At 48.0% G+C, this 121896-nt stretch overlaps 2 protein-coding genes and 2 pseudogenes across 9 annotated transcripts; 2 read left to right on the forward strand and 2 right to left on the reverse strand.

Moving 5' to 3' along the window:
- Positions 1-1343: 1343 nt before the first annotated feature.
- On the reverse strand, positions 1344-24877 carry LOC147367340 (liprin-alpha-1-like). 2 transcript variants are annotated; one of them, XR_015170027.1, is made up of 11 exons: positions 24678-24877; positions 22623-22769; positions 21096-21230; positions 19817-19900; positions 17879-18102; positions 15832-16063; positions 11512-11663; positions 10489-10664; positions 8425-9202; positions 1775-1855; positions 1344-1663 (listed from the first exon to the last, which is right to left on the reverse strand). XR_015170027.1 is itself a non-coding variant. In XM_086416289.1 (9 exons), the coding sequence occupies exons 1-9, from the start codon at positions 24801-24803 to the stop codon at positions 9141-9143; spliced, it is 1338 nt and encodes a 445-aa protein (XP_086272415.1). In that variant the 5' UTR covers positions 24804-24877; the 3' UTR covers positions 8033-9140. The 2 variants fall into 2 exon arrangements, 1 of the variants encoding a protein (XP_086272415.1); XM_086416289.1 differs by lacking the exons at positions 1344-1663; positions 1775-1855 and having other exon boundaries at positions 8033-9202.
- Positions 19962-20937, forward strand: LOC147367341 (uncharacterized; annotated as a pseudogene).
- A 27321-nt stretch (positions 24878-52198) lies between the features above and the next one.
- Positions 52199-100125, reverse strand: LOC147367342 (tumor necrosis factor receptor superfamily member 10D-like). Of its 6 annotated transcripts, none has more exons than XM_086416420.1 (10): positions 73701-73992; positions 69391-69490; positions 68654-68767; positions 67550-67661; positions 66652-66725; positions 66478-66564; positions 65922-66035; positions 65391-65450; positions 64186-64252; positions 52199-52327 (listed from the first exon to the last, which is right to left on the reverse strand). In XM_086416420.1, exons 1-8 carry the CDS (start codon positions 73881-73883, stop codon positions 65416-65418), a joined length of 819 nt encoding a protein of 272 aa, XP_086272546.1. In that variant the 5' UTR covers positions 73884-73992; the 3' UTR covers positions 52199-52327; positions 64186-64252; positions 65391-65415. The 6 variants fall into 6 exon arrangements, with proteins under 6 accessions (XP_086272546.1, XP_086272547.1, XP_086272549.1 ...); XM_086416421.1 differs by lacking the exons at positions 52199-52327; positions 73701-73992 and adding exons at positions 59172-62316; positions 96950-100125; XM_086416423.1 differs by lacking the exons at positions 52199-52327; positions 73701-73992 and adding exons at positions 59172-62316; positions 90432-90567.
- An 8374-nt stretch (positions 100126-108499) lies between these two features.
- Positions 108500-121365, forward strand: LOC147367343 (rho-related BTB domain-containing protein 2-like; annotated as a pseudogene). The gene is made up of 9 exons (XR_015170031.1): positions 108500-108706; positions 109338-109441; positions 109977-110163; positions 110815-111834; positions 112136-112252; positions 113772-113924; positions 118280-118368; positions 119368-119473; positions 120817-121365. The product of XR_015170031.1 is annotated as a rho-related BTB domain-containing protein 2-like (transcript).
- The last annotated feature ends 531 nt before the right edge of the window (positions 121366-121896 follow it).

Genomic DNA, 121896 nt, shown 5'->3' on the forward strand with positions numbered 1-121896 from the left:
GACTGACTGGATGGACAGGTGGATGCATGGATGGATGAATTACTGAGTGGATGGATGGATGGATGAATTACTGAGTGGATGCATGGATGGATTAGTGAGTGGATGGATGGATGAACAGATGGCTGGGTGGCTGGCTGGCTGGAAGTGTGGATGAACGGAGGATGGAATGAATAAAGCAGATGTTTACACTTCAATTCTAGAAACATATTCTACACAATTGAGTAGGAGCTGGGCAATGATTGTTTTCTCCAAAACAGTGACAAGTGTTTGGAAAACGGCCTAAGTGCTCATCAGTGAGGGGGGAGGTACAATCTGTGGACACCCCACAAGGAACAGCCCTCACCCTCCTTCCTGCCTCTTTCCCCATCCCCAGGAGCTCATCAGGGGTTCTGCCCATGCCCCACCCTGAACCCCATCCTCACGGGGGTTGCTGCTTGAGTTTACCACCTGTTAAACTCAACTCATAAGAAGCTCCCTTTACTGAGATACTTTAATAAAACCTCCGGGGAACCCTCAGCACCTTCATTTCTAAAAAGGTGGCTCTGGTGAACCCTCTGGGGCACAGAGAGCAGAGCAGATACGCTGGGAACAAGCGCATCAGTGCGGGGTGAGTTGACCACCCTCACGCTCACACTTAGAAACAAGGAAGACAAACGGACAAGAAAGCCTTCACTCTTTTTGTGTAAAATAACTGTGAGCCTGAGTCAGGCTCCACCTGCTCCTCAGGGCAGGTACATCTGGGAGATCATGTCTCCTCACCAGGGTTCCTCTCCAGAGTGGACACACCGAGTGTGGGGACTGAGCTGTGTCCTGAGTCTGCACTCGAGAAATGAGGAGCTGGCCGGCCCTGAGCTCCTGGCAGCAATCCACGTTTCCACCAGATTCGTTTTAATTTTTCCAACTAGGAGGACCCTCTTACAGGACTTTCAAGGTCTTCCCACGTGGAGGAAACTTGGATGAGCACGATACGACTTGGTGTGACCTGGCGGATGTACAGACTCTTAAAACCCTGAGAGCCCAGGGTCTACAGCTCCCATAAAGGAATCTGCCGAATAGGACAGGCCTGACAAGTCAAATGCGGGAAAAACAATGCAGCCTGGGGGCTAAGCCTTTTCTTTCACTTTCTTGACATTTATATTTACATTTCTTTTAATACATTTTCAAAAACTTCCTTTCTTTTTACACTTTTCACATTTTCAAAAGTCCCTTTTTCATGTTTTCAAAAACTTCCATTTCTGTATTACACTGCCACTGCAGCCCAGCTGTTACAAAAATAATCTGTATGAAGTATTCATCATCTATCTTTTAACAACACAACTGCCGCAAATGAAAAGCTGTCATGGTTTTGAATGCTAGAACTTTATTTAAGCAGGAACAGAGGAGATCTGTATACAAAACCCCGCAAGGGACACAAACGGGGGCGGGGGGGGGGGCGAACTCTCCCTAGGGAAGGAGGGAGGTGCACTGTTCTGGACGTGGGAGGGGCTAGGGGCCTGTCAGGGACATGATCTCCTGGATCTCCAGGCGCAGCTTCAGCCGATGCGGCGGGTTGCTGATGCTGATCTCACGCTGGATCTCCGTGTGACAGGGCAGACATGATGACGCCGCTCTTCACGTTGGCTCGGCAAGCAGCCACCTACCAGGCCGGCATCCCGACCCAGAGCTGGGTACGGGAGACAGGAGGCAGGAGGTTATGCGTGGCTGTGGAGGGACTGATGCACCGGCCACAGGTGCGGGCGCGGGTGTGGGTGGAGGTGAGGGGGCGCATACACACCTCCAGCCAGACCACAACTGTTGGCCCGTCCCACTGTGCAAAGGCACGCCTTGTCTCCCGGCTTCCTCCAGCAACTCATGCCTACAAGTAAGGAAACATTCAAAATTCAAGAATCACTACTACACACGGGTATAAAACAAGTTAACCTAAGTATTTATTCTCTTTATAAATTTGAAAAGTGAAATAGTGTGCATCTCATCATTTTCCTTTAATCTTCTAAACCATCTACTTAATGAGAGTTCAGACATATTACAAAGAACACCTGAGTCATGAAATGCTGAATGAGTTCCCGCAATTCCTTATAGAATCACCTCCTTCCCGATGAAAGAGTTATCGCCAACCTTAAAGGATTCAGAAGTCTGCACATCCAAGGGAGGAGGGTAGTCAAGGAAAAACATCCACTCTTCCCTTTCTAAACAGTGAGGACAGATACGTAGAAGAGGAAACCACACTGGGGTCTGAGCAGAGGAACCTGTCCCTGAGAGAGCTTCAGGGATACACAGCATTTCACAACAGACACACAAAGAGCAGCGCAGACTTTCAACACAGAACACTCTAACACAGCAAGCAAGGAGAGGGCTGGATGGGGGCTGTTTCTATCCTGCACTGCTGTTCAGCTAATTAGCCATGTGCTAAATTAAGATACTGGTCATTCTTTTTTGACTAGGCCGCTGTGTGGCTTGCGGGACCCTAGTTCTCCAACCAGGGATCAAACCCCAGGCCCCATGTAGTGGAAGTGCAGAGTCCTAGCTATTGCACTGCTAGGGAATTCCCTAAAGATACACAGTGGCTTTTCAATACACTCAAATGGCATTAGACTTTACTTAAGATTGTGAAGTCTATGTATGGTTAAAGCTCGAACTGTTTCACATCAAATTTCAAGTAACTGTTCCTTTAAGTCAACCTTAGGTTTCCTAGAATAGTAAATATTCTATTTTCTAGGAATAATTATACCAGAAAACACAACAGGTATCTTAATAGCTCAAGAAGTGAAAGTGAAAGTGAATTCACTCAGTCGTGCCCAAGTTTTTGCAACCCCATGGACTGTAGCCTAGCAGGCTCCTCCACCCATGGAATTTTCCAGGCAAGAGTACTAGAGTGGGTTAGTTACCATTTCCTTCTCCAGGGGATCTTGGATCTCCCAGGGATCAAACCCAGGTTTGCCACATTGGTAAAGGCAGATGCTTTACCGTCTGAGCTACCAGGGAAGCCCCTTAATAGCTCAGGGAGAGGTTTTAAAAAAGGCAAACTTTTTAAATTCCCATATCCCAGGGGAACAAGGCATGTATCACGTGCCTGGAGTTCGCGTCCCAACCACAAGCACCATCCAGAAGCAAATGGAAGACTCGCTTGGCTTCTGCTGGGGTTTATTTCCTTCCTCGGCTATAAGATATTGCATCACTCTGCTGTCACTGGCTCACTCTCATCTGAAACCTAGCTTTACAGAGACAGCTTCAGAGATGAGCCTGGGGGGCTGCCTGCTCTGTGGAACGCTGTGATGACCCTGCTCGGGCCACCCTGCGGGGCTACTTAGCTCAGACCTCCTCTGCCCCCTCGAGGGTCAAATTTGCGACCCCAAGTACAATTCGTTAAAACACTTGCTTAGCAGTAAACTGACGTGGCATGCTTCCTTGCCTTAAAATTAGAGTCACAGGAGAAAGACATTCGGAAATACGGTGAATTCTATGGGGAACAGACATGCCCGAGAGAGGGCCACACCATCTGTGGATGACAACAGGCACTTTAAAGCAGGACATGAGCACCACGGTCAAGCTGTCTTTCCTAACAAGATGGCTGTGTGAGCTTCTTCCCATCAAATGCTACACACGTGGCACCACCCAGACAACAGGTGTGGCCTTGTTTTCCGAGACTGACCGTCCGCACAGCCCAGCACCTCCTACGAGGGTTCGCTGGGCTCCCCTTCACCAACACCATGCCCCACTCCTGTAGCGCTGCTCAGCTCAGAGCCTGGAGTTGGGGACGAGCCCCACGGGGAGGCTTCAGGACACACACAGCTCAGCACACCTGCTGACTCGGCTTCCCCTGCGAGCTGGCGCGTGACAGTGTCCACCAAGGGGAAGAGGAAAGACAGCATTTAGAGCAGGAGGTACGTGATGCCTGAGGGGAGTCCCTGCACACCCAGGACACTGCAATGACCAACAGGGATGCGGACGGTCCCGCGGCCTCGGCCTCCCCTCCTCACAGAGTGCATCCAGCACCTGGTGACCCCGCAGTTCTCTCCCTGGGAGTTTCCATGCAACGTGAAAATCTGAGATTCACCAACCCTCAAAAATGCTCTGAAAGTGGATGCATTGGCTGTGTACATTTAGCAATTAAAAATACTTTTGAGACAAATTGGGGCTTAATAGAAAGAAAATAGTTTTGAGAAACAAACTGATTTTCACATCTATAATGCCACAAATGTTAAACTATATTTAAGTGATATTTTTTCTGGAATACTAAAACATTTTTTCACGTTTTATAGATAAGGCATTTTCCCTGAGTCAATGTTGTCTCTGATTGACAGACAGAACTGAGATTACCCACTGTGGTCAGAAAATCCTCGTACTTTGAATTGTTCTCTATGAAGCCACCAGAACATCCTAGAATTTGCCACGCATAGCAACAGACCAAAGAACAACCCACTTGTGCATGCGCGCACACACACACACACAGAGTTAGACATCCACCTTAACACCAGATCCAGAGAAACCTGCCTACCAGAAAACACACACATGCACACACACACCCCTAGACACAGGCACCAAATCCACTGGGATTCCTTTAAAATTATCCTTCCATCACTTTCAAGAGGCACAGGGCTCCTGAAACTGACAACGAGGAGCGCAGGCTCCTTACTTGCGGGCGTCCCTCATGTCCTCGTGGCTGGCCATGCACAGCACCCCGTCTGCAGCCAGTCCAGCCGAAGGCACCGCAGAGAGGTGGGGGTCAAGGTTTCACATTTGATGGTGGTCTTGTCATCTCATACCTCTTCCTGTAAAGCTGGCAGCTGAGGGAATGAGGTAAGTGTAAAACTGGGTAACAATAGACTGTGTCGAATATGTGAATCTGGAGCTCTGTGAATCTGGAGGTCTCAGGAGAGACTGGCAGCTAGCTGGTCACGTGGAGTAGCTGCCCCCATGACAGCATTTCTGTCATCGAATGTGCCGGTGCTGCTCTACTGTGACCACCCCGCCCCCCCATCCAGGTGGCAGGGACCCCCACGTGACAGCCCCCAGGCTCGCTCTCTCCAGCTCATCCACCCTCTAAAACTTTCCCCAGACCCTCAGTAGGAGTGGGCGCTGCTGCGGGTGTGAGCGTGTGTGTCCTCGTGCCCCATGTGACGTTGCACGACTAACCGCAGTCTGTGTTTGCACACTTCCTCCCGCGCTCATGGGACCATGCAGCGTGGCGGGAACGCAGAGGCTGGATTCTGCTACAGTCAGAACCTACTCCTGCTGAGCTTCGGGGTGAGTACAGGCCGGCCTGGTCCCGCAGGGGCATGGAGGCCACACCCTAGGAGTGGAGGGTCAGCGGGTCTCCGGAGGTCGGCCCGGGAGAGCCCTCAGCAGCAGAGAACATGACCTTGGCACCTGGCTGCCGCCGGAGTAGTCAGAGCACGGCCCGAGTCTCCCTCGCATCCGTGCACACAGGTGTGTCTCCCATAGCTGCAGTGCTGCTGGCCACGCCCTGCGTGCACATTCTCAGAGGGAACAGGGCCCAGAGCATCAGGGTTCACAAGGCTGCCCTGCCCTGGGCCTCTCCGTCTGGAGGCCAGTGTTTAACACTGAAGTGCACCGGCATCTGGGTGTTGGCTGCCGCTGAGGGGCCACGGTCCCTTGCAGGTGCTGCTCTGGGTGGTCCTCTGGTGGGTCCGGCCCGGGAGGCCAGCCCTGCTCGAGCCGCTCTGAGAGCAGGAGGCTGTCTGCTCTGTCCTGTTCACGGCTCAGCTGGAAAGCTAGATTGGGTTTTAAGTTTTTTTACCAGCAGCTTTTAGCTATATGTCAGAATAAAGTCAGCCACAGAGTTCTCTCCTTGATCTGCTTGGTCCTTCGTGTTTCTCTGGATTCTCAAAGCAGCTGAAGCCCAGAATGGGGTGGGGGGGGTGTCTGAAGGGGCAGGGACTCGGGCACCAGTTGCCATCCCAGGACTGACTTGTCTGTTTCCAGTTTACCTGCACTAATTCTGCAGGTGACTATACAGTGTCCAGAATATGACAAAGACTACATTTTGAACTCAATGCAATCGTTAATCTGTTAATACTTGTATATGGACCCTAAGATATTTTATTACAGAGTTTTTAATTAGTGAAAAATTCATGAATACCATAGAGGAAATATTTTAAAATTTAATGTTTCTTATATTTATGTAAACTTATGACTTCATTTATATATTTACTTTTTCTTGTATATCTGGGCTATGAATCTCCTTTCAGATCAGTTCATGTTCTGATACCTGATTTTAGTCTTTCAAATGTATGTACTGTAATGCTTGTCTGTATAAATCCTATGAAGAAATATAGGGCTTTTGTAAATGATGCATTTATTGTAATTATTCTTGTTTAATTTTTAAATGCTAAACCATGAGAGAAGGGGTTTTACTGCGATTGTAAAATCATCATGACACGGTGTGCATTATCCTTCCAGAATGTAACCAAGCTGTCCAACAATCACTCTGAAATGAGCGAACTTAATTTCAACCAATTGTTGTATTTTAACGACTGACCTAAACTGTACTTTTTTTCTAGGAAGAAATGCTTTTTGTCTGCAGTGTGAAGCGATTTAAAAGTACTGGGTGTTAAATGTGAGCTTCTAATGAAATTTGGGCTGAAAGGATGACTAGAAGACGACTATGAAAATCTCTCCGGTAACCTAGTCTCTGTGGCCCTGGATCCCTCGCCTCCGGTGAGACTCTTCGAGGATCAACCGCGGTGCCCTGCACCCGCTGTGGAGCCATCGAGCTGAACAGTGAGGGCGCCACATCCCGGACAGACAGACAGCAAGTGCGGCTCTGACAAAGGCCTTATTTTTCTTATGTAAATCATCTTTTTACATGTTTGTAAACATGTTTAAAGAATGGACCTAGGCGTACATTTTTAGATTTTGATGACATAGCCATTTTGGATAGTATAAGTAGCAAATGTAACTTTTACTTTCTCAGCAGCACATTAAAAAAGCTAGTAAGAGGTGCGTTCAGATCATGGTGCCTTATGCAGCTGATATCTCGGTAGACAGAGACAGCATGTCTCTCTACATGTGGGTTCTGCCTTTAATTTCCTTGTACAATTCATTGTTACCATTCTGTTTTTCTATTAATCTTTTGTGATCTTCCTGAATATGTGACAAAGTATGTACAGTCTACTTTTGAACTATTTTTATCACAGTATTATTTATTGCTTTCTTTCAATAAAGTCAGAGCTTCCCTGGTGGCTCAGAGGATAAAGCGTCTGCCTGCAATGCCGGAGACCCGTGTTCGATCCCTGGGTTGGGAAGATCCCCTGGAGAAGGAAATGGCAACCCACTCCAGCATTCTTGCCTGGAGAATCCCATGGACAGAGGAGCCTGGTGGGCTACAGTCCACAGGGTCGCAAAGAGTCAGACACGACTGAGCGACTTCACTGCACTCACTGCTTCAATAAAGTACTGGAGCAAAATTTCCTGCTGCCAATAAAGAGTGCCGAGGGTAAGCTGTACTCTCAATGAGAACAGACCAGAGCTGGTAATGGGAGCCCGTGTCATCACACGGACATTCTGTTAAGAGAAACGGATGGATACAATGGAAAGGCTAGAAGGCAGAAGTATAGGTGTCCCCAAAGGACGACCTACTAGGTGTTCGTACCCTTGGCTCCAGAGACAAGAGGCTTCATCACTTCAGCATCTTCGGGGACAAGGCCCCTCTGCTGCTGAGGCGTGGGCAGCGGGCCGAGGGTGGGAACAAAGAGCAGGTGTCAAGGCTCACCGTGGATCCCAGGGCGGGGTGGCCGAGGGCAACCCTGACGCGGACCCGAATGATGCACTAGCGAGTGTGCGTGTGCATGCTTGTGTGTGGGAGCTTTTTATGTTATTTTAGTCAAGTCTTTATTATTCATATATGCATAGAGACAAGAATGTAACAAAGGGAGGTGGGAGGGAGATTCAAGAGGGAGGGGACATATGTACACCTATGGCTAATTCATGTTGATGTATGGCAAGAAATCAAATCTATATTGCACAGAATTATGCTTCAGAAAAAAAGAACATAGCAAGGTGGTCAGGAAAGTATGAAAAAAAGATTTCTCATATTTATAATCACAACTCTGCGTACATCTGGGAGCAGGCTGCCCACCATCATCACACCTTCCCGCCAGCATCAGACGTTTACCCCCAGCATCAGGCCATAGTCCAGCATCAGACCCTCCCCAAGCATCAGGCCCTCCCCAGCATCAGGCCGTCCTCCAGCATCAGGCCCTAGTCCAGGATCAGGACCTCCCCCAGCATCAGGCCCTAGTCCAAGATCAGGACCTCCCCCAGCATCAGGCCCTAGTCCAGCATCAGGCCCTCCCCCAGCATCAGGCGTGGCAGCCCCACTTGTCTGACACTCCTGAGCACACTTAGGCAGCCCCAGAACAGCAGGACAATAGCTCTTGCAGGAGGTGCATCTTTAGCAATCACCTGCGGAGCAGCAGTAGCAGCTGGGGTCTGTTTCAGGCCGAGGAGAGGCAAAGAAAAGGCACTTTGTGCCGAGGCAGCAGTGGGTGTGGGCACGTATCAAAGCTCTGCTTCCTCCCCGAGGGGGCTTTGCTCTCCAGCTCTCTCACGTGGTCACTTGAGGGCCCCAGGGCTGTGTCCTTCCAGATTCACGGTCTCCTTAATATCTCAAGCCCAAGTCCTGAGTTGCATCCCAGTCCGGTGTGGCAGAGGGCTGGGAACACATAAGCTCAAGGGCTGAAAGGATCCCAGGGGAACAGTCGGGCCCCAGTGGGTGGCAGAGCAGGGGATGAGGGTGGCCGCCCACAGAGGGCCCCGCAGCAGCACTGGAAGGAGAGCAGGGGTGCCTTAGCTCACTCGGGGACGTTGCCCGGCCTCAGCGCCCAGATGTTACTGCCAGCAGCTCTGGGGATGCAGAAAGCCCGGCGAGTGACACCACTCCACTCGGGCCGTGCACTCACACGGTGGGCACTGCCTACCATGGCCTCAGTTTTCATTCCGGTTCCAACTGTCCCTCCAAGGGCTCCTCTTCCGAATGGCACATTTTCTTGATGTGGGTGAACGCGTCCCTGCTTGTTTCTGTCAGCACTGTTGTCGGTCATCGTGTGTTTTCCTCTTTACAATCTGTGCTTGCTGCTCTTCCAGTTTAACTTAGGAGCAGCCCTTATTTTCTGCATTTCCTAGTTGTCAGCGTTCACTGGGGCTTTCCAGGTGGTTCTAGCGGTAAAGATCCTGCCTGCCACTGCAAGAGATAACGAGAGATGTGGGTTCGATCCCCCTGGAGGAGGGCATGGCAACCCACTCCAGTCTTCTTGCCTGGAGAATCCCATGGACAGAGGAGCTAGTGGGCTACAGTCCCTGGGGTCACAGAGAGTCAGACACGACTGAAGCAGTTCAGCACACACTCAGGTTTTAGTTCAGTCGCTCAGTTGTGTCCGACTCTTTGCCACTCCGCGGACTGCAGCACTCCAGGCTTTCCTGTAATTCACTATCTCCTGGAGTTTGCTCAAACTCATGTCCATCGAATCAGCGATGCCATAGAACCATCTCATTCCTGTTGCATCCACCAGAGAGGTGGCTGGGGCTCGGCAAAGTGCATGGTCCCACTGCATGGGTGTGAACCTGCCCTCACCACTCCCTAACCGCATGACCATCACTGTCTCCTCCTCTGTAAATCGGGAGGTGGCAGCACCTGTTTGGTAAGGGGCACACACAGCATCTGGTATATAATCAATGCACCATCCATCTCAGCGTTATATTTAGTAATAATAAGGATAGCATTTAATAATCTGCCCCTGTTTCTCTCTTCTCACTTAACTGTAGTCCAGACCACATCTGTTTTACTTACCCCTATAAATCCCACACCCAGCACAAACAAGACACTCAACAAATCTCTGGCTGAAGAGGCAGGAACATATCCTGTTCTTAAGGAGATGAAGCCGAGTGAGATGGGGGCCTGATGATAACACTGTGTGATGAGGAGACGCCAGGAGGACCTGCGTGGCTGTGGGATGGAGTAGGGGGCATGGGCAGAACCCGTGATGAGCTCCTGGGGATGGGGAAAGTGGCAGGAAGGAGAGGTGCTGTTCCTTGTGGGGTGTCCACAGATTTTACCTCACCCCTCACTGATGAGCACTTAGGCCATTTCCAAACACTTGTCACTGTTCTGGAGGAAACAATCATTGCCCAGCTCCTACTCATTCGTAGAGTATGTTTCTAGCACTGCAGTATAAACATCTGCAATATTCATTCCATGCTCTGTTCATCCACCCATCTGGCCAGCCATCTGTTCATCCATCCATCCACTCACTAATCCATCCATCCTTTAACTCTTAATTCTTCCATCCATCCACACATCAGTTCATCAACTGATCCGATCATCTCGGACCCTAAAGAAGACAGATGCCTCGTCTGCTCCTCCCAGGAGGACACCCAGCGTGAGTGACAGGGGCCTCATGGGGACAGCGGGAGAGACACAGAAGGGACATGCATGCAGACCCTCCTCCCTCTGAACGGTGAAGCACCCACCTGGTCCTAGCACCTCCTTGCCGGGGTGTCCAGGCCGGCCCTTCTCCTTCTTGCCAAACAAACGGCCGATGGAGGACTTGATGCCCTTCTTCTTTGGGGCTTTCTGCAGCAAGTCCTGGCTGCTGCTGCTGCTGCTGCTGGGGTTGCCCCCGGGGCCGTCCTGAGAGCCTGTCGAGCTTTGGGGAGAGAAAATAACCTTTAACCGGCACCCTTGTGCAAACACACACCCCTCCACAAGACCTACTGATAGAACTGGCCACCCAGCAACACCCGCGCCTCAACCTCGCAGCAGACAGTGGAGTCTCCTTCACCAACCACACTCCACACGAGCAATGCAGGCTTCCGGCCACAAACAATGGCCCCGGGAAGCTGAGATTCTCTGCCTGGAGCTCTCCCCTGAGGAGGGCTTCACTCCAGACGAGCTGGTGCAGAGGGCTCTCCAACCCTCCCTCAGGGTCGCTGCTCGGCAGGTGATGACCCTCCCAGAGAAGGCGAGCTCCCCTGCTCTGGGCAGTTCCCCCCGCTTCCCGCAGGGTGACCATCCCCGGCCGTGGCAGGAGAGTGACGGTCACTGTGCAGGGCTGCTGGTCAGGTGACCACACGTGCCCTCCATCGAGTGCTGCCTGGCTCACAACGGGAGCTCAGCAGGTGGGGGTCTGAATGAGGACAGGGTCAGTCACAGGAGGTGACAGACAGTCTCCTGAGAGGAGACCCCTGAGAAAAAGGGAGGGACCCTCAAGAGCAAATCCAAGAGGCACGGAGCCGTAACCATCAGGAATGCACCCAGGCCGGGCAGAGCTCTAGCAAGAGCAGGAAGAAATCTCCCACAGGAGTCAATACGTAGAGACGGATGTTTTCTAAAATCACTGAGGTCACTGAGCTCTTCTACCCCAGCACCTGAAGTTCACCACTAAACACAGGCACTGAATCCAGTGGGATTCCTTTACAATCATCCCTGCAACTCTTTGAAGACAAGAGGCGCAGGGCTCCTGAGACTGACGACGAGGCGCGCAGGCCCCTTACTTGTGGGCGTCCCTGATGTCCTTGTAGCTGGCTCTGTGCGGTGACCCCCTGTCCAGCCGGTCTAGCCGAAGGAACCGCAGCAAGGCGGGGGTCGAGGCTTCACATTTGATGGCGGTCTTGTCATCTTCTACCTCTTCCGGTAAAGGTGGCAGCTGAGGGAGTGAGGTAAGTGTGAAATTGGCTAACGATAGACTGTGTCGAAAAAGGCAATCACACAGGCTTTACATTATAACCAGAAACTTATTTGAAAACATAGTAGCGATGCTATCCACCAAGTACAAAAAAATGTGTTGTTCTAGCTTAATGCCATCTTAAAGGACTGTCTTGTTCAAGAGAAGCGGGGCCGTGGGGCAGCAAGAACACCCTACTGAGTGCACAGATCCTGGCCTGGAGCCTCCCTGCAGCCTGGCTCCACTCTCCCTTGAATCCAGCGACCAGATGGCCCTGCCAGGCAGGACAGCGGAGCCACGCCAGCACCGTGAACCCTGCATGGCATGAACTACCCTGATGAAAGGACTGTGTTCATCGCCAGATGCCACTCAGGAGAACCACTAGCAACAGTAAGAAACCTCTCAGCAAAGCCGTCCAGACCTTTCTGTTTGAAGGAGAAAAGGAAACAGCTTGTACCACCACCCAAGATCATGTTTAGTGATGATGCAGGTTACTGAACCTATGAAAACAAGTGAAGTATAGAAAAGGTACCTAACCCCTGCATGCGAACACCACGTGTCTGGCTTGTCTTTCTCAGAAACATACAGACTGGGGGCTACACACTGAAGTGCTTACACGCAGTTGGAGTGTAATTTGCTCACTGTGGTTTACATAAAGTAAACTGCTGCTGCTAAGTCACTTCAGTCGTGTCCGACTCTGTGTGACCCCATAGACGGCAGCCCACCAGGCTCCCCCGTCCCTGGGATTCTCCAGGCAAGAACATTGGAGTGGGTTGCCATTTCCTTCTCCAATGCATGAAAGTGAAAAGTGAAAGTGAAGTCGCTCAGTCGTGTCCGGCTCGTAGCGACCCCATGGACTGCAGCCTACCAGGCTCCTCCGTCCTAGGTCTTCACTAAGAACTGATTTGTTTCAACCTAGAGGGGTGGGATGGGGAGGGAGACGGGAGGGAGGTTCAAAAGGGAAGGGATGTATGTGTACCTATGGATGGTTCATGTTGAGGTTTGACAGAAAAGAACAAAGTTTTCCACTGTGTTCCCCAGTTTTCCGCTGGTCCTGGGTCTGAAGACAGGAAAGACAGTGGTGGCAACAGTGTGGGGAACAGATTAACCCCTCTGGGGTCCAGACAGGTCTCCTTTATACATTTGCTACTGGGTGTGCGAGCCTGGGCACGGTGCCCGGCCTCTCTAAGCCTTAGTGTCCATGTCTGCTGAATGGGGATAACAGCAGCCTGGACCTCACCTGGGTGTCTGTGGGATTAGATGACAGACTCGGAAAGCATTTGACACGGTGCCTGGCGCACAGAGTCTCCTGCACACTGCTACCCACCATCATTAAATTGGCTTCTTCCAAATCTAACATCTATGGCTCTGAGTCAGTCATTTGTTTTAAAAAAACTCTAAGCGGAGATTCCATGGTAGTCTAGACATTAGGACTTGGCACTTTCACTGCCGGGACACCGGTCTGATCCCTGGTTGGGGAACTAAGATCCCATAAGCTGTGCAGCATGGCCAAAAAAATAAGTAAAGAAAATTTTAAAAATAATAAATAATACTATGTCTACTATAAATAAGCATGAGATGATTAGAAGGCAAACAAGTGGGATATAGGCAAACTGTTACAATCGTCCCAACGAATGACCTATTTCCAACAGAACCATCAACATATTTTAAGTGGTGGGTGAGTTTCATTACTTCCATTAAAATGTCAGTTCTTCACCAGTACATAACCACACAGTGTTCATTCACATAAAATGATAAGGACTCTCTAATACTTCACAGAGAAACAAAGGCATGCTAAATTACTAAATAGTTTACCTTTCAACAGTGCTTCCTTAAATCACTAGGCTGATAGATGCATGCAAAGAAAGGAAGAGAAACCAGATGTATTGTGACTTGGAAGCTAAAACTTCAAGAATCGGCATAGGCAAACACAGTATAGCCAAAACGATGGCAAACATAGAAGTGAGATGAAGATTTAGACAACGTGTAACTAGAAACAGAACATTTTTTTTGACCACAGAAGTGAAATAAGCTATTCAAGATTTACTAGAGAAACACTATAAATTATTACTCAGGAAGATACAGTTCTATTACAACATCATGATTTATTAAAGCACAGCATTCTCTACAATAAAGGGCCTTAACAGTTGTCTATTCTCAGCCAAACTTCTCTATAAGTTAGTTTCTCTTAATAAAAAAGATGTTATACTTTAAAATAGTGATTTAACTGATGAGGAAGTTACCATAATACCTATTTTAACACTGAACAAATCTAACCACCTATTGGATATTAATGTAAAATGCTTACCTAGAATTTGATGTAAAATTTCTCAAAATAAATTTATTAAAGTAGGTTCCCTGTGAAAATATGTAAGAATGGAAGCTAGCATAATAGCAGGTGCAGTCTTTACATTTTATTCACCATAGAAGATAGTTTTTTAAAGAGTCTAGTAGAAACATTAACTGTGCAAAAGCTGATGAGATTTATAGCCTTAAATACAAGCACCAAAATAGAAAGGATATTGTGTCAAAAGTCCATTAATTCTACACTTAAGAAGATCATTTCTATAGGTAAGGATAATCTCATTTATGAATTACACATGATATGTAGTTGAGGATCCATCTACATTATGCTTGTAAATGCATAGTGATAGGCTAATTCAAACTTACTGCTCTGGGGGGAAAACACCATTTAATGAGACATGAAGACAAAGCACAAACCCGACTAAGTGCACCCACAACACTGCTATGACCAGAGCAGGTGGGAGGACGGGGAAGGGGAGATGGATGGGTAAACTACAGCCTGGGGGGCGAGGGGGGCAGTGGTGGGAAGCTGGGGTCTGGATTGACAACCACTAAGCAGACAACAGGATGAGCCAGGAAATCAAAACCAATGATGAAAGCAGACACACCGTCAGAGAACTCCAACAACAGGACAAAATATACAGAACTGTTCTTTTACAAATACTCGGAAGGAAATCAAGCATGAAACCACAGAGAAATCGTCAAAGAATTTTAAATATCAACTACTTAGCCAAAGATGCAAATTAGAAAAACAGTGTCTCCAAAGACCACAAAATGGACTAGTTACCACTTCACATGCCGCTAAAATGATTCACAGTTAATTTAATTATATGCTGACTAACAATGCAGCTAACATGAAATGGGTGGTAACAACAAAAAAAGGGATAATACAAGTGCAGTGACAAAGCAGAGTGCTGTAAACATGATTTCACGGGGTAAACAGCAATGCACTCACAAAACCTAAGCTAAACATGGAAGAAAGCTGGAACACGTGCTTTAGAGCTGCACACTCTGTCACCAAAAGCCCTAGGTCGTCATCCTGTTTTCAGACTCGGAAGAGTGAAGAAGCCCGACCTCTTCCCTGGGGCCCTGGGGCACCGGGCTTTTAACCTGGTTTCACACGCAGAGCTGGCCTGAGCGTGCGGCCAGGCCCATCAGCAAGACCAGTGTAGATTCTTGGTTTGGTTCCCGCCGCATGCCCTGCACCCTGCAGCCAGGCATCCCCAGTGGGAAATGTGCCGCCCGGTTTCCACGTGCCGTGAGAGCTGCCTACGGTTACTCTCACGAAGCGGTCTGCTCCCTGAGAACAGCAACTTCCTGCAGCTGCTGTGTCCAGCACAGGCCAGGCCCAGCGATACAGAGGCAGGCTCTGGCTGAGTTCATGATGACGTGCTAAGCCTGTGGTCCAAATATCAAGACTAATTTGTCGCTGTGCGATTATGGAATGGTGGTCCAAATATCAAGACTAATTTGTCGCTGTGCGATTATGGAATGATTTTGCTCAGTTGTGTCCGACTCTTTGCGACCCCATGGACAGTGGCCTACCAGGCTCCGCGGTCCATGGGATTTTCCAGGCAAGAATACTGGAGTGGGCTGCCATTTCCTTCTCCAGGGCATCTTCCCAACCCAGGGATCGAACCCGGGTCTCCTGCATTGCAGACAGATGTTTTACCGTCTGAGCCACTAGGGAAGCCCGATGAAAGACTAGGCAGTTTTAAAAATCTTAGACCTCTGAGCGTAGCAAATGTACCTGACTTTCTTCTGGGTAAAAAGAGAAAAAACAAACAAACAAAAGAAAAGTAGTGTGCTCGGGGAGGGACGCGGCAGGGAGGAGGCCGACACATACCAGAGTCATGATGCCCAGCTTGTCTACCTTCCGCGCCAGGCTGTGCCGTCTCCTTCGGGGCTTGGAGCGCCCTCTGCTGGGCGGGCAGGAGCCGGCATGCAAGGAGGTGGCATTCAGGTTGAGGGAGTTCAAGGATTTAAAACGACGAAGGTTGCTTGAGCTCCCCGTGCCCACCCTGCTCTCAATCCCCTCGGCCCGCTGCTCCGTGTTCTCCTTCTTTTCTTGGATCAACCTAAAATAGAAGAAAATCATCACCTGCCTTTGTCAGCAGAGGAATGTGTCTGGACAACAAATTTGGGCTTGCATTCTGTGTCACGATTAGCAAATTCCACGAACAGTTGCTCAATTAACATCTCAGCAAAAAGGTTCAACTTTCCCTCTTTGGAATAGTCTCAAACTTAGAATAATTTATCATTGAGTCTTACAAAGTGGCCCCTGATCATTCACGTTTGATTTGACCTATTTACTCTACCATTCTGATGGGGTCTGGGTGGCGACTCTCTCCGTGTAAGGAGATACCTGAAGTTGACAACCTTTACCTTCCCTGCTCTCAGGGCAGAGATGCACGTCAGTGCCTCAAGTCTTTTCCATTGGGAATCAGGAACTCTGTATAACCAAAACAGCGATTCACGAGCAAGCTAGAGTTTCTAAACACGAGTCTCCAGACCAGATGAAGTGCTGAGGTGATCTTTTAATTTTTTTTCTAAGGTTGTATATGTACAAACGCATCACTTGAAGTTCTCCACCAGCTTTGTGTGAGTTTCTGGATTCATGTCAATGTGCTGCATTAACCTAGAATTCAGTTACTGCTCTTCTCCCCTAATGTGTCGTGGATGATTTTATATACAGGTTAAATACATGATTATGCAAATAAAATGCTTTTCAAATTAAAATACAAGATCCTTACAGGTAGTAAACTCTCCAGTTTCACTTCTACTTATACATCTTGAAAGTTTTTCAGTGTTGACAAGTTGATGGACAGAATTTACCATTTACATCAAGTCAACTTGTTGCATAAGGAAAAATCACTTTTACCTGACAACTTGCTGTAAAAATAAAAATATTAATATATAACCATTCCAAATTTCCTATGGGGATGCAAAAGATAGTCTTTCTGAGCTTGTCTGTGCTCAAACACGGCCCATAAAGCAGTCTGTCTCGGCGTCAAAAGTGCAGGTAGCACATCTGTGTTTGCTGGTTGTGGCGTTCACCCCTGCCTTTTGCCCGAGCCCCCCGCACTCGACCGGCAGGAACGGGCACCTCGGCCAGGGCTGACGGGACGAGAACAATCTGAGCAGCAGCTCTGCCAGGCCCTGTGCAGGGCCACCGCCTGCGGCCACTCTGAACGTGGACTCGGGACAGGAGGCACAGGTGCGCGGGTGTGGCACCAGGCAGGCCTCGGGGCCCCCAGCCACCCGGCTGCACCCAGACCCAAGGCCCCCTGCTCACCACGAGGTGGGCCTTTGGGTTCTATCCTGTTTTGTAAACTGTTAGAACTGCCAAGAGTCTGTCTAAAGAAAACATTTTATATATACTGATGAGATGAGAAAAACTCAAACACATGTCCTGAGAGTGACATACAGTAACATATCACTATCTTACAACAAGCCAATCTTCACACTGTATTAAGTTAAAAAGGAAATGCAGATCTGAGTGGGAATTTGCCAACCCCAGAACCCCAGCTTTTCTGTTCCAGGTGGCTTTTCACCAGAACGTGGGAGGCTCCGAGGGACACATGAGGACGAACCCTCAGTGCCAGAGGGTGCACGGGCCGCAGGGGACACCACCTCGGCACCTCACCCACCTTGGGGCCCCGAGCTGAGGGGGGGACACCCCACAACGACCCCCCACACAGTGCTGACACCACCCGTTGGACAGAATGCCCTGGCTGACTGAGCTCTATAATCAAGGGCAATCTCAGAACGGAAACTTCTTGAAGCAGACCTGAAGTCAGTTTTCTTACTATGGAACACTCAGACTTCTCTAAGCAGAAGACAGCTCTTCAGAGAAATTGAGTTTCCGGGGAGTTGGGCTCAGGCGCACCCACCGGATCTCTTCGTTGATCTTGTCCAGCTGCTCCTGAATCATCACGGCCAGAGTCTCGGCATCAGCCTGCCCGCTGGGCGACAGCAGAGCGGCCGAGCTGAAGAGGGTGACCCCGTCGCCCTCGCCGTCAGACGTGCCCTCGTCACTCTCGAATGCCTGGGCCATGTTGGCTAGCACGCTGGCCTGCTGCCCGTGCTCCCGGTCCTGATCCTTCAGGGGCTGCACCTGGGCACGAGAGGACCACGTCTCGTCAGCGACATTCTGGGCAGCTCAAGTCTGTCAGGAACTGAACACAATTTTACATGGAAGCCCTGACTTTGGACAAATGGGCCATGCTTATGAGACACTGCCATCTCTTAAGCGAGCAGAACTGAAGAAACGGGCAGGAGGAGAATCCAGTTCCTAGATGGCCCGGTGACACTCAGGTCTTAGTGTGGACGGAAGGCAATCCTATGAGGTTATTCACAAGGGTGGGCTGATGGAGTCAGAGACAAAAACCGAAAATTAAAAAAATACATCCATGCTTCCGTCAGCCAGGCTGAAGGAAAATTAGAAAAAAATCCTTCAGCTCCGCAGCCGCTGGGTCCCCCTCAGCGGTCATCACTGGTACTAGTTCACCGGGAAGTGCCGTCCTCGCGGGTTCCCAGCCCTCCGTTTCCCAGGCTGGTCTGAACACGCACAGACAGGAGTGAGCAGGGGCAGCCAGGGGACGGGAGGGCCAGCCCCTCTGCGGCTCTCCTCTCGGGGCACAGGCCCTCGGGCTGTTCTGGGGATGGCCCCTCACACCGCGAGGGCGGCTCTGTCATCTGAGACGCACGGGAGAGTGCCTGCTGGGCCCCGTGCAGCCCTCCCGCTCTCACACCTCACACCCTTCTCTCCACAAGTCTCCCCCCACTGCCCCACTCTCACCCAGGTCCTGCCTTGATTTCCCAGACATGACCTCAAAGCAACCGAGGGGCAGCCACGAGGTGCTGGCCTGCCGGCTCCCTATCCCCCATGGCCAGTACCCTCGCCCTCTGTCTTTGTCACGACCCCTCCCCAGGGCTCGGCCACCCCTTTTTGAGCCCATGGAAATAAAACCTGTCACAGCTTCCCCAATAAGGCATCGGTATTCCAATATTTTTAAAGCAAAACAAAACTTGACTTTGAATTGGCTTAGTCATAAACAGCATCCCAATCTCAACAGCCTCTGAGTAGCGGTTCTGAAAGTAAGGAAGTGCATCCCTGATTGGGAGAACTTGACCTCTCTGCCTCAGCAGGGAGGGAGCCTCACTGCAGGTCTCATGATGGGAGTCAGAACCACAGCCCCCTGGGAGCCCGCGTGTGAGGCTCTGCAGTCAGCCCCAAGAACACAGGTATGGTGGGGACAGTACTGACACTTGAGGCTGGACCTGGGATCCCCACTCCATTTCCTGAATGGTCTGTATCACCGTGTGGCCAACCCTTCTGGGAAACCTCTCTCAGGACTCTCTGATGCGAGCCCCCACCATCGCCCATTCCTGACAGGCCTTCTGTCACAACGGAACTACGGTTCTCCTCCTGCATAGGAGCAGCCATCCCACACACACACACCATGTCTGGACCAGCAGTCGGGCATGTGGGACTCCAGCGACACGTCCGAGGCAAACACCTCCACACCTGGGCACCAATGAGCCTCGGGCTGGCATCCTGGGGTTTGTCTGAGGGGCACTCGTAAGGTCCAACTGTATCCCGAGCAGCTCCCCGGCCTGGCTGTTCAGAGCAACAAGCAGCCTCTTTGAACGTGGGGGCCCCCTGGCCCCAGCCTACGGGCGACCACATCTGGCCCTGCTCCCGAGGTTGGGTGCCTGGATCAGCAGACAGGGCTACACACACACACTCGATGGCAGAGACGGGAGTGGCGGCCCCTGCCCAAGCCGCGTCTCTGGCCCAGACGCGGCCTCCCCATCAGCACACGCACCCACAGCAGCTCCTTGTTCTTCTCCTCCAGTTGGGCCTCCATCTGGCGCAGCCTCTCCTTGATGTTACGGTGTCTCTCTTCCACCTGTTGGCCAAGAACAGCGTCAGCTCCTCTCGCAACGACCCTGTCCTGATGCAAGCGGGCTATGCTCTGTGCAGACCACTGGCCCCGGGTTCGTGGGGGGCATGCCCGCATGCCTGCTCAAACAGCCAGCGCGGCTTCGCGTGTGACACGTGGGTGACGGAGGGTGCTGGTGACCGGCTCGTGAGAGGAGACGTGCTCGTCCCCGCCCCGGGCCCCACACCCGCGGCCGCTGCACCCCCTCCTCAGACTGCCTGTGCTGAGCCAGAGCGGGCAGGGCAGTGGCAAGCACGGGACTCACAAGAACACACGTTCTACCTTCCTAAGCTGGGAGATAAGTTCCAACAGTTTAGCCTCCTTAGTGCCAGAGCTTCCGGAAGACCAAAGTTCAGACTACAAGGCCGACCCAGGACAGACAGCAGAGATGTCAGGGGAGAGAAGAAACCAACCCTTGAGAGGAAGATCACAGGCAGAAGGGTGCCCCCTGGCGGCTGTTAGTGACCCTGCTCTGGTTGGGTTTGCGAGCACCGGACACCACCGGCCTCCCGCGACTGGCCGGCCCCTCAGCCGCTCACTGAGCTCCGGGCAACGCTCCGGACAGCCGCGCCCGCACAGGCCCACCTCTCCATGCCCAGCCAGTACCGACCTACAGTGCGGGGCCACACCTTTCCCATCAGAGGGACGGGGTGGCTGGCTGGCTATGGGGACCATGCCCCCAGCAGCGCCACGTCTCCGGGACGCGGCCTCTCACTCGCGGGCTCCCGGGGACTGCAAGCTGGGAGTGGGGCCCCGGGTCTGCACCGTGCCCCGTTGTGACTTACTCAACAATGTATGAATAAAGACTTAAAACTGTGTTCATTACAGAGCTATTTTGGCCATCTCTTAAACGAGAATGGGATTTTTCTAGCTCTCTATCCTGCTAGGCTTTGAGTTGCTGACTGAACTCTGAGCAGCAGTGACTCGGAGCTGAAGTATCCTGGGGACACACAGAACACGGGGCAAAACTGGAGGGAAGTTAAGGGAACGATGACACGGGAGCGGGGACTGTCTGACACTCAGGGCGCGCTCCCATCGCAGCCGGGCAGCACGCCCCCCGCGTCTGCGCTCCTTTGTGGACTGAGCAGCACGGGGAGGGGCACGGCGGGACAGCATGGAACAGACCCTCCCCCGCCCGCCCCCCAGGGACCCAGAGCAGCACCTTGGAGAGCGCGGCCACCAGCTGAGCCAGCTCAGCCTCCACTTCAGGCAGCGTCTCCGCCCTCAGCAGCGTCTGCTGCAGCTTCTGCTCCTCCAGCTCCAGGTGCTCCTGCAATGGTCGGTTTTCATCCTCCTCCTACAAAGGGAGAGCAGAGCATCCAAACAGGCCAAGTGGTGTAGCCTCTGCTGTTTTTAGTAAGCTGAGACAAAACCTAAATGCACGTCTCTACTGGATTAGTTCTGTTTTGCGAGCTGCGTCACGGTAATTTTTCTCTCAGTGTTCCTGGGCTTGGTCTCAGTGGGCAGAACACCTCCTGCCAGAGTATTTGCTTTTCCTAAATGTCCCCAAAGAAGTCTTAAAAAAAAAAAAGTTCTTATATATTAAAGAAGATCAGTTATCTGTAGAAGCGTATTCATTCTTATTGACAAGTTAAGGGAATAAGGGTTCAGTACTGACCCTTCTTAAAACATCACCAGAATCATCATTTGAAGGGAACCCTACCGACCGCAGATGGCCACGGGCTTGTAAGCCAAAACATGGCTTTCATCTCCTCTGAACCAAAGATCTGATCAGAGTGTGCCTGGTGAAATGCCAGTCAACTAATATTTGTAAATGCACGATTATTCTTTTAACAGATCTTCTTACTCTGAAAAACTTTCAATGTAGAACATTTAGACAGATTCTTTTTTGAAAAGGAAAAAAAATTAAATTATCTATACGCTCGGGTTCCTGAGAGGTTAGCATTTGTTTCTAAGCAGCTTTCTTATGTTTTCTCTGTGTGTATTACTCTATGTATATACATAAACAATATGATATGCTTTAAAACCCTCAGAAAACAAAAGCATATGGTACGTAGTATTTTCTGATCTGCCTTTTACAGCCATTATTTTGTATATCGTAATGTTCTTAATTAGCATTCCACATCATAAATTTCAATGGCTTTCTAGTATTCTATTTTTGTGGTGGGGCCAATGATACACTTTGTCACACACCAGATTGACTCACTTTGTTTTGGAGAAGCCAGATTTGGTTTTCCTGGGTAAGTCCTGATTATCTGAGATGACATGGGAACAGGAGCGAGTAAAGCTCACCCAACCATAGGAAGTACCAACCCTAATCAGACTGGAGCTCTAACCCTGCCTTTTGACCCCAGTTCCCAGCAGGCAGCCAGCTGCCATGAAGTTCCCTGCTGCTCTCTGCTCTTTCAGGAAAAATGCTAACAAGCCAACAGATTCAAGTAAAACAAAAGCGTCAGGAGTGGAATTCCACAACATGGTTAAACCAAATCCCAAATCATTCAAACCTGTAAGTTGCAGTCACCCTCAATTTTTAAACATTGGATTTCCTTTCAGTACAGTTGATTTATCATGATGTACATCCACACTTTTGAACACAGTATTTTCGGGTCATAAGAACTTTACACTGGGACTTGATTTCCAACATGGGAGTCACATGAAAAGGTCTTTACCTTCCTTCTTCAGTATTCACTACTATAAAAGTCAGACACAGGTCAGTAAAGGCCATTACCTGTCGATGCAGAGAATCCTTATTTGCGATTTCCTTTTCAGGTTTATCATCAAGGTCATGCACAGAGGAGGCTTCGCGCTGTGCGGCGAGGTAGCGTTTCTCAAGTGTCGTGATTCTCTTCTCCACATCCTCCTTCTGGGCCATGGCCTACACCGGGCATTACAGAGGAGAAAAGTAAGTCATTATCGTGGAATACTCCAGCACACTTAAGAGTAAAAATGCTGGAGTAAATCCTAACTTTCAAATCAAACATAAAATTAGCATCCTCAAAATTAAACTCCTAGACATGGCAGTTTTCTTAGACGTGAGCAAAAATGCGCCTACCTCAAATGTCACATTTGCCACGATGGCACCCATCTGTCTTAATGTCTGTCTGGCCACTCGATTTACCAGGCTTCTTTTCTACATAATAAACCCAAACAGCAAACAAAAAGTACACTAAACTACCCTGTCATTGCAAGAATTCCAGGAGGGAAGGGATCTGGCATGAAATGAGGACCTCTGTCTCCTACACCATACAGGCGGGCTTGACCCAGAACACGGAGGGACCTTCAACAGATCCAACAGGGAGCTCTGAGGCTCATTTCCTCGGGTAAAAGTTGGAAAAAATCTCATGCAATTTCCTCAAAATTAAAGTAAGAGTATCAGTGAGTGGAAACAGAAGTCAAAGTGTAATACAACTGGAAGCAGCCTGCTCAAGCCTAGTTCTTCTAAAGCAGAGTTACACCACATGCCTGAAATGCTCACACCAGGACCAGAACTTGCTGCTGGTGCAACTCCCGCCTGCCAGCTCAAAATCCATTTCAGGTCCCTCCGTAGTCACTAAGTAACCAGTGTTGTCCTAACATTAAAAGTGAAAGGTCTTAAAAACGCTTTTTCCAGAATTCTCTACATATTAAACTCTGCCACCTAATCTCCTCCTATTGCCAGAGTAATGTGAACAGGTTATACAAATATGTGCAAATACTTCTGTTTTGAGTTCTCACACAGAATTACTCACACCAAGCTACTAAACAAGTACACCTGCTGGAACACATGTTGGAGGGGTTCTCTCTGAGACGGTCTCACAGTGGAGGGGTTGGGCAGGGTGGGCACTGTCTGCCTGTGTACAAAGGAAAGCTGAGGCTCACAGGAGGAGGCCTGAGCTCCCAGCACTCTTGTGTTTTCACAATGACTGTTAGGTAGTTTCTCATAAATCATGACACTCGCAGACATGACCACCAGAAACATCATGATTCTACATGGTTACACAGCACGGGCCTGAGGATCTGAGGGTGAGCAAAGGCCACTCGTCTTGTCTGACCGCCGGTGTCACTGTCACACATCCCTTCAAGGAGCAGAACCTCAGAAAACTAGAGAAGATGGCCAGGCAAGCTGCCTCAGCAGAGCCCACACAGCATGCTCCCATCTCTCCGAGAGAACGGGCTCCACAGACGTCACCAGACTCGCCTGAGTGAATCAGAAGGAAATTTCAGCATCATCGGGAATACATTCAACAGGCAGGTAGGGGGATGAACTGGGAGACTGGGGTTGACACATACACTACTGATACTGTGCATAAAGTCAACAGTGAGTAAGGGCCTACTGTACAGCACAGGGAGCTCTACTCAGTGCTCTGTGGTGAAGTTAATGGGTAGGAAATCTAAAAAAGAAGGAGATTTGTGTGTACATATATATATATATGATTGATTCACTTTGCTGTACAGCAGAAATTGACACAGCAGTGTAAAGCAACTATACAAATCAATGAATGAACGGATGAATGAATTTTTAAAAAGGAACACACTAGGCCCCCTAGAACTTGTAGGAATGAGCAGTCCACACCCAGGGTGCAGCACAGCGCTAGGGCTGCCCTTATGTTGGTCCACTGCAATGGACCGTCTGGACCAGGCCTCTTCTACCCCGAGACCTTGACGCAGAGGCAGGGAGGCCACCAGTCGTGGTCTCGCCAGAGCTCTGCTCTTGCTCACGCAGCCATCCCAAGGCTGAGACCACCGGGAGAACAAGGGACCCACATTCCACCTCAGGACGACAGACACGTCCACCGTCACTCACTTCTCGGACGTCCCGCTGTAGTTTCACGTTTACTTCCTCGGACTTGAGGAGATCCTTCCTGGCCATGTCCAAGTCCTCCTCCAGGTCTGTCACCTGCGCAGAGAGGGCTGCCAGGAGCTCCTTCATCTGGCTCTGATCTCGCAACTGGTTGTTTATGATTTCCTGGAGCTGGATCACCCGAGCCAGAGAGCCGTCACGGGTTCTCTAAGGGGGAAAGGAAGCCTTAGACAGCCTTGTTTTGGGAGGGAAGGAACACAGCACTTCCGGGCAACCGGTGAGGTCAAAACTGCCTTCTGTGCTCTGGAGCTCACACGACCCTCACAGTCGCACAGAACTACATGGTGCTTTGGTGACAGGTCCCAACAGCCCCGCACAGACTGGATGGTAAGACGAGAACCAGACAGAGAGTGAGACCGAGGACTTGCCTTTCCATTGGCACTTGGCATGTTTTCTTGCTTGGGATTTACATCAAGCACCCCATCCATCAGTATCTTTTCCGGGTTTTTCTTCTCTTTAAGAATCATCAGCTAAAACCAAAAGTTTGAATCAGAATAAAGAAATTAGTAAAGACAGCAAAACTCCATTTGGAAAAACTCAACTCAAAACTGAAAATACAGCATAAAAAGAAAATACATGGTGATGCTATCCATCCCAAAGAGAACCAGGTGATCAGAGTCAGAATTTGTCTTCTACTGGACAAAGGGGTACTTAAGAGATCCTGCAGCTCTGAGCCACAAGTCTAGTTTACTAGTCATTAAAATAACCCAAGTGGGAGGGTCCTCAATCAGAAAGATAAATAACATCTGACGTCCACTACAGCCTTCATACTTTTTTTAAATGAAAGGATACAAATGACAAACCCTTCACTGAAATTACACGATGACTGATCAAACTCCTCTCTTTGTGTGTGGCACCTAATTCTTCTTCTGACAAACTACACCTTTCAAGTGCGCCTCGTAATCGCTCTCAACTGAAATAAAAGGGGCCGAGTCACTGTGTGTTGAAGTGTGTATATACTTTAGTGCACTTCTTAGTGTACACTCACCCCAACACACGGCTGCTGTAACGGAAGACATTTAATGCATCTCATTGACCTTAATGTCAAGAAGTTCTGCTTATTAACAGCTTTAAATTCTAAGTTAGAGAGGAAAAAAAGTGTTCCTAAACTAATTCTATTACCTAGTTTTTAATTGCAAATTGATATACAGAATATAATAAATCTTGAGACATTTATGCCAACTAATACTTTTTACCTGGGGCTTCCCAGGTGGATCAGTGGTAAAGAGTCCGCCTGCCAATGTAAGAGGGCAGGTTCGATCCTTGGGTCGGGAAGATCCCCTGGAGTAGAAGATGGCCACCCACTCCAGTATTCTTGCCTGGGAAGTCCCAGGGAGAGAGGAGCGTGGTGGGCTATAGTCCACAGGGTCGCAAAGACTTGGACATGACTGAGCATGTACACAGGCAACACTTTTTAACCATATAAAATTCTGACTTCTTACAGAAAAAATGTATTTACAAGAATTCAAGAAGCTCAAAAGTCAACTAGTTACATAAATACATGCATCATCCACCTAACAAGGCAGCAAGTGTACAAATCCAGGACAGCCGGGTGGCTGGTACCTTCTCGTCCAGGGCCTTGTGGTGCTCAAACAGTGATTTCAGTGCCTTGAGCACCTCCACCTCGCTCTTCATGCCGGCTGGGGACCGCGCCTGCTGCTTGCCCATCGTCATCCGGAGTGATGGCACATATTGGGAAACCAGGCATTCCAGGTGTTCCAGCAGCAGCTGCAGGGCAGGGCCAAAGGAGCACCTTCAACCTCATACTTGAATTCAGGGCCGATAACTCCTCTCAGCCTCACGCTAACACCAAAACCATGCTAAGGCAAGTTGGAATCCCGCCAGTTCAGTCTAAAGTTAGAGTGGACTTCCCCAGTGGCCTAGTAGTTAAGACTCCACACTTCTGCAGGGGTCCTGAGTTTTAATCCCTGTTCGGGGAACTACGACCTCACACACACTGTAGCATGGACAAAAATGTAAGTTAAGAGAACTCCCCCCTCAAATGTACTAAAATTATATTAGCTCTCATCATAAATTTGAAGCAAAGTATGAGAACCCCGATCGGATCCACCCCGGTCTGCTCAGTGGGAAGATGTGAAAAATGACTTGGAAACCAGACAGAGTTTAAAGACAGCAACACGGAACCCAGTGGTGACCCCCGCGGGGCAAGTGTCAACACGTAAGAATCCCCCTACTGACCCTGGTGTTGTTCCTTTCGGCTCTCATTTCGGCTATCTCTTTTTCTCTTGCTAGAAGCTGCTCTCGGCATGCATTGAGTTCTTCCGTAGGGGATGCCAACTCCTAGAAAACAGTTAAATGAGTAAGTAACTAAATGCAAACACAAATTAAAAAGAGAGCGAGACTGAAGACTGACCCTGTCAAGTCTCTCCAGGCTCCACACAGAGGGTCTCCCTGCCCCTCCGGAGAAGAGGGGTCCGCTGACCCCAAGACCACACAGACCACCACAACTCAGACCGGCCTTTAGCCTCCACCTTGACCTGGCAGGCACGCGGCAGGGGAGAACCCGGAATCCAAGCCTGCCTTCTCAAGACCCAGGGAAGTCTGAGAAACTTTCCTAAACATAAACCTAACAACAAAGTGGACAAAGAGGTTCTTAAACGACACACAGACCAGTGACCTAGAACCACTGGGGAGAGGGCAGAAGAAAGGGAAGATCTACAAGGCCACCAGGCTTTGGAGTGTTCCTCTGGGAAAAAGGCTGATGGCACCCCACAGCCATCTGTTAGCCTGACTCCACTGAAGTCACCCAGTCATTCAACAAACTGGTTAAAAGGTTAAATTCATGTTTTATGTATTTTATCACAATTTCCGTGCACGCGGTGCCATCCACGTGGTGAACTTGCTCAAACTGAACCACACGGCATCTTTCATTCTTCTATTTTTCCTCGCACACGTAAAAAAATCCTGGGCTGCATATCCCCTACTACACACTGAGTATTAAGCACCTAGAACACTGCCCAACACTTGTAAGAGGCATGTAGTAGACATGTGTAGCTATGAGGGTGTATGTTATACATGTAAGCAGTAGGTAGCCATCATACTGGACACACTGTTCCGTGCTTTGTAAGATGGGAGATGATAAGGGGCTTAGCCTTTCTGCTTCAAGGACTGACTCTTTAGCTCAATCCACATGCCCCAGTGACTCCTCCAGCCAGCGTTTCCCTTCTGGTGGGGCCCCCGGCCATCCTCCGCGCAGCACCTGCACAACCACCTACAAGGTCAACCTGCTGGGGTCGATCCTGCCCAGAAGGCCAAAACGCCCTGGCTGGCAGGGACCCCCGGCAGGGCCCACAACCATGCTAACAAAATGAAACACAGCCCCAGTGCTTCACCGGGTAAGGGCCAATCCGACGGGCCCAGCCCCCGGCTGCTCTCACGTCAGTCCACTCCGCTTCCAGAACTTGGGCCGAGGCCGAGGTCTTCCTTGTCTTGGCCTTTGCCTTGGGGTTGCAGCACTGGAAAAGTGCCCATAGGCGGGCCCTTCTGCGACCCATCCTCGCGGATGGGGGCAGTCCCCCACTCGGGGGCAACTGCTGTTTCACGGTTAGATAGCTCAGCACCGGAGCTATCACCACTGATCTCACACTACGACCACCACTATTCACACTACGACCACTGCTCTCACACACACCGCTCTCAGACACCGCTCTCACACACCACTCTCGCACACAACGCTCTCACACACCACTCTCACACACACCGCTTTCACACTATGACCATCAGCACTGCTGTCTCTAGAAGAAATGGCATGAAGGCTCTGCCTCCAGCATGTCTCCCAGGAGCCCGGAACCTGGAACCCACTCAGTCACAAGGGCTCCATGGTAACAAGGGGGCTGGGCTCAAGCCCACCATCAGGGGTGCAGAGACGGGGGAGGGGCTGCCAAAAAAATGTCAGATGAGTGTGGTGTGTGGGAGCAGGAAAGCCGTGCCCACAGCTCAGGCCCACCGTCAAACATAACCCTGCAAGGATACTGGTTCACAGTCGAACCAAATAGTATAAACTGCTTCAGAAAGCACCACCACTAGGAATGAGCACGTCTTCTAAGTGGGCTTCTGCCTCCTTCACCCCCCAAACAAGCCTCCAGTGAGGCTACTGAAAGGGCACCCCTGAACTCAAGGGTGTCCCCAGAACCCACTCAGGTGAGGAGGACTCAGTGCGCTAGCTGCCCCTCACTCTCACCCTGAGCTCGGTCCTCCCTGACTGACTCCCTCACTCGAGCTCAGCAAGGGCTTGACCAACCTCGCTCCAGGCAGTTAAAATGAACCCACAGTGGGTACAGGAGTTCCGTCCATCTGCTACAAACTCGCCCTCTTAACTTCGACCCTGGGATGCCAGACAACTCTGCCCCATGGGGGCTGCACGGTGGAGGTTCAGGGGTGTCCCTGCCTTGAGCCGCGATAGCCAGCGCCTCCCAGACCCCGCCAGGTGCTGCCCCTCCCTCTGCGCCCGAGTCTCCCACCCCCTCTCCTGGCCCTACTCCCAGCCTCGAGGCTCTCCACTCGCCAGGGCACAGGCCACACTGCTCCTGGCTCAGCCGGGACCTCAGCTGTTACTTGAGGACCTCGGTCCCCAGGGTGCTTGGGGCCCTATATCCACCCCTCTCAGCAATTACGGACTCTGGGAGGGACAGAGTACAGTTTGGGGTCCCGCCCGCAGTTCACCCTGAACACATTCTCTTTTTGTTTCTCTTTATCTGCTGGAGTTCTCTGAGATGTCTTTTTAAAACCTCAACTGTTGCTTTCAAAAAGACTGTAAAATCACTGTGCTCAACTTTAAGAATAAAATCTTCATTTTCAACCTTAAAGTCAAACTGGAGGGAAGACTAAAAGCAGTCATTTTTTCAAACTGAAAAACCACGTCACAGAATACAGTTCACACAACCCCTGGCTCTTCAGCCTTCTCCTCGACCACCAGCAGCCCGTCATCGCAAGGCCTGCCCTGGGCCGTCAGGGGCAGGGGAGGAGGGCAGACCGGCTCCTCTGTCCCCAGGCCGCATGGGCCGCTTGCTCCACCTTCTTCCCAAGTTCAAGTGGCGCTGACACAGCCCGGGGAAGCTGGGGATTCTGATCAGAAACACAACCGTGGGTACTAAGCGAGGACCTCTGGTTCTTGTTTTCCCCGATATCAAAGATGATCAATATAATTACTGTGAATTTTACATGTGGCTTCAGATGAGAGAAGACACCGAGGGCTTCCCCACTTGCAGTTACAGACGCAGGCAGCTTGTGGGTCAGCCTACCAAGAGCTACAGAAGCTAAATACATTTTAAAAAGAGGTCCTTAGGCAGCCACAATCCAAGATTTCAAAAAAGCCCAGTGAGGGAGCTGGACACTGAGAGGGCCACTCCTTCCCTCGGGGCATCTGAACAAAGCTGACTCTGGGAAGAAAAGGCAGGGAAAAAGTCAAGCAGAGGGTACTGGCTAACACAGCTCTGGATGGTTCCTTGGGCTGGGAAGACAAAAATTCGAGCTCAGGCCTGATAAGTCAGTCCAGATGTTAGAGACTAAGCTCCCCAAGAAAAGGGAGGCACAGAAAACATACCCAACACTCTGCCCAAACCGGCTGAGTGCTGAGTATCAATCACCTCTTGGTGCTCGGGAGACAGATGGTGGGCTTCAGGACTGGGCGAGAAGGGGGCGGGGGAGGCCATGGGAGGCACCCCAGGCTTCCAGACGGACACGCTGGAGGGCTCCTCCCTGCGGTCAGGGGGAAGGTGGGTGAAGGCTGCTGAGACTCAGCTTACAAGGACAACCCAGCCTCAAGTCACTCAGGCCCTGAGTGAACAGACAGCTCTGTCCCCACTAGAGGTCTGCCTCAGAGGAACCTCTGGAGAAGACAGCATCACCAGAAACTCTAGGGTTTTCCATAGATAATGTCCAACATGCAACCAAAAAAAGCAAAAAGGGTGTAACAACAAACAGGAAAGAGAAAAAGAACTGAAACAGATCCAGAGGTATCAGATGTATATCAGCACATCAGAGGTATGCTAGAGGTATCAGATGCAAACTTCACCAGTTCAAAAATATACTTGACAAAAGGAAAAACGTCTGAGAATCAAAACCGATTCTAGAACTTTCAAATAACAGTGACTGAATTTAAGAACTCAGTCTCTGGGCTTAACATCAAATTGGACGTAGCTGCAGAGAGGATTGGTGAACTGAAGGATAGATAGGTTAAATATATATATATATATATATAAGAAGGAAAAAAGTATAGAATATATCGAAGGAGCCTGTTGTTAAACTACATTGTTAAAAACTATAAATGGGGCCCCTCATGGTGGAGAAAAGACAGAAAGGGGAATAAGAAATGCCTCCAGGGGCTGAAACTAAAGAGCCTCTTAATGAAAGTGAAAGAGGAGAGTGAAAAAGCTGGCATAAAACTCAACATTCAAAAAATGAAGATCATGGCATCCAGCTCCATCTGCTGCTGCTGCTGCTGCTGCAAGTTTCTTCAGTTGTGTCGACAGCAGCCCAGCAGGCTCCCCTGTCCCTGGGATTCTCCAGGCAAGAACACTGGAGTGGGTTGCCATTTCCTTCTCCAATGCATGAAAGTGAAAAGTGAAAGTGAAGTCACTCAGTCGTGTCCGACTCTTAGAGACCCCAGGGACTGTAGCCCACCAGGCTCCTCCGTCCATGGGATTCTCCAGGCAAGAGTACTGGAGTGGGGTGCCATTGCCTTCTCCACGGATTATAAGAACATTAAAGATACACACACACACAGAGTTAACTGTGTGAGGCGATGCATATGTTGGGCAATCATTCCATGATTCTATGGGCATCAAGTCATCACAATGTAGACCTGAAATACACAAAAACTGTATCTGTCAGTGACTCCTTAGTGAAGCTAGGGTTCTAAAATCAGGGCCTGGCACCTTATAGCCGGCAGGTGTGGGAACTCGGGTTCATGTGCAGGCTGTACACACTCTCAATCACAGGTGAGACCTGAAGCAACCAAACAACTCTCCATTTTTCTTTTTCTGTTTTTCTCTGTTCCGCTTGCCATTTGTGTTTAACAGATTCCCAGTATGGAGTGAGCAGCGTCAATGCAGCAATAATGTTCCCCATCTAAGGCAGGAGCATGTAACACCAGCAGACTTCCCAATTGCCCCGAGAGTAACTGGGGTGCTGCATCATAAAAAAAAGCAAAGAAACACAACATTCCCCGAGACAGAGCTGCCCGACGGCAGTGGGGACTACGGTCCACCAGATGTCCCAAGGGAACTCCCAGGGGCTAGGAGCCCACGCTGGGCACCCCCAGCTTGAGGCCACACTTGCCTTTCCACGATTCTGAAGGTCCTGGCAGAATAAAGCCAGGCCATGGAAGGGGGATGGTGTGGCTGGCCCGTGGGACTCAGGGCAGGACTGACTTGGGTCTGTGCTGGACTCCACATCCAGCCACCACTCTTGGAGTGTACAAAGTTCTTGGGATCATTGTAGGTTTCTGGCAAAAAGCAATGGAGCCAAAGTCACTTAGGATGGTTTTTAAGGAAAAAACCTCACTGAAGATTCACTCAGTGCCAGCCTCGGCCCCTACTGAGGTGCAGACTCCTGGTCATCCAAGGCTGTGCCCACAGCCCACCAGGGCAAGGGGAGCCTCCCGGACACTGGGTGACACATGGCGTTCTTCCCCCACTTTGAGTGAAGGGCTGCACCCCCGTGGATGAACCTGGCTCACCCCTCCACCTCTGATGCTGAGGCCTCCGTGACTCCCACGACCAGAGGATTCAGCCTCTCCCAGGGCCTCCGTGTCACTGCACAGGCCTTGTCCATGTGGCCCCAGCAGGCAGGCTGAGTCCTGTGCGGAGCCTCCCAGCTTGCTGGCCTCGCTGCACACACTGGGGCCGTGCACGAGCACCTCGTGTCCACTGAATGAGTGGATGAGGGCCTCTAACAATGACAGTGATGATGACGAGGTGGAAGAGGTGAAGGGAGCTAAGATCCAAGTGTCAGTCCCTGATTCAGGCATCTGTGCGTATTAACGCATTTAACCTCATGACAAGGTTGTGTGTCTCTGTGTGTGGGGCGGGGGGCCGGTCCTGCCACTGTTCTCACCTTGGAGCTGGCAAGTTCACTCTCAGTATCCAGGGGTGGCTGCAGCCACTGGCCACAGACTGGACAGCTTTAACACAAACTCATTCGCCCCCAGGTCTGGAGTCAGAAACCTGTGATCAAGGTGTGGGCAGGGCTCAGCTCCCTCCAGAGGCTCCAGGGGAGGGTCCCTCCGGCCTGGTCCAGCTCTTGGGGGACCCCAGGCCTCCCTGGGCTTGTGGCCACATCACCCCGACCTCTGCATCCATCTGCACAAACTTTCTCCCCTGGGTGGCTCTGTGCTTCAAATCATTCCCTCTTCTCTTCCAAGCATATCCGTCACTGGATTTAGGGTCCTCATGCGTCCCGGGTGATCTGGTGCAGTGGTCAATAACTTACTTCCTGCCGAGACTTTTCATCGGAATAAGGTCACCTTTGTGGGCTGCAGAAGGTTGAATAGCTTTCGGGGCCACCACTCAGCCCACCATACTGGTCATGAAGCCCCCGGGCAGAGCCTCACTGGGCTTGGTGCAGGGAGCTTCATAGAAGCAGGGCTCCAGGACTTCAGTCCTAAGGCTGCCTTAAGAAGACAGTTAGGATCAGGACACTCGGGCACAGGGACCAAATGAGCAGGGCTCCAAGGTGTGCTGGTGGGTGTGGGGCTCACCTGCAGGGAGCCTGGAGCCTGACATGACGGCCCGGGGCCGGGGGACACAGTGCATGGTTTGGGAATGGACACATCCCAGCACGGACGAAGGGAGGCAGGCATGGCCGCTCAGGCCAGGGGAGCCCAGATCTTCCTGCTGCCCTCAAGGGGCAGGTCAGATGGGCACAGGAGGGAGCCGTGGTTTAAATGACCTGGGTCGGAGTCCCGGTCTGCTGCTGTGTTGTCTCTGGCGAGTGACTCAGCCTCTTGGAGACCACCTATGGCTCCTCTGCAAATCTTTGCCATTCGTGACCTGCTTCACAGTTGGGGGGAGATCTTGGTGCTCTCAGCAACCCCGCCCACCCCGTGGCTGGGGCTGTGCCACCTCTCCATGACCTTGAGGCCGCTAAGACTACCCCTGCACAGACTCTCTTTGCAAAGAAGCTGGAAGCCGCTTCCCCTACATTAGGAAGCCCTGTGGCACCAAGACAAGAAGCAGCAATGCCTCTAGCCTGGGGGCTCCCGGCGTGGGGTTGACCACATGGGGCCCTGGGAATGACCGTGGATGGCCCCACACGGCCAACCCGGTCTTTCCTGTTACAGTTCCCGTTTCTTTCTGTGTGCTCTGTTCAGCCACATGCAAAGACCCAAAATATATTCCTCCGAGTCCATGGAGATTTCTCTCGACACTAGTCATGAAGCAGTGCCCAGGCCACATCCCTGGGAAAACACGCTCAGCTGTTTACGTGAGCGACAGGGTCCCTCCCAGAAAAACATCTGACAGGATCAGGACAGGGTCGTGGGACTCAGTGGACATACGGGATGTCCTCGTTCTTACACATATAGGATGTTTTAAACCCTGGTGCCTAGCCTGACAGCAGTCTGCTCCCGGCAGGAAGAAACAATAAGATGCTGGTCCCCTCCCCCAGCTGGAAGCCCCAGACCGGTGGCTTCTGTCCGGACTGGGCCCTCGGGTGGGGAGTCTGGAGGCCACAGAACCGCAGGGGCCTCGAGCCTTGGCGTGGGCATGGGGAGGGCCAAGGGGCTTGGGGAGGGGACAGGGTCAGGGCCCTTGCAATGGACCGCCACCAAATGCTGGACCAAGACAAGAAATAACAAACGCCACACCTTAAAGTTCCTAAAGAGCCAAGAAGGCCCAGAAGAGTGACCAGGACTGTGCTGTCCGAGGTGGGGGAGGGGAGGGGGGAGGCTCGCCCAGCGCAGTCTGGACGGGGTTAAACCTCTGCTCCTGGCTCAACTCACTGGAACAGCGACCTCACCACAGTCGTTCCCGGCACTTTCCTTTTAGAAGGAAGAAGGCAATCACAGGGCAAGCAAAAACGTCCCCGTGGGGGATTCCTGGTGGTCTAGGATGCCAAGGTTCCCTCTTCTTCCCCATGATTGCCTGAGCCGGCATGTTGTGTGTCACGGTCACCCGTCTCTGCTTAAGGGCAGCCACCTAGGTTGTTGGAAGGTTGGCCTCAGTGAGGCCGAGCCTGGGGTCCCTAGCTGCCCCCAGAGGGCTCCTGGGCAGCACACCTCCCCAGCCCACCTTGATCCCACAGCTGCCACCCACCCCAGAGGGCCCCGTCACTGCCATCAGGGAATTAGGGGTGCCAAGTCTCAGGCCCGAGGATGGTGGGGGCGCCCCCACGGCATCCTGTGTGTGCACCCCTCCCCGGCTCATGGTCCAGCAGGAGCTGTGGGGAGCATGTGTGCACGGCAGGGACACAGAGGACGGCTCACGAGCACCGCCGGGCCAGGAAGCCGCGGATCCCCAATGGGAGGCCTGGGCTGGACTTCTGACCACCACAGGGGCCTGGTCAACTTCCCCCCTGTGCCCTCGGCTTCCTCAGCTCCAAGGATGATACCACCACTTGAAGGGCCTCTGATGCCAGGGCTGCTCTGTGGGAGAGGTCGTGTTCTCCGCAAATGTATTCAAGGCACATGATGCCTGGTCAGTGCCTAATGACCGGGTGCATTCTTGAAAGCCCTGGGTCCTGCCTGCTCTTCCTGTTGGCACTGGGGTCCCGCATGGGTGTGAGCTGGAATGCTGGTTCCAGGCTGGGTCTGTCTGCTTAGGTGACCGACGGGTCCCCCAAGAGGGAGAGCATCTGGCACCGGGTGGGCCTCAGCCCCTCCTTCTCCTGATCGGCGCCAGGACCACCCTCTTTCTAGTTCCCGGAGGTGGAAGACAGGGCCCCTTTCTGGGTCACTTGAACATCTCACGGGAGCCTTGGTTGATGATATTTGCTGAGTGATCCAGGGGGCTGGGAGGACAGTCCTGCTGAGCTCCTACTGTGTGCTGGCCGAGGATGCTCCTGCAGTCCTTCCCCAACCTCTGGCAGCATCCTCGGGTTCATTTTAATACTCGTGGACGAGGCGGCAGGCTGGGACTGCCACTGGGGGCTGACCCTGACTTGCTCACACCTGCCCTTCACCTGGACAGCTCCGAAGGGGACAGAAAAGTGCTCAGTCCCTGGGCAAGGGTCTGCAGGGAGGCATTTCTGCAACGTGGTTCCTGCTGACCACGTGTGCACCGCCCAGGAGGAGCAGTCACATGGGGCGCTGGCATAAGCACACCTTCTACACATCCTGGACATGGTACCCTCGACTGTCTCCAGTGAGCCAGGACCCAGAACGCGGTCTCTGAGGGAGCTGGGGCTGCAGGACTGGCTGGGGCGGATTTACCCCTCAGCTTTGGCATAGGGTCTGGCTCCCAAGGCCTGGCTTGTTGAAGGAATAAAAGACATGTATTCATTCACAGTACTGCTTTGATGATTGGTGGGTACGTTACTCAGATCCACACTCTCATGGAAAACAACAACAACAAAAAAGTGTCACACTTTAAAGGTCCTGAAGACCTGAGAAGACCCAGAGGAGCAACTGCCCAAGAGGAGAACTCTAACAGAAGACCCCTCCCTCCCCATGGAGCTGGACTCCCAGGAGACGACACTTTCAGGTGACCCAGAAATCATCTCCCTCCTTCAGCCGTGAAAATTACAGGGAAGGTGGTTCTGGTGCTGAGCAGGAGAAGGAGCGGGTGAGGACCCCAGTGGGTCCAGGCATGTCACCCTGGTTCAAGGTGATCCTATCCATAACACCCTCAGATGAGTGGACAATGCAAATGCCAAGTCTTTCTGGATAAGGACACCTTCTTCCCAGGCTTGGGAACTGCCCCATGGGTTGTGGAAGGGTGGCGGCCATTGTGGAAGAGCGCCAGGCACACCAAGATGAAAGACAGCTGGAGGAGAACCAGCAGAAGTGACCCCTCAGCTTTGGGATTCTGAGAGGCTTTGATGGATAATAAATCTAATCAATCAGCTAAGCTCACTTCATTTAGAGAAATAAACCTCAAGATAGAAAGGTCCTGCACAGGACAGGAAACCATTAAAGAAAATGACACAGCCAACTTGGAAGAGAACCAAACAGAATGGGCAGAAATAAAAAAGTGTCATAATGAGAAGCGAAAATACAATAGACACGTTTGAAGACACTTGATCTCTTCAGGAAAAGGAGACACATGGCCACACAGCAGGGGCATGCTGATAACGTATGCAGCCCCCTGCCCAACCCCCTGCTCTCCAGGAAGGAAAACCAACTCTGATCTGTAGCTACATCATTTGCCAATTTCCGTGGTGTAAATACTCCCGCCGTGGCCTGTTTCATGTACCAAAGGGTTAACACCCAGCTGGCAGAATTCCCGATGAGGCAGAAAGAGCTGACTCTGGCACACAACCGGCCTAGAGACATGGGAGGATGTCAGAACCGCAACCAGAGGGGCACAGATGTCAGCCTGACTACCTGGGACTGGGAAGAGCCGTCCTTGGGAACTTTAAAGACAAGACTCTTATAACATGTCCAGAATTCACTTTATAACTTTGCCATTTCCTTCTCCAGTTTATAACAAGTACACTTCCACAAAACCAAGAAAGGCCCAAAGGAAGCCAGGTGGGGTGTATAAAAGCCTCAGCACTTAAGACTCAAGAGATATAAAAATGTTATGGCCAAAGAAATGAATGTGTAATGGTGGAATTATGAATAGAGATATGAATAGCTTCGGGACTAGACAATGGCCCCTGAAACCTCACTGTAGGAGAGGCTCATGGCATAGGCATTAAGCCTGGGGGTAGGAGTGAGATGGGGGCTGAAGACCACATTTTACTGTTGTTCAGTCACTAAGTCACATCCAACTCTTGGAGACCCCATGGACTGCAACACACCAGGCTTCCCTGTACTTCACCACCTCCCAGAGCTCACTCAAACTCATGTCCATGGACTCAGTGATGCCATCCAAACATCTCATCCTCTGACACCCCCTTTTCCTCCTGCCCTCGATCTTTCCCAGCATCAGGGTCTTCCAATGAGTCAGCTCTTCACACCAGTTGGCCAAAGTATTGGAGCTTCAGGTTCAGCATCAGTCCTTCCAATGAATATTCAGGGTTGATTTCCTTTAGGATTGACTGGTTTGATGTCCTTGCAGTCCAAGGGACTCTCAAGAGTCTTTTTCAACTCCAAAGTTCAAAAGCATCAATTATTTGGTACTCAGCACTCTCTATAGTCCAGTTCTCATGGTTCAGGGCAAAGAGTCTTGACATGAGGACCCAGCACCCAGGTTCAAGTGCTGGCTCTACCCGTCGGGCCTAGTGGCCTTGATCTCCTTGCCCCACCTCTCAGAGCCTCAGTTCCTTCCCTCAGTAAAGGGATCTGACCCCTGTACCACAAGCCAGGTCAGGATGCCCACAGAAGGTGGGGTGGGGATGGGGCTTTGCATCCAGGCTGACAAGTCCCGGAGAACATCTGTTGCTGCATTATCCTTACATACGGAGTTGTTGAAATTAGACTTGAGGTGCCTCCAAGTCGAGAACCCCCACCCCAATCTCCAGGCTATGAGGAGGGACCCCTGCCCCCAACTCCATGCTCATCACCACACAGCCATGTCTAGGAACTGGCTCAGACACCAGCTCATGCCCACAAGGCCTCAGCTGGAAACTGCAAGAAACATCCCCCTCTCCCCTGTCCCATGTCCATGGCAACCCTCCCCACGCCCCAGGAGATGAACGCCCCTCCATTCTAAGATGGAAAAACCAAGGTCTCAAGTGGGGAAGCCACTTGCCTGAGGCTGCTCAGCCCCCAGGAAGTGGCCAGGCTGGGTCTGGACCCACACACGTGGCCTCAGAGGGGCTGTGGGTGGTCTGAGTCTCCCTGGGAGCTCAGGTACCCTCACCGCCTGACCAGCCATCCTGGAGTCTGGTGTGGAGGCAGCTCCCATCCTCCAGCAGGCAGTTGCTCGCTTGCTTTTAAAAAACAATATCCACGAAGATGGGAAACAGATACCGCCATGGCCCACACCAGCTCCGGGGAGGAATGAGGAGAAACTACAGCTTGCCAGCCCTGGGGTGCGGTGGCGAGCCCTGAACGGCAGCTTGAAAGCAAACTGACCTTGTAGGGTTCACGTGTCTGCGGCCTTAACAATTCTGCCAAATCCGGAGTCAAGTTCAACATCCGGGAGGTGTGGGCCTCGGTCACCCCCAGTATACAGCCGGGAGTTTCCTGTGTGGCCTTTTCGGCAATTACCAGTGAACATAAATAATGCCCTGGCTTTGAGTTCACGCTTGAAAAATGCTGATGGGTTTCAGTTACAAGGAAACATGTTGGCCACAAGCTGCTCTTGTCCGTTTCCTGGGAACCCTGGCTGCTAACCCCACCGCCATCGGAGGGACAGAGCAGTGGGGGCTGGGCGGAAGAGGCGCTTCTGCAGAAGGCAGGCCTGGGCCGCCTGCCTCCAGGACCTTTCCCCACCATTTCCATCCTGTCTGCTGTCCCAGGGGTCTCTGACATGACACCCCTCCTGGACCTTCATGTGTGAAACTGACTTCGGGGGCCGTCTTCTGGATCAAGGTGTCAGATCCTAATTTGACAACGAGGGCCCCTCTTGTGGGTGGCTGGGGAAGCAATTTTTAAGCTGAGTTCCTCTGGGCCCACAGTGCCTGGCAGAGGGTGGGGGGGCAAGTGGATCACCTGTGGTCACAGCCAGTCGGCCAGGCTCAGCCTCCATCTGTCCTATAGGCAAAGTTATGAGCACGTTTCTTCCAGACCCACCACTTCCCCCTCCACTGGGTTCCTGGCCCGGGCACCCAGTGCTGTGTACAGGTCTCTGTCTGGGGTACCTCTGGGCCATGGACAGGGGATCGGGGACTTGCATGGACACTGTAGAGGGGGGCCTCCTTGGGAAGTTTCTGACAGCTCCTGGGAAACAGGCCTGCACGCTCCTCGCACCTCTAAGCATGGACCAGGGTCATTAGTTTATACACCCTGGGAGCAGGTGAGAAGCGCACTGTGGGGCACTCCTAGACCTGCTAAAAGTCAGAACCTGCATCTTGATGACCTCTGGGGCTTCCGTGCATACCCCGGGACCCTACACCGAGGCAGCCAGCCCAAGGCTTGGTCCCCGACAGACCACCTGCCCTTCTCAGCCCTCCAACCACACACCGTGCCTCCCCCACTCATGGCTGTACTCGAGGGGTCCTGTGTGAGCTCCCCCCATTTCTGGGATAACCACTTGTGTGTAAAGGCTCAGCTTTGTGGCGGGGTGAATGATGCCCTCCAAAAGAGACACCCACATCCCAACTCCCCATATTTGCCAGGGGGCCTTTTTTTGGAAACGGGGTCTTTGCAGATGAAATCAAGTTAGATAAGGTTACAGTGGATTAGGTGGGCCTTATGCAGGATGATGGGTGTCTTTATAAGAAGAGGAGAGAAACACAGAGAGAAGGAGGCCGTGTGAGGAGGAAGCGGAGGGTGGGGGGATGTGGCCACAAACCCAGGAACACCTGGAGCCCCAGAAACTGGAAGAGCTGGGAGTGATGCTCCTCTAGAGCCCAGGTCAGGGGGCCCAGTCCTGCTGACCCTTGACTTTAGACTTCTGGCCCCCAGAACTGGGAGAGAATCAATTAGTATTGTTTTAAGCCTTCCTGCCACCCCACTTTGTGGTCGTGGGTATCAGAAGCCCCACCTGGGACACTCAATGTTCTGTGTCCCTAAGATCCACCAATTGACCACTACCTCATCCAGGCCAGTCTTCCCCCGGTCATCATGGGATGTCTTCTCAGCAATAAACCTCCTGACTCGGGAGAAAGGCTCACGCTGCACACAGAGGCCCCATCTGTGTGGGGCTCGAAGTCCATGTTGCCTCGGAGCGGCTCAGCCTCACACACCTGCTGGCTCAGGGGGAGCAAAGGGGGTCACACACCTGTGAGCCTCTGTGACCTCCACACCCTGCCCAGTCAGAACTGCAGACGACCGGGCCAGCAGACATTTCAGGAGGGCAGACTTGCTTATCTGCCCCCATTCTTCCTGCTTCACTGTCCTTTTGCATCCCCCTACCCCTGCTCCTGGGCTTCCCTTGGGCCTCCCTTGGGGCTAGCGGGTAAAGAATCTACCTGCAGTGCAGGAGACCTGGGTACGATCCCTGCGTTGGGAAGATCCCCTGGTGAAGGGAAAGACTACCCACTCCAGTATTCTGGCCTGGAGAATTCCATTGACTGTGTGTAGCCCATGGAGTGCCAAGAGTTAGACACGCCTGAACAACTTTCATTTCATTCATCCCTGCTCCTGGTCCAGCCTGTCCAGCTGGCCCTCATGTTTGGGCCCAGGGGACACTGGTGACATCTGGGGACATTTTCAGTTGCATTTATGAATGCTGCAAGATCTTAAATGCCAACAACGCCAAGGCTGAGAAATCCCACTTTAAGACTCTTCATCTTTTGGGGGTCATTGTTTGAGGATCCAGTGGAATCTGTGGATTTCTTTCTCCCTGGGGAAGCACGCATAAGCCCCAAGTTTGTCTCACAGTGGGCAAGGTCGTGTGGCTGGGCTCTCTCTGAGGCTATCTTGTTCCCCAAACCCTCACTTCTTGGAATCAGAGCACACCCGGGAATGAGTCATCCTGGACATCTCTCCGCTAATCGGGCTGGTGTGGACCCGCACACACCGTGCACGCTGCCTGTGCCCAGCTGGCCCCTGAAGAGACTCTGGTCTCCAGCAGGGGCAGGCAACAGGCTTCCTGGGGCCTGACTCATCTCATGGGAAAGCTCGGGGTTGCAGGGGCCATGGAAAAATCGGTAATGATCTGAAGACACCACAGGAAGATGGCTCATGCTCAGCTCCAGCTTTTCGAAATCTTGAACCATTTAGTTTATGCCACGATAACAGTTTCACCTAAAAAGGGCCCAATCAGGGACTTCCTTGGTGGTCCAGCGGTTAACACTCTGCCTTCCAATGCAGGGAGTGTGGGTACAATCCCTGGCTGGGGAACTAAGATCACCACATGCCTTGAGATGTGGCCCCAAAGTTTTTTTAAAAAAGGTCCAATCAACTGCTGAAAAACTTTTAAGGCTACAGAACCAAATCATCACTGAAATTTGGGGTCACTGTGACCTTGTGATTTGTATTAATAATAAGAAATACATTTTTGGACTTTGTCCCCCGGTCCTGGCACGGAGCTCCTAAAATTCTGGTAATTACCTAAGTGGGGAGAGCAGACAAGGTGTCTCTTGTTAGGTGAATGAGGTGACTTTTCAAAGAGGGCCTCCTTTCCAAAGAGGGGTGCTGCTTGCCAGGGTAACTAAGCACATGGTTAGAGGATTGGAACTTTCAGTCCCTCCTCTGCCCCCGCCCACCATGTCTGGGAAAGCCAGAAGGGCTTCTGCTTGAAGCAATCACCAACAGCCAGTGATTTAATCAATTGTGCTTGTGTGATGACTCCTCCATAAAAACCCCCAAACAGAGTCTGGGCAGCTTCTGGGTTGATGAACACATGCAAATTTGGGGAAAGTGAGGCTCGGAGAGCGTGAAAGTTCCGTGCCTCACCCACACACACCCTGTCCTGTGTATCCCCCTCCATTGGCTGTTCCTGAGTTTATTACCTTTTACAATAAGGCTGTGATCTACTAGGCAACATGTTTCTCTGAGTTCCGTGACCACTCGACAAATTAATAGAACCCAAAGTCATTAGAACCTCTGAACGGGTAGCCGGTGGGTCAGAGCGCAGGTGACAATCTGGGCTTGCAAATGATGGTGGGAGTGGGGGGAAGGTCTTGTAGGGCTGAGCCTTTAACCTGTGGGGTATGGAACTACCCCCAGATAGGCAGAGTCCACACTGAGTTAAGTTGCAGGACCCCCAGCTGCTGTCACAGAAGTGTTGGGTTGTGCTGGGGAAACAACGCATGCATGTTGGAACTGGAAGAAGCCTCATCACTGATTAGTACAACGTGATCTTTCCTGGTGGCCATAACCAATGTCTTTATGCTTGATGTTTATTTCAAAGTCAGAAGTTTTAAAGAAGGTATGTGTGGTGAAGGATTTAATTGGACTTGGAAAGGCTATTCTTTCTCCTTTGTGAGCATGGCCATTCCATTATCATATGAGCAATAATGATATGACTGAATATTCACATCACCAGTGAGAAGGACCCGAGTGCCAGACTCTAAGTTAAGTACTTTAGGATAACCCAGTGATGTAATGACTTGTTTCCCAGGTGGTTCAGCAGAAAAGAACCTGCCAGCCAATGCAGGAAATCCAAGAGACCTGGGTTCAATTCCTTGGTGGGGAAGATCCCCTGGAGGAAGAAATGGCAACCCATTTCAGTATTCTTGCCTGAAAAATTCCATGGATAGAGGATCTTGGATGCTACAGTCCACAGGGCTGCAAAGAGTTGGACACGAATGAGCAACTGAACATGCACACAGTCGTGCAAATACTGTTGGTATCTCTGTTTGACAAATGGTGAAACTTCATGGCTGTTGGTGTTCAGTCATCCGATTTTGTCTGATTCTTTGTGACCCCATGGACTATAGACTCCAAGGAATTCTCTAGGCCAGAATACTGGAGTGGGTAGTGTTTCCCTTCTCCGGGGATTTTTCTGACTCACCACATACTGTAAGACTAAACTTGAGAATTCTTGTTTTTTATTTCATTTCAAATAGCCTTTGGGTATCTGAAAAGACAGTGTAGGTACTTTCAAGATGTCTTTTGCAAAACAAAGCCCTTTTGGCAAATATGGTCATGATATCCAGGTAAGTGTTGCTGTTGTAAGTGTCACATCTCAGCCAGAAGGCAGATCCGAAGCTCTTCCTCTGGCAGAAACCAATTCACAAAATAAGCCAGGAAAGAGAGCTGGAAAAACAAACCACACCAACAACTGGAAAAGCATTCCTCATGAGACAAAGCTAGAGAACAACCCAACATCCTTGTGGCCCCAAAACCCTCTTGGCAATGAATGTTCAGGAAGGAAGAGATGAACCATATCAAGTTCTAAGGAGAGGCAATGCCCATGGCCAGTGTAGTTTAGAGACGGCCTGACTGCTCAGATGTAGACACACACCAATGTAAACCCTTTGCAGACAGGAGTGATGGTCATCACCATAGTGTTTACTCTGGTGACAATCTGCCCTGGGCACCACATAAGGGAGCAGACCTGATGCTCTTCCTCTGCCCCACACCATTCACTCATGAAGGCAGCTCAGGTGCTATCATGCCCTGCCTGCCTGTCTGGCTTGACCATAAGCTGTGACCACCTCCAGGAAAGGATGCTGCCTTCTCTTCTCTCTGCACCATGAACCTGCACACAGGGGGCCTTCAGAACCTCAGGAGATTCACCACACCCCCACTATAGCCAGAACCCTCCCCAGGCATTAAAACAGCTGTGGAGTCACTTTGGCCCAAGCCCTGGTTACGGATCCCTGGAACCTACTACTGCCTCTACAGCGTGAATAATCAGGTCCTTTATACACAGATTCCCGGCTGTGAGATCTGAGCTTTGGATTCATTGTCAGCTCTGTCCCTCCTGTGGCAGCCAGGTGGGCCGTGATGTAAACAAAGGAGCTCATGAGCTGAGTTTCAAGGGAGGCATTGAAAGGACAGTGATGGATGTAACCTGTTACAAACTGAGGGAGGGTCCCTACATGTCTCAGAAAAGGCCTCTGGTGTGCAGGTGTGGTGGAGGGCCCCCACACTGCAAAGGAAAGAGAGGTACTCAGGGGCAAAGGCTCGTGGCCTCTCCTGTAGCAGCTCCGGTTGGTAGCTCGTGCACAGTGGACAGCCAATGTGGTCACATGAGTGTGACTCTTATTCCCTCACAAAGCAAGAGAAAGGGGGCAGGGTGTGGGAGTACCTGGAGGGTGTGGTGGGGTGGATGAGGGAGGTGTCCTTCCTCTCTTCAGTGCAAATTGCTTTTGTGAGTCTCAGAGCTGCCAGAAGGCACTTAGCAAGTCAGGTCCCCACAGTATCCAGTGTGGGCTGGGTGCCTTAGCCCCTGTCAGGCCACACCATATGGCTTTCCTGAGTTCTAACAGCAGGATCTGGGGATTTTGTCTAGGTACACACTTCCTTGCTGTAGCTGTGTTACCTGTTACCCCCTTCTTTGAGCCCCAGTTTTGTCCTCTAGAAAAAAGACATTGATTGCTACCTTACCAGGTTGCTACCTTAATCCTGTGAAGACTAATTAGGGTAATTCTACAATTAATAGCTGGCCTTAAGAGATATCAATGAATAGCTGGCCTTAAGAGATACTGGCCTCCCCTGATAGCTCAGCTGGTAAAGACTCCTCCTGCCATGCAGGAGTCCCTGGTCTGATTCCTGGGTTGGGAATCCTGATCCACTGCAGAAGGGACAGGCTACCCACTCCAGTATTCTGTCTTTTCTTGTGGCTCAGCTGGTAAAGACTCTGCCTGCAATGTGGGAGACCTGGGTTCAATCCCTGGACTAGGCAGATCCCCTGGAGAAGGGAAAGGCTACTCACGCCAGTATTCTGGCCTGGGGAATTCCATGAACTGTATAGCCTATGGGGTCACAAGAGTCTTACACGAATGAGGGACTTTGATTTCACTTTCAAGAGATATGACCTGAATCCAGATTAAACTGGAGTCTCCAAGTGTCACCTGGCGTTTCTTCCCTGAAGCCAGCCAAAACCCACACAGTTGCATTTCCAAGGTCTCCACTTAGCCAGCTGGACAGAAAACCCAGCGCGGTTCAAACAAGCTGACAGACAAGCAGGAGAGGACTCACAGGCAGATGGCTTCCCTCCGCTTTCAGGTGGAGCTCCGGGACCACAGCAGGAACCGGCACTCTCAACCCCTGGGCTCAGCAGAGGCCTCATTCTCAGGCCAGCAGCTCTGCCCTGATGGGCTCAGGAAGGCCACCAACCGCCCCAGGCTGACCTCACGCCCCTCCCACTGCTGTAGCCTGACCTCACCCAGCCCCACCCCTTCTGGCAGAAGGCCAGCTCCTCTTCCCTTGATTCCCGCCTGAGGCCCGGCCCTGGGCCCTGATTGGTCATCGCACCAGTCCTGAGCCAATCACGGTGGCCAGGGGGGAGAGAACACACCGATTGGCCAGGGCCAGGTCATGTGACCATACTCTCCAGGACACGTTTGAGCTGCTCCCCCTGTGTCAGCGGTGGAGACAGTGCGATACCCCCAGAGCAGGGCTGAGAGTCCAGTCACTGTGTCCATGTGCTCAGTGTCCTGGGACGTGCCTGCGCATCCTCTCTACACACCACTTCGTCCTCTGCACGCACAATATTCATGACACACCTCTTCACTTCCCAAGTGCTGTTTCACGCGCCCACATTCAAGGGAGCAGGTCCTCCTGTTGGAAGATAGGTTTGGAGATCCTCTCTTAACCTCTGGCCTTGTTTCTTCTGTCATGTTAGAATAATTTCTTCAGTCTAAAAATCCCCACAAGCACCACCACATGCTGCTTTGCGTATTCAGGATTCTTAGCTGTTCTGAGTTGAGGGCGTGGCCCACGGGCCTCCCAAAGGGAATGAATTTTGTCCAAGGAAGCACCTGAGAGGCGAAATCAGTGAATCACTTTGCTGTACACCTTAAACAAACAAATTATTGTAAGTCAACAATACCTCAACTGAAAGAAAAGATATTCCTTCATCAAAAATTGTTCGGAATTTTGTAAAGTTTTTCTTTCAATTGTTGGTTCTTCAGTTCAGTTCAGTCGCCCAGTCGTGTCCGACTCTTTGCGACCCCATGAATCACAGGACGCCAGGCCTCCCTGTCCATCACCATCTCCCTGAGTTCACTCAAGCTCACATCCATTGAGTCCGTGATGCCATCCAGCCATCTCATCCTCTGTCGTCCCCTTCTCCTTCTGCCCCCAATCCCTCCCAGCATCAGGGTCTTTTCTAATGAGTCAACTCTTCGCATGAGGTGACCAAAGTACTGGAGTTTCAGCTTTAGCATCATTCCTTCCAAAGAACACCCAGGGCTGATCTTCTTTAGAATGGACTGGTTGGATCTCCTTGCAGCCCAAGGAACTCTCAAGAGTCTTCTCCAACACCACAGTTCAAAAGCATCAATTCTTCGGCGCTCAACTTTCTTTACAGTCCAATTCTCACATCCATACATGACCACTGGAAAAACCATAGCCTTGACTAGACGGACGTTGTTGGCTAAGTAATGTCTCTGCTTTTCAATATGCTATCTCCTGCTGCTGCTAAGTCGCTTCAGTCGTGTCCGACTCTGTGCGACCCCATAGACGGCAGCCCACCAGGCTCCCCCATCCCTGGGATTCTCCAGGCAAGAACACTGGAGTGGGTTGCCATTTCCTTCTCCAATGCATGAAAGTGGAAAGTGAAAGTGAATTCGATCAGTCATGTCCAACTCTTAGCGACCCCAAGGACTGCAGCCTACCAGGCTCCCCCATCCATGGGATTTTCCAGGTGAGAGTACTGGAGTGGGGTGCCATTGCCTTCTCCGATATGCTATCTAGGTGGTCATAACTTTTCTTCCAAGGAGTAAGCGTCTTTTAATTTCATGGCTGCAATCACCATCTGCAGTGATTTTGGATCCCCAAAAAATAAAGTCTGACACTGTTTCCCCATCTATTTCCCATGAAGTGATGGGACCAGATGCCATGTTGGTTCTTAGTATGTGTCTAATTGGTTTGGTGGTGTTTTGTGAGGTAGGGATCCAACTTACTTTTCCATATGGATACCAAATTGTCCCAATGGGACGATTCCTTTGTCCTTTCTCCTGGAAATGTCCTTTCTGGGTTTACATATTAAGAAGCTTTTTTTAAAATGCCAAGTATCAAGAACTTCAGAATTTTTTTAATTCGTAGAGCACCACAGAGGCATATTTCCATTTCTGTGTCTTCTCTTTGCATTTGACCATTGCCAGTTTCTAGTATACACAAGTACCCTCAGAGGGTTCTCCGTAGTGAACTGTGTATGTTTCTGTGAGAACAGAGAATGTGAGCATGGAGGAGGGTCTGAGTCCATAGTGACCATGTAACTAGGCTCAGCAACCCCAATATTAAGTCTGGCTGAGACTTCCTAAGGCAAGGTCTGTGTTTCTTCCTCTCCGTGTCTGGATACGCAGAACAATGTTGGTGGATTGGGACTTGGGTCTCTGGGTCCAGCAGTGTAGAGATATACGCATAGCCTGCTTTTCCATTATATTTTCCTCCTGTGGGCTCTGCTGAGATAGTGTGGAGACATTTCTGCTAACAGCTTGAGAGGTAGTCAATCCTTCTGCTTCTCATCCCCTGCCTCATCTGTACTTCCGTCATTTTTTTTTATATAGCTAATTTTCGATGTTGTTAGTCCTTGTGTCATTCTGACTCTCAGGCACCTGTGGTTTAATAGACCTCCAGCTCCTGAGAGCTTTTTGCCTGGTGGAGACATGGAGAACTCAGGGAGTAGCACCACACCACACTGGAGCCTGGACCAGAGAGAAGGTTCTTGCCAGGAAGGCTCCATCGCTGCTGTGGAGGGTTCGGAGTTATCACTTCTGATTGTGTATCCACTGGGCCCTCAATGCAGGCCCCACTCTGAGATCTGGAAAGGAGGTGGCTTCCCTCATTGACACAGAGCTAGTATATTTTTGTCCTCGTCCTTGTCCAGTCCCGTTTGGTTCCCAGGCTCTACCCTTAACCCTCACCCACAGGATCAGGAAAGCCCAGTTCTAGAGGAGTTTCATACAAGGAGAGGCTCCTGGAGACACTCCAACCCCCAGGCCTAAATAAGCATTTCCTTGGAGTTTCACAGCCCTGGGAGGAGATACTGGGTTTGTGTCCATTTTACAGTTGAACATGTTGAGCCTCAGATCATTGTGCAATTTGCCCTGGGTCACTCTGCAGGTCAGCAGATGAGCTGCGATTTGAACCCAGACTCTATGTCTTGGAGCCCATGACTGTACAGGTGTTTCTGCCCCTCGGTTAAATTTATTTCAGTATTTTTTTTTGGATGCATTTGTATATGGGACTGTTTTGTTCTCTCTCTGATGGTTCATATCTTGCTATATTGCTGAGTTTATTAATTTTAATGGTTGTTACTGGTGGAGTTTTTAGGGTTTCATATAAATCCTGTCGTAATCGAATAGTGACAGTGTAACTTCATCTGTTCCTTTAATCTGATGCCTTTAATTTCCTTTTCTCGCCTAGTTCCTCTGGGTAGGACACTTCCACTACTATGTTGAACAAGACTGGTGAGAGTGGACATCCTTGTTCTTTCCTGATCTTTTAGGAAAATCCCTGTTGGCTCAGATGGTAAAGCGTCTGCCTACACTGTGGGAGACCCAGGTTCGATTCCTGGGCTGGGATCCCCTGGAGAAGGAAATAGCAACCCACTCCAGTACTCTTGCCTGGAAAATCCCTGGTAGGGGGGTCGCCAAGAGTCGGGCACAACCGATGGACTTCACTGTCACTTTTCACCTCTTTGCCACTGAGCTGGATGTTAGCTGTGGGCTTGTCTTATGTACCCTTTAGCATGTTCCATGTATAACCACTGTATTGAGAGATTGTATCAAAATTGATGTTTCCCTTTGTCAAAAGCTTTTTCTGCAATTATTGCGAAGATCATGTGATTTTATTCTTAATTTTGCTCATATTGTGTATCCCAGTGATTGATGTACAGATACTAAATCATGCTTGAAGGCACAGAATGACTTACATTTGATCATAGTGTATGATTCTTTAATGTATTCATCAATTTGGTTTGCTAATATTCTTTTGAGGATTTTTACATCCATGTCCACCAGGGTCAGGGTTCTCTGGTGGTTCATATAGTAAAGAATCTGCCTGCAATCCGGGAGACCTGGGTTTGACCCCTAGGCCAGGAAGATCCCCTCAAGAAAGGAATGGCTACCCACTCCAATATTCTTGCCTGGGAAATTCTCTGGACAGAGGACCTGGTGGGCTACAGTCCATGGGTCACAAATAACTGGGCATGACTGAGTGATTCACACTTAAAAGACTGCTTCTTGACATTCTTCACACCTAAATTTAAGATTTTATCTCAGTCAAAAATTACAGTCAAAGGCAAAATGTCAAAAGTCCAAGAGTCCTTAGAAATAAATGACAATAAGGCATAACAGATGAAAGCAAGAAGGACTCCACATAATTTACTTTTCCTAAGAATTTTAGATCTTCAGAGGAATTCTCATTAAGCTGAATTAAAATGCAAGCTTTAGTTTAAAATGGAAACCTTTTTTGGTATTATGTTTCTATGTTGAGAATGAAATTTCATTATTTATGTATGGTATCTTAAACAATACTTTGTGGCTATTAAAATCATATTTTCAAAACCTTTAATGACATTTCTAAGCACTTATAGTGGAAAAATAACTAGGAATAGAAGATGATCCCATATAGCTTTAGATGACAGTACAGATGTGTTGAATGATAGTTTTCAGATTGTATTTATTTATTTTTAATCGAAGAATAACTGCTTTATAATGTTTGGTTGTTTTTCCTCATACAACAACACAAATAAGCCATAAGGATATTATCCACTCTTTGGTGAGCCTGCCTCCCACTTCCCGCTATCCCACCCTCTAGGTCATCACAGAGCTCCATGATGGGCTCCTTGTATTACATAGAAACTTCCCACTAGCTAGCTATTTTGCATATGGTAGTGGCTATGTTTCAATGCTACTCTCTCAATTCGTCCCACCCTCTCCTTCTCCAGCTGAGTTCACGAGTCCTTCCTCTACATCTGTGTATCTATTCAGTTCAGTTCACTTCATTTCACTGGCTCAGTCGTGTCTGACTCTATGCAACCCCATGAACCACAGCACGCCAGACCTCCCTGTCCATCACTAACTCCTGGAGTTTACCCAAACTCATGTCCATTGAGTTGGTGATGCCATCTAACCATCTCATCCTCTGTCGTCCCCTCCTCCTGCCTTCAATCTTTCCCAACATCAGGGTCTTTTCAAACGAGTCAGCTCTTCGCAGCACATGGCCAAAATATTGGAGTTTCAGTTTCAACATCAGTCCTTCCAATGAACACCCAGGACTGATTTCCTTTAGGATGGACTGGTTGGATCTCTTGCAGTTCAAGGGACTCTCAAGAGTCTTCTCCAACACCACAGTTCAAAAGCATCAATTCTGTGCTCAGCATTTTTTATAGTCCAACTCTTACATCCATACATAACTACTAGAAAAACCTAGTCAAGGCTATGGTTTTTTTAGTGGTCAGGTATGAAGGTGAGAATTGGACTGTGAAGAAAGCTGAGCGCTGAAGAATTGATGCTTTTGAACTGTGATGTTGGAGAAGACTCTTGAGAGTCCCTTGGGCTTCAAGGAGATCCAACCAGTCCATCCTAAAGGAGGTCAGTCCTGGGTGTTCCTTGGAGGGACTGATGCTGAAGCTGAAACTCCAATATTTTGGCCACCTCATGTGAAGAGTTGACTCACTGGAAAAAAATCTGGTGCTGGGAGGGATTGGGGGCAAGAGGAGAAGGGGACGACAGAGGCTGAGATGGCTGGATGGCATCACGGACTCAGTGGACACGAGTTTGGGTGAACTCGCGGAGTTGGTGATGGATAGGGAGGTCTGGCGTGCTGCGGTTCATGGGGTCACAAAGAGTCGGACATGACTGAGCGACTGAACTGAACTGAACTGAATGTGCTGAGAGTGCTATGTCTAGATGATGGAAAAACAGTGAGGCTTCTATATATATGTACCATTTTAATCTTCTGCAGCAAATATGTCTAACAAAACATATAATAAATATTATTTTTAAATATACAATGTTTGACCCTGTTTATAAGAGAGGCCTTTTTAATATGATAAAATTTACTTTAGTGTAATTATTTCTCCCAGCAAACCAAATGCTTGTAAGCAAGCATTTCCTTGAACAATGCTAAAATTTTTTTTAGACATGAACTAATCTTTTTTTTATTTTTTCACATATTTATTTATTTTTGGCTGCACTGGATCTTATTGCTATGCTCAGGCTTTATCTAGATACAATGTACCGGCTTCTCATTGATGTGGATTCTCCTGTTCTGGAGCATGGGCTGCAGAGCGTGTGGGCTTCAGTAGTTATGGCACACTGGCGTAGTTGCCCCATGGCATGTGGGATATCCCTGGACCAAGGACAGAACCTGTCTCCCCTGCATTGGCAGGTGGATGCTTAACCACAGGCCCAACATCGAAGTCCTAAAAAAAAAAATTTTTTTTTGAAAGGGGAATTCCAGGCAGTTTCTACATTTGCAGTAATCACAGTGATTCAACAGTAACAGAGTGAATTCATTCAATGGTCCCATATACTGAGCATCCAATGTCCATGACTTTAATCCTTATTTGTTGCTGTTGTTCCGTCACTCAGTTGTGTCCGACTCTGTTACCCCATGCACGGCAGCATGCCAGGCTTCCCTGTCCTTCACTATCTCCCAGAGTCTGCTCAAACTCATGTCCACTGAGTTGGTGATGCCATCCAAGCATCTCATCCTCTGTCACTCCCTTCTCCTCCCGCCCTCAATCTTTCCCAGGATCAGGGTCTTTTCCAATGAGTCAGTTCTTCCCATCAGTTGGCCAAAATCCTTGTTGTCCAAAGGACTCTCATGAGTCTTCTCCAGCACCTCAAATGATCTAGAAAAATAATTAGTATGAAATTATTGCCATTTTAACCATCTCCTGAACGTGCCTTGCTTTATTTTAGAAAACTCATTTCCAGATTTCCTGCTTTTGCTTAGAAGGAGGTAAGAGAGCAGGCTGACCAAGAAATGCATCCTGGCCCAGGTCTCTAGCTAGGAACTGGGGTTTGTGCCGTGGGGTGAGAAGGTGGAGCTCTGCAGAGCCTTCGTGTAATTGTGGCTTTATAGGGTAGTCACGGGTCTAGAACAAGCTTGACTTTCGGCCAAAGCACCTCATGAGATTTTCAACGATTATAAAAGGAAATGAAAGGGAATAAGATGTAGTGTTCTGGTGCTATACTCTGTTTTTTAAAAGCAGGATGGTTATGCAGAGTCTTTGAGCACAGCAAAAAGATTTTCTTATTTATTTATTTTTTTCCTCTTCCTATTTATAGCCAGATCAAATTCTTGAGAAATCTAGGTAAGGGGCCAAAGTTGAGGTTAATTGGTGTTAAATCCAGGAGAACTGGAGGAAGCCAGGAAGATGGAACAAGAAGTGGATGGGGCTGCAATCAGTAAAACCGGCACCCTCCTCCTGCAGCACACCCCTCTGAAGTGTAACCCACGGTGCTTTGTCTTCAGTCAGTCCCTCCCGCTGGCCCCACGAGGACAGGAGAGTGATCAGCTTTGCCCACTGAGCACGGAGGTGGTTGGCCCAGTTAATCTGCCCTGTGTTAAGAAATTGGGCCTGCAGCCCAGCACACAGGGCACCAGACCCATCCATTCTGTGTGTTTGGGCAAAAGTGGCTGAGGATGACAGTCCAACAAATACCAAAGCTGCTTCTGATTCCAGACTCACTCCTGAGTGCATTTTCTTTTAAAGTATAATCAGGTTCCCTCCTGATTGCACTTTGTCTGAGATTGCATAATAAACATGCTTTTGTTTAAAAAATTGCTTTGCATTGTCACTTCTGAACTATGTTGATGATATCGAATCTGACATAGCAACAGAGTTTGGTTTTTTGTTTTTATTTGCACTCAAGAAGGGTTCTGAAGACAGAAGACAGAAGAATGACCTGAGAAGTGTCACTCTTTTGGAGGCCAACGCTAAGGTGAAGGGTATTGCAATATCCAGGGAGAGGATAATTCTAAAAGATGAACTTCAATAAGGTACTTTTGAGCATATTTTCCATGGGGTTTTAGTAGATGAAAAAGATCCAAATATGGAGAAGGAATGGCAACCCACTCTAGTATTCTTGCCTGGGAAATCTCATGGTCAGAGGAGCCTGGGGGCCTACAGTCCATGGCATCACAAAGAGACAGACACAACTTAGCAACTGAACAACAACAACACACAATCAGGCAGATTGTGATTTGGGGAAACACTGCTTGATGGAAATGTAGAATAAAATGGAGAGTGAAGTGACCTAGCAATATGGAGCATAGCATTTTGGAAGAAATTAAAAGTGTATAGAATAATAGTTGCAAATATTCAAACAATAAAGTCTGTGGCTAAAGGAAAAAAAGAAAAAGATCCAAATAAAGAAAAGCAAGTATTTGTAAAAACAGTTAAAGATCAAGCTTCTGAAATTCAGGTGACAATGATGCTCACTCAGAGTTGTAAGCTATGAGGTCTTCATCACAGAAATCTTCTTCCTATCACCAGGATGTGTATAGAAGGAGAAAAGCCCATGGGGATACTGGCTTACATGAATTGGGGGAATCTTAGATTGTTTTTACGGCAGTGCCAATTAGTAGAGGCCCATAATCCACAGGCAGTTTCTCAACAAGAATTGGTTCACATGACTGTACAGATTGCCTGAGGAATGAGCTGTCTGTCCAGCAGGGAAGTCATCCACCAAGATGTGGCTGCTTCGACCTGTATCGCTGAGGATACACTTCAAGTTAAGATTGCAGACAATGCCGTCTGCAGAGACTTGTTCCCCATGGATTATGTCATTGCCTGGGGGACAATGAAAACAGGCAGGTTTGGTGGACGGCCCTTGAAAGTCTGGTTAATAATGAGTTCTCCAGTGTCAGTGATCCGTGGGCCTTCAGAGTGATGCTGTGGGAGCTAGCTTTTGACTCTGGGCCAAATGCCCTACGTGGACATGGACCCCTTTGACATGGCTGCGTGCCCTAAAAGATGGTTACTGGACTGTCCTGAGGACTTGTTTGCTGTGCTGGCTTGTTGCTGGCCCTTCAATCTGGAAGGGAGAGCCCAGTTCTAGCAGCTGGTCATGTATAGCCACCTCTGCCATGTCCTGATGATTACAGATGAGTCACTAATTGCACCCCATGTTCAGCAATATATTATGAAAGAAAAAGATGAAAGAATTTGTGCACCTTCCTTAAAACCACCACAGGTAAATACTATTAATAATCTTGTTTTTTCCTCTTAACATTTTTAAACACTTTTTAAAACATTTTTTCATTTCATTAATTATTTTGCTACAATGTTACTTTTGATAACTCCCTAAAATACTGTAAGAGGTCTAACACCAGTAACTTATCCAGAATCCCACTGGGAACATTTTAATTATTTTGAAGTTTTTGACATTTGAATAATACTACAAAAACATTTTGTCACATAAGTGTCTATATGTATGTTAGTCACTCAGTTGTGTCCAACTCTTTGCAACCCATGAACTGTAGCTTGCCAGGGTCCTCTGTCCAGGGGATTCTCCAGACAAGAACATCGGAATGCGTTGCCATTCCCTTCTCCAGGGGATCTTCCCAACCCAGGGATTGAACCCAGGTCTCCTGCATTGCAGGCAGATTCCTCACCATCTGAGCCAGCAGGGAAGCCCAAATATCTCTATAATCCATGACTGTTTAAGAAGGCTAATAGGTAGACTAAAATGGTCATTAGTGTGGATATGGTTTCAGCAACTCAGAGAATGGAGCAAAAGCCAAGTGCTTAATAAGACATTGTCTGGACACTCTCCAGGGAGGGAGGGGTGGAAATCCTGGGAAGTGGTTTGCATCAGGAAGATTCCAGACTCCTGTGGGATCGTAGCATAATGGAGGACAGAGAGAGCTGTCAAAGCCAGAGACCTTTTGCTGTGATTCAGCAGGGAGAGCATGAGGTGTGCCCTAGGGGACAGAAAAGACAAAAGAAACCAGAGGAAGAGCAGTCAAGTGCTGAGACATGGTAAAACCTGAGTCTGAGGAGTCAAGAAAAAAGAGGCAAAGATGACTCAGGACCCAGGAAAGGGATGGGTGAAAAGTCACTTCATGTTCTTGTGGAAATCTATTCCAAAAACTGAGTTTTGTATTTTCTATTTGTCCAACTCAAACTATTGGGGGATGTCAAAAAATCTTTAAAAGTTTATATGTATTTAATGAAATTCCATAGAGTGAATGTTTAACATCCAGGAGAGAGACTGTGTGCACCCTGCTTATCTTTACTACTGGGGACAAATTTCTGGCCTTTAATCCTATTATCTTCAATTTATAAAATGGACATGACATTTTTCAGATTTGCTTAAAGTTTAAGTTTTTTGAGCAAAGATTGTGGGCAACTTTGCTTAAAGGCTGATTGGTTAGCAGGACTTTTCAGGTGGTGCTTGTGGTAAAGAACCCTCCCTGTCAGTGCAGGAGACCTAAGAGATGCTGGTTCCATTCCTGGGCCAAGAAGATCCTCTGGAAGAGAGCATGGCAACCCACTCCAGTATTCTTGCCTGGCGAATCCCATGAACAAAGAAGCCTGGTGGGCTAAGGGCCATAAGGTTGCAAAGTTAGGCATGACTGAAGCGACTTAGCATGCAACAAGCACAAATGGTTGACATGCCTTAGAAAGGAGAGGTTGGCTACTGCCCTGTAGGGACTATCGGTTGTCCCCTGCCGATCACGGCCGTGTACTCACATTCTAGCCTTCTTTCCTCCAGAAGAGACTTTGTTTCTATTCCAGAAGAAAATACAGGATCTTTCTTACTGAGGAGGAGAGCAGGAGTAGATGTGTCAGCCATCTATTTAAGCTCTGAGTTTCATAACCTGGAATTGATGCATAAACCCCACTGCACACACAGGTGCACCTGCCTCCACCCTCTCCCGCTGTGAGGAACCAAGGCTATGTTTACTCGGCAACGAAACAGTCTGATCCTTGATCCAGATCTCACGATGGGATGGTGTGTGCACAGTTGGCTAGCATGTATGTTTGTATGCATACATATACACTTGTATACTGGTATATACATGCTACCTAGGTATACATGCACACTCATAAAGACTCACATAAATAACTGTGGTAGGGTAACTCGTTAACTCACAAGGAGGATCTCAGACCTGTCAGAATTTCAGACAAAATACCAAGAAATGGATCAACAGAAGCAGTGGGATGTCTCAAGATCAGGGTAAAAGGATGATGACTCCTCCCCGCTCCCACACCCCAGCCCCCCTCGCCACGTTGCTCACTTGCTCTGATGAAACAAGCTACCATGTTTTGTTCAGCTCTATGGAGAGGCCCGGGCTTCCCTGGTGGCATTGAGGGTAATGAACATGCTTGTCATTGCTAGAGACCTAAGAGATGCCAGTTCAATCCCTGAATCAGAAAGATCCCCTGGAGGAAGGCATGGCAACCCACTCCAGTACTCTTGCCTGGAAAATCCCATGGATGGAGGAGCCTGGAAGGCTGCAGTCCATGGGGTCGCTGAGGGTAGGACACGACTGAGCGACTTCACTTTCACTTTTCACTTGCATGCATTGGAGAAGGAAATGGCAACCCACTCCAGTGTTCTTGCCTGGAGAATCCCAGAGATGGGGCAGCCTGCTGGGCTGCCGTCTATGGGGTCGCACAGAGTCGGACACGACTAAAGTGACTTAGCAGCAGCAGCAGCAGGAGCCTGGTAGGTTACAGTCCACGGGATTACAAAGAGTCTGACATGCCTGAGTGACGACTAAACAATAAATGGAGAGGCCCACATCACAAGGACAAAGGACAGCCTCCTGCCAACTGCCCCCAAGAACTGAATCCAGCCCCCACCTCATGTGTAAGCTTGGAAGCACATCCTTTTCCATTCAGGCCTTGAAGGGACCACAGCCCCAATCTGGTGAGACTCAGTATCAGAGAGCCAACCTACACTGAACCATTAGAAATGGTGATGTAATAAAAGCTGTGACAAACCTAGACGCCGTTTTAGAAAACAGAGACATCACTTTGCCGACAAAGATCCGTCTGGTCAACGCTCTAGTATTTCCAGTAGTCATGTATGGATGTGAAAGCAGGACCATAAAGAAGGCTGAGCACCGAAGAACTGATGCTTGTTTAACCGTGGTGTTGGAGAAGACTCATGAGAGTCCCTTGAACAGCAAGCAGACCAAACCAGTCAATCTTGAAGGAAATCAACCCTGAATATTCATTGGAAGGACTGATGCTGAAGCTGAAGCTCCAGTACTTTGTCCACCTGATGGGAAGAGCTGACTCACTTGAAAGGACTCTGATGCTGGGAAAGATTGAAGGCATGAAAAGAAGTGGTCGACAGGATGAGATGGTTGGGTGGCATCACTGACTCAGTGGACATGAGTTAGAGCAAACTCTGCGAGATGGTGAAGGACAGGAAGTCTGGCACGCTGCAGTCCATGGGGTCACAAAGAGTCGGACATGACTGAGTGACTGAACAACAAGAATAAGGCTGTAGTTTTAAAACTCTTAAGTTTTAGGTTAATTGCACTAATACGTGCTCTTACCTATCCTGTAAAACTGCTCAGATGCATCCCATATGTGAAATGTTAGCCGCTCAGTCATGTCCGACTTCTTGTGACCCCATGGACTGGGACTTGCCAGGCTCTTCTGTCCATGGGATTCTCCAGTCAAGAATACTGGAGTGGGTTGCCATTTCCTTCTCCAGGAGATCTTCCAGACCCTGGGATTGGACCCATGCCTCTGCATTGCAGGCAGACTCTTTATCATGTAAGCCACCAGGGAAGCTCAAGCCTGTTGATTATATAATATTGCCCCTAACACCCTGACCTCCCCCACCCTTCAGCTTCTCATAAAGTGTTAACAGACACAAAAACAAATGGAGGCCCAGTCAGTCTTCTCCATTCAAGGACAACTTAGGTGATCTGATATAGGGGTCTCACACAGGCAACACTGCTTTTCAAGAATTTATTTTCAAGTAATTATACATTCACCTCTTCTTTCTGATTTGTGATCTAAAATATTTTCCTTCCCACTCCTGATTAATCGTTCACAGGCAGGAGTGGGGGCAGACAGGGGGTGTGCAGCTCTGCACGAGCACCTTTGCTCTGGGAAAGGGGACAGGGCTGGGACCACGGGGCTCCCCAGGAAATCTAGGTGGGTGAGGGATCCTTCCCTAAGGCCCTAAGGTCCAGGGGAAGGGAGTTGTGTCTCCATGAGGTTGCAGGGCTGAGCCACCAGACCCACTGTGATGAGGATGCAGAAAGGACAGCAGGGACAGAAGGGGAAGGTGGCCCCAGAGTGGCAGGAGGCTCACAAGTGAGGGGCCACAGAAGAACCCCAGCAAGCAGGGCCCCACCAGCCCTTCCCAACAGCTCTGTCAGAGCCAGTCTGCACCTCCAGGGAGCCCAGCAGGCCCAGACAGGACTCAGAGACACCACAGAGGGGAGGCTGTGCAGGAGCCTGGCCAGGCTGGGGCCTCTCTCCCAGGGGAAGAGTAGGGAGGAGGTGGACAGAGGAGGGGCTGAATTCCAGTCCCCCAGGAATCTGGCATCTGGAAATCTTGAGTCAGAGCAGGAGACACACCCATGCAAGATGAGCCTGAGGCATAAAGGGGAGAAGGAAGGAGTGGGTCACACAGCAAGAACACATCCCTGTACCCTTCACTCAGAACTGCTCCAGAGAACCAGAGGATGGGGGAAAAACACACACATGCCTCTTTTTATATAAAATTACATATTTAATTTGGTCACAAATTTATAAAATTGTATATCAAAAACTATATAATTTCATAACATTTTGATAGTTTTTATACTTTTTATAACATTCCACATTTGTCAAAATGTATAAAATTATATATAAAATTTTAATATTTGTATATAATATCACATATTTAATTTGGTCACAAAGTCATAAAATTGCATATTTATATAAAATTGCAAAATTTTTATGTAACTGCCATGTAATTTGGTCACAAATTCATCCAATTGCTTATTTATATAAAATTATAAAATTTTTATATAACATTGCGTATTTAATTTGGCCACAAATTCTTTAAATTGCATGTTTATAGAAAACTGCAAAATTTGTATATAACACCGAATATTTATTTGGTTCAAAATCATAAAATTGCACATTTACATAAAATTATAAAATTTGTATATGACATTGCATATTTAATTTGGTCACAAATTCATTACTGAAGTGAAACCTGAAGAGACATCCAGTCTTCAAGTAAAACTTTAAATGGTCACATTTGCACTGGCATAAAGCAGTAATGCTTCCCGGATGGCTCCACAGGCAAAGAACTCGCCTGCAGTGCAGGGGACACAGGACACGTGGGTTCGATCCCTGGATCAGGAAGATCCCCTGGAGTAGGAAATGGCAACTCACTCCAGTACTCTTGCCTGGAGAATCCCATGGACAGAGGAGTCTGGTAGGCTTAGTTCACGGGGTCGCAAAGAGTCGGACACGACTGAGCGACTAAGCACCCATCGGAAAGCAACAAAGGAGTCAAGTTTCACGTTTCTTGAAGGTTCTCATTAGTTAAACACACAATAAATGGGTACAAATGAATATACATGACAAATACTGACAAGGCTGATACTCTAATGGGCACTCAAGGAAGTCTTCTGAGAAATGGACAAGTGACCTGACACTTGACCATTTACTTTTAAACTGTTTTACAAATGCACATGCTTTTTGTAATATGTAGGTGACAGTTTCAAATTTTATTGTATCTTATTTATTTTAGCTGTGCAGACTCTTCACTGCAGCACACAGGCTCCTCTCCTGTGATGTGCAGGCTCTACAGCACAAGGGCTCAGTTGCGGAGCACATGCTCAGTTGAGGTGTGTGGGATCTCAGTTCCCAACCAGAGACTGAACCCGGGCTCCTTGCATTGGGAGTGCAGAGTCTTAACCACTGAAGAATTCATTTCTATCTCCTTCTGGGGATGAAGGCAGAGTGTCCTGCACAGAAGGAACAGCAAAGACAGGAAACACCTGACTTCCAGGAAAGGGAGGGACATCAGGGCCAGAGGGATGTAGCACCAAGACCACGGGGTCGGCCCTTCTAAAAACACAAGTGAACTCCACACACTGTATCCATTTGTACCTACATTTTAGGCAATTCCAGTTTTGACCACACCAGTCACATCAACCTTAGGGAAGACAACATACAAGCCTTGAGATGGACTAGACCAAAAACCTCCCTGAGAATTGCTTCTGCCATTAAATTATCCTGCAGTGACTGGAATACTATGGAGAAGGGTTTAGCAGAAGTAAAAAAAAAAAAATTTTAATTAAAAAAAATACAAAACCCTAATATAGCAGGCATCTTAGGTCAGTTCTCACAGTATTTAAGAATCAGCATTTCTGTGTCTTTTCTGCAGAAGGTCAAAGCTTACAGAGGGGCTGAGATCCTTAATCAGCCAATTCAAACACAAAAAGGCAATTCTGGGCTCAGAGCACCAGTATCAAGGGGGGCCCATCTAGTGCACAGCAAGCCAACACTGAACATAAACCAGGAGCCCGTCCATTCTTCCTCCCAGAAACTATGGCAGATCCCTGTCCTCTCTTCCTTGAGCCCAGATGGAATGAAGGTCACTGATAAGAGCAGACGTGACACAGAAACTATGTGACATTCATATCTAACCCACATCCCACCCTAACCTCCCAGATGAGCAGGAGGAAGCCCGGGGAATGACAGCCCAGTTCACGGTCACCAGACACAGCACGGGGGTGCCACTTCCCCTCCTTCTCTGCTCACTTGTTAACATCTGCCTATGAAAAATACAAATATTCACCCAACTATAAAGTTGACATGTTTAAAGCCTGGACCCTAAAGAAGTCGCCAGGCAATCCCAAAGTGGTCAAATTCCCCCAGCAGTGGGCTTGCTCTCCTTTATTGCTGTTGTTGTTTTGTAGGTTTTTGTTTGTTTGTTTTTGCCTCATGGCTTGTGGGATCTTACTTTCTGACCAGGGATTGAACTCAGGGCTCTCAGGGCAGAGTCCTAAGCACTGAACAGCCAGGGAATGCCCTCCTTTTGTATTTCTAATTGCTTTGGATTGCCAGCACTCAACCAGGTAGCCCACATAAACCTAGAAATTATATTTGCAAAATGTTTTTCTACACATATAAATATATGCACAAACATAAAAGTACCAAGACATACAAGATGTTTGCACTTTAATGATGTATATTACAAGTTATGGGGCCTCCCTGGTGGCTCAGTCGGTAAGGAGTCTGCCTGCAGTGCAGGAGACCTAGGTTCCATCCCTGGGTAGGGAAGATCCCCTGGAGAAGGAAACGGCAACCCACTCCAGTACTCTTGCCTGGAGAAACCCCATGGACAGAAGAGCCTGGTGGGGACAGTCCATAGGGTCGCAAAGAATTGGACATGACTCAGTGACTAACACCTTCATTATAAGTTACATCATTAAATGCATACATACTAACATGAATGACAAATTTCAAACAAATACAAATAAAAACTAGAAGTCTATTAAGAGTGTGTCCTGAACTCAAAGACTGAGGTCCTCAAACGGTCAGGGCACAGCAGAGCCTGTCTCACTTTCTTCATAAATATGTTAATACTTTCCTGAGTTCCGCAGGCACTCTTGAACTGTCTCTTTTGTCAACCTTTGCCCCAGCATTTCCAAGGCATCCATCGGGGTGTTGACTGAGGTCCCCTGTCCCTTCTTGGTGACTGGCAGTATTTCACACAAGGCATCCGAAGAGACCCAGGCCTATTCTCTGGTCACATGGATCTCATTTCATGTGAGGCCCAACTGCCTCAGGAGCGAATCACAGAAGTCACAAGGAAAAGATAGCCGCAAAGTCACTGAAGAATACCTTCAGGCCTAGGTTGGGGGAAAGTCACAGAGACAGAGTTGGAACGGGCTTTCACAAAGGCCAAGGACCCTCAATTCAGGCCTAGACTTCAGGATGGGAACCTGAGGAGCTCCCCCTGCTGGTAAGCCTGCTGCTCTGCGCCCCTGACCTGCTTCCCAGCAGCAAACAAGCCACACCTGCATTGGGCGTTGGACTTCGCCAGCGCCCAGAACAGTTGGGGGCAGTCCAGGTCAGCAGAGAGTCCTGCCCCAAGCAGGGGATGAGGGCCCATCTGGAAGAGGAGACTGCTGTCACAGAGGGAGAAGGCATCTGTGATAGGAGACAGAGGGTGGGACAGCGAGGGGCAACAGACCTCAGAGGAGGGCACCTGCCTTTCTCAGGAGGGTGAGGCCCCCTGGCTGCCACCTCTGCACTGGGGACAAAGCAAAGGCCTGGAGGGAGGAAGGTCTCCGGCCTCAGAGCCCGCTCGGCCTCACCGCCTGACACTGCGGTAGAGCTGGATGGGGACAGACTCCGAGCAAGAATTTAACCTTAAAATGGAGCAAACACCACCCGCCTCATGGACTGTGCTGCAGATTCAATGCTGTGTGTGTGAAATGCTGTGCACACCACCATCCACAGTACATAAGGAGGGCACCCAACACAAGTTTATATTCTCTAACAGTTACACTGAAAACATGAAAAATAACAATACTAGTTTTCATGAACTATGGTACTAACTCAAAGTATTCTAAAAAATTTCCTTTCAATATGTAATATAGATAGCTAATGGGAAGTGGCGTGATAACACAGAGAGCTCTGTGATAACCTAAGGGAGGTGGGATGGGGGCGTTGGAAGGAGGCTCAAGAGGGAGGGGATATATGTGCACCTATGGCTGGTTCATGTTGCTGTACAGCAGAAACAAGCACAACATTGTGAAGCAATTATCCTCCAATTAAAAGTAAGTTCAGAATTTTTTTCACTGCAATATGTAGTGTTAGTTGCTCAGTTGTGTGTCTGATTCTTTGTGACTTCATGGACTGTAGCCTGTCAGGCTCCTGTCCATAAGATTCTCCAGGCAAGAATACTGGAGTGGGTTGCCATTCCCTTCTCCAGGGGACCTTCCTGACCCAGGGACTGAACCCTGTTCTCTTGCATTATAGGCGAATTCTTTACCATCTGAGCCACCAGGGAAGCCCTTCAACATGTAATCAATATACAAAAAAAAACAAACCTGTTAACGAGACAAATTACAGTCTTTTATCTGCCAACTCCTTGAACTATAGTATCGAGTTATATACTACAGCTTATAAGATTTAGCCACAGTTCAGGTGCTCCACGGGGCTTCCCAGGTGGCGCCAGTGGTAAAGAACCTGCTTGCTAATGCAGGAGATGTAAGATGTGGGTTCGATCCCTGAGTTGGAATGATCCCTGGAGGAGGGCATGGTAACCCACTCCAGTATTCTTGCCTGGAGAATCCCATGGACTAAGGAGCCTGACAGGCTACAGTCCATGGGGTTGCAAAGACTCGGACATGATAAAAGACACTTAGCATGCATGGACAGGCGCTCCACAGCCTCCCTGGGCCAGGGGGTGCCCTGCTGGACAGCACAACCTCTCGGATGTCTCAGAGTGGGTCAACCTGGCCCTGAGCAACCAGGGAGGAGAGAGGATGGTGGAGGAGGGAAGGACAGGGAGGTGTTAGGGGCCACTGTTAGAGGTCAGAGGGGTGCAGGGTGGCAAAAAGAGGAGGGGGCAGGGAGGGAATTAGAGTCCTGATGGTTCAGGGGCAAGCCATCCCCTCTCTGAGTTGCTCTAACCACTATGGAGATAGAAATTAGGACACTGTCCCTCCTCCCTCCACTCCTGATCCCCTGCCCAGGAGAAAAACACTCACTTTCAGTGGCGTCTGTTGGAACCAGCAGCCATCTTCTCCTCTGAGATCCTTCAGGTGCTGCTGGTTTCTGTAAAACACAATGGAGAGCAGCCTTGGTCTTAACCGGGGGTCCTAGATTACAGAACTGAGCCTAGTAAACCTTGTTCTGAAATTCTGGCAGATGCAGCCGTAAGCAAATCAAAACCAATGCAGGACCTTTGAAGGGAGCGGACAAAAGAGTCATTATTTTATATACGATTGTATTCTTATAAAACTCTAATGGTTCAACAATAATACTTAAATGTGAATGTGTGGATGGATGAATGTTAAAAATTATGACAATAAATTCTATAATGAATTATGAGTTGGATAAACTCATAAGGTTATAGAACACTGTAATACATAGATACAGCCTCAACAAGAAATGAGCAATTTACCAAAGAAAAACACACATGGAGTTGAGGTATTATAAAACTCTTAACTTAAAATGCTAACTCTTTTCATAAGAAAAATATAGAATAGCTAAAAGATCTCAATTCCTCCTAGACTAATTTATAAATTAAGGTAATACTCAAAAACCTCAAAACTATTGAAATGATATGACCCCAAACTGTAAACGTCTCTGTGTGTGTGTGTGTGTGTGTGTATGTGTGTGTGTATGTATACATATATAATATACACATGTTTAATCACTCAGTCATGTCTGACTGTAGCCTGCTGGGCTCCTCTGTCCATGGGGATTCTCCAGGCAAGAATACTGGGGTGGGTTGCCATGCCCACATCATATATATATATATATACACACACACATATACATAGTGAAAATACTTCTATATGTTGACAAAGAAATTTTACTTCAAGTAGATTCAACTTAACAATACTTTTGAATTAAATGTAAAATTCCCACTATGATGAGGAATGGCTTAAAAGTATGTAACAGTCACACAGAAAAATATTATGTAGCTCTGACTCCATCACTGGGTCAGTCATGGGAGGAGTGATTACCCTTCGCCTGCCCTGTTCTAGACGAGGGATGTGGTGACAAGACAGATGAGAAGTAGCATCAGAGCTGCCAGTGGACCAGAGCAGGGGGTGGGCTCCCTTCCCTCCATGCCCCGGTTTCCCTCAATCACCACCTCCCCAGAGAAGAGGAGACCTGACCCATTGCCTCTCCCTGTCTCTACCATAGTCCCAAGCAAGCAGAAAGGCCAGAGCCCCATACTCACCAACAGACAGTCTGCTTGCTGCATCTCAGGACTGGGCGTTGTCTTCTGCAGCTTCTTTTTCTGCCAAGGGATCAGAATGGAGTGTCAATCTCCATTGGTCAGCCTGTTGTGTGCATGGTCCAGAGCACCAGACCTTCCTGGGGGACATAAGTGCCAGAAAAGGGCCTCGAAAAAGCAAGGCACTGACCCAGGAGTCACAAACCCACAAACCCCTACAGCTTCTGGGGGGACAGTGGGTTCTGCCTTCCCACCTACACCTGTGCTGTGCCCCCCAAGTGGGCATAGACTCAGCACATCTGGGCTCTGCTGATGGCACCCAGACTCTGGTGTGATGCTAAGGGGAACTGAGCACCCCTGCCTGACACCCCCCACGCCCCAGGCTACAGAGTGAGGGTGTCTCAGACAGTAAGGACAGGGCCAGCGCTGCCAACCAGCCTTAGGACAGCTCTCAGCAGGCCAGTCTCCCTCCTACATTCAGCCTAGAGCCCCCAGGCCAGTTGAGAGAGTCAGGGACAACAGTATAGGACAAACCGGGGACTGTGTCCACCCTGGGCTTTGTTGCGGGACGGAAGTAGTTACTGAGGGTCTGATGCCGCCAGATGCTGGAGAAACCGATCACCTTGTGCCAGCACTCATTAAAGAGACCTAGAAGAGAAGAGACATCCACTGAGTGGTGGGGAGGGCGCTCTTGCCGCACCTCCCTTCCTAGGGACAGGGTGCAGGTTGGGGGCTCAGACACTGAACAAAGCCCCGGGCCTGTGACGCAAGCGGGACATTCTGAATCTGGAGAACCCTCAGGGAGGAGAAGAGAAGGGAGAAATGAAGTAAAATGAAACCCATGTAAAATCTCTGTGCAGTGCTACTGAACCACCCTCTTCTCCTGCCTCCTCCCACCAGACTCGGCCAGGGGGAAGAGGGGACCGTCAGCTGAGTTGGGGGCCCGATGTGATCAGTTTTATAGGACCAGGTGAGGTGGGAGGAGGAGGGGTTTCTTGGGGAACAGATCAGAAACAAGCCAGGAGGAACAGGAGGATTGGGGAGATGGAGGAGGGAGCCAGCACCATCTCCTTCCCTTCTAGAACCTTACCTTTCAAGCAGCACCATACCATACATCCGATTAGGAAAATGGTGATTACAATTCCAGTTACAATTCCAATCATCAGGCTTGAAGGGCCTGAGGAGGGAGAGGGAGTCATGGGTAGTCTCTGGCTCATGGTTGCTAGCTCTCCAGGAACTGGGGCCTCCCCATGGGCCAGGGTACCTGATTCTTGGTCCACACACTTGATATTGCTCCAGAGGGTACAGTTCATGACCATGACCTTCCCATCAGGGCACCTGGGTACAGACACAGGGGGACTCATCAGGGACAGCTGGCTGGATGAGGAGAAAGAGGGGGCAGCCTCCCGTCCTGGGTCCCCTGACAAGACAGTGGAGGGGAGACAGGCTCTTGCTGTCTGCAGGGGAGGGTCCCCTCACTCCCTCTCACTGGGCAGGAGAACAATCCAGGATTGTGTACTACGGCTCCCGGGCTCCTACTGAGTGTTCAGAGCTGTCCTTCAGGAGCTGGGCTTCCTCTGCAAGGCCCGCCTGGCCTCCCTGGGCTGCACGGGAAGCTCTGTGAGGCAGGGGGGTGCCTTGTCCAGCTCAAGGGTCAGAAGGGTGTGGGCACAAGTTTGACTCATCCTCCAGTCAAAGTTGAATATGAGGCCCTCTCATCCACCTGTTGACTCTTACTACCAATCTCAGCCAACACTGGAGCATCAGAGGATAGTGAATTACTATTGGCCCCCGAGTCCCCAAAGAGGAAAGATTCAGGTGCTACTGGGGAACAAGGGGCTGGGTGTGAGGCCTGTCAAGTTGGCTCCGGTTTTATAGGAACCTTGAAGGAGTACACACATGGCCTCCTCATGACTTCTGTCTGCTGTCAGCACTTCGGTCTTTCTAGGCCGCTCCCGAGGAGACGTGGGAAGGGGCCACCGGGAAAGCCGTGCAGGACAAACAGTGGTGGTAGGGAGCACTGCTGCAGGCTCAGGAGACCCCACAGGCACAACGAGCTCTGGGAGGTGGGAGGGGCTTCACGGAAGCAGGAGACAGAAGTGGGTACAAGGAAACTGGGGTCTCCTGTGGGTTGGAAGCCCCCCTAGGCTCCTGTGTCTCACCCGGTGCTGCATTTTTGACAGAATTCAGGTGCATCTTCTCCACGGAAAGTGCCAGGTTTGCACTGACACTCAGAGTCCTTGGTCGGGGTGCAGCGATTTTTTTCTTCTTCTCCTAGAGACCAAAGATAAGGTTTTGAGAGTGTGTTTCCCTCATATGTCTCTCAACCCTTCTTCACAACCCAGATCTCCATCCACTCAGTTCAAGAAGTAATTCGGAGGGCTTGCTGGGTGGTCCAGTGGTTAAGAATCCGCCTGTCAACGCAGGGGACGCAGGTTCCATCCCTGGTCTGGGAAGATCCCACATGTTGCGGGGCAGCTAAGCCCGTGTGCCACAACTACTGATCCTGTGCTCTAGGGCCTGTGCACCACGATGAAAAGCAACAAGGAGTAGCCCCCCTCACCACAACTAGAGAAAGCCCTTGTTCCACAACAAAGACACAGAACAGCCAAAAATAAATGAATTAATCTTTTTTTAAGTAATTTTGTGGTCATTTTCTGTGGCAACACACATAGACCATCCATAGAACAGCCACTGTTCAGGCGTCACCAATAGAGGCATAAAAGGGACTGTGCATCATTACAGATTGCATCAGGGTTGGGAAGAGAAATGAGAGAGCCCAGAAAGAAGTGGGCTGGGGTGAGGTGTAATCTGAGACGCTGTGGATGGAGAGGAACCCTTGGATGATGTCTCAATGGGTGATGCCCTGCCGGAGAGGCAGAGGGACCTCAGGTCATGAAGGCTGAGAGAGGCTGAGACCCCAGAGCAGAGGGCATGGCGCCCGCAGGAGCCTGGCCCAGGATCAGACACATGACACAGCTCAAACCCAGCCCTGCCCCACTCCCCCAGGCCTTCTGCACTGTTACCATCCAGCTCCCTCCATCAAGGGACACGTTATTCTCCTCTTTCCAGCTGTGTTCTGAAAGACTTCCATACCAGTTGGCATGCGTTATGCAAATAACTTCTGTTTTCATTATTTTACTGACCTAAGACAATTTGAAAACCTAGCTGGGCTGGAAATCAGATCTCTGACTCCTCGTCCCATTTAATCCCATCTCATCACCCAGAACCCTAACTGCAGGCATGGGGGACCACAGGTTCTGTACCTGATTTGCAAGTCGTGCAAAGTAAGCAAGAAGGGAGGGTGTTTGAATGATTGGTGTAGTCTATCCCATCGGTGCATGGGGCACAATCTCTAATGGCTTCTTCCATATAGAATCCTGGGAAGGAAGGGAAAAGCTGGTGAGTAAATCCCCGCAGGATTCCCTGAGGCTGCCAGTGTGGCTGGGGAGGCCTCTTTTGGCCATCTGTGGAATCCACAAGGGGAACTCTTCTCAACCGGGCTTTCATCTTTTGATTCTTCATCTAACACATACCCTAGACGAGTACTGCCAACAGAAATATATTACATGCCACACATCCAAGTCACATTCATAGCTGGCACATTAAACAGTAAAAAGAAAGGCCAGGACTTCCCTGGTGGCTCAGTGGTAAAGACTCTGCCTGCCTATGCAGAATACATGGGTTCGATCCCTGGTCTGGGAAGATCCCACAGGCTGCAGAGCAGCTAAGCCCACGTGTCACAAATACTGACCCTGCACTCTACAGCTCGGGAGCCACAACTACTGAGCACACAGGCTGCAACTACTGCAGCCCGTGCACCCGAGAGCCTGTGCTCTGCAACAGGAGAAGCCCCCCAGGGAGAAGCTCAAGTACCGCAACTGGAGAGCAGACCCCGCTCTCCACAACTAGAGAGAGCCCATGCAGCAACACAGCCTCAGCACAGCCAGAAATAAATACACAGACATGAAGACAAGGGTTGGAGACCAGTCCTAGAATCTACCTGGTGGACATAACTTCTGCTGGGGGCTCCGTTCCAGTGGGGCTGATGACTGCTGGTGAATTTCATCCTTCCTTACAGACATGGCTGAAGCAGCTTTGACCTATGGGGACAAAGCAGGGACAGGCATGAGTGGCTTCCACACTCTCACCCCTTCTAGGATCCACCCCACATTTCCTTGACCACTACCTGCAAAATCAAACAGAACTGGGACCTTTCTTCCCAGCTCTAAACTCTCATTCATGTTTGTTCTTTGGCCTTTTGTGCCAGCAAGTAACTTACACTTAAGTTTTCCCCCCTGTATTCCTTCCTCTTAAAATATGTTTATTCCAGAAAGTATGTGCTCAGATACGTCCAACTCTTTGCAACCCCATGGACTGTAGCCCATCAGGCTCCTCTGTCCATGGGATTCTCCCAGCAAGAATTTGGAGCGAGCTGCCATTTCCTCCTCCAGGAGATCTTCCCGACTCAGGGATCAAACTTCAGTCTCTTGCATCTCCTGTGTTGGCAGGCTGGTTCTTTACTACTAGTACCACCTGGGAAGCCCAGAAAGTCCGGGCAAGGAAAATTTTTTTTATAAGAATACAGAAACCATAGAGATCCCTTGGATTAGAGAAAACATCCATTATTTTGTGTCTTGACTTCTTCTATTTGACCATATGTGTGAATACGCTCAGGTTCTCTCTTTCTTTCTCACATGTGTGTGCACACATACACATACATTTTCACAAATGAGGGTTCTGTCATGCATACAATTTTTCATAATCAGGATATAGAATCCCATATTGAGTAATGGACTTGTGGCTTTAATCCAACACGCGGTCCCCAAAAGGAAGCTGTCAGTGTTCCACAAAATACCAGAATCACATGGAGAAAGAAGAAATAGCAACACAGGGCTTTTAGCCAAGTCTCTGTGCTAAAACGGAGAAGGCAATGGCACCCCACTCCAGTACTCCTGCCTGGAAAATCCCATGGATGGAGGAGCCTGGTGGGCTGCAGTCCAGGGGGTCGCTAACAGTCAGACACGACTGAGCAACTTCACTTTCACTTTTCGCTTTCATGAATTGGAGAAGGAAATGGCAACCCACTCCAGTGTTCTTGCCTGGAGAACCCTAGGGACGGGGGAGTCTGGTGGGCTGCCATCTATGGGGTCGCACAGAGTCGGACACGACTGAAGCGACTTAGCAGCAGCAGTTAGCCACTGTGCTAAAAATGACACAATGGGGCCAGTCTGAAATCACTGGAGCCTGAGGCTTCCACCAGGATTAATGTGTTGATGATAGTGTTCTGACGTTCAGGGTTGTATTGTCATTTGGGGGGAGACTGTCCTCATTTGTGGGAAATATACATTCAAGTGTCCAGTCATGGGATCTGTCATGTCAGCAGCTATGTTTCAGATGATACAGGAAACAAAGGGTTTTGTATAGTTTTGTAACTTTAATCTGGGAGTGATTTAAAGTACAAAGTGACATGAAGAGGAAAAAAAAGAAAGAAAAACAAAGTTAAAGTGGAAACAGCTTATGTTGAGCCCAGTTCAACTGCCTGGATCTAAACAAGATAAAATGCCACCTGTTAAGTATTTGGGGACAGCTAAGCTCATATGTGTCCCCTAATCATCCCTTCCCCAGTCTGGGCCTCCTCCGAGTCACCCCAAATTGGTGGACTCTCCTTTCCCTGCCCTCACAATCCTATGCCTTCCTTTCTTCCCTGGTTCTCCTCTCACAGACTCTCTCCCTCAATGTTTTGCTACAGACAGTTTCAAACATCCAACAAAGTTCTAAGATTCATTCACTAAACTCTTATATGCTCACCACCTAAGTTCTGTAACCTAGGTGTATCAAATATTTCTTTCTCTATCCATTCCCCTCTGTCCATTCTCCTAAGTGTCTCATTTTTATGATGAAATTCATATCTGCAACTCTTAATACATCGGCATTATGTCAGTAAGTCAAGCTCAGTATTTCTTTACAGTTTACTTCAATGTTAAGATTTCCAAAGAAAGATGTGCACAATCTTAAGGATACCATTCAAAGAGTTTTTTTTTTTGTTTGTTTGTTTTTTTAATGCATACACTTGGGAAACCCAAACCCTCTATCTAGATCATGGAAATTAGCTTGCTTCAAAACATTCCCTCATGCCCCTTCCTCAGTTATCCTAATCTCTAATGTGACTCCAAGAGGGAGTGGCCTTCATCATATGGAGGAAGGTCCCTTCTACCCTGATAAAATGAGACTTTTTTCTGACAGTAAAGACTCTGCCTGCAACGCAGGAGACCCAGGTTCAATCCCTGTGTCAGGAAGATGCCCTGGAGAAGGGAATGGCAATCCACTCCAGTATTCTTGCCTAGAGAATTCCATGGACAGAGGAGCCTGGCAGGCTACAGTCCATGGGGTTGCAAATTGTTGGAACATGATTGAGCAACTAACACTTTCCCCTTTTCATTACAGGGGGTTAAGTGTCAGTTCAAATTCTTTTTCGGCATCTGTTAAGCTGTTCATATAGTTTTTCTCCTTTACACTGGTGTGTGTGTGTGTGTGTGTGTGTGTTACATTTTTAATTAGAGGATAGTTACTTTATGTGATGGTTTATGCCATAGTTTTTAAAGATCTAGAATTTAGTTAACTATTTGCTTTGTAAAGGAATTTTGCCCCTGCTTTTAGGAAGGGTATTTAAAAGTATTTTTTCTTCTTCTCAAATGTTTCCGTTAGGTTTAGGTATTAGGGTTATGTTGGCCTCAGAAGAACTAGTGAAGAACTCCTGTTGTCTGAAAGAATTTGTGTCAAGATTTGTGTTAGTTCTTTTCTGGTCTGAATTTTTGTGCCCTCCCCTATGTCCTAACCTGGGGTCTCCTGGTTATCCACTCCCAGTCTCAGCAATCTCATGGATCCTTGAAACACTCTACTGGAATGGAAGAATCAAAACCGTGACACTGTGGTGCCCCATCTTTACTTCTTACACTGGGAAAGTGTTAAAGTTCAGTGTGCAAGTGAGTGCGTGCGTTAGTTGCTCAGTCGTCTCCGACTCTTTGGGATCCCATGGACTGTAGCCCGCCAGGCTTCTCTGTCCGTGGAATTCTCCAGGCAAGAGTACTGGAGTGGATTGCCATTCCCTTCTCCACAGGAACTTCCCAACCCAGGGATCGAACCCTGGTCTCCTGCATCACAGGCAGATCCTTTACCGTTTGAGCTCAGTGTGCAAGGGTGCAGGGAAATAGGGCACCCTTGTGGACTCCTGGTGTGACTTAAAATGGTCCAGTCTTCTTTGGGAGAACAGTTTGTCATTATCTAGGCAAAAGTGTAAAATTATCTAACCCACTGACCCAGCAACTCCACTTCTAAGGAGTTACCCAACAGACAATGCACATGGCTACAATGGATACTTGACAGGCACCCAGACCCATTCATCACGTGTTCAACATGAGTCCTACCTATTACAGACCGATACTCTAAAAACGAATTCTATACTTCTTGTGAATACAAAATGCTATTTCTTTCCAGATTTTTGGTACTAATTTGGTCAATGAAAGATGCATATTTCCACGATTCCTGTAACTTTGTTAGACCCTCAATTTTTTTTTTATTTGACCCTCTAAGCAGCTTTGAAAAGAGCCTCAAACAATGCAAGAAGGCGGTGCCAAGTGTGCACATTTTTCCCCATGGTGAGTTTCTTAAAAATGCACACTCAAGGACGGGGAAGCCTGGTGGGCTGCCGTCTATGGGGTCGCACAGAGTTGGACACGAGTGAAGCGACTCAGCAGCACCAGCAGTGCTGAAACACACCCAGAGCCTCCAACTCCCCTCTGAAAGAAAGTGGTGAGAATCTGACCCAAGCTGAGTTGATTGGTGGTTTCTGTTCATAAAGTGCAAGGAGCTGGAAGCAATTTTGAAGTTGTTCTCCTTTCAGAGAAAAGGAAATGTAAGGGTGCTTAAGGCAGTGGTGGGGGAAGATGGAGCCTACACTTAGTGATTTACAAAGGACACGTTTTAGAAGATACATGCAGTGCAAAATAGCAAAAGAGAGAAAAGAGTGAGGAGGGTCGGCAGAGGGAAAAGGGAAGGGAAAGGAAAGAAATGACGATCTGATGCTCCCAGGGCCTGGGGCCAACCCAGAGGTCAGGCTCTCCAAGGAGCCAGATCTTCCAGGCAGCAAGTAGACGCCAGGGATCCGCACTCCTCTCGGGCCCCCCACCAACACGCCGCGAATTGGACTTGCCCAGGCGGGTCCTGCAGGGATTTGCCCAGCCAGGCGCGCCCAGGCCTTTTCCGGGCCACCAAGAGCGCCTTTTGGAGCCAGGACTCGCGGCGGGAACTCACCAACAGCAAGACACCCAAGACGGTGAAGATGAGAGCCCAGGGGCCCCGGAGTCGAGGCCTGGGGCCCTGGGTGCACCCTGCCCGGGAGCTCGAGGAGGCTGCTGCCCTCTGTCCCCGCTGCCTGGTGCGGTCGGGGAGCGTTCGCTGTCCAGGTTGCCGCGGGGTGACAGCCTTCAGAGCCATCAGAAATGAAAGTGTGTTTTGTGGGGCGCGCGATCACCCCTGCGAGGTGCCCTGAGCGGAGCTCAGCTGTTTAGCTTAGCCTACCTCTACTTGGGATTGCTCCACCCGCGGTAGCGAATGAGCCAGTGCTTGCTGATATAATCATTACCACTTCCAGCCAATCACGAGTGGCTCAGGAGAGGAGCCCGGGCTTTACCAAAAGGGGAATTTCCGCCAGCGAACCTCGTGTGACACGGTTTTTCATTCAGCGCCAGGCAGGTCTGTGCCTTTGGGAGGTGGGGACAGGGCACCTCCCACATGCTCTGTTGTCATCTGGCCGGAGAGACTCAGAATCTGCGTTCCAGGCAGGTCCTAATGCCCCACGGGTTGAGAAAATGAATGAATCACCTGTCTTCTAACTACTGCCTTCTGCCCACTCCCAGCTTCTGCTCCTCCCCGCGCCGCCCTTCATTGACCAGGGCCCCAAGGAGGCCAGAGAACATGGACAGCCAAGAAGGAGATCCAAGAGGTGCCCTGTACTGTACTGTAGGGGAGTGATGGGTCAACTAAGAAATTTTGAATTGTTAGAAAAATGAGGAGGTTGCCAGACTCACTTGCACTTTCTGAGATTTAAGTACTTAGGAAATGAAACAGACCTCGTGAACCTTTTTGCCCTGGGCCTATATCATATAAATAGTGTTAATAATCACTTTACTATAGAATTACAAATAAGTATTTATTTAAAGGCAAAGAATTGTTTAGTTGCTAACTCATGGCTAACTCTTTTGCAACTCTGTGGCCCACCAGGCTCCTCTGTCCATGGGATTTCCCATGCAAGGATACTGGAGTGGGTTGCCATTCCCTTCTCCAGGGGATCTTCCCGACCCAAAGATGGAACTCAAGTCTCCTGCGTTGGCAGGTGGATTCTTTACCACTGAGTCACCAGGGAAGCCCCCAAAGGCAAATGATACACACCATATTTTCCTGTTGTGAACTCTACTTTTCAAAGATCTGAAGTATCATTAGCACGGTTTCTAAGTTTACTTTTGTCACTTTTATTTTATAAACCTGAAGTTCTACCCAACAGAACATTTTGGAGTCTGGTGAATAACTCCCCGCCCCAATATAAGTGGCATCCAGGAGAAAGAAGGTGGCCTGGCTATGACTATGTAGTTGAAACACTTTATTTGCAGATGAATACATCCACCAAGTCCTATTTTTTATGTTCACAACTCTGAATGTCTCTGGTTTCACAAACTGGGGTCACCATTCACATTGAGGCAATGCAGCACTTCCTATCATCAGGCTCAGAGAAGGGTCCAAGTCACCCTGGACTGTCCCATCTCCCTAGTTTGCCAGGATCAACAAGTTACCAAATCAGGATTTCCATGGTGCTTCAGTGGTTAATGATCTGCCTTTCAATGCAGGGATCTCAGGTTTGATCCCTGAGAGGGGGAACTAAGATCCCACATGCCTCAAGCTACTGAGCTGGCACACCCCCAGCTACTGAGTCCTGCCTTCCACAACTAGAGAGTGCATGCACTACAAGGAAAGAAACCCACAGGATGGAAGGAAGATCCCCCCTGCTGAAACAAAGACCCAAGGCAGACAAATCAATAAATACTGGCTTTTAAATAAAATCTATTTTTAAAAAGGTACCATACCGCCTTTGATGGTACCTAAAAAGCTAGCATTCACTCCTCAGGGTTCCCAGTATCTTCTTCTACTCTTCCTCGCACCTCCCAGAGGGTCTCTGATATGTGTGAGCTCTCCCCACGGACTCCATACTTCTGCTGTTCCCGAGCTCAAGTCTGTCCCCCATACTTCACTGGTGCTGGGCCCTCTATCCTATGAGGGTGTGAGTGCTTATGACAGCAAGGCAAGTACAAATTGTTGTTGTTTTTTTTAAAGTTTCCATCAAAGTCTGTTACAGCGCCTTTCAGATTTAGTCATGCAACATAAAAAGAGAAAGGAACCCTTATTATGAAAACCTCTTCCACTGAAAGGAATAATCTCCTCTCAGATGAGCCTGGTTCCAAAAGGAGTTAAATCCCTCTCTGCCTTTGCTTTCTGGACAGGAAGCGCCACAGGCCTGCTTCCTGTCAGAATGTTGCAGACTGGAAACAAGGGTTTCTGTCTTGGGCTGCTGGGCAGCCCTGGGAGGTGTTCTCGAAGTTGCGCCCTCAGAAGCCTGCTGGGGGCCCAGGGTGGGGAAGAGCTTTCGTATGTGTTGTTTGTCACAGCAGTGCCCCGCAGCCAGACCCTGTATTGGATTTTGTTTTTTTTTTTTTAAATTGTGGACCAGAATACCAATATGTCCACTAAGAGCTCTGAATTCTGATCATCCAGAGTCAATAAATCCCTGTGTGACTTGAGGAAAGTTTGGGGTTTTGTTAGTTTGGAAAAAATTTTTTAATTAATTAATTCATTTCTGGCTGTGCCAGGTCTTCATTGCTGCGCACTGGCTGTTCTCAAGTTGCGGAGAGCAGGGGCTACTCTCTGGTCCTGGTGGGCGGGCTTCTCATTGCCCTGGCTTCTCTTGTTGTGGAGTACAGGCTCTAGAGCCCAGGCTTCAGAAGTTGTGGTGCAGGAGCTTAGTTGCTCTGAAGCATATGGAATCTTCTCGGAGCAGGGATCGAATCCCTGTCCCTGCTTTGCCAAGCAGACTCTTAACCCCTGGACCACCAGGGAAGTCGGAGAAAGGTGTCTGTGTTTTTTTTTTTTTTTCATTTTATTTTTGGCTGCCTTATGGCATGTGGGAACTTAGTTCCCTGACCAGGGAGCAAACTTGTGCCCCTGCAGTGGAAGCACAGAGTCCTAACCACTGGACCACCCGGGAATCCCCGTGTTTTGTTTTGTTTTTAATTTAACAATTTAAAAAAAGGTACATTTTGTCCCTTGACCCCTGAGGCCTGAGGCAGGTCTTTTGTTAACAGTCCAACTAGGGGAGCGGGGAGTCTACGCTGGTCCTGGGGAGGGGAGCTGCCAGACAGAACCCAAGGCAGATTGGATGCAACGGATGACTTGGGCTGGTGGAGGTCCTGTGTACCCCCAGCCTCATCACCTACCATGACACTGAGAACCAAGAGGAAGCAAGAGACATTTTAACCAGCCCCGCAAAACCCTCCTCAGTCCCTGTGCTAAAGCCTGCAGTCATACACTCTCTTGAGTCTGTTAACTCTCAGTTTACATCCAGTCCTTTTTTCTTTTCTTTTTGCCTTTTCATCCTCTTCACCCATTTCTCCCACCCCACCCTGCTGCCTCCTACTTCTGGCAGCTATCAGTTTGTTCCCTGTATCTCTGAGCTTGTTTTTTTTTAAGATCTCACATATAACAGAGATTATATTGTAGTTGCTTTCTCTGTCCTGTTTATTTCACTTAGCATAATGCCCTCAAGGCCCATCCATGTTGTCACAGATGTGTCTTCTTCAATGTCTTCTTTTCAATATGCATATCTTTTACCTCCATGGTTAAATCTATTCCTAGAAATTTTATTCTTTTTGATGCAATTGTAAATGACATTATTTCCTTAATTTCTCTTTCTGCTGGTTTATTATTAATATAAAGAAATACAATGGTTTTTTTCATGCTGATTTTGTATCCTGTAGCTTTATTGAATTCATTTATTCTAAGAGTTTTTGATGGAGTCTTGAGGGTTTTCTATATATAAAATCATGTATCTGAGAACAGTGACAGTTTTACTTCTTGGTTTCCTATTTGGATGCCTCTTTTCCTTGCCTAATTCCTCTGGCTTGGACTTGTAGTACTATGTGGATAAAAGTTGTGAGTGGGGCATCCTTGTCTTTTTCCTGATCTTAGGGGAAAAGTTTTCAGATTTCCTGTGAATTATGCCACGCAGAGAACTTCCAGATAAGGAAGACACCTCTAGATCAGCAAAGGGTACTTCTTATTGCCCTTTAGTTACAATCAAAAAACATTAAACAAGATTCAAATACCACTAGGCTTCTCTCAGACCTCTCTTGTGAAGGAGTTATGCTTTCAAAAGCCCAGTCACATGTGGGATCCTCCCCTTTAGAGGAAGGACACAAGAAGACACCAGAATGAATCCGCTTTGGAGGGAGCAGTCATTGTAACCGCCATTACTCTTTCTCCTGGGGCAGCTGAGAATGGTATGGGTGACGTCATGTGTCACCCCATCACCTTTTGGGACATCTTTTCATGGGCAGATTTCTCCCTGTCCTTAGCTGCAGTCAAGAGCCAAACAGGACAGTGCTGGAGAGAGATTGCTCATAGGAACCTTTATGTATTATCTGATTGTTGCCATAATGGTATGTTTATTTTCTATAACAGTTAGTGTTAGTTGCAATCTTGCTAAACTCTTTGCAACCCTATGGACTATAGCCTGCCAGTCTCCTCTGTCTATGGGATTTCCCAATCAAGAATACTGGAGTGGGTTGCCTTTCCCTCCTCCAGGGGATCTTCCTGACGCAAGCATTGAACCCAGGTCTCCTGCATTGCAGGCAGATTCTTTACCATCTAAGCCACCAGGGAAGCCAGGAAATGCAGGTCCCTGCTTTCCGCTACAGACCAGGGCATACAGGATGGGGGTGAGCTTTGTCTGGACCACTTCCCTCCCACGGGGTCTTCCCTCCCTACGGTGATGACATTCCCCCTCTGAAGATCTCATGCTCCCTCTGAAGGTGTGAATACTCTGCCACGGTCTGCCCTCATTCACCTGCAGAATTCTGAAGAGCTCTGTACAGACCTGCCCCTGTCCCGGCCCCAACATAAAACACTCTGACTTCTCAACTCCAGTCCTGGGCCTGACTTTTCTCCATCATGGGGCAGAACAAGTACATGGAATCAGTTGTGAGCAACCCTGACATCATAGCTCCCCCAATCTCCAGACCGAAATGAACAAACTGTTGGTAAGAACCAAAAGAGTGCATGGGTATTTGTGTGTGTGTGTGTGTGTGTGTGTGTGTGTGTAGGAAAAAATACCCCTCTAGGTTAACCCAGATATTCTATTTCTTCTAGGAAGCCCCATGTTCTAGTAAGAACATCATCAAGAATCTAATATAATCTATTTTCAAATATATTCACAAGTTCTTGGCTCTCAGGATGCTGGTGATTGAGGTTTTTGGGAGAAAGGATGGTTGAAGGGCTCCAACATAACAACAGATACATGCCATCTTGGGAATGCACTTATCTTCTCACGGTTATCTTCCTAACTGTTAGAGAGCCCCACAGGAGATGTAGTGTCCATGTTGGGGTGGGGAGATTGGGGAAAAAGTGAAATGTCAGGAAAAAAGGTACAGAGCTGGACGATGGGAGTTTCCTATTGTGAGCTGTCACAGGACATCTGGTGCTGGTTTGGAGGAAAGCGGGGATAACTGAGCAGGAGCAGACTGTGGAGCAGAGGAGAGATGGCACTGGAGGGCTGCCATGGCTTCAGGGTTAGGCAGAGGGGCCAATGGGCAGGGGCAGAAGGGCAGCCCCTGGGAGTGGATACAGCTCTGTACTCAGCACCTTGGCTTTGGGAAGGGGACAGAAGCCTGACTGTGGAGCCTCCTAGCAACTCAAAGGGAGAAGAGCTAGGGCCTAAGGTCCAGGAGAGAGAAAAAAAAAAAAACAGGTCTCTGTGAGGTTGCAGGGCTGAGTCACCAGGCCTACTGAGAAGGTGACAGAAAGGCCAGTGGGGACAGAAAGAGAAGGTGTCCCCAGAGTAGCAGGAGGCTCACAAATGAGGGGCCACAGGAGGACCCCAGCAAGCAAGATACCTTCCCGACAGCTGTCACAGCCAGTCTGCACCTCCAGGAGCCTAGCAGGCCCAGGTGCAACCCGAGACACCACTGGGGCAGGCTGTGGGCAGTCAGGCCCGGCTGGGGCCCCTTTCCCAGGGGAAGGGCAGGGAGGAGATGGACGGAGGAGGGGCTGAATTCTAGTCTCCAAGAAACCTGGTGCCTGGAAATCTTGAGTCAGAGCAGGAGACACACCCATGCAGGAACAAAGAGGGGAAGGAAGGAGTGAATGACCCAGCAAGAACATACACCCCTGTCCCTGTGCCACTCACAGCTTCTCCAGAGGAGACTGCAAGGAGGGGGAGGAAAGTACACACATGCTTCTTTTTATATAAAGTTATGTATTTAGGTCATGGATTCATGAATATACGAGTCTCTTCTAGCTAGTGGATAATGTAGCTATTTCTTGTATTGTTTGATAATATCAACAAACTCTTCAAAGGGATCTCCAACTGTTTCCCTGTCTAGAAGAAGAGATAAACCAGGGACTCCGCTTTCTTTAGGAAATGCACATGCAGAGGCTATCTGTCCTGTGTTCTTTTGTCCTATCGTCAAGCTCACCGATCCTTTCTTCTACCGGTCAATTGCACAGTTAAACACGTGTAGTGTGGATTTTTCACTTCAGCTGTTTGACTTTTCAGCCCTACAATTTTGTGTTGATTCCTTTTGATAGTTTCTATTTTTACAGACCATTCCCTGCAGTAATCCTCACTTCTTAAGTATCTGCTCCAGCTTTGATAACTGTATGCAGCTGAGTAGCCATCACCCAGTCAAGACACAGAACACTCCCAGCACCCCACACAGTCTCTTCTGCCCCAGTAGTCCTTTCCCACCCACCCCATCAGGACAGGCACTCCATCCCAGGATATATGGGACTCAAATGAGGAATATATATGAGGGCACTTAGGAAAACAGAAGAATAGTTATTCCACAAGTGCGGAGATGCTTTGCACCATTATCAGTAGTCTAAATAAGGAAATGAAAGCATGCGATAGTCTCCAGGGAAGGTGAAAAGATAAAATTAAGTACCAATTTTGACTTTTTGAAACCATCTCAAAACAGGAGGCTGTATCCACAATGACAAGAATTTCTACATGAAACTAGGATGCAACCTCATTCTTTTCTTAAAACTTAATTTAGGACTTCCCTGGGAGCACAAAGGATAAGAATCTGCCTGCCAATGCAGGGGACACAGGTTCCATCTCTGGTGCAGGAAGATCTCACATGCTGTGGAACGACTAAGCCCACGCACCACAACTACTGAGCCAGAGCTCTAGAGCCCTCGAACTGCAACTAATGAGCCCAAGGGCTGGAACTACTGAGGCCGCGTGCCTGGCGCCCACGCTCCGTAACAAGAGAAGCCGCTGCAATGAGAAACCTGGGCACTGCACTGAAGAGCAGCCCCTGCTCACTGCAACTAGAACAAGCCCACGTGCAGCAATGAAGACCTACCGCAGCCAAAAATATAAATAAATAAATGGATCATATGAAATTTTTTTTTCACAGTTAGGAAAAATAAAACAAAGAAAGACCCACAACCTCAGATCAAAGCTACTGAATTCCAGGAACCAAAGCTGGACGCACCTGTGCCCAAGTGTGTGTGTGAGGCTGGGTTACAGTAAAAATACACTTGTATATTTACAAGTACAAAATATGTTTGGTGGGTTGACCCAGATTCTACTCTTCTAGAAAGTCACCTACTAACGTCATCAGAAAACATATATGGTTTTATTTTCAAATATATTCAATGTAATAATTTTGAAAAAATCAGAAATTTTTAGTTTTAGGAGGCTTATTACTAAATATTATAATAACCACACAGTGGCATACATGCAGCCTTTATTCAATCATTCAACAACCATAGGAGCACCCGCTCTGTGCTGCCTGCTTTAGGTTTCAGGAATATATTGACAGCTAGTGAAAACAAGACAGGTAATAAGTAACATAACATCGCTTAGAGCAGCCAGTCTACCACAGCTGGCTCCCTTCCCCTCCATGAACCTGATCTCCCTCCTTCACCACTTCCTCTTGGGGCAGAAGGTGGGACCAGAACGGCCTTTTCCTGTTTCTACTGCAGTCCTGGGCAAGCAGAAGGGCCAGGGCCCCACAAGATCCATCACACGTTCATCAGCACGGACTCTGTTGTTTTTCTAGCTTTAGTTTCATTACTTTCTGTTCTAATCTGTACTATTTCCTTCCTCTGTTTGCTTTACCTTTAGTATGTTCTTCATTTTCTAGTGTGTCACTGAATAGTATTAGGTTATTGATTTGAGGTTTTTCTTCTTCCTTAATGCAGTCATTTATAGGCATAAATTTCTTTCTAAGTTTTCAGCTGCTTTAGCTATATCCCATAAGTTTTGGTATACGGTATCTTCAGTTTCATTTATCTCAAAATATTTAACAATTTCTTTTTTGATATCTTCTTTGACTAACTGGTTATTTGAAAGTGTCTTGTTTAAATTTTATCATAGCTGTGAAGTTCCCCAATCCCTTCCTGTTTGTGATTTCTAATTTCATTCCATTGTGGTGGGAGGGTATGTGTTCTATTATGGCTCTCCTTTTAAATATATTGATATTTGTTTTATGAGCTAGTATATGGTTTATTTGGAGAAGGCAATGGCACCCCACTCCAGTACTCTTGCCTGGAAAATCCCATGGATGGAGGAGCCTGGTAGGCTGCAGTCCGTGGGGTCGCTAAGAGTCGGACAGGACTGAGCAACTTCACTTTCACTTTTCACTTTCATACATTGGAGAAGGAAATGGCAACCCACTCCAGTGTTCTTGCCTGGAGAATCCAGGGACAGGGGAGCCTGGTGGGCTGCCGTCTATGGGGTCGCACAGAGTCGGACATAACTGAAGTGACTTAGCAGCAGCATAAGGTTTATTCTGGAGAATGTTCCATGCACACTTGAGAAGAATGTATTTTGTTCTTGACTGGAGTATTCAATAGATGTCTGTTGATCTAATTGTTTTATAATGTTCATGTCTACCATTTTCGCGTTGATCTTCTTTCGGTTCATTATGAATCCTTACAGATTAAGGAAGTTACATTTCTAAGTGTGATTTGTGTTCTGAGTACTTTTTTTCTAGTTTGTTTTTATCTTTGTTATGATTCCGTCCCTTTGGCTTTCTTAATTTTTATATATCCTTTAGGCAAGTTTTATAATTTGTTGTCATACTGAAGAAGTTCTTCCCCTCTCCAAAGTGGTAAGAAATTTTTTCTCATATTTTTGCAGTACTCTTCTGGTTTCATATATTACAATTAATTGATTGATCCACCTACTTTTAATTATCCAATAAGAAGAGCATAAGGAAGAAACATCATTCTTTTTCAGAAGTCATCCTAGTTGCTGTATCATCATCATTGAAGAGTTAGTTTTTTATCATTAATAGGAAGTGTCATCATCATAACACATTATTGAGGAAAGGTTTTAAAGGTTGGGTTTTTTTAAGAGCATCTTTCACTATTAATAAATATGAATTAGATGAGAGAGACAGATCCTGCAAGGAAGACTGAGGTCACTGAAGGAGGAAAGCCCAGGAGGTGAAGGTCAAGCCTAGGGACATGGGGTCCCGGGTTGTGACAGCTCTTCCAAGTCTTCAGCTCAGTTCCAGATCACAGAACCCCCTTCCTTTGGGTCACTGTGACTCTCTACAGGTCGGACCATTTTTCCTCTTGTTTTCCCGCCAGGGCCCAATGGCATGGGCTTTGTTTGAAGGCTCTTCCCTCATCACTGTATTTGTTCTGTGCCTCTTTGTGTCTCTTAAGGACTACGAGCTCGTTGAGAACAGGAATTAGGACTTCCTTCTCTAAGTTCTAGAGGCCCAGGTGGTGCTGTTCAATAGAGTAATCACCAGGTCCTTATGGGAATGGAGCACTTCAAACAGCTTCTCTGAATCAAGATGTGTTGCAAGTGAAAAATACGTTCTGAATTTCAAAGACAATATTTAAGAAAAAAAAGTCCAGCAGTATTTTATATTGATTGTTGTTGTTTAGTCACTAAGTCATGTCCAACTGTTTGCGACCCCATGGACTGTAGCCTGCCAGGATCCTCTATCCATGGGATTCTCCAGGCAAGAATACTGGAGTGGGTAGCCACTGCCTTCTCCAGGGGATCAGGGGATCATTCCCTTCTCAGGGGATTTTCCCCACCCAGGGGTGAAACCTGGGTCTCCCGTGTGGCAGACAGACTCTTTACCATCTGAGCCACCAGGGAAACTCCTGAGCTTCCGTGTACCCCATTTTCTCCCCTCTTCCTATAGAGCCCCAACCGCCCCCAGGCTTTCCCATGCTGGTGGGGTCTTCTGAGGCTGCAGAGCCCCTCCTCATCCGATTGTGTGGCCCCACACTGCCCCTTGCCCTGTCCATCCCCACACCTCTTCAACACATTTCCCCTTAGGCCAAGCTAGCTTCTCCACTGGGCACAGCAGGCTGCAGGTTAGGGTCCATGATCCCATCAGTGGCCCATGAAAAATTTTTCAGTATATATGTAGAATCTAGAGAAATGGTACAGATGAACCTATTGCAGGGCAGGAGGAGAGACACAGATGTAGAGGACACACATCTGGACATGGGACGGGGGCGGAGGTGGGGGAGGGAGGGATGGGATGAACTGAGAGATTGGGATTGACATATACACACCGCCACGTGTAAAATAAATAACTAGTGCGAACCTGCTGTATAGCACAGGGAATTCAGCTTCATTCTCTGTGATGACCTGGAGGATTGAGGATGTCTAAGAGGGAGGGCTATGTGTATACATATAGCTGATTCATTTCATTGTACAGCAGAAAATAATACAATATTGTAAAGCAATTACACTCCAATTTTTAAAAAAATCTTGAAATCATACAAAACTATTTGCATAGAGTTCAATCTCAGTTATATTCATCTTTATACCTATTGAGTCCGAAATGTAATCTTTAATTATTTTTGTAAGCAAGAAGGGGCCTAGAAAGCCCAAAGGTGCTGACAGCAGACAGAGTCATAATGAGGCCACGAGTGTGCTCCTTCAAGGTTCCCATAAAACCCTGAGCCAACTTGACTGGCCTCACACCCAGCCCTGTTCCCCAGTAGCACCTGAATCTTTCCTATTTGGGGACTTGAAGGTCAATAGTAATTCGCTGTCCTCTGACACTCCAGTGTTGGCTGAGGTTGGTAGGAAGAGTCAACAGGTGGAGGACGAGAGGGCCTCGTATTTAAAGCTTGACTAAAGGATGAAGCTCAGCTTGTGCCCACACCCTTGTGACCCTTGACTTAGATGAGGCCTCCCCTCACAGGACTCCCCCTGCAGCCCATGGAGGCCAGGGTGGGCCTTGCAGAGGCCCTGCAAGGACAGCTCTGAACACTCAGCAGGAGCCCGGGGGCTGCAGGGCACAAGCCTGGATCCTTTTCCCACCCAATGAGGGGGACTGAGGGGATCCTGACCTGCAGACAGCAGAAGCCTGTCCCCTCTCCACTGTCTTGTCAGGAGACCTGGGACAGGAGCTTGCCCCTTCCTCCTCCTCATCCAGCCAGCTGGCCCTGTTGGGTCCCCTACATCATCCCTGTGTCTGTACCCAGGTGCCCTGAGAGGAAGCTCGTGGCCATGGCTTGTACCCCCTGGAGCAAAGTCAAGTGTGTGGACCAAGAATCAGGTACCCTGGCCCATGAGGAGACTCCCTCTCCCTCCTCAAGCAGTTCACACACACATACACACACTCACACACACTTTTACAAATAAGCATTATACTTAGTGCAAACAAACAAAAAATCAGATCACAGGATCAAACGTTAAGGAACTATCCTCAGGTTTTAAAAGACATTGATCTTTTGTGTATTAACTATAGGTTTTGTTTTGTGAAGCCCAAGAATACTGAACTCTTGCCTGGAAAATCCCACGGACGGAGGAGCCTGGTGGGCTGCAGTCCAGGGGGTCGCTAAGAGTCGGACACAACTGAGAGACTTCACTTTCACTTTTCATTTTCATGCACTGGAGAAGGAAATGGCAACCCACTCCAGTGTTCTTGCCTGGAGAATCCCAGGGACGGGGGAGCCTGGTGGGCTGCCGTCTCTGGGGTCGCAGAGAGTCGGACACGACTGAAGTGACTTAGCAGCAGCAGCAGCAACAGCAGCCAGAATACTGAAGTAGGTAGCCTATCCCTTCTCCAGGGGAACCTCCCAACCCAGGAATTGAATCGGACTCTCCTGCACTGCAGGGGAGCCTTTACCAGCTGAGCTACCCAGGAAGCCCTACATATGGCAACTTATATCTATAACAGTCTATTTTAAGTTGATAACAAGTGTGATCCCATTCTAAAGCTCATCATTTTTAGTCTCCTACCCCCAACATTGTACATTTTTGATGTCACTTTTCACATCTTTTCATCTTGAATATCCCTTTGTTAATTATTGTAATCATAGTTATTTTTACTGCTTTTGTCTTTAAGCTTCATATTAGCTTTATAGGTAATCAAACCAGTACTGTTACTAAATATTTACCTTCCAGTGAGATTTATTCTTTCATATCTGTTCTTGTTATTATTTGATGGCTTTTATTTTCAGCTTAAAAAAAATTTTTTTAACATCTGTTTTAAGGCCAGTTTAGTGATTAACTCCTTTAGCTTTTGTTTGTCTCACCATAACCATAATGTGCTCAGTCATGTCCGACTTTTTGGAGCCCACCAGGCTCCTCTGCCCATGGAATTTTCCAGGCAAGAATACTGGAGTGAGTTGCCATGTCCTCCTCCAGAGGATCTTCCCCACCCAGGGCTGGAACCTGCATCTCCTGAGTCTCCTGAATTGGCAGGCGAGTTCTTTAGCACTAGCGCCACCTGTCTGGAAAACTGTTTTGTTTATGAATAATCACTTTGCTATGAAGAGTATTACTAGTTAGACGTTTTTTTCCTTTTAGCATTTTGAATATATTGTGCCACTCCCTTCTGACTTGCAATTTTTGTGCTGAAAAGTCTGTTGATAGCCTTATGGGGGTTCCCTTGTAGGTAACAAGTTGTTTTTCTCTTGCTGTTTTTAATATTCTCTCCATTATCTTTAACTTTTGACATTTTAATTATAATGTGTCTTAGTAAGGAGCTCTTTAAGGCAGCAGCAGCAGCAGCAGCAGCAGCAGTAAGGATCTCTTTAAGGTCCTTATTTGGAACTTTCTGAGCTTCCTATATCTAGGTGTCTGATTCCTTCCCCACATTAGGTAAGTTTTCAGCCATTATTTAATCACATAAGTTTTCTGCCCCTTTCTAGTTCTCTTTTGGAGCCCTATAATGCAGTATTGCCCTATAATATCCTTTAATGTTGTCCCATAAGGTCCTGAAGCTATCTTCACTGTATTTCATTCTTTTTCCTCTCTGATGTTCTGATTGGGTGAGTTCCACTGCCTGGTCTTTTTTAAAACATTTTTTAAAATATATATTTGCCTATTTATTTGGTTGCATCAGGTCTTAGTTTTGTCACATGGGATCTTTTGTTGCAGTGCATGGACTCTCAAGTTGTGGTGTGTGAGGTCAGCAGTTGCAGCATGGGCTTAGTTGCACCGTGGCATATGGGACCTTAGTTCCCTGACTGGGGATTGAACCTACATCCTCTGCATTGCTTTCTGGTAGCTCAGCTGGTAAAGAATCCACTTGCAGTGCAGGGGACCACAGTTCAATTCCTGGGTAGGGAAGATCTGCTAGAGAAGGGATAGGCTACCCACTCCAGTAATCTTGGGCTTTTCTGATGGCTCAGCTGGTAAAGGATCCACCTGCAATGTGGGAGACCTGGGTTTGATCCTTGGGTTAAGAGGATCCCCTGGAGAAGGGAACGGCTACCCATTCCAGCATTCTGGCCTGGAGAATTTCATGGACTGTATAGTCCAGTTCAGTTCAGTCACTCAGTCCTGTCCAACTCTTTGCGAACCCATGAATTGCAGCACGCCAGGCCTCCCTATCCATCACCAACTCCCGGAGTTCACTCAAACTCACGTCCATCCTGTCAGTGATGCCATTCAGACATCTCATCCTCTGTCGTCCCCTTCTCCTCCTGCCCCCCATGCCTCCCAGCATCAGAGTCTTTTCCATTGAGTCAACTCTTCACATGAGGTGGCCAAAGTATTGGAGATTCAGCTTTAGCATCAGTCCTTCCAAAGAACACCCAGGACTGATCTCCTTTAGAATGGACTGGTTGGATCTCCTTGCAGCCCAAGGGACTTTCAAGAGTCTTCTCCAACACCACAGTTCAAAAGCATCAATTCTTCGGTGCTCAGCTTTCTTCACAGTCCAACTCTCACATCCATACATGACCACTGGAAAAACCATAGCCTTGACTAGACGGACCTTTGTTGGCAAAGTAATGTCTCTGCTTTTGAATATGCTATCTAGATTGGTCATAACTTTCCTTCCAAGGAGTAAGCATCTTTTAATTTCACGGCTGCAATCACCATCTGCAGTGATTTTGGAGCCCCCAAAATAAAGTCTGACACTGCTTCCCCATCTATTTGCCATGAAGTGATGGGACCAGATGCCATGATCTTATTTTTCTGAATGTTGAGCTTTAAGCCAACTTTTTCACTCTCCTCTTTCACTTTCATCAAGAGGCTTCTTAGCTCGTCTTCACTTTCTGCCATAAGGGTGGTGTCATCTGCATATCTGAGGTTATTGATATTTCTCCCGGCAATCTTGATTCCAGCTTGTGCTTCTTCCAGTCCAACGTTTCTCATGATGTACTCTGCATAGAAGTTAAATAAGCAAGGTGACAATACATAGCCTTGACATACTCCTTTTCCTGTTTGGAACCAGTCTGTTGTTCCATGTCCAGTTCTAACTGTTGCTTCCTGACCTGCATACAGGTTTCTCAAGAGGCAGGTCAGGTGGTCTGGTATTCCCATCTCTTTCAGAGTTTTCCACAGTTTATTGTGATCCACACAGTCCATGGGGTCCCAAATAGTCCGACACGACTGAGCGACTTTCACTTTCACTTTCCCCTGCATTGTAAGCTGGAGTCTTAACCACGGACCACCAGGGAAGTTTCCACTGCTTTGTCTTTGAGATGACTGATCCTTTCTTTACTTTACCTAGTCTGCTGCTGAACCCTTCTATTGTTTTTCAGTTCAGTTATTGTATGTTTCAGCTCTGTGGCTTCTATTTGACAGTTTCTTATATTTTCCATCTCTTTGTTGAAGTTCTCACTGTATTCATCCATTCTTCTCCCCAGTTCAGCAAGCTTCTTTATGACCATTACTTTGAACCCTTTATCAACTAAATTATTTATCTCCATTTCATTAAGGCTTCTTTCTAAGGCTTTATCTATTTAGTCACTTGGAACAGGTTTCTCTGTTTCTTCATTTTGCTTGATTCTCTGTGTTTGTTTCTAGACAGTAGATGAAACAACCACCTCTCTCCCAGTCTTGAAGGAGTGGCCTTGTGTAGGAAATGAATTTTTCATTCAGCCCTACCCCTGCTCTTAGTCATCTCTCAAACTCTTGGGATTGTTGAAGCAGCCTACTATATTTTTTAAGAGTTCCCAGTAGTTGAGCATGTGCCAAGACCTGTCCTATTGCAACGGAGCAGGACACTATGGTCCTTGCGCTCCCCCCACTACGTCCTCTGCCTGCCTCTTGTCTATGGAAAACTTCAGTCCAAGAATAAGTTTCATCAAAGAAGTGAGAAATGCAGAAACAAAGGAAAATAGTCAAAGGAGACCAAATTATAATAATGTAGTCATTAAACTTAGTCAAGGATCTTTAGTTCTTTCTCAAGGGCTATAGATAATATTCTGAGCCATATCCTGTGAGCTGTCTTTTTTTTTTAAATTAATTTAACTGGAGGCTAATTACAATATTGTAGTGGTTTTTGCCATACATTGACATGAATCAGCCATGGGTGTACATGTGTTCCTCATCCTGAACCCCCTCCCACCTCCTTACCCATCCCATCTCTCAGGGTCATCACCGTGCACCAGCCCTGAGCACCCTGTCTCATGCATCAAACCTAGACTGGCGATCTAGTTAACTATGATAATATACATATTTCAATGCTATTGTCTCAAATCATCCCACCCTCATCTTCTCCCACAGAGTCCAAAAGTCTGTTCTTTATATCTGTATCTCTTTTGCTGTCTCACATACAGGGTTATCATTACCATCTTTCTAAATTCCATATATATTTGTCTTAGTATACTGTATTGGTGTTTTTCTTTCTGACTTACTTCACTCTGTATAATAGGCTCCAGTTTCATCCACCTCATTAGAACTGATTCAAATGCACTCTTTTTAATAGCTGAGTAATATTCCATTGTGTATATGTACCACAGCTTTCTTATCCATTCATCTGCTGATGGACATCTAGGTTGCTTCCGTGACCTAGCTATTGTAAACAGTGCTGCGATGAACATTCGAGTACACATGTCTCTTTCAATTCTGGTTTCCTTGGTGTGTATGCCCAGCGGTGGGATTGCTGGGTCGTATGGCATTTTGATTTCCAGTTTTTAAAGGAATCTCCACCCTGTTCTCCATAGTGGCTGTACTACTTTGCATTCCCACCAACAGTGTAAGAGGGTTCCCTTTTCTCCACACCCTCTCCAGCATTTATTGTTTGTGGACTTTTTGATAGCAGCCATTCTGACCCGTGTGAGATGGTACCTCACTGTGGTTTTGATTTGCATTTCTCTGATAATGAGTGATGTTGAGCATCTTCATGCTGAGCTGTCTTATAGATACTGAAACCCCAAGTGGAGAAGTTAACTACATGATGACCAGACTGTACCCAGGATATGAGGTGCCACAATTCCAAGAACTGGCCTCAGAGAAATGGAAACAAATGGACCCTGGAACTGTACCTAAAACAATCAAGATGATGCTGGTCAGACCACCGATGACCAATTTGAAGATGACTATCAGAGCTGACTCTGCTGTTTCTATATGTGGTTCCCTCCTCACTTCTGTCTATAAAAGCTCTTGCCCACAGGTTGCCGGTGGGGGCGGGGAGTCGGCCTTCGGAGAGATGTTCACCACTCTCGCCCCCCAGTTGTCCGCATCTGAAATAAAGCAAACTTTCCTTACCACCAACCTGGCCTGCTTATTGGCTTTTGGGCAGAGAGCAGCCAGACCCACACACACACTTTCAGTAACACTATCCCAAAGGGGAAGATCTCAGTGCCTATATTCAGGTCGACTAGAAGTCAGCCACATACACACACAAAGAAATTTACAGGCCAATATTCTTGATGAACACAAATGCAAAAGTCATCAACAAAATTTTAGAAAGCTGAATTCAACACTACATTAAAAGGACCATACAACATAATCAGTGGGATTTATTCTAAGGATGCAAACTATGGTTCAAAATTTACAAATCAAAAAAAAATCACAAATCAGTCAGTGTGATATACCACATTAATAAAATGAAGAACAAAAGTCATATGATCATCTCAATGGGTACAAAAAAAGCATTTGACAAATTCAATATTGATTTACGATACAACTCTCAACAAAGCAGACACAGAGGAAATACACCTCAACATATACAACCCTATGTGACAAGGCCACAGCAAACACCACATTCTATACTGAAAAGCTGAAATTATCTCCTCTAAGATCAGGAACAAGATACAGACACTCACTTTTGTCATCTTTATTTAACATAGTATTGGAAGTCCCAGCCAGAGCGATTAGGTAAGAAAAAGAAATAAAAAGCATCCAACTTGGAAAGGAGGAAGTAAAAGTGTCACATTTTGCAGGTGACATGATATTATGTATCAGATCAAATCAGTCGCTCAGTCGTGTCCGACTCTCTGCGACCCCATGAATCGCAGCACGCCAGGCCTCCCTGTCCATCACCAACTCTCAGAGTTCACTCACACTCACATCCATCGAGTCAGTGATGCCATCCAGCCATCTCATCCTCTGTCGTCCCCTTCTCCTCTTGCCCCCAATCCCTCCCAGCATCAGAGTCTTTTCCAATGAGTCAACTCTTTGCGTGAGGTGGCCAAAGTACTGGAGTTTCAGCTTTAGCATCATTCCTTCCAAAGAAATCCCAGGGCTGATCTCCTTCAGAATGGACTGCTTTAGATTTCCTTGCAGTCCAAGGGACTCTCAAGAGTCTTCTCCAACACCACCGTCAAAATGCTAAACACTCCATTTTAAAAAAACCTCTTAAGACTAATAAATGAAGCCAGTATAGTTACAGGATATAAAAATCAATATGAAAACATATGGTGCATTTCTTTACATGAATAACAAACCAGCAGGAAGAGAAATAAGAAAACAATTTAATTTACAATGGCATGAAAAAATTAAAATTCCTATGAATAAGTTGAATAAATTTAGCCAAGGAGGTCAAAGACCTGTACATTGAAAACTGCACAAATAAATGGGAAAGCAGTCCATGCTTATGGATTTGAATAATCAATATTTTTAAATGTCCATATACCCATAGAAATCTATAGATTTGATGCAAGTTTTATCCATATTTCAATGGCACTTTTCACAGAAATAGGACAAATAATTAAACTTTTTACAGAACCACAAAAGACTCCGAAGAGCCAAAGTAATTTTTTAAAAAAGATAAGGAAGGCTGGTGGCATCTTGCTTCCTGATTTCAAACTATGCAAGTGAAAGTGTTAGTCGCTCAGTTGTGTCTGACTTCGCGACCCCATGGACTGTAGCCAGCCAGGCTCCTCTGTCCATGGAATTTTCCAGGCAAGAATAATGGAGTGGGTACCCATTCCCTTCTCCAAGGGATGTTCCCAACCCAGGGATCAAATCTGGGTCTCCCCCACTGCAGGCAGATTCTTTACCATCTGAGTCACCAGGGAAGCCCTGTGTTGGAAAGGGAGAGTGTTAACCACTGGACCACCAGGGGAGTCCCTTCATGAAGGATTTTTGCATGTATATTTATAATAGATGTCCATTGGTATTTTCTTTTTTTTTTTTGGTAATGTCATTGTAAGTTTTTGATACCAGGGTTGTGCTGGCTTTATAAAACAGTGAAGAACTGTTGCCTGTTCATATTTTCTGAAAGAATCTGTATATGACTGATATTATTTTTTCTATGAATATTTATAGAATTCCTCAATGAAACTACATGGGCCTGCAGTTTTCATTGCTGTAAGATTTTAAGTGATGAATTCTCATTCATAAAAAGATATAGGATTAATCAGATTTTATTTTCATCTTGTATCTCTTTTGCTAAGTAATATTTTCAAGGAATTTGTCCATTTTATTCAAGTTGTCAAATTTATCAGCATGAAATTATTCCTAAGTTCCCCTTATTGTCCTTTCTATGGCTGCAGAGTTTGTTATAATATCTTATCATTAATTGTTGATATTGGTACTTTTTGTTTTTTGGCCTTTTTTCTTTTAAAATTTGGTTTGTTAATTTTGTTAACCATTTCAGAGAATCAACACTTGGTGTGTCAATTCCTTTCATTATTTGTATTCTATTTCATTGATTTCTACTCATATTATTATTTTTTCCCTATTCTTTTGAGTTCAATTTGCACTTATTTTATGGTGATTTAAAAATGTGAATCTTCAGGTCACTTTTTTTTCTTTAATTAAAAAAAATTTTACTCCCCATTTCTCCCAACCCCCTATTCTTTTAATAGAACATCTTTAATTGGAAGAGCTTCCCAGGTGGCACCAGTGGTAAAGAACCCACCTGCCAATGCAAGAGACTTAAAGAGATGTGGGTTCAGTCCCTGGATCGGGAAGATTCCCTGGGGGAGGGCACGACAACCCACTCCATTCTTGCCTGGAGAACCCCTTGGATAGAGGAGCATGGCGAGCTACAGTCCATAGGGTTACAAAGGGTAGGACACGACTGAAGTGACTTAGCATGCATTCACACGTTAATTCGGAGAAAGCGATGGCACCCCACTCGAGTACTCTTCTTGCCTGGAGAATCCCATGGACAGAGGAGCCTGGTAGGCTGCAGTCCATGGGGTCACTGAGAGTTGGACACGACTGAGCGACTTCACTTTCACTTTTCACTTTCATGCATTGGAGAAGGAAATGGCAACCCACTCCAGTGTTCTTGCCTGGAGAATCCCAGGGATGGGGGAGCCTGGTGGGCTGCCTTCTATGGAGTCGCACAGAGTCGGACATGACTGAAGCGACTTAGCAGCAGCAGCAGCAGTAGCACACTTTAATTGAAAGCTGCAGTTTAAGCACTGTGTTAGCAGCTTTTCACAAGTTTCCGTTTAGTATATATTCATTACTATTTGTTTTGAAATTCAAAAAAAAAATTCTTTTGATTTCATCTAAGAACCATAATGATTTGAAGGATGTTGCTTAATATTCAAATTTTGGAGTCTTTTTCTAGAGATCATTCTTGACTAGCAATGTAATTTCATTAAAGTCAGAGAACAGAGTTTATATGATTTCATTGCTTTTAAACTTATTTACACTTTTTAAATTGTCTAGAATGTGGTCTATCTTAGTGGAAGTATCACATTCATCAAAAAAGAATGAGTCTTCATTAGATGTTGCAAGCGTGCTCTCTGAATGTCAATTAAATCAAGATGGTTGATTTTTCTTTTTTTCTAATTTGGTCTCTCTGTGCAGCTTCGAGAATGTTAGTTCCTCACCCAGTGAACCTGTTGTGCCCTCCATAAGACAGCAGGGTCCTAACCACTGAACGGTCAGAGGAATTCCCATTATGGTTGACAGTGTTAACTTTTGCTGTTGTTTAGTGGCTAAGTTGTGAGAGACTCTGTGACCCCATGGACTGTAGCCTGCCAGGCTCCTCTATGGGATATTCCAGCAAGCATGCTGGAGTGGGTTGCCATTTCCTCCTCCAGGGATCTTCCCCAGCCTAGGGATCTAACCTGTGTCTCCTGCATTGGCAGACAGATTCTTTACCACTGAATCACTGGGGAAGCTCAATAATGTTACTACTCTTTTTCATTTTCATTAAAGGGTGATATGATAGTCCTTTGATTTCATCAATTTGTGCTTTATGTATTTTTAAAGCTCTTTTATTAGGCACAATATATTTATGGTTAAGATGTCTTCCTGATGAATTGACACTTTTAACACTACAAATGTAGGTTTAAAAAATCTTTGGTAACATCAGATGAAAACTTGAAATAGTCTTCTATGGACCTGGGCAATCCCTCAGCACTGACATCCAGTTATCTCTGTTCTGCCCCCAGCTTGCTGGTCACATTTCCCACCACCCAGATCAATACCCCCATTCCTCTCAGAGCAGGACAAAACAGTAACATTAGTGCAGGCATCTTAGAACCCACACCACCGACGCATTCAGGGGGAGTCCTGTCTGCAGCCTGCTGAGTAGCCCTGTGCAGGGGCTGTGGGGCACCGGGGACAAGGCCAGGTCCTTCCTTTCCTCAGGGCAGTTCTGGCCACAGAAACCTGAGGCAGCGACAGAGATTCCCATAAAGTTACCAAGGTGAAAAGAGCCTGGAAGGGCTGCAAGGCAGATGGGACAAGACTCCCAGTGGCAGGGAACAGGTGTGGACATGGAGGGAAAAGTCCCACAGTGCCAGGATCACAAGAACGAAGTCAAAGTAACTGGAGTAGGGGGTTGGGGCTGGGATGGACGAGGAGGAGGCTTCCTGGTGTGTAATCTCCATTGCACGCTGTTTGAGAGACAAACACTGGGGTGCACCAGGGTGCGGTGGAGATGTGAGACTTTGCCACTCACAGACTTGTGGCGTGTGTGTGTGGAGGGTGGCTTGGGGGTGTGAGAGAGAGAGAGAGACAGAGGAGGGAGACAGGAGGGCTGCGGTGGAGCAGCAGCATGGGACAAAAGAGAGGGAAACGAGGGAACTTCCCTTGTGGTTCAGTGGTTAGGATGCCGCACTTTCACTGCAGGGGTCAAGGTTGGATCCTAGGTTGGGAACCTTGATTCCTGCAGCCTTTGAGCCTTGGCCAATTAAAAGAAAGAAAGCAACTGAGAACGGACGATGGGTTGTGGAAGTGTCTTCAGTTCGGCTCAGCAATTTGTCCACTCTGCTACCAAGCTGGTGAAGTTCAGAGATGAGTCCCGAGTGGGGATTTCCTTTCGTGCTTCTTAGCACTTACACCCCGAAAGTGATGCAATACTGTTAGCTGGGTTTGCAGAGTCTAGTTGGACCTTGCTGTGTGCCCAGGTTACTTCCTGGAGCTGATGTAACTGTTTTAGGGTCTAGTTTGATTTTCACTCTCCCTTGATAGGTCACCCAAAACAACACTACTCTTTCCTCCCTGGGGACAAATGGGCCCTAAAAGCTGCACCGTTTCTTTTCTTTTCTTTTTTTTTGAACAAAAGAGTCTTTAAATTCTATACTGCTTTACAATTGTCAAGCGATTCACACACAGGATTTCATATAATCTCACAATAACTGTTCTTTTCCCCTCATCCCTATCTTGCCCCTCCCTGCTTCCCTCTCCTCACTGGTAACCACCAGGTTGTTCTCTGTATCCCTGAGTCTGCTTCTTTTTTGTGTGTTACTCACTAGTTTGTTGTAATTTTTATATTGCACGTGTAAGTGTAAGTAACATCATACAGGGTTTCTCTTTTACTCTAAACCCCATCAGCTGTGACAAAGCCATAGTGTCAGACTTGTTCTCAAGGTCTTCCTGAGCTCTGAGACCTGTTTCTTCTAAGATTTGTGTGGCTGTGGGTAGTTGTTTTTACAAGTAAAAACACAGCTAGGCTAACCGTAGACCCTTCCGCCTGGAGTTCAGGGCAGCCATTAAATAGTTTTTTCAGGATGCATGCCACACCTGTTTCAGACTCAAAACAGAAATCAAAATAACATCTTCAGACCCTTTCCTCCTAAACTAGACAGAGCCCCTGAGGCTAGCCGCCTGATTACTGGGGATTTACCCTGTAAGCCCTGTGGGTTGCTGCGGAAGAAAGTGGAAGGAATTTGCAAAATGACCGACAGCAGCCCAGAAGGGGTGCTGAATGCAAGGGAGGGTGGGAAAGCTACTTTTCTGTAAAAATCGAGGGGAAGAATAGATGCGATGAGCATATTCTAGAATCTCAACATAAAAGGAGAGGAGAGAGGGAAAGGAAGAAGGGAGAGGGGAGGGAGGAGGGGGGAAGGAAGGGGAGCTGAGAGGCTTGCAAAGGAGTTTTCTATTATTTTTCCTTTGGAATTTACTTCTGGGACAGCCAGACAACCTAGAACCGGGACGGAGAACACGGGTTCTTCTCCCTCTGGGCCCGGGTCTGTCCTGCCAGGCCCTGAACCTGCTCCTTCCCCCCATTCAGCCCACGGTAGATCTCGCTCGGACAGGCCCCGGCCGCAGCTGACCCGGGCATGCACACCGCCGGGCCTTTTCCCGCCGCCATTTACCGGCCACCCGGCGCGCCTTGCGGAGTGGTACCCGCGGTGGTACTCACCCGCAACACGACACCCATGACGAAGACTAGGCACCCGAACCGAAGTTTGGGGCCACCGGCAATCGAGGAGGCCGGTGCCCTCCGTCCGTGCTGCCCCTTGCGGTCGGGCAGTGTTTGCTGTCGAGGTCCCCGCAGGTTGATGGTCATGAGGAATCTTCACGGTCGTCCGTGGAACTTGGAAAGCCGGCCTCTGATGGCCAGACGTCGGAGCTCTTCTGTATACCGCCGCGGAGCTCTCCTGTATACCGCCGCGGAGCTCTCCTGTATACCGCCGCCCGGGCGCACTGTACTTAAGCTTTCGGAGAAAGCAGGCGGAGGTGGCCCCGCCTTGTCTTACTCAGGAAATTGCTCAATCAGTGCCGGAAAAATAAGTATCTCCGTCTCCCTCTCGACGGCGAGTTGAACGCAGCCCGCGTGCGTGCTCAGTCGCCCAGTCGTGTTCAACTCTTTGCTGACCCCATGGACTGCGGCCCACCAGCCTTCTCTGTCCATGGGCTTTCCTAGACAAGAATACTGGAGTAGCCTGCCATTTCCTCCTCCAGGAATCTTCCCGACCAGGGATGGAACTCTCCTCTCCTGCATCTCTTGCATTGGCAGACTGATTGTTTACCAGGGAGCCACCTGGGAAGGCGGAAGCACGCAGAGTTGGCATTAAAGGTTCTTCTTGAACCAGATTCCTTCTCAGGGGCAACGACCCTCCTGAGCTACCTCTAGTCCTCTGACTACCGCCTTCTACTGGCTCTCAGCTTCTGCTCCTCCCAGGCTCATTGACAGTGTGGGTGCAGGGGAGGGGTATCACTGCCTCCAGAGTCACGTGGCAGCTCTGTGCCAGGGGAAAGTTGTTGAATCAGAGGTTTGCTCTTATCATCTTAGTAGCCAGGTGCCTGACTGGAGCAGATACTCAGTGAATAGGTGGGTCGACAGGATGAAGGTCACAGAGACTGCCATCGGTGGGTCTGAATTCAGGTCACAAATAGGCTTCGGATCTCCTCCATCACTACCTGTGCGTTGCAGTAATGCCAGGGTCAACGTCTGACTTTCACACGCAGGACTTCATACTAACTCCTCTCGACCCTACTGCTGCTCTTGCAGTCAGGCAAGCTAGAGGAATCCACTCCATTCAGCCTTTCTTGGAGATTTTTCTTCCCTGTAGAGTCTTTAAAGCCTTTGGGAAACAGAACTGCTGGCGGCTAATTGGCATAGGAAACCAAACCGGCCGGGAGGAGGAGGTCCCCACGTGGGTCGGGCTCGTCCAGCTGTCCCGAAACATCCGCGCTCTGCTGGACTTAGGTTGTGGGGAGTCCAGTATTGGGTGAGCGGCACAAGACTAGGTCCTACAAGGCTAGGGCGACTGTGGGCTGGGGACTGGGCAGGGGAGACAGGAACCGGGAGCCTCCAGCTCCACCCTTTTGTATCAGTTTTGTGAGGCCGGTGTGGTAGGAATTAAAATTCCTTTTTCCTCCATATGTTTATCCAGCGGTTCCAATATCATTTATTGAAAACACTTTCTTTTCCCATTGAATAATATTACTGCCTTTGTTGAAATTCAATTGACCGTCTATATGTTCCATTTCTGGACACTATATTGTGTTCCATGGATCTATTCATTTTCTCTCCTGTGCCAATACCACGTTGCCTTGATTGTGTGTGTGTGTGCTCAGTCGTGTTCCACTCTTAGCGACCCCATGGACTGGAGTCCGCCAGACTCCTCTGGCTGTGGAATTTCCCAGGCAAGAATACGGGACTGGGTTGCCATTTCCTCCTCTAGCAGATTTTCTGACACAGGGATGGAACCCCGTCTCCTGCTGCTCCTGCACTGGCAGGCAGATTCTTCACCAGTAAGCCGCCTGGGAAGCCTGTTGCCTTGATTACCATAGCTTTATAGTGAGTGTTGAAATCAGGTAGTTTAAGTCCTCCAATTGTTCTCTTTTTCCTCTGAAATTGTTTGTGTTTCGATATAAGTTTTATATAAAATATTTAATTAAAAAAGTCCTGGGATTTTCATCGATATTGCATTGAAAGTGATGATTGACAAGAATTGACATTTTAACAATATTGAGTCTTACAATCAATGAGGTGGTTTTATATTAGACCTTTCTTACTTAATCTTAACAACATTTGGTAAGCTTTCTATGTACAGATTGTATACATCTTTTGTAAATGCATTCCCAAATGTTTCTGATGCTACTTTCAGTGGAATGGTTGAGATTATTGGTTTTTCTTTTCAGTCCATGGGTCCCAAAGAGGGGGACGTGACTGACTGAGCATATTGTAGACAGCTTATAATTTCAGCTTGCTTTTTTCCAGTTGGAGAATTTCAGCCTTATAATTGACGTGTTTATTCTAGTTACATTCATTGTTGTAGCTTTATTCAGAATATATGATTTGCCACAATTTCTTCATTTTGCCTTTGTTTTTTAACAATATTTTCACTGGGTATGAATGAGTAATGAGTCAACAGGTTTCTTTCACCACTTTAATTCTTAGCTCCATTGTTTAAGTCAGGTCATTCATTGGTCTTTTGAATGCAAAAAAAATTTTTTTTATGCACAAAATTTTCTCTTTGTTACTATGATGTGCCCAGGTGGTGTTTTCTTTATATTTATCTTTCTTTGGGACTTTCTAAGCTTTTCGAATTTGTAAATTGGTGTTTTGTACTACATTTGAGAAAATTACAGCCATTTTTTTTTCTCATTTGTTAGTTATTTCTTTTCAGTCTTCAATTCCAAACATATTCCATGGTGTTGTCCCGAAGGTCACCCGACTCTGTTCCCTGTTTTCTTTCAGTTTTTTTTAACCTCTGCTCTTCAGATGGAATGCTCTTTAGATCTATCAAATCTCTCTTCAAGTTCGCTCATTATGTCTTCTGCAGTGTTCAAACTCTGTTAATAACATTCAAGTGAATTTTTAATTTCAGATAATGGGATTTTCAGTTCTAAAATTTCCTTTTGGTTCTTGTTTTATAGTTATCACTTCTGTGCTGAGATATCCTAACTTCTGTTCATTTTAATAATTTTCTACAGACCGAACATATATTTTAAAGCTCCCCAAAAGAGATTCTATTATGAATTAGAGGTGAGAACCAGTAAAAAGATATAAACTTTACCCGGAAGGAAGAGATATGTAATGGGAAGTATCGATAGCAGAAAATGTTAAAATCCCTCTGTCCATGGGATTCTCCGAACAAACATACTGGAGTGGGTTGCCATTTCCTTCTGTAGGGGATCTTCCCAACCCAGGGACTGAACCTGGGTCTCCTGCATTGCAGGCAGATTCTTTACTGTCTGAACCACCAGGAAAGTCGACAGAGAAGGTATTATACTTTATTGACAAAGAAGTCTCAAGGGAAACCCAAAGACAACAGAGAATAGATAAACAAGCACAACAAGGGAATTTTAGTCTCTGACAACAACCGCTACAGTAAACACCTTCTCCTAGCCAGACAAAAATAAAACCTTACCCTAAACACCTACTTAGCTCAGGTCCTTTACCAGTTACCTTATGTCTAACTTTAAGCAGAAAATTATATGGCATCCTAAAAGACCAAAACCAAAAACACTCATTGAGTTTTAAGAGATAGAGCCAGCACCAGAATGAGACACAGATGTGGTGGAGATGTTGGACTTACCACATCGGGAATTTAAAACAACTAGGAATAATATGCTAATGATTCTAATAGAAAAGTGGGCAACATGCAAGAACAGATAGGAAATGTAAGCAGGGCGATGGACACTTCAAGAAAAAAATTAAAAAGAAATTCTAGTAACAAAAAACCCCACAATGTAACAGAAATAAAGGATGCTTTTCCTGCCCTCATGAATAGAATCAACGGAAGGGGAAGCATCAGTGAGCTTGAATCAATGTCAACAGAAACTTAGAAACCTAACTACAAAGGGGAAAACAAAAGAATTAAAAGGGCAGAACAGAATATTCAAGAACTGTGGGACAATTGAAAAAAGAAGTAACATAAACACAAGGGGAATACCAGAGAGAAAAGGAAAAGAGAGGAAAAAGAAGTATTCGAGGAAATAATGACTTCAAATTTTCAAAAATAAATGATAGACACCAAACCACATATGTAGGAAACTAACAGAACAACAAGCAGGAAAAATATTTTAAAAAATTTATGCATAGGCATCTCATACCCAAGCTACAAAATACCAAAGGAAAAAAAAGAGAATCTTAAAAGAGGCCTAACCTCGAGAGGGAAGGGATATGTGTATATATATAGATAGCTGATTCAAGATGTTGTACAGCAGACACTAACAACATTGTAAAGCAATTATGCTCCAACTTAAAAAAAATTTTTAATTGTATGGTTTCAAGATTGATTGTGAAAAAACTGAATTACAATTCTAAAAAAGAAGAATCCTGAAGGGAAAACATTTTACCTGCAGAAGATGAAGAATAAGAATTGTAAAAAAAAAAAAAAGAAGAAGAAAGTGAGGTAAAATACTTAAAGTGTGAAAGGAAAGAAAATCCCACCAAACCAGGGTTCTTTGTGGAAGAAAATTATTCTTCAGAAGTAAAAAGAGAAATAACAACTTTCTCAGACAAACAAAAATTGAGGAAACTTGGGCCTTGCAAGATATGCATTTAGGAAGGTTGTTTTTTTTTTTCCAGAAAGAAAAGAAATGATAGAATTCAAAGACTAAGATTTGCGTAAAGAAAATAGCTTCAGAGAAGGAATAAAATAAGACAGATTTTTTAAAAAGGCAAATTAAAATCCTTTACTTATTTTTTTGAAAGAAGGTCTATATATTCAACAGTTCTTTATTGAACATCGACTCTGGACCAGTAACTATTTAGACTCTGGACAGCCAGAATGTCATCCTGGAGCTTATCCACTAGTAAATATAACCACAAACCACTTTCTGATTCTTCAGTGAAAACTATATTAATTATATTGCTATGAAGTTTGACTATTTCATTCAGATTAGAGACAAATGACATTCTAAGATTACTTATTCTCATTTGGTCCAACAAAAACTCTGGAGTGAAGTCACTCAGTCGTGTATGACTCTTTGTGACCCCATGGACTGTAGCCCACCAGGCTCCTCTGTCCATGGAATTCTCCAGGCAAGAATACTGGAGTGGGTAGCCATTCCCTTATCCAGGGAATCTTCCCAACCCAGGAATCAAACCCAGGTCTCCTACATTGCAGGTGTCTACCGTCTGAGCCACAGAGAAGCCCATTTGATGGGACAGACAACAATTTGTTCCAAATGATACTAGCCAAAATGTATGTAGTGATGATAACTTCTTGATAAGTGAAGTGAATGAAAGCAGTATTATGAAGGATGGGAGAGAGGGGTTGAGGTGACATTGCTATTGAGTACTTGTACTGCCTGTGAAATGATACAGTGTTATTAGAAAAAGGACTTGGATTAGTTTATTTTTAAGTTCTTGTTATTTGTTTATGTGGCTGCACTGTCTTAGTTGCAGCAGGTGGGTTCAGCAGTTTTGGTGCACAGGCTTAGTTGCCCTTTGTAAACCAAAGGACAGCTACTTAGAAAGTACAAAAAGAAAAAGAAGAAGTAAAACTTATATGCCAACAGAGGTTAAAAATGAAATCATATAAAGTGTTCAATTAAACCCACAGAAGCCAGAAAAAGTGGAAGTCAATACAAGAAACAAAGAACAAGGCAATGAGTACAGAACAGTAACAAATATTTTAGATTTATAACTCAACTATATAAATAATAATTAAAACATCAGTGGTCGAAATACTCCAACTGAAAGGCAGGGACTGTCAAACTGGATAAAAACAAACAACACTCAACTGCATGATGTTTGGGGGGGAAAAAAAGGCAATGTAGATATAGACAAGCAGTAAAAGTGTAGAGAAAAATATGCTAACACTAAAACTAGAAAGATGGGATGCTTATATTAATTTCAGACAAAGCAGACTTCAGAGTAAGGAAAATTATCAGGATTACAGAGGGGCAACATGCAATGGAAAAAAAAAAGTCAATTCTGCATAATTTTTCCAAAGACATAACAATCCTTAATGTGAATGCACCTAACAACAGAGTGTCAAAATATACATGAAGCAAAACTTGATAGAAAGGCAAGGAGAAATAAAAGAATCCACTATTATAGCTAAAGACTTCGATAGCCTCCATCAGTAACAGACAGATCCATCAGGCAGAAAATCAGTAAGATTCTAGTTGAGCTCAACAACACCATCAGTCAACTGCATCTGTGACATCTATAGTCTACTTCATCCAACAGCAACAGAATACATGTTCTTTTCAAGCTGACATGGAATATTCACCAAGATAGACAGATCACAGTCTGGGCCATAAAACACTCCTTACCAAGTTTTAAAGAATAAAAACCTTACAATGTCTGCTCTCAAACCACAATGGAATAAAACTATAGAAATCGATAACAGAAACAACTGGAAAATCCTAAAATACTTGGAAATTAAATAATAATTTCTCAATCACACATGGTCAAATGAAAAAGGATTTAGAGAAATGGAATATTTTGAACTAAATGGAAGTAAAAATAAAATGTATTAAACTTTGTGGGCTGCAGCACAAGCAGTGCATGGGGGCAAGTTTGTAGCAACGAATGCACATGTTAGAAAGGAAGGAAGATCTAAAATCAATAATCTAAGATTTCATCTTAGAAAACTAGAAAAAAGAAGAGCAAGTTAAATTCAAAGTAAGAGAAAGAAAAGAACAAATAAAAACCAGAGCAAAGATCAACACAATTGAAAACAGGAAATTAATAAAGAATATCAACCAGACCAAAGCTGGATGTTTGAAAAGATCAGTAAAATTGAGAAATCTCCCATGAGGTTCATGGGACAGAGAGAAGTGGGGGGAGGTGGTGGAGAGAGAGAGAGAAATTACAAATTTCAAGGAAGAAGCAGAGACCATAACAACTAATCCCAGGGATGTTGACAGAATAATAAAGTAATATTATGAACTACTATTATGTCTATGAATTTGATAACCCTGATAAAATGGACCAATTCTATTTGGTAGATTAGAAATCTACCAAAACTTAAACAAGAAGAAATAGACAATCTGAATAGGCCTATATCTGTTAAAGAAATCAAATCAGTAATGAATAAAATACCCAAACAGAAAGTACCAGGCCCAGATGGGTTCACTGGTGAGTTCTACCAAACATTTAAAGAAGAAATTCTACCAGTTTTCCACAGTCTCTTCCAGAAAATAGAAGCAGAGGGAATACTTCCTAACTCATTCTATGAGGCCTGCATTACCCTAATATCAAAACAAAAGACATTACAAGAAAAGACAACTACAGACTAATATCTTTCAAATGTCCATGCAAAAATCCTCAACAAAACATTAGCACATCTAATCAAGCATAAGAAGAAAGATACACCATGACCAAGTGGGATTTATCCCGGGTATGCAAGACTGGTTTAATATCGGAAAATCATTCAGCGTAATCCACCACATCAACAAGCTAAAGAAGAATATGATTTGTTCATATCAAAAGCTGCAGAAAAGCATTTTTGAGGAGAGTATGTAGGGACTTCCTTCATACTGTTAAGATGCTGAAACTTTGAAATCCTGATTTTGCCCACATCTTCCTGGATGCTACTTCCCTGGTGGCTTTGATGGTAAAATATCCGCCAGCAATGCGGGAAACCCAGTTTCGATCCCCAGGTCGGGAAGAACCCCTGGAGGAGGGCATGGCAAACTAATCCAGTATTCTTGCTGGGAAATGCCATGGACAGAGGAGCCTGGTGGGCTACAGACCATGGGGGTCGCCAAGTGTCGGATACAACTGAGACTAACACTCCCAGATCCTCCTGTACTTGAATGGTTAATAAAACCACACTTCAGTTCAGTTCAGTTGCTCAGTCGTGTCCGACTCTCTGCGACCCCATGAATCGCAGCACACCAGGCCTCCCTGTCCATCACCAACTCCCAGAGTTCACCCAAACTCACGTCCATCGAGTCGGTGATGCCATCCAGCCATCTCATCCTCTGTCGTCCCCTTCTCCTCCTGCCCCCAATCCCTCCCAGCATCAGTCTTTCCCAATGAGTCAACTCTGCGCATGAGGTGGCCAAAGTACTGGAGTCTCAGCTTTAGCATCATTCCTTCCAAAGAACACCAAAAAAAAGTTTCTCCTAAACCCTGATTCAATTGCTAGTGTCCCCCTCCGCCCTGCCAGAAGCAACAGGATTTTTTTTTAATCTTCACTTCGAGAACCTGGCAGAGCTCCTGGAAGTAAAACTCCTCACTTAGAGGGATTCCTTCTAAGACTGACCTTCTTGGTATTTTTAATTTTCAGACTTATCCACACATATAGTTTTTTGATACTTTGATGCTGGATTCAAAGGAGGATTTCTCTTGCAGGTGTCTGCTTAGTAAGTGTGATTCTCTGTAGCTTAACTGTTTCCCCAGTTTTTGTGATAGAAGTTTGCCCTTTGACCTCAGTTCTCTGATGGGTCTAAGAGTTGTTCATTTATTGCTTTTTCAGATCTTTGTTAGGACAAAATGATGGCTTCCAAGTTACTTATATGCTGGACTGGAAATATAGAACAATTTAGAGGGAAAGAGTGGAAGAGAAGACAGTGAAATGAAAAAGTGATACATTTGGACTTGCCTGGTGATCCAGTGGTTAAGAATCTGCCTTCCAAAGCAGGGGATATGGGTTTCATCCCTGATCAAAGAACTAAGATCCCACATGTGACTAAGCCTCAACTACTGAGCCCAGGTGCCACAATAAAAGATCCTGGATGCCACCGGTCAGACCCAACGCTGCCAAATAAATAAATATTAAAAAAAAAAATAAACGGGGATAAATTCTTTGGAGTGAAATTGAACAGAATCACAAATGGTCACTGAGTCATTCTAAAGAGTCGTGGCTGTTAATAGGTAGATAGCAACAGCCTCTGTGGTCTGGGTGCTTTGAAGAAAGAAGGGATTTCCCACACCTGTTCTTTGCTCAAACTCCTCAGTCTGAACATGGAGGCAATTAAATTTAGAGGTATTTCAGCCCCAAACAGCTAAGAAACAGTCATTCAAATAGATCAAAGATTCAACTACTGTATTAATACATTGTATTCAGGTAAATAACAGATAGGCTTTGATTAAATTGTTTCTTTATTCAGAGTTTGGTCAATTAAATTCATTCATTTATTCATTCAACAAAGTCCTCCGGATATGCCAGGCACTGTGCTAGAAACAAACATAATTAAGAACACAGTCCCTAACAGGAGGGCACTTCAGCCAGTCAGAGATACAGGCACAGAAACGGAAACTTAGAAAACAACGTGGGGTCTTCGCTGGTGGGACAGTGGGTAAGAATCGCCTGCCAATGCAGGGGACATGAGTCTGATCCCTGGTCTGGGAAGATCCTAAGTGCCTCTAAGCAATTAAACCCATGTGCCACAACTGCTTAGCCTACACTCTAGAGCCCAGGAGCCGCAACTACTGAAGCCCATGCCCCTAGAGCCTGTGTCCTGCAACAGAGAAGCCACCTAACCTGCAGTGAGAAGCTCACGCACTGCAACGCAGAGTAGCCCCCACTTGCCAGAACTACAGAAACCCCCCCACCCGCCCAGCAACAAAGATCTAGTGCAGCCAATAATAATAAAATAAATAAAAGGAAACAATCTGGCACATTAAATGATAGGAACACAAGCTTACAGAAGGATAAGGAGCAACACCTAATCCAGCCTAGAGCAGGAAGGAAGGAAGAGGAAAGAAAGAGATTGGGAAAGTCTCCCATAACACAGCAGTGCCTGAACAGAATATTAACAAGCCTGCCTTCTCCCTCTGTAAACCTCACAGTTCAGTTCAGTTCGGTTCAGTCGCTCAGTTCTTTCTGACTCTTTGTGACCCCATGAACTTCAGCACGCCAGGCCTCCCTGTCCATCACCAACTCCCAGAGTCCACCCAAACCCATGTCCATTGAGTCGGTGATGCCATCCAACCATCTCATCCTCTGTTGTCCCCTTCTCCTCCTGCCCTCAATCTTTTCAAGCATCAGGGTCTTTTCAGATGAGTCAGTTCTTCGCATGAGGTGGCCAAAGTGTTGGAGTTTCAGCTTCAATATCCTTCCAATGAACACCCAGGATTGATCTCCTTTAGGATGGACTGGTTGGATCCCCTTGCAATCCATGGGACTCTCAAGAGTCTTCTCCAACACCACAGTTCAAAGCATCAATTCTTCGGCGCTCAGCTTTCTTTATAGTCCAACTCTCACATCCATACATGACCACTGGAATAACCATAGCCTTGACTAGACGGACCTTTGTTGGCAAAGTAATGTCTCTGCTTTTTAATACACTGTCTAGGTTGGTCATAACTTTCCTTCCAAGGAGTAAGAATCTTTTAGTAAACCTCACAAGCTAAGAATAATGTATTTTCCTTCTCATTCCTCTTTTCGCCAAGTCCTAATGGCTGTAAATCATAGGGATGAGAACTAGAAATAAATGAGGAATGCAACAGGGTATGCATATTTATACAACAATGATGAGGCATTGCCAATAAGCAGGAGAAATGACATGGGGCATTGTGCATCACAGAGGCATTGCAGTGTTTGAAATATCTGCAATGTTTGTACTTCATGGCTGAAGTTAGGCTGCTTTAGTATCTGGCCAAAAACATATTGGGGCATCAGTATAGGAATCTCACAGCCATGACACATGGATGTTTAGGTGACACTCTGTTCTTCAGACTCCCCAGAACCAGAGGATTTCTGCAATCACACATTTACAGGAGATACTACATTTAAAATCAGAAAGCAGGAGCTAGGAAAAAAACTCAAGATCATAATGTAGAAACCTTTACTTCACAGAGGAGGAATCTGAGAGGAAACCTGCCTCTCTGAGTGCATGTAGCTCTTTACTAATAGAGATGAAACCAGAATACAGGTCTAGGTGATTTCTTTCTTTCTTTTTTAATTGAACAATATCTAAGTGTTGAGCTATGTGCTGGGTACAAAATATGAAATTTATACTCACTGGTACTTCTCTACTGTCCTCCACCCAACCTCCTGCCACAATATCATACAATCTCACTCATAAATATTTTTTCCACAAAAGAAACACTACGTGTTTTAGGGATACAGAATTTTTCTAAGTTGTAAAATACATCACCATATACTGTGGGGAAGGGGTGTAGCTATGAGCTGGAGTGGGACCTGAAGAGGAAATAAAATTAAGACAAAGCTGGAGGAGGAGAGCAGATGATAAATGAGCTGCCTAGGCAGACACCTCTCTTCCCAGGAGAGTGGGGACCAGCCCCCAAGCAGACTCCGCCTTAGGATCTCTCTCTGGCATTCCCCAACCAGAAGCCCTGCTGCTGGAGGATGGAGACAACAGGAGGAAGACCAGTGGAGATTCACCCAGTGGAGCTGTGCCTCTCAGCCTGAAGGGACTCCTGTCTCCTCAGGCCCCTGTGGAGCCTGTGCCCGGAAAGCTACCCACTCCCTTGTCCTCCTCTCTGCTCAAATGCTCAGAGAGGGGGCAGCCCCGGCAGAGAAGAGCTGCTGGCCCTGGCCCTCAGGGGCTGGTGTGCGAAGTTGTCTTGACTGCTTCTCTTCTCTCCCTCAGGTCCCAATTAATGGATTCTGACATGGATTATGAAAGGCCAAACGTAGAGACCATCAAGTGCGTGGTGGTGGGGGACAACGCTGTGGGCAAGACCAGGCTTATCTGTGCCCGGGCCTGCAATGCCACCCTCACCCAGTACCAGCTGCTTGCCACCCACGTGCCCACGGTTTGGACCATTGACCAGTATCGGGTATGCCAAGAGGTAAGGTTGTAAGTCTATGGCCTCACTCATCTGGGCTTCTTCCCCAGGGATCTCTCCAGAGGGGCCCTATGCTAAGCTCACGGAAGCCCTTTAAAGGTTGAGTAGAGGCAGCTGAAGAGCACAGATCCCTGGGAGAGGCCTGAGGGGAGCCCACTCCAGGGGAGGGGTCCCCAGCCCTTTGTGTTTGTCTGAGCAGAAGCCTGGGGCATCTTGTGTAACATAGCCCCCGGTAATGGGAAGCCTTGGAGCTGGGAAAGGGGTGGTGCTTTGGAGAGATGAGAGCTGCCGGGAGAAAAGAAACTGCTGGCTAATGATACCAGAAGACCCAAGGCTGGGAAACATCTGATTGGCAGGTACAGCTGGGAACAAGGATGGGCTCCTTGGGAGATTGCATCACTCCCGTGATGGTCTGCCCTCTGGAGTCTCTTCTGTCCTGGCCAGCTCTTGTTAGGGGACTCAGGTGTTCTAGGACACACAGAGGGAGACACTAGTTGTCCCTCCAGCCCCCATGCTGTGGGACCCAGGAGTGAGCTGACCCCACCCCGACTCGGCATGCAGGGCCCCCAGGAACCATTGCCTTCGCTTCTTTCCCCTCTCCCTGTCCCACCCCGCCCCCTCCCACCCCCACCAGGTGCTAGAACATTCCCGAGACATGGTGGACGATGTGAGCGTGTCTCTTCGCCTCTGGGATACCTTCGGAGACCACCACAAAGACCGTCGCTTTGCTTATGGGAGGTAGGGAAGGCCCCCGCTGCCTCAGGGAGCCAGGTGGATGGGGTTTTTCCCTGAGGTATGAGGACACTCTGTGAAACTGAGTGGAAGGAGTTTCACTCTGTGAAACTGGGAGGAAGGAGTGGAGAAAACAGCCCTGGGAGACCCTTGACGGGAAGGCAGCCTGGGCTGGGCAGGGAGCCGGCTTTGCAGTCAGGCGGCCTGGTTTCAGTTCTCCCCTGTTAACCAGTAACACTGGGACTTTGACCAATTAGGAAGGCTGTTCAGATGAGATGGTAAAAGCGGTCATGTCTAAATCTCAAGAGAGCTGTGAGGTCAACCCAAGAGTCTTTGAAAGCTCTCCAGTGCTAACTTGGGGGTACAGAAATAGGAAGTGCTATGATTAAATGTTTTGGGGGAGATCACGTGAGCCGATCCATATGACAGTTGTGGGACTGCAGTGTAGGGGTGCCATTGGGTATGTGTTCTCCCTTGTTCCAGCAGCAGGGAACCTATCACTAGCTTTTTCTGCCTATAACCTCACTCTCTCCCACCCCAGATCTGATGTGGTGGTTCTGTGCTTCTCCATTGCCAACCCCAACTCCCTCCACCATGTCAAGACCATGTGGCACCCAGAAATCAAGCACTTCTGCCCCCGAGCACCTGTCATCTTGGTGGGCTGCCAGCTGGACCTGCGTTATGCTGACCAATTACGCTGTCAATAGGGCCAGGAGACCCTTGGCTAGGTAGGGAGTCCTGGTGCCTAGGGAGGGAAAGGTGGCAGATGGGGAAGGGGAAGAGGGGGTGGGGGGAAGTTGTGTGTCTCTCAACTCCCTGCTCAGCCCTGAGAGAATGCACAGAGCCTCACTTCTCTCCCTCCATTTGAAGCAGACTCACATAGGGGGCCAGTAAGAATGGTCATTCTTTCATCCATCCATCCATCCATCCATTACACACTGAGTGGGCAATACTGGGCTAAGCATCATGAGGAGAGAAGGAGAAGGAGAGGTAATCTTTGTATGAAAGGAGCTTATAGTCTTGCTGGGAGACGAACTGGATAGGTGAATATGTTAAAAACCGGCATGCTAATTGCCAGAGAGGTAGTCAGCCCTCCCACTACTCTGAGCCAGGGAGATCACCCAGGCCTACCATAGATAATGGAGGGCTTCCTGGAAGAAGAAGGGATTACAAGTGAGCCTTGAAAGAATGGTAGGATCTGGCCAAACAGAGGAGAAAGGGAGTGGAAATGAGCAGGGCAGGAATGGGGCTTAGACCCAGATCCTCAGCAGGGACTCCCCCAGTCAGGTGACAAACACACAGGATTGGGGAATGCATCTCCCTGCCCCCCACCCCTCCACCACCGACATGAATTTGGCTTCCCTTCTTGAACGTGCCAGGCCCATCAAGCCCAATGAGATCCTTCCCCCGGAGAAGGGCCGAGAGGTGGCCAAGGAGCTGGGTATCCCCTACTACGAGTTGAGCGTGGTGGTGCAGTTCAGTATCAAGGATGTCTTCGACAACGCCATCCAGGCAGCGCTTATCTCCCACCAGCACCTGCAGTTCTGGAAGTCCCACCTCCGCAATGTGCAGCGGCCCCTGCTGCAGGCGCCTTTCCTGCCCCCCAAGCTGCCGCCCCCGCTCATTGTGGTGCCCGACCCCCCCTCCAGCAGCGAGGAGTGCCCTGCCCACCTCCTGGAGGACCCGCTGTGTGCAGACGTCATCCTTGTGCTTCAGGAGCGGGTGCGCATCTTCGCCCATAAGATCTACCTCTCCACATCCTCCTCCAAGTTCTACGACCTGTCCTCATGGACCTGAGTGAGGGGGAGCTGGCGGGAGCCTCAGGGTCAGGGGGTCCCTGCTCAGAGGACCACCGGGGTCACCCTGATCAACACCACCACCATCACCACCACCACCACCACCATGGCCGGGACTTCCTGCTCCAGGCAGCCAGCTTTGACGTGTGTGAGAGTGTGGAGGAGGGTGGGGGCTCTAGGCCCGCTGGGCTCCAGGCATCCACCAGGGATGGGATCTTACGGGGCAATGGGACAGGGTACCTGCCTGGGCGGGGTCGAGTGCTGTCTTCCTGGAGCCGAGCTTTTGTGAGCATCCAGGAAGAGATGACAGAAGACCCACTGACTTATAAATCCCAGCTGATGGTGGTGGTGAAAATGGACAACTCCAGCCAGGGCCGTTCCGGGCTGTTCTCAAGTACCTGTACACGGGGGAGCTGGACGAGAATGAGCGAGACCTCATGCACATCGCCCACATCGCTGAGCTGCTTGAGGTCTTTGATCTGCTCATGATGGTGGCCAACATCCTCAACAACAAGGCCTTCACGAACCAGGAGATCACCAAGGCCTTCCATGTCCGCCGAACAAACCGGGTTAAGGAGTGCTTGGCCAAAGGCACCTTCTCAGGTATGAAACAGGCTTTAGGAGCTGGTGTCCCAAAGGCAGGGGACTTCCCTCCAGGAGCCTTCTGCAGAATCTGGGTTGGTCCGAGTAGCATTCTGAGTCATCTCAGCCACTGATGTCCTGGAGATACCGCGGCTCTGCTCCTGAAACCTAGAGCCCCCAGCTTGAGATTGGGTCATGTGGTGCTCACAGACTGTGGCTTCAGGAGGAAGCAGTCATCTGGGAGCAGTGTCGACCTGTGGGGTTGGTTGTCCCATATTCTTTCACCCCATCCACACGTGATGCATCTTCTCTCACCCAACAGATGTGACCTTCATCCTGGATGATGGCACCATCAGTGCCCACAAGCCCCTGCTGATTTCTAGCTGTGACTGGATGGCTGCCATGTTTGGGGGGCCATTTGTGGAGAGTTCCACCAGGGAGCTAAGGCTAGGATGGAAACGGCTGGGAGGGAGAGAGGCTTACTCCCTTTCCGTCTGAGGCATCTGTCACTTCACAGTACTTCCTTCAGCCTTGACTCTGTACAAACCACCAAGTGATGGGCCCAAGAGAAGTTTATGAGATGGCTCCTATAGCCAAGGACTTTGCAGTATACCAAGATGGGCAATTATGGTCACATCCTAGCTCTATAGTTGAGAAAAAACTTTTTTCTTAAAGCAGTAAGAACAGATTTTTATTCAGAAACTATTGCAATAGGGGAAAAGAGACCTCAGTATAGAACTGGTTTTAATTCTTAACTGAGCATGATCAAGTGGAGTTTATAGTCAAGGTGTAGGGTGGGAGTCAGTGGGTAGAAAATTACTTAGAGGAAACATCAGGAGTCAGTGGGAGTTCTAGCCAAATCAAGACTGGGGTTCAAGTCTGACCTCCTTTCTATCCTTCTCTGAACTGTGACACTGACTGTCCATCCCTCAGCCTTGTAGTTAACAGTGTCCTCCTTTGTGAATCTACTTGAAGTTCTAAGGGTCCACACCAAGTTACTCCAGCTGATCTGAGGTTTCCCTTGAGTATGCGGATGAGGTTTTTTATTTCTGCTGAGTACCCTTCTCAGCTCTGGTCCCTTAGTCAGTGCTCAGCAAGCACTGAAAAGCTGAACAAAGAATGTTAGAGTATAGCATCCTATAACCCAGAGAAGGCATTTCCTAAGATTTCTGAGTCAGGAAGATCCTTTGGAGGAGGGAAGGGCACCCCTTTCCAGTATTCTTACCTGGAGAATCCCATGGAAAGAGGAGCCTGGCGAGCTACAGTCCATAGGGTCGCACAGAGTCGGACATGACTTAAGCGACTTAGCACACACTGGAAAGGGAGTCCTTCTGGGAGGTGAAGAGGAGAGTTCGAGATTTGAGTTGTCTCTGCTCCCTGAAGCATGAGTGGGTTGAGATGTGCAACGTGTGAGATGGGAACTCTCCAGAGTCACAGAAGCAGCTGTAAAGTTCCAGCCAATTCCCAGTGCAGCCTGGAGAGGCTGGCGGCTGATGAGAAAGCAGTTTTTGTGTTGGTCCCGCTCTGGAGAGATCCCAGAGGCCCAGAGCTGTAGCTTCAAGCAGCCCAGAGAGACCAGCTGGTGTTCGCTCCGTTCATCCACATCCCACTTGCACTGCTCCCTGAAGGATAGAGTGGGGCCAGGTGCAGGTGACATGAAGGACTCCTTCATGCTTCCTCCAAACCAGAAAGATGCTAACGTGAGTCCAGGTCCTTTTAAAAGCTGTTGGAGCCCTGCTCACAGGTGCTCAGCAGATGGGTTCATTGCAGGCTGTTGGTGTGGGAGATTAGCCTTTGGGGAAGGAGGGGTTCTGAGCAGGTCCAGGGACCGCAGAGGGGTGGCAGCCTGTCTATGGGAGACCAGCTGTCCAGGCCAGGGCCTTCTGAGTTCTTCAGAACTGCTGCTCTTTCCCTAAAGCTGGACCTTGCTGCAGCCTGCTCCATTCCTTCCCACCCGCAGGTGGTATTTCCTTACACAAGCAAGAGCTGCATGCGGGCTGTGCTGGAGTACCTGTACACTGGCATGTTCACCTCCAGCCCCGACCTGGACGACATGAAACTCATCATCCTGGCCATCCACCTCTGCCTGCCACACTTGGTCGCCCTCACAGGTAGCTAAGCCCATGGGAGGGGCCTCCAGGGAAGAGGAGGAGTCAGGGGACCCCCTGGGAGTCGTGATTTCTTCTCTCACCTGTCTCCTCCTTGGGGACAGGCCACCAGCACCAAGGGGATACATTTACATAGCGTGAGATACATCGGTGCGTATTGGGGTTGCGGTGAGGACGTGGATGTAAGGAAATGTGTGAGAGGCATGCTTGGTGGGGTCACCTTATAGGTCTCTCTGGAGGTTATTGCTGTGCAGCAAGTGGGCACCAGTAGATGCCAGGGCTCGAGGTTCCAAGCTTGGCCACACTCAGGCAAGCTTAAGAAGCCAAAAAGAACAGAACACCATTACTCATTCCTACCCTTGCATCTCTTCCTTCTTCCTTTCGTTTTTCTTCCCCTTTCTCATTTCCTTCTTCTCTTCCACCTTCCCTTTCTCTTTCTTCTAGAAACACAGTAAATATTGACCTAATTGTTGGTCACTCCTAATTCTTTGATTCCTGGAAGATCCTGTGGGCTAGAGCTCAGGTTTCAGGATGGACCAACCCCAGAGGCTTGGGTGGAGCAGGGACTTGGACAGGAGGGAGACCAAGGAGCAGCGCTTGGGGTGCCAGGGCAGGAGGACAGATGGTGCAGTGCAGATGAGAAGTCATGTGGAGCCTGTGGTGCCCGCCGACAGGTGGTGCTCCTGAGCTGGAGTCGGCATGTGCGTTCCATTGATGTTGGTGTTGGTACCTGTACTGGCATTGATGTCCAGGTTAATGTCCTTGGGCGGGTCGGCGGCAGAGAGCAAGGCCTCAGATACTGAGTTGAGGTTCAGGGAAGGACCTGGTGTCAGAGCTGCTGTGGCCCTCGGCAGATGATCAAGATTGGGACTTGGCTATGAGGGAAGCAGCGATCCTATGATGAGAAATGAATTGAAAGGTGGTGCTTGGTCCCTGGAAGAGGTGGAAATGATTGACCAGAATCAAATGTTAAGAGCTGAGCCTGCAGAGGCAGGCCAGGGGACACTGAGGGCTTTAGGGCAGGGAGTAAGAGGCTTCTAAAGATTTCAACTGCAGAATTCCCTGGTGGTCTGGTGGTTAAGGCTGCACTTCCACTGCAGGGGGCACGGGTTCGATCCCTGGTCAGGGAACTAAGATCCTGCATGCTGAGTGGTTCAACCAATAAATAAATAAAAAATAAATAAGATCACAGCTACAACAATTTGAAAAAGTGGTACAGCATTCCCAGAACACAGAAAATAGTCCAAAACTCTTAGACTAAATAACTTTTGAAAGATTTGCTACACAGAAATGGCCCAAATGAAAAAAAAATGTATTCAGGTGTTTCTTTAAGTTTGTTTCATCATAGCAAGCAATCAGAGACAAGTCAAACAGGCACACTGGTTAAGCACACGTGGATGGCTTTTGCAAGGTAGCCATTAATAATGTTACCTCTCACTGCTGCATGGAAAGGCTTATAGAAAATAACATTGAATGGCCTTTCCTGGGAAATGCTTCATAATTGCTAAAAAACATATTTAAAAAATATGTTTCTATGTACCGTGTAAAGAAACAGTGGAAAATGCCAAGTGTTGTATAATAAGTGACATGTTTTGTGATATAAGCTTACTATGAAGTTATTAATTTAAGCTTAATTTTTAAAATGTTAAATATGGCACAAAAAACATGTAATATGTTTTCATCTTGATAAATTATTACAAACCAAGTGGCCCTTGCTCGCCACACCAGAGCCCCCAGTCTGTCCCTCTCAACCATAGGCCCTCCCCACCCCGAAGTAACCGTTCTGCCTATTGCTCTAAGATTTTATAACTGCTCTTCCTTACTCTTCTTCATAGTTATATCATCCAAGTGTGCATCCTGAAACACTATAGCATGATTTTATTTTTTATATATCTTTTAAGGTTTTTTTAATCTGTAAGTTCCTTGTCTGTTAAAAACAAAAACAGAACTTTCCCTTGGGATATGTTGGAAAAACCCTCTGATCCAGGGAACCTAGATTTTTTTACTGATCGCCTTTCTGTAGTCCACCATGTTTCCGTCTTATCAACTGGCCTTCAGGTCTAGAGGCTAGATTAGATCCAGTCTTCTTTTGGTGAGACTACATTTTGTAGGCTGTTTCTGTTTTTCATCAAGAAACATAGATCATCTGCTTTTCTCGCTTTTTGTGGTGTTAGCAGCCTTTGAATTTTATTGCCTGGATCCATTCATTTATTAAGTGTTGTGAAATGGTAATATTCCAGTTCGGTCTTTTTTTTTTTTTTTTAATCTGTTAGAATACTTTCAAAAGGAGGGAAACTTTCCCTCACCTATGGTTTGATTTCCCAGTAGAATAGTTCATGTAGGAAAGGCAGGTGAATATGTGGTATTTTAATTCACCAGTTGTTTTTCTTTTCTCTTATATTTATGTACTTATTTGGCTGCAGTGGAGTCTTAGTGGTGCCATGAAGGATCTTTAGTTGCGGCATGTGGGATCTAGCTCCCTTTCCAGGGGTTGAACCTGGTCCCCTGCATTGGAAGTGTAGAGTTTTGGCCACTGGACCATCAGGGAAGTCCCTGTTTACCAGTTTTCAAGACACACATTTGTTTGCTATCATCTTTTGAGAGTGACCAGTTGATTTTTTGTTATTAATATTACATGTGATTATGAATTTTTGGACTTGAACATACTCTATTGGTTTTTAGTTCAGGTCAGTTGCTCAGTCGTGTTCAACTCTTTGTGACCCTATGGACTGCAGCATGCCAGGCATCCCTGTCCATCACCAACTTCTGAAGCCTACTCAAACTCATGTCCATCACGTCAGTGATGTCATCCACCCATCTTGTCCTCTGTCGTCCCCTTCTCCTGCCTTCAATCTTTCCCAGCATCAGGATCTTTTCAAATGAGTCGGTTCTTCACATCAGGTGGCCAAAGTATTGGAGTCTCAGATTCAGCATCCGTCCTTCCAATGAATATTCAGGACTGATTTCCTTTAAGATTGACTGGTTGGATCTCCTTGCAGTCCAGGGGACTCTCAAGAGTCTTCTCCAACACCACAATTGAAAAGCATCAATTCTTTAGCACTCAGCCTTCTTTATAGTCCAACTCTCACATCCATACATGACTACTGGAAAAACCATAGCTTTGACTAGATGGACTTTTGTTGGTAGAGTAATGTCTCTGCTTTTTAATATGCTGTCTAGGTTGGTCATAGCTTTTCTTTCAAGGAGCAAACATCTTTTAATTTCACGGCATCAGTCACTATCTGCAGTGATTTTGGAGCCCCCCAAAATAAAGTCTCTCAGTATTTCCATTGTTTCCCCATCTATTTGCCATGAAGTGATGGGACTGGATGCCATGATCTTAGTTTTCTGAATGTTGAGTTTTAAGCCAACTTTTTCACTTTCCTCTTTCACTTTCATCAAGAGGTTCTTTAGTTCTTCGCTTTCTGCCATAAAGATGGTGCCCTCTGCATATCTGAGGTTACTGATGTTTCTCCCGGCAATCTTGATTTCAGCTATCGGTTTTAAATAATTGCAATTAGATTTATGGAAACTCAGATACTCTGCTGTTCCTTTAACCTGTAGAAGTCTTCTCAAGTTGGCTGCAGAGTCTCTAGAAGAGCTTTCGATGCTCTGGAATGACAAGATGTGCCAGGTTCATTGTGTACATTTCCTGCCCCATACCCGTATCAGCCATTTCTCTAAGAAGTCTTGGCTTCCTGTAGTTGGAAATGGGATTTCAAGGCTACAGTATTTGCATTAGCAATGCTTTTGCTATTGGGATGGCTGTTGTATCTAGGTCTTTTCCCATGGACTCAGCTGAGACATATTACTTTTAAAGATAAAATACTTTATCAGTTTATACTGACACAGTTAAAATTCAGAACTCAAAGTGTTTACTTCTTCCCTAGAAAGGTCTTAACATGAAATGCAAGGTTAGTACACAATTTGTTACAAAATTTAAATTAAAATGAACAACTTGATTTAATCCTTAGTTCTAATCTATAGTTCTTAGCAAATTTGAGATTTAATACCCTCTCCCATCAGTATCAATGGCTGATTCTCAGGGGTGGGGGCTTTCACCCCACCTGTATAACTCCTTGCTGCAACATATGTAGCTTAAAAAGCTTCATAGGTTATTCTAGTCTCCGCCTTCACTTCCCACCTCATCTCCAGTGGGAAAGTCTTGCTCCAATCCTGGTTTCCTCACTGGTAGGAGCAGACTTAAATCTCCTATGGCCTTTCCTGGCCTGTTGGGACTTGCCCCGGACCTCTCTTTGCCCTGCTGTGGGCCCCTGCTGGGGTCGGGGAGGGGATAAAGAAGTGCCTGTCCACTCCTGTGGTTCTTCAGCCTGTTCCTGGCTGTGTGTGTGTCACAGAGCAGTACACAGTGACTGGGCTGATGGAAGCAACCCAGATGATGGTGGACATCGACGGGGACGTCCTTGTGTTCCTGGAACTGGCTCAGGTAGGATGACAGGGAAGGAATCTCTGCAACATTCTCAGCTCTGGGCTCTGCCTGTTGGCAGCAAATGGGGAGGGTTTGGGAGGTGGTGGGTAGGAAGGAAACCCATTGACAGACTTGGTTCCCCCAGTGGGCAGACCCATCTTATCCTGCAGGCCAGAGGATTCACCCCAACATGCCAAGAGAAGAGGCTGGCTGTGGCAGGAAGGGACAGAGACTTCAGGCAACCGTTGGGCCGGGGAGGGAAACCAGAGCCCTGTATAGACGTGGTTGCTGCCGGCTGGGGTCATTTAAGGCACACTGGGGACTCTCCATCTAAGATGAACTTCCTCCTCCATTTTCCCAAGTGACAGTGTCAGTTGCTCAGTCATGTCTGGCTCTCTGCGACCCCGTGCACTTTAGCCTGCCAGGCTCCTCTGTCTCTGGGATTCTCCAGGCAAGAATACTGAAGTGGGTTGCCATTTCCTCCTCAAGGGGATCCTGCTGACCCAGGGACTGAACCCAGGTGTCCTGCATTGCGGGCAGATTCTTTACTGTCTGAGCCACCTAGAACAGGCAAGCAAAATCTCCCCTACGAGCCCTCAGGGTGCCAAACATTGTAAAGATTAGTTTCTGAAGTTAAAATAATGCAGATATGCCTGGGAGGTCAGCTCTCTAAGCCCGGTTGTCAGCACCTTAGTGCAGGCTGCTCTGGCCCAGCATGGAGGACGAGGGGTCAGATCTGAGGAGGGCAGACCCAGTAGGAGGCCACCTCATAGGACTCTGGGTTTCTGGGGCTGCTGGGGGCAGGTCACGGGTGAGGTGGTGGTGATGGGGCCAAGGAGCAAATCCATGTCATTCCGTCATGGTTTTGTGTGGCCTTGCCACTCGAGGTGGGTTCTTTGTGACTCAGGGCCTTTGGCCACCTGCGCCAAAGCTCTGGCTCTGAAGGCAAAAGTAGACATCTGTGTGCAGACCTTGTCCCAGGGGTCCCAGCACAGACATGCTCCTGTCTGTTCCCAGTTCCACTGTGCGTACCAGTTGGCTGACTGGTGTCTTCACCACATCTGCACCAACTACAACAATGTGTGTCGCAAGTTCCCCCGAGACATGAAGGCCATGTCCCCAGGTGAGCATCCCCAGCGGCATTTGTCGCCTCCCTCTCCTTGGGTCCAAGCCTCTGACCTGACCCCAGGGCGCCCAGAGGCTGCCAAAGACCCCTGTGGGTGGGGAGTAGCCTGCAAACATGCACCCAGCCCAGCGGAGGGGGTCCTGGAAAAAGCGCTGGTGTGGAGGGCGGCCCCCCAGCCCCAGCCTGCCAGAGACTGTGGGCAATTCACTCTGCCCCTCTGAGCTTCTGCTTTTCACAGGTACAGTCAGACTAGAGGTGGTGTTTTTTAGATGTTTGTGGATCAAACTCCACAATAAGAAATCCATTTTTTTTTGTTAATTTTTACAATGTTGGTTGGTTTCTGCCAAACAACAATGCAAATCAGCCATAATTATACATATATCCCCTGCCTCTTGAGCCTCCCTCCCATCCCCACATTCCACCCCTCTAGCTTATCAAGAATTACATTTTACCTTGTGACCGAGTACACATATTGAAAAATTTATCAGTTGTTTTTAATACTGTTCACGACTCATGACATTAATTTCATAACCTGGGAATGGGCACAAGTCACAGCTTGGACAACACAGATCTGGGCATCCTCTGGGGTCCCTGCAGCTTGGTCTCTGCTTAATTGATGTCTCAGGTCCTGGGGCCTGACAGGAATCCAGGGGTCCAGGATTCATGGGATCCAGGGAGAGGTGTGGCTGGCCTCCCCCAGTTGGTCTTCACTGGGCACCGTCTGCTTTGCTGTGACCCTCCTCCCTAGTACTCTACCAGTTCTCCCACTCCTGCTCTCTCCTCGTCACCCTTCTAGCATTTTCTTTCTAAAGCACAGCTCCAACTGCCTCACTTCCCTGGTCCCAAACTTTCGTGGAGCCCCCACACCTTCTAGAAGAAGTCCAAACCCCTCAGCCTAGCCTTCCCTCCCATCTGAGCTCCTGCATACCCCCACCCCCCGTACCTCCCCTCTCAGAACCTCAGCTCTGCCAGCTGCACCTGCTGTCAGCCCAGCCAGGCCGAGCATCTTCTTGCCCACAGCTCTTCTCACCATTTCTCCCTCATCCCTTGTCGCAGCCTGCTTTATTCTCCAAGCCTTGATAGGATCTTCCCTCTGCCTTTGAAGAAAGACGCAAGTGGAAATGCCTTTCCCCATTGTGGACCATCGGCTCCACTCCCTGGGCAACTGACTCTCTTTGGGGGCTCAGTGAAGGCAGGGCTTCCACTTCTGGTCCCCAGGGGTTGGCATGTGGGCCTAGGAGGACCAGAGGCATGTTCCATGGCAGCGGGGCAGGGGTGGGAGTCCCTCTGCCCCTCCTCCTGCGTCTTCCTCACCCAGCCCTACTGCCGTTCTGCCCCAGAAAACCAGCAGTATTTCGAGAAACACCGGTGGCCACCCGTCTGGTACCTGAAGGAGGAAGACCACTACCAGCGGGCCCGGAAGGAGCGCGAGAAGGAGGACTATCTGCACCTGAAGCGGCAGCCCAAGCGGCGCTGGTTGTTCTGGAATAGTCCGTCCTCGGCGTCCTCTTCGGCCGCCTCCTCGGCGTCCCCATCCTCCTCCTCGGCTGTGGTCTGAGATGCTGCCACCCTCTTCTGACCCTGCTGCTGTTGTCCCCACTTGTCTTTGCCCCTCTGCTCCTCCGCATCGCCCCCTCCACCTCCCAGGGACAGAGGACTCGCATAACCAGGACCCTTTGGGTGGAGCTGCTCTCACCAGCCAACATAGCTCAGCACAGAGAGGAGGGAGCCTGGCCTCGTGGACCAGAGCAGTGGCCCTGTGCAGAGGTCCTGATTCCATGGCTGGCCGGGAGACAACTCTTGGAGGCGGGCATCGGGGAGAGAGCTGAGGACTGTGGCATCTTGTCTGTGGGTCGGAGAACCCTAGCATCAAAGGGGAAATTCTCCTGCTGGGAAGCTGTGTGTCCTGGTCTGCACAGGCAGCCCCCTCCCAGGGAGCAGCAGTGGGCAGGCAGGGTCCTACCTCTGTTGGCCCCACGTCTCCATTTATGGAATTGAAGGGTTATAGTGGCTTTGTGGGCCTTTCCACGTGGAGCCTACTCAAATCCTCACTGGAAAAGTCAGGGTAGAACTTAAGCCTTCAGAGCCCAACTCCAGGCTTCCACCTCTGTGGTGCAGCTGCCAGAAGCCGCAAGTAGAAGGCTTGCCCTCTGCCAGCATTGCTTCCGGGCTGTGGGCAACCAGGCCTGAGAAGGTGGCAGAGGTTTTTCAGAGCTTCAGCCCTGGAAGCAGTGCTTCTTGGTGCAATGAGAAACTTCTCTTTCCCCCCATCCTTTACCGCTCAGGTTTGGAGATGGAAACAAAAGGACACACTGGAACAGGGGGAGAGAAAGTAGAGGGTGATGGGACCTGAGTACAGCAATCCCATGCTCCTTTGGGCTCCTCCCCCCCGCTGCTGGCCAGCACAACTTCTAATGGGG

The sequence above is a fragment of the Bos grunniens genome, chromosome 8, assembly GCF_055505025.1.
Source record: "Bos grunniens cultivar Pamir isolate PY7600 chromosome 8, Bosgru_T2T1.0, whole genome shotgun sequence".
NCBI classification, from domain to species: Eukaryota; Metazoa; Chordata; class Mammalia; order Artiodactyla; family Bovidae; genus Bos; species Bos grunniens.

Bases quoted from the DNA above. Each gene is read 5' to 3' on its own strand.
- LOC147367340 (XM_086416289.1), bottom strand. From the start codon at position 24,803: ATGAAGGAGCTCCTGGCAGCCCTCTCTGCGCAGGTGACAGACCTGGAG. The intron at 22,770-24,677 runs GTGAGTGACGGT...TGCCCGGTGTAG, and splicing joins TACAGCGGGACGTCCGAGAA to GCCATGGCCCAGAAGGAGGA. The intron at 9,203-10,488 runs GTGGGTGCTTCA...TATCTCTTGCAG, and splicing joins CAAGGAGGTGCTAGGACCAG to TGGCAGGCAGGATCTTTACC.
- LOC147367342 (XM_086416420.1), bottom strand. From the start codon at position 73,883: ATGGCTCTGAAGGCTGTCACCCCGCGGCAACCTGGACAGCGAACGCTC. The intron at 66,726-67,549 runs GTGAGACACAGG...GTCTGTACCCAG, and splicing joins TGTCAAAAATGCAGCACCGG to GTGCCCTGATGGGAAGGTCA. The intron at 65,451-65,921 runs GTTTGTCCTATA...ATCCCTTGGCAG, and splicing joins CAGGGTGGACACAGTCCCCG to AAAAAGAAGCTGCAGAAGAC.